This window comes from Oncorhynchus keta, chromosome 6 (assembly GCF_023373465.1).
Source record: "Oncorhynchus keta strain PuntledgeMale-10-30-2019 chromosome 6, Oket_V2, whole genome shotgun sequence".
NCBI classification, from domain to species: Eukaryota; Metazoa; Chordata; class Actinopteri; order Salmoniformes; family Salmonidae; genus Oncorhynchus; species Oncorhynchus keta.
Window position 1 is genome coordinate 10,776,611 of NC_068426.1, and position 144,179 is coordinate 10,920,789.

The 144,179-nt window shown below is 42.7% G+C and overlaps 1 protein-coding gene and 2 long non-coding RNA genes across 49 annotated transcripts; 1 reads left to right on the forward strand and 2 right to left on the reverse strand.

The window, feature by feature from the left end:
* Nucleotides 1-7,026: 7,026 nt before the first annotated feature.
* LOC118384930 (A disintegrin and metalloproteinase with thrombospondin motifs 2) lies at nucleotides 7,027-111,898 on the reverse strand. 47 transcript variants are annotated; one of them, XM_052520659.1, is made up of 22 exons: nucleotides 111,735-111,898; nucleotides 110,197-110,621; nucleotides 97,436-97,604; nucleotides 68,037-68,257; nucleotides 49,971-50,054; nucleotides 49,149-49,305; nucleotides 48,560-48,665; nucleotides 45,094-45,240; nucleotides 44,122-44,254; nucleotides 22,345-22,458; nucleotides 22,066-22,211; nucleotides 21,765-21,940; nucleotides 19,783-19,916; nucleotides 16,262-16,385; nucleotides 15,986-16,066; nucleotides 15,336-15,499; nucleotides 14,234-14,390; nucleotides 12,505-12,637; nucleotides 11,995-12,202; nucleotides 11,621-11,750; nucleotides 11,451-11,525; nucleotides 7,027-9,059 (listed from the first exon to the last, which is right to left on the reverse strand). In XM_052520659.1, the coding sequence occupies exons 1-22, from the start codon at nucleotides 111,817-111,819 to the stop codon at nucleotides 8,071-8,073; spliced, it is 4,158 nt and encodes a 1,385-aa protein (XP_052376619.1). In that variant the 5' UTR covers nucleotides 111,820-111,898; the 3' UTR covers nucleotides 7,027-8,070. The 47 variants fall into 47 exon arrangements, with proteins under 47 accessions (XP_052376619.1, XP_052376610.1, XP_052376595.1 ...); XM_052520650.1 differs by lacking the exons at nucleotides 7,027-9,059; nucleotides 11,451-11,525; nucleotides 11,621-11,750; nucleotides 11,995-12,202 and adding exons at nucleotides 13,289-13,639; nucleotides 13,721-13,801 and having other exon boundaries at nucleotides 12,599-12,992; nucleotides 13,991-14,390; XM_052520635.1 differs by lacking the exons at nucleotides 7,027-9,059; nucleotides 11,451-11,525; nucleotides 11,621-11,750; nucleotides 11,995-12,202 and adding exons at nucleotides 13,289-13,639; nucleotides 13,721-13,774 and having other exon boundaries at nucleotides 12,599-12,992; nucleotides 13,883-14,390.
* On the forward strand, nucleotides 12,999-14,315 carry LOC127930698 (uncharacterized). The gene is made up of 4 exons (XR_008138920.1): nucleotides 12,999-13,087; nucleotides 13,411-13,491; nucleotides 13,627-13,734; nucleotides 14,167-14,315. It is a non-coding gene; the product is annotated as an uncharacterized LOC127930698 (long non-coding RNA).
* LOC127930699 (uncharacterized) lies at nucleotides 17,430-18,357 on the reverse strand. The gene is made up of 3 exons (XR_008138921.1): nucleotides 18,290-18,357; nucleotides 17,882-18,049; nucleotides 17,430-17,457 (listed from the first exon to the last, which is right to left on the reverse strand). It is a non-coding gene; the product is annotated as an uncharacterized LOC127930699 (long non-coding RNA).
* Nucleotides 111,899-144,179: the final 32,281 nt, after the last annotated feature.

The following is a 144,179-nucleotide window of genomic DNA, read 5'->3' on the forward strand; positions in this document are numbered from 1 at the left end:
ACTTCTGGCCCTTCCTTGGACACTGTGCTATCTAACCTCCAAACGAGCGTCAATGCCATACAACACTCCTACCGTGGCCTCCAACTGCTCTTAAACGCGAGTAAAACCAAATGCATGCTTTTCAACCGTTCGCTGCCTGCACCCGCACGCCCGACGAGCATCACCACCCTGGATGGTTCCGACCTAGAATATGTGGACATCTATAAGTACCTAGGTGTCTGGCTAGACTGTAAACTCTCCTTCCAGACTCATATCAAACATTGTTGTCAGGTGATTATGGAGGCCAGGGCATCTGATGCATCACTTCATCACTAACCTTCTTGGTCACATAGCCCTTACAAAGCCTGGAGGTGAGTTGGGTCATTGTCCTGTTGAAAAACAAATGATAGTCCCAAGAAGCGAAAACCAGATGGGATGGCATATCACTGCAGAATGCTGTGGTAGCCATGCTGGTTAAGTGTGCCTTGGATTCTAAATACATCACAGACATTGTCACCAGCAAAGCACCCCACACCATCACACCTCCTCCTCCAAGCTTCATGGTGGGAATCACACATGCAGTGATAATCTGATCACCTACTCTGCATCTCACAAAGACGGGGCGGTTGCTCAAGGTACTAAATGATATCATAACCGCCATCGATAAAAGACAGTACTGTGCAGCCGTCTTCATTGACCTGGCTAAGGCTTTCGACTCTTGTCAATCACCATATTCTTATCGGCAGACTCAGTAGCCTCGGTTTTTCTAATGACTGCCTTGCCTGGTTCACCAACTACTTTGCAGAGTTCAGTGTGTCAAATCGGAGGGCATGTTGTCCGGTCCTCTGGCAGTCTCTATGGGGGTGCCACAGGGTTCAATTCTCGGGCCGACTCTTTTCTCTGTATTTATCAATGATGTTGTTCTTGCTGCGGGCGATTCCCTGATCCACCTCTACGCAGACGACACCATTCTGTATACTTCTGGCCCTTCCTTGGACACTGTGCTATCTAACCTCCAAACGAGCGTCAATGCCATACAACACTCCTTCCGTGGCCTCCAACTGCACTTAAACGCGAGTAAAACCAAATGCATGCTTTTCAAACGTTCGCTGCCTGCACCCGCACGCCCGACGAGCATCACCACCCTGGATGGTTCCGACCTAGAATATGTGGACATCTATAAGTACCTAGGTGTCTGGCTAGACTGTAAACTCTCCTTCCAGACTCATATCAAACATTGTTGTCAGGTGATTATGGAGGCCAGGGCATCTGATGCATCACTTCATCACTAACCTTCTTGGTCACATAGCCCTTACAAAGCCTGGAGGTGAGTTGGGCCATTGTCCTGTTGAAAAACAAATGATAGTCCCAAGAAGCGAAAACCAGATGGGATGGCATATCACTGCAGAATGCTGTGGTAGCCATGCTGGTTAAGTGTGCCTTGAATTCTAAATACATCACAGACAGTGTCACCAGCAAAGCACCCCACACCATCACACCTCCTCCTCCAAGCTTCATGGTGGGAATCACACATGCAGTGATAATCTGATCACCTACTCTGCATCTCACAAAGACAGGGCGGTTGGAAACAAAAATCTCAAATTTGGACTCAAAAGACCAAAGGATAGATTTCCACCGGTCTGAAGTCCATTGCATGTTTCTTGGCCCAAGCAAGTCTCTTCACCTTATTCACCGGTAGTGTAAGTATTCAGAACCTTTGCTATGAGACTCAATGTTAATAAACAAACGCCAATGTTAATAAACAATATACATTTTAACGAACACTGTAGAGCCTCAAAACACTGTTAAAACTATAACGTTGATATCATGGATGGTCAGTCCTTGCATACATAGCTCGGCCTAAGAATTTTAGAGTGGTTACATTTCTCCAAGGCAAACCCTGAGCTTTTTACCAAAACAGAGGCGGGGTGTACACTTTGTTATTGTTGAAATGAAGGATTCTAGCTTTAACACCTTGTAACGGTTTACTTGCGGTGAAGGAGAGGCGGACCAAAACGCAGCGTGGTTTCTATTCATGGTTCTTTAATCAAGACTCTACACATGAACAGACTAACAAAAACAAGAAACGTGAAAACACAAAACAGCCCTATCTGGTGCAAACACAGAGACAGGAACAATCACCCACAAACACACAGTGAAACCCAGGCTACCTAAGTATGATTCTCAATCAGAGACAACTAATGACACCTGCCTCTGATTGAGAACCATACTAGGCCGAAACATAGAAATACCCAAATCATAGAAAAACAAATATAGACTGCCCACCCCAACTCACGCCCTGACCATACTAAAATAAATACAAAACAAAGGAAATAAAGGTCAGAACGTGACAAACCTGAACATTATTCACTTGCGAAAGTCTCCTTGCTTTAGTGTACATATTCAAAAGCATTTACCATCAATTTCCGTGTTAAATTATTAACGGGTTCGTACTAAAAGCATGTCAAAACAGTCAGTCTGAGGAGAGGAAGCAAAGTCACGGAAATCATTAAAGTTGCAGTACTGCTTCCTATCCAAACTGGGAACACATACTGAATTATTCAAGTTATGATTCTACAGATAAATCATACTTGATTTATATTCCATAATGTTTTGTGGATACATATTGGGACACACCATAAACATTTTCCTTATTCATCAAGAACAATGAAGAATTTTCCACAGAAAAAAGGGAAGCCATTATTGACAATGAAATGAATGTGAGGATGGAACAAAATAGAATTCTAGGCCTGGCCAATGTGATCCTTCAGTCTCTATTTCACAGACAGTCTGGTAGATGAATACCCCGGCCTGCACAGCATTTTGTAGAAGAAGGATGAAAACGTCAACCAGTTGTAACACTTAGTTAATTGGACATCAGCTCACAAACAGCAACGCAAACAACAACACAACAACACAAACAACAACACAACAACACAAACAACAACACAACAACACAAACAACAACACAACAACAACACAACAACACAAACAACAACACAAATCAAATTAAATCAAATTTGTTTATAAAGCCCTTCTTACATCAGCTGATATCTCAAAGTGCTGTACAGAAAGCCAGCCTAAAACCCCAAACAGCAAGCAACGCAGGTGTAGAAGCACGTTGGCTAGGAAAAACTCCCTAGAAAGGCCAGAACCTAGGAAGGAACCTAGAGAGGAACAAGGCTATGAGGGGTGGCCAGTCCTCTTCTGGCTGTGCCGGGTGGAGATTATAACAGAACATGGCCAAGATGTTCAAATGTTCATAGATGACCAGCAGGGTCAAACAATAATAATCACAGTGGATGTCGAGGGTGCAACAGGTCAGCACCTCAGGAGTAAATGTCAGTTGGCTTTCATAGCTGATCATTCAGAGTATCTCTACCACTCCTGCTGTCTCTAGAGAGTTGAAAACAGCAGGTCTGGGACAGGTAGCACATCCGGTGAACAGGTCAGGGTTCCATAGCCGCAGGCAGAACAGTTGAAACTGGAGCAGCAGCACGGCCAGGTGGACTAGGGACAGCAAGGAGTCATCAGGCCAGGGAGTCCTGAGGCATGATCCTAGGGCTCAGGTGCCCCGAGAGAGTGAAAGAAAGAAAGAAAGAAAGAAAGAAAGAAAGAAAGAAAGAGAGAAAGAAAGAACGAGAGAATTAGAGAGAGCATACTGAAGCCCCCCGACACATAAACTACTGCAGCATAAATACTGGAGGCTGAGACAGGAGGGGTCGGGAGACACTGTGGCTCCATCCGATGATACCCCCTGACAGGGCCAAACAGGCAGGATATAACCCCACCCACTTTGCCAAAGCACAGCCCCCACACCACTAGAAGGATATCTTCAACCACCAACTTACTAAGACAAGGCCGATATAGCCCACAAATATCTCCGCCACGGCACAGCCCAAGGGGGTGCGCCAACCCAGACAGGAAGACGGCATGAAAGAGCACCAGTAAGCCAGTGACTCAACCCCTGTAATAGGGTTAGAGGCAGAGAATCCCAGTAGAGAGAGGGGAACTGGCCAGGCAGAGACAGCAAGGGAGGTTCGTTGCCTTTCCGTTCACCTCCACACTCCTGGGCCAGACTACACTCAATCATAGGACCTACTGAAGAGATGAGTCTTCAATAAAGACTTAAAGGTTGAGACAGAGTCTGCATCTCTCACATGGGTAGGCAGACCATTCCATAAAAATTGAGTTACGCATAATAGCCCATATAAAATATTTTAAACAAATTCTTCACATTCTCTTCAGAAATGGAAAAGTGAATGCAAAGTTCAAAATAAAATAATTATAAGGCTATAATAAAGAACTTACACTTTCCATGTGTAGCCTATATTATTATATGTACTACTTGTCACAAATATTACCGAAGGTGACTCCCCTTCTTGTTCGGGTGGCGCTCGGCGGTCGTCGTCGCCGGTCTACTAGCGATCACCGATCCGTTGTTCTGTGTTCCTTTGGTTTTGTCTGATTGGTATCACCTGTTTCTTGTTTGGTTGTTAGGGTAGGATTATATATAGTTTGTTCAGCCCGCTTCTGTTTCGTGCGGGCTTGTTCGTCTGTTCTTTGTTTGAGTGTATTTTGTTTGTATTTTGGGTTTCACGCTGTCCGTTTATATTTCTGATCATTTGTTTTCCTACTTTTGTTCATGTTATTTTTCCGGGACATTAAAGTGTGTTTTTTCCCACATCTTTTGCTCTCTGCGCCTGACTCCACACCTCCTCACTCATTTGTCGTAACACTACTATTATTATTATTAGATGTATTATTATTATATTCATTATTATTATTATATGTATTATTATATTCATTATTATTATTATATGTATTATTATATTTATTATTATTATTATATGTATTATTATATTCATTATTATTATTATTATATTTATTACTATTATTATTATTATATTTATTACTATTATTATTATTTATGTATTATTTATTACTATTATTATTATTATATGTATTATTATTATTATTATAATATTTATTACTATTAGTATTATTATATTTATTACTATTATTATTATTATATGTATTACTATTATTATTATTAAATGTATTATTATTATTATATTTATTACTATTATTATTATTAGATGTATTACTATTATTATATTTATTATTAGTAGTATTATATGTATTACTATTATTAGTATTATTATTATATGTATTACTATTATTATTATTAAATGTATTATTATTATTATATTTATTATATTATTATTATTTTATTATTATTATTATTATTATATTTATTATTATTATTATTATTATAATATTTATTAATATTATTTATTATTAAATGTATTATTATTATTATTATTATATTATTATATTATTATTATTATATTTATTACTATTATTATTATTAGATGTATTACTATTATTATATTACTATTATTTATTATTATATTCATTATTATTATTATTATTATTATTATTATTATTATTATATTATTACTATTATTATTATTAAATGTATTATTATTATTATATTTATTACTATTACATTCATTATTATTAGTAGTATTATATGTATTACTATTATTATAATAATATTTATTACTATTATTATTATTAGATGTATTACTATTATTATTATAATATTCATTATTATTATTATATTTATTACTATTATTATTATATGTATTACTACTATTATTATTTATAAAATTATATTTATTATTATTATTATTATATTTAGTATTACTATTCTCTAAATGATTATATTTATTATTTTCTCCCCAATTGGTAGTTACAGTCTTGTCCCATCGCAGCAACTCCTATACGGACTCAGGAGAGGCGAAGATTGAGAGCCATGTGACCTCCGAAACAAGACCCTGCCAAGCCGCACTGCTTCCTGACACACTGCTCGCTTAACCCGTAAGCCAGCCGCACCAATGTGTCGGAGGAAACGCCATACAACTGGCGACCACAGGCACCCGACCCGCCACAAGGAGTCGCTAGAGAGCGACGGGACAAGGACATCACAGCCAGCCAAACCCTCCCTAACCCGGGCGATGCTGGGCCAATTGTGTGCCGCCTTATGGGTCTCCTGGTCAAGGCCGGCTGTGACACAGCCTGGGATCGAACCCAAGTCTGTAGTGGCGCCTCAAGCACTGTGAAACAGTACCTTAGTCCGCTGCGCAACTTGAGAATTCCCTATTATTATATTTATAATTATTATATTTATAATTATTATATTTATATTTTTTTTATTTATCATTATTATATTAATAATGATGATATTTATAATTATTATATATGTATTATTATAAATTATTATATTTATAATTAATACTATTATTGTGTAACGTCGTTCTTCGTTTGTCGAAAGAAAGTCGGACCGAAATGCAGCGTGGTGGTTACTCATGTCTTTAATGAAGGAAGAGCGATACATGAAATAATTATACAAATGCAAAACAACAAAACGGAACGTGAAAACCTAATTACAGCCTATCTGGTGAAACTACACAGAGACAGGAACAATCACCCACGAAATACACAGTGAAACCCCGGCTACCTAAATACGGTTCCCAATCAAAGACAACGAGAATCACCTGACTCTGATTGAGAACCGCCTCAGGCAGCCAAGCCTATACAACACCCTTACTCAGCCGCAATCCCAAATACTACAAACCCCAATACGAAAATACAATATATAAACCCATGTCACATCCTGGCCTGACCAAATATATAACGAAAACACAAAATACAATGACCAAGGCGTGACCTATTGTTATTATTATCCTATACCATATATTACCTACATCATGAAATATCTACTACTAGATGAACATCAGTCATTTAGTGCCACCCTGTGGACACCATGTTGTTCATCATCATAGACAGTCTAGTTCTCGACTGCACATCATTACCACTGAGGAAGCGAGAGATGGTTTGCTGTTGCAGGCCTACCCTACATTACTGAAAATAGTTTTAATTTATTTAATTAATTTATTCATATTGTAATCATCATTATGTATATATAACTTTTCTTTAACATTCTCAACACAGTTCAAAAGTCAAAGGAGGACAACAGTATTATTTTTCAATTGCAGTTTTATTAAATGATCAGATTACCAGGTATGAAAACGTACAGCTTATGTTGTTTCCATTGACCAATGTGTTAGAATACTTCATAGTGATTGTATGGCTGCTGGTCCTATGAGCACATGCCTCATGCACCTGCGTGTGAAAAGCATAAATCATTTATTTAACAGACAGTTCAATAAATATTACAAATAAAATTTGAGTCATATTTACATTTTGCCTTGGACATCATGTGCTGTGTGTTGGTATTGAAAGGGTGGAATGTACAGATAGTGTAAGCTAGCCTTATACAGTTTGGATATGATTATGGTTTCAATAGGGTGTATACCATTACTATAATAATATTAAAAGTACTACTACCATAAACTATTAAAAACAAATATACAAAAATGTATTCACAAACCATTTTTGAACCTGCTACTGACAACAACGACTTCCTTTCTTATCAAGTGCTGTTAAATAAGTCATGTATTAATTGTTTACAATCTAAACAAATAAACAATATGTATTGACATCAAAGCATAAAAAACTATTCAATTTATCTTTATTACCAAGCAGCGATTACAAATGTGCAATTAACGCTCAAGAGAGTGGATTTACAGAAAACTAGTTAGTATTCATTTCTCAATTGTGTCAGTTTTGTACATTTTCTTTCATTTCTATCCCCTTTCCTCATTGGATAAAAAAGCAAAGCAGGCCCAATTCCCATCTTTAAGATAACCAATACATTTTTACATGACCGATAGGCTCTGAACTGGAATGAGTGGTTTCATTATAGCAGGATTATGTCACACATTGGTTGCAGGTAGTCTAGCGGTTAAGAGCATTGTGCCAGTAACCAAAAGGTTGCTGGTTTGAATCCCCGGGCCGACTAGGTGAAAAATCTGTTGATGTGTCCTTGAGCAAGGCACTTAACCCTAATTGCTCTGGATAAGAGTGTCTGTAAAATGTCTAATGCAACATTCAACAGGAAAATCTCCGTAGCATAGCTTTGGGATGTGCTAAAGACTAAGGGAATCAAAGGTCGCCTGACTATCAAGGTCCCGGTTCTCTTTTTGCTCGTTTGAGGAGTAAGTCTTGCCTCCTTTTCTCAGCTAGGAGCTCTTGTATTCTTTTGTTCCGTGTCATTTCTCGGAATGGAGGCCGTCTTCTAGGAACAAAGTGGTTTTGAGAGACATCATTGTCTACACCAACGATCCTGTACGGCACCTCCAGCCAGTCGTTCTCTCTCTTGTCCTCTGTCCTGTGGGGGGGTATGGTGGAGAGCATGCTTATCACACTGACCCTACGCTGCGTTGGAATGGTTTTCCATCTCTTGTCTACTTTAGGTCTGGAAGTGGATGGAGCTAGGGTTGTCCAGGACTTCCTCTCAATAACATCAACCCAAGCTGTGGTGGACGTGATGGATTTGGGAACATTTGTAGTTCTGAGAGTCGATGAGCCCTGACTGGTGGGGACTGTGGTGGGTTCTGTGGTGGGTTGAATGGTGGTGCTGGGATCTGTGGTCTCCTCAGTGGTGGTGGGGAGAGATGTAGGACTCCTGGAGGTAACCAAAGGGGTGGTTGTTCTTCTGGGGCGTCTGGTGGTTAATACAGGGATGGTGGTAGGGCTATATTTTTTCGCTGTGTTGTGCTCGTTGGTTTTGGTTGTATACTCCTCATAATCGTCATAGTCGACATAAGCAAAGTCAGTGGTATAAAGCTCGGTGGAGGGTTTGGGTGTGAGGGTTGTTGTGGGGGTTGTTGAGAAGGAGCGATTGGTGGGGGTGGGAGCAGGTAGTGTGGTGTACCTCCAGGGCCCAGTGGTGAAGGTCTGGCTCGTACTGGTGAAGGTCTGGCCCGTACTGGTGAAGGTCTGGCTCGTACTGGTGAAGGTCTGGCCCGTACTGGTGAAGGTCTGGCCCGTACTGGTGAAGTTTCCCTCGCTGCAGGACTTGCAGCACATCTGTCTGTACCCACGGTTGGAGCAGTACCTGTTCAGCACCTCCATACGACAGAACGCTGACCTATCCCCCTTACACTGCCCTGAAACACAAAGCAACACACATCTCAGAAACAAAACCCAACCTCTTATGATGAACAAATCAACCATAAATCTATCCCAAAGACAGGGACAGCGAGAAAGTCACAGCTAAGTCTACTGTGACTGAGAGAAAGCAGAAAGGGCCAAGATGCTTTGTTTATCATGCTGAATCAGATGCAAAGATATGAACGGTAAGATAGAGTCGCTCAACATCGTACTATTCATCACTCGACATTGTAACAATGTGAGCTGAGAGTCGGGAAGCAAGATCAGTGAGTGAGTGTATTAATAAATAAACGCAACATAAAACAAAACAAGAAACACGAACAACACACAGACTTAACACTGGAACAGAAACAATAACGCCTGGGGAAGGAACCAAAGGGAGTGACAGGTATAGGGAAGGTAATCAGGGAGGGGATGGAGTCCAGGTGAGTCTGATGACGGGCAGGTGCGCGTAACGATGGTGACAGGTGTGCGCCATAACGAGCAGCCTGGTGACCTAGAGGCCGGAGAGGGAGCACATGTGACAAACATCATACTATTCATCACTCAACATCAGACTATTCATCACTCTAGGTGTATAATCTGTCAGACATAAAGTTGAATAATCATATATTGACAGTTTTATTTGTTGGGTTTGGACTGTACTGCTGAAATGAATGAGAAACCAAAGTCATACGATACACTCTCCCTGTCATATACGTGAACACTGTCTATTCAGCAGAGACAGTTAACAGTTTGGTTAATTAACTACATAACATCAGTGCGCCAAAACAGATTAACAATAACTGATATACACAATGGTGATCAAGTGAAACAATAAAGATGTCCTATTTGTGTAAAAGGAACAGCACATTTAGTGTCTCTTGATACACTTAAAAATACTTCATCCAGTACCTCTGATAAAAATAATTTTGGCCCAATATATAGTAAGGAACACATCTGTTCAGGCCGTAGCTATAAGTTGGCTGGTAAAAGCATACAATTCATTGTTGTCACCAAGTTGGGAAACTAAAAGTCATAAATGCTACTGAATATAGGCAAAAATAATTGTATATATTGTAGATACTCCCAAGTCGCAGTTTAAATCTGGTTGACACATTGTTTTCCCCACAGCTGCCAGAATTGAGCTACATTGATACAATCATGATACAATTCCAATCAATGACCATCACTGTTTTGTACATGAAGGTGCTGAGAATCCATTTTGTGGTTAAACACCAAGTTATCTTTTCTTCTTCAGGAAGCTTCTCCTTTTATCACTCTGATAAACAAGAAAAAAGCCATTATGTCTTCATTTCTCCCAAAAGCCTAATATAAGGCAAAGCTATTTCCCAGATGTTTATGACAAAATGACTGCGTGAGGTATCAGAACATCTTTTTCACTAACTAATGCCTTACAATGCTACACAAACACACAAGCATATTTAGATAAATAAGGACACATTTTAGTGTCCACTGTCTACTGCACAAAATGCATTGAGAGTAAAATTCACATTCCTTTGTGAAAGTGAGAATAAACCATACTCACCTTGGCATAAACATTCTGCTCTGGTTACTTATATTAATGTCCATATTTTTTTTAATTTTTTGCTCATTAGATGTTTCACTTAAATATGTAGGTAGAATGGATACAAAAACACACATACGCTAACCGTCAGTAATAGAGAGGCATATAGGAACTCACACCTTATTTCTGTGGAACTATTTACAGTGATAATTGTGTATGCGTACTGTATGACAATACAACTTTATTGTCCATTTTACAGCGAACAATGGACATGTGTCTTCTGCTCCGTTCTCAATGCCCCTCAGACACCAGTTACTGAGTCAGCTTCACCTTTGTGTTAACAGCCACAGAATAAAGGTTTCTCCCAAAACAAATCCCCTGCGTCTTGTTATCAAATCCACTGCGTATCTCCATATTCACTTCCCTTGAGTGTCCCAGGTTCAAACCCAATAACACGCAGTCAGTGAGCAACTCCGTATACAGAGGCCATGACTATAGTCTCAGAGGCTCACAGCCAGGACTTAATAAAGCCTTATCAGGGATAGAACTTCCCTTTCTCTCTTCAGTGAGGATTTCAAGGCCAGCTCTACAGCCTACAGTACAGTCAAACCCCTGAAGGAGAGAGTGTGCGCTGTGCGTGTGAGAGAAAGAGCCAGAGAGACAGAGACCACAGCACAGGAAGTCTCCCGTTCTCAGCCAGGCAGAGAGGCCACAGACAGGCAGGCATCCTCCAGTGTAGAGGAGTAGAGCAGAAGAGGAGGAGAGAGACACTATCAGGGCATTCTTCCCTGCAGAGAGAGGCAGAGAGAGAAGGGTAGAGCCCAGGTGAGCAGAGGCATGCAGCGGACTCCTCGCTCCGAGCTATAGAGGGGATGTTTACTTGAGGAGATCTTGGGAGCAGGGAGTTCTGGGTTGGCCCGCGACAGCCACTGGATCAAAGTGTTTCTTCCGTCCCCTGAGAACAAAACAAACAAGGGGATGATGTGAAAATCCATTTATATTGTTATGTACTTGACTTCAATAAGTTAGGCTTTCTGATTGGACAGTTACCTGTGCAGGGGACTAGCTGGCAGGTTTTGAGTGTGATGGGTTTGGTCTCCACGCAGAGTCCCACTGAGTTATCAGAACTGTTGCACAGAACCTGCCGCTCCTGGGTCCCGTTGCCACACGTCACCGAACACTAAATAAAACACACACACACACACACACACACACACACACACACACACACACACACACACACACACACACACACACACACACACACACACACACACACACACACACACACACACACACACACACACACACACACACACACACACCTCTGAGTTGTTCAAGATTTCATGGAAACAGGTGTTTGCATGGAATGCTGTCAGTAATGGTGGAGAAATATTCACATTTGGCTTTCAACGTCGACCTACCTGGGACCAGGGTCCTACTTCCCACTTGGCAAAGCAGAGCTGGCGATTGCAGGGTCGCCGTCCCTCTGGCCTGTCATCATTACAGTACTTGCTGTGGATGGTACGTTGGTCACCGCCGGCGATGGGCTGCAGACAGAGGACAGAGCGGGTCTGGTAGCCAGTCTTCCCACAGGGTGAACTACACTCCTGCCAGTCCCCAGTGATCCAACTGGAGATTAGAGAAGACAGATACATCACCATACAGGAGGAGTGGGAATAGAATGACTTACTGAGAAACAACAGGAATATTAACAGTTTATATACAGAATTAGTAATACAATAGTTACATAGAATATTCACACACACACACGACACGCACGCACGCACGCACGCACGCACGCACGCACGCACACACACACACACACACACACACACACACACACACACACACACACACACACACACACACACACACACACACACACACACACACACACAGACACAGACAGACACACTGATGCATTTACATACACTGGCTGGGAGCACTCTTTCTGGCTGCAGTTCCTGCTGATAGCTCTGGGCTTGTCGATGTTCACACAGAGGGTGCGGTGGACCATCTTCCCATCTGACTTTCTCCTGCAGCCAAACCTTGTGTACTGCTTACCTAAAGAGGGAACAGAGTGTATACCACTCACATTAACAAATCAATCAATCAAATGTATTTTATAAAGCTCTTTTCTACATCGGCAGTTTAAAAAAAATGCTTTACATAAACCCAGCCTGAAACCTCTATAAGCAAGAAATGCTTTACATAAACCCCGCCTGAAACCTCTATAAGCAAGAAATGCTTTACATAAACCCAGCCTGAAACCTCTATAAGCAAGAAATGCAGAGGCAGAAGCACCAACACTGTTGGTCAACAATGTTATTTGACAGTTGAATACAGGAGGACGTTATATTGTTACCTCCACAGGAGGACGTTATATTGTTACCTCCACAGGAGGACGTTATATTGTTACCTGTACAGGAGGACGTTATATTGTTACCTCTACAGGAGGACGTTATATTGTTACCTCTACAGGAGGACGTTATATTGTTACCTCCACAGGAGGACGTTATATTGTTACCTCCACAGGAGGCGTTATATTGTTACCTCCACAGGAGGACGTTATATTGTTACCTCCACAGGAGGACGTTATATTGTTACCTCCACAGGAGGACGTTATATTGTTACCTCCACAGGAGGACGTTATATTGTTACCTCTACAGGAGGACGTTATATTGTTACCTCTACAGGAGGACATTATATTGTTACCTCTACAGGAGGACGTTATATTGTTACCTCTACAGGAGGACTTTATATTGTTACCTCTACAGGAGGACGTTATATTGTTACCTCCACAGGAGGACGTTATATTGTTACCTCTACAGGAGGAGGTTATATTGTTACCTCTACAGGAGGACGTTATATTGTTACCTCTACAGGAGGACGTTATATTGTTACCTCTACAGGAGGACGTTATATTGTTACCTCTACAGGAGGACGTTATATTGTTACCTCTACAGGAGGACTTTATATTGTTACCTCTACAGGAGGACGTTATATTGTTACCTCCACAGGAGGACGTTATATTGTTACCTCTACAGGAGGAGGTTATATTGTTACCTCTACAGGAGGAGGTTATATTGTTACCTCTACAGGAGGACGTTATATTGTTACCTCTACAGGAGGACGTTATATTGTTACCTCTACAGGAGGACGTTATATTGTTACCTCTACAGGAGGACGTTATATTGTTACCTCTACAGGAGGACGTTATATTGTTACCTCCACAGGAGGACGTTATATTGTTACCTCCACAGGAGGACGTTATATTGTTACCTCCACAGGAGGACGTTATATTGTTACCTCTACAGGAGGACGTTATATTGTTACCTCTACAGGAGGACGTTATATTGTTACCTCTACAGGAGGACGTTATATTGTTACCTCCACAGGAGGACGTTATATTGTTACCTCTACAGGAGGACGTTATATTGTTACCTCTACAGGAGGACGTTATATTGTTACCTCTACAGGAGGACGTTATATTGTTACCTCTACAGGAGGACTTTATATTGTTACCTCTACAGGAGGACGTTATATTGTTACCTCCACAGGAGGACGTTATATTGTTACCTCTACAGGAGGAGGTTATATTGTTACCTCTACAGGAGGAGGTTATATTGTTACCTCTACAGGAGGACGTTATATTGTTACCTCCACAGGGCCTAGAGCAGTGAGACCACTTCTTTAGAGCCCACTCAAAGTAGGCTGTGTCCTCCTGCACCAGGTTATTTTCTATGGACGACTGCAGCTCTTCGTGGAGAAAGTACTTGTAGGAGAGAGTAACTTTTGAGTCACCGTGGGAACGCATCTGTGGGATAGAAAGGATACTGTCAATTCCAAAACACTTGTTCACAGCTGAACTCTGATACAAAGGAAAAAGAAGAACTATAACACCTCGTGATTTCTGACAACAACATGCAAACAAAAGAGACAAATCATGGATGCTACAATAACCAGTCAGTCAGTGCTGAACAACACAACAGACATTAATGACTAATAGTAAGTTATAGAGCAACTTGAGACGTGGCTAACATGACAGAAACAATGATATGGTACCTTTCTGTAACTACTGTGGATGTTCTGTAAGTAACTTCACGCGATGTAAACTGAAGCTCTAAGGTTTTAGACCAACAATATGGCTGGATAGTGGATACTCGTTACACAGAGAACATTTCAGGTTGAATTATTTCCTGAAGCTACCGCTATATTTCCATTGGTGAGGTGGTTTTAACTTAAAGTGGATAAAGACTAAACCATGATACCAAAAACATTACTGTGGCATATGTAACGGGCAGGCTCTAAACCTCCGCACGCGCGCGCACACACACCCACACACACACACACACACCCACCCACCCACCCACCCACCCACCCACACACACACACACACACACACACACACACACACACACACACACACACACACACACACACACACACACACACACACACACACACACACACACACACACACACACACACACACACACACACACACACACACACACACAAACACACACACACCACACACACACACACACACACACACACACACACACACACACACACACCGTTAGACCAAGAGGAAATTCCCTCTTGGGTTGATGGCGACAATTATTTTGAAGTCGCAGGAATGGCTACCTCATCCCGAGACCATGAGCCTGACTCATGTCCGCTACACATGTGCACATCAATTCAGGTAATGTCAATCATTTGTACTGGCCAGGGACCTGAGTGTATACAAATGACTCACCATGACCAGAACAGTGTATCTGAGAGGTCCTGTGGTCTGGATGGTCTCCATGTCATCATTGTTGTGGTACTCCCACTCCACCCCCTTCTCTATCACTGTACGGGACTCTGGAAACTCGTTCTCATCGTTCAGGAACAGATGACCTGTGGCCTGGTTCTTTACAGCTGACAACAAGGAGAACAGGATGTACTGATGTTTGGCTGAGCTCTGCTTTTCTCAACTTGGTCATCATGGCAGGGATAAGCCAGAGATATTTGTCAGGATTATGATAATGAGCATTAGGGCCTGGATTTACTAAACCTAATCAAGAAGAAAGTTATAGTTGGTATTCCTCAAAAAGGTTTTGGGAAATGTTCTTATGTTATTTCTTAATTTTCTCCTAAAGAAAAAAATTGTGAAGAAATTAGATTCTTGAGCCAGTATAAATGAGCATCCAAGCTGGATCTCTTCCCAGCAGTCCAGATGCACTATGGGTAGTCGACTAAAGTATTCTGTACTCTCAAACCCAACACAGCCAAAACTTGACTGAAGCAGCAATTAATAACAAACTTCCTTAACCAAAAGCCAAAGACTACTGATTTATAGAGGCCAACATCCTGGATATTAGCGAGCCACTCTGATATTCACAGAAGCAACATAAATAAACCTACCAAGAATGTGAGGGGTTGCCTTGAACTCCTGAATCAACAGATGTCTGGCCCCTTGAGGGATTTCAAGGATCTTGAGGAAACCTGAAACAAACCACAAACAAAATACAATAGATGAACAACAGTCTGGTCTAGGTATAAAAACAGCTTCAGATACTGAGAAAAGCATCCCTGTGGATGTTGACACAATGTTTCCTATCTGAGATTGTACATGTGTGTGTTGGCGGTGGGGGTCATGTTACTGGACCTGAGGGTAGAAGAAGTTCAGGAGGGGCTCACCTTCTTTTTTAGCGCTCCTAGTGAAGTTCCCCTTGATGATCTTACAGCTGGAGTTGTCTCCACCACAGATACCACACTTGTCCTCCTGCATGTCTGAGGCTATCTGGTTGTCACAGCCCACGTGCTGTTGAGAGATACGAGTCAGTGTATGGGAGTATGGGATCAGGGAGAGGAGTGAACCTGGATGGGTCAGTGTATGGGATCAGGGAGAGGAGTGAACCTGGATGGGTCAGTGTATGGGAGTAGAGGACCAGGGAGAGGAGTGAACCTGGATGGATCAGTGTATGGGATCAGGGAGAGGAGTGAACCTGGATGGATCAGTGTATGGGAGTATGGGATCAGGGAGAGGAGTGAACCTGGATGGGTCAGTGTATGGGAGTATGGGATCAGGGAGAGGAGTGGACCTGGATGGATCAGTGTATGGGAGTATGGGATCAGGGAGAGGAGTGGACCTGGATGGATCAGTGTATGGGAGTATGGGATCAGGGAGAGGAGTGGACCTGGATGGATCAGTGTATGGGAGTATGGGATCAGGGAGAGGAGTGGACCTGGATGGATCAGTGTATGGGAGTATGGGATCAGGGAGAGGAGTGAACCTGGATGGGTCAGTGTATGGGATCAGGGAGAGGAGTGGACCTGGATGGATCAGTGTATGGGAGTAGAGGATCAGGGAGAGGAGTGGACCTGGATGGATCAGTGTATGGGAGTATGGGATCAGGGAGAGGAGTGAACCTGGATGGATCAGTGTATGGGAGTATGGGATCAGGGAGAGGAGTGAACCTGGATGGATCAGTGTATGGGAGTAGAGGATCAGGGAGAGGAGTGGACCTGGATGGGTCAGTGTATGGGAGTATGGGATCAGGGAGAGGAGTGAACCTGGATGGATCAGTGTATGGGATCAGGGAGAGGAGTGAACCTGGATGGGTCAGTGTATGGGAGTATGGGATCAGGGAGAGGAGTGAACCTGGATGGATCAGTGTATGGGAGTATGGGATCAGGGAGAGGAGTGGACCTGGATGGATCAGTGTATGGGAGTAGAGGATCAGGGAGAGGAGTGAACCTGGATGGGTCAGTGTATGGGAGTAGGGGATCAGGGAGAGGAGTGAACCTGGATGGGTCAGTGTATGGGAGTATGGGATCAGGGAGAGGAGTGAACCTGGATGGGTCAGTGTATGGGATCAGGGAGAGGAGTGGACCTGGATGGATCAGTGTATGGGATCAGGGAGAGGAGTGGACCTGGATGGATCAGTGTATGGGATCAGGGAGAGGAGTGGACCTGGATGGATCAGTGTATGGGAGTATGGGATCAGGGAGAGGAGTGGACCTGGATGGGTCAGTGTATGGGATCAGGGAGAGGAGTGGACCTGGATGGATCAGTGTATGGGAGTAGAGGATCAGGGAGAGGAGTGGACCTGGATGGGTCAGTGTATGGGATCAGGGAGAGGAGTGAACCTGGATGGGTCAGTGTATGGGATCAGGGAGAGGAGTGGACCTGGATGGATCAGTGTATGGGAGTAGAGGATCAGGGAGAGGAGTGGACCTGGATGGATCAGTGTATGGGATCAGGGAGAGGAGTGGACCTGGATGGATCAGTGTATGGGATCAGGGAGAGGAGTGGACCTGGATGGATCAGTGTATGGGATCAGGGAGAGGAGTGAACCTGGATGGATCAGTGTATGGGATCAGGGAGAGGAGTGAACCTGGATGGGTCAGTGTATGGGAGTATGGGATCAGGGAGAGGAGTGGACCTGGATGGATCAGTGTATGGGATCAGGGAGAGGAGTGAACCTGGATGGGTCAGTGTATGGGATCAGGGAGAGGAGTGAACCTGGATGGGTCAGTGTATGGGATCAGGGAGAGGAGTGGACCTGGATGGATCAGTGTATGGGATCAGGGAGAGGAGTGGACCTGGATGGATCAGTGTATGGGATCAGGGAGAGGAGTGGACCTGGATGGATCAGTGTATGGGATCAGGGAGAGGAGTGGACCTGGATGGATCAGTGTATGGGATCAGGGAGAGGAGTGGACCTGGATGGATCAGTGTATGGGATCAGGGAGAGGAGTGAACCTGGATGGGTCAGTGTATGGGAGTATGGGATCAGGGAGAGGAGTGGACCTGGATGGATCAGTGTATGGGATCAGGGAGAGGAGTGAACCTGGATGGGTCAGTGTATGGGATCAGGGAGAGGAGTGAACCTGGATGGGTCAGTGTATGGGAGTATGGGATCAGGGAGAGGAGTGGACCTGGATGGATCAGTGTATGGGAGTAGAGGATCAGGGAGAGGAGTGGACCTGGATGGATCAGTGTATGGGAGTAGAGGATCAGGGAGAGGAGTGAACCTGGATGGATCAGTGTATGGGATCAGGGAGAGGAGTGAACCTGGATGGATCAGTGTATGGGATCAGGGAGAGGAGTGAACCTGGATGGATCAGTGTATGGGATCAGGGAGAGGAGTGAACCTGGATGGATCAGTGTATGGGATCAGGGAGAGGAGTGAACCTGGATGGGTCAGTGTATGGGAGTAGAGGATCAGGGAGAGGAGTGGACCTGGATGGATCAGTGTATGGGATCAGGGAGAGGAGTGGACCTGGATGGATCAGTGTATGGGAGTAGAGGATCAGGGAGAGGAGTGGACCTGGATGGGTCAGTGTATGGGAGTAGAGGATCAGGGAGAGGAGTGGACCTGGATGGGTCAGTGTATGGGATCAGGGAGAGGAGTGGACCTGGATGGATCAGTGTATGGGAGTAGAGGATCAGGGAGAGGAGTGGACCTGGATGGATCAGTGTATGGGATCAGGGAGAGGAGTGGACCTGGATGGGTCAGTGTATGGGAGTATGGGATCAGGGAGAGGAGTGGACCTGGATGGATCAGTGTATGGGATCAGGGAGAGGAGTGGACCTGGATGGGTCAGTGTATGGGAGTAGAGGATCAGGGAGAGGAGTGGACCTGGATGGATCAGTGTATGGGAGTAGAGGATCAGGGAGAGGAGTGGACCTGGATGGATCAGTGTATGGGAGTAGAGGATCAGGGAGAGGAGTGGACCTGGATGGATCAGTGTATGGGAGTAGAGGATCAGGGAGAGGAGTGGACCTGGATGGATCAGTGTATGGGATCAGGGAGAGGAGTGGACCTGGATGGATCAGTGTATGGGATCAGGGAGAGGAGTGGACCTGGATGGATCATTCAGGACAAAGAGAGTGTGTGCGTGACTGAATATGCATGTGGATGCAGTGGTTTTCATCAGTATGGATAACAGTTTATCAAACCTATATGAAAAACAGTCCTAACTTCATATGATCCCTACCAGAGGAACTAGCCAGTAGCAGCAGATTGTATAAGACAACTTAATATTTACGGTAATATTTAATGAGGAGGATAATGTTCCTTTATGCACCCTACCAGAGGAACTAGCCAGTAGCAGCAGATTGTATAATGTTTACGGTAATATTTAATGAGGAGGATAATGTTCCTTCATGCATGACTTGTGGAAAAAGGCCACAAGACCGGGGTGATGCCTACCTCACAGTCTCCCCGCACACAGATACTGTAGGAGTCTTTGTAGGAGCAGCGTGTGCCATCGTGCACCATCCTGTTCATGGCCACCACATCTCCTGTCTCCTTAGACTGGCAGTAGAGCTCGCATCTCTCATCAACTACAGTACAGAGAGCAGAAGAGAGGGGGACAGGATACAGGGGTTAATGAAGGAATTATCGTCATACAGAAAGAAGTCTTCAGCTTTCTTTGACTACTGTGTTAACCTTTTGAACAGGCTTTCATTAAGGTAGTAACAATATGTGTTTTCCTAGAGACATGCATGACTTCTGAGTCACTGGCATGGTAAACTGTGGAAATCTGAACAAACAGTATTTAGAATTCTAAATTATAAACTGGGTGGTTCGAACCCTGAATGCTGATTGACTGACAGCTGTGGTATATCAGACCGTATACCACGGGTATGACAAAACATTGGTAACCAATTTATAATAGCATTAAGGCACCTCAGAGGTTTGTGGTATATGGCCAATATACCACAGCTAAGGGCTGTATGCCGGCACTCTAGTCATGATGATACACATGTAAGACTATAACAACACAAGCATGGAAGAGGCAGTTTCAGGGAGTAAAGAGACCCTTCATTTATAAAGCTAATCAAAAAAAGCACTAACAATCTTCCACCGTGGAGGAAAGCAGGAGATTTCTCAGTAATGACCTTTCCATGTGTCCTTATTCAAACACTGGCCTGACCAATGTTCCCTCGACATGTGGAGTAGCGTGGCCTGCTTATGTGTGTGTGTGCGTGTGCGTGTGTGTGTGTGTGTGTGTCTGTGTGTGTGTGTGTGTGTACCAGCAGTGCTGTCTGTGTATTTGTTTGAGCCGGGGCCTCTCAGATTCCTCACTAAACCAATCAGTCCTCAAAACCCAGGTTTACTCTTCTGATCCCACTCAATCATTATGATTGTCCAGAGACTTGAGCTACTGGGTAATACACTGTGAATCCCTGTGAAGTAATGTGTATGTCAGTGCAGCCAGATGCCTATCCTCCTCCTCCTCTTCCTCCTCCTCTTCCTCCTCTTCCCCCTCCTCCTCTTCCCCCTCCTCCTCCTCCTCCTCCTCCTTCTCCCCCCTTCTCTCCACCTAAAGCTAAGCTGTCTGTTTTGCTATGGGCCACGTTATGTAACTTCAGAGTTTTATAATGGTTTGGAAGTCCTGGCCTCACAATGGGAAAATGAGAGCAGTGGTGTACACTTTTTCCTCTCTCTGCCTCAACAGAACCTCCAAGCCAACTTCTGAGTAAAAAACACATCTGGCCTGAGTGGTAACAGCTGCTGTGAGGGCATAATAAACCTCCTATGCTTACTGGTCCAATCTCTGGACAGTACAGAGGGAAAGGCATGCACAGAAAGTACTAATCAAAAAGGAGAGGTGATAGGATGGACAATTCTTATATTCAGCTTCTATTCTAAGTGTAAAAATATGGCAAATAGTTGGGTCTTGTTTTCTGCATGTCAAACCTATTGTGTGCATTTATGTGAGTGTACTTGCTTCAATGTATTTATGTGAGTGTACTTGCATCAATGTATTTATGTGAGTGTACTTGCTTCAATGTATTTATGTGAGTGTACTTGCTTCAATGTATTTATGTGAGTGTACTTGCTTCAATGTATTTATGTGAGTGTACTTGCTTCAATGTATTTATGTGAGTGTACTTGCTTCAATGTATTTATGTGAGTGTACTTGCGTCAATGTATTTATGTGAGTGTACTTGCTTCAATGTATTTATGTGAGTGTACTTGCTTCAATGTATTTATGTGAGTGTACTTGCTTCAATGTATTTAACGTATGGGTAAATAACTAATTGTCAAGACAGTGGTCGTTATGCTGTGACACAGTCCCCATTTTTAAGAATAGGGCTAACGTCAGTCTGAATGAATGCTTCACTGGTCCCTCTGTCTTTTTCAAAGCCTTTTAGACTCCCAGCCAGGCAGCACTGTGGACTTACTGTCAGGATGCTCATAGGGCAGCCAGTGGTGCTTGGTGTTGTCATACTCAAAGTAGGGCTCCCACATCTTGCACTGCTCCTCCCTGAAGTCAACTAAGGGCTTGGAGCACTCCTCTAGGTTACACAGCTGGAACTCATAGCTGTTGCCATAGCAGGTGCGTCCTCCATTGGCAGGGCTGAGTTAGGGCAAAGGAGAGAGACAGCGGGAGTTCCTTTACATTTGAGACATTATAGACACTTTCCTATCGTTAACAGAGACTTAAAGCACACCTATCAGCTTGTCGTCTTGTGCTGTACTCACATTGGGTTGTCACACTGACGGGTCCGGAAGCGCACACCACCCCCACAGGTACGGGAGCAGGAGCCAAAGTTACTCCACTGGCCCCAGGCACCATCCTGTCTCAGAATGTCTGGGGTCAACTTCATGCAGTAACCCTTGAAGCAGTGCTGAAAGAGAGGGAAAGAGAGGAAGAGAGAGAGAGAGAGAGAGAGAGCGAGAGAGACGAAGAGAGTTGTCACTGCATATGTTGACAGAAACATTGAAGCAACGCACGAGCATGTAAAGAGGAACCTTTCGTACCTTCCCTGCTGCACACGTAGTGCCGTCGATGGGCGGACCCTTCTTGGTTTTGCAGAAGAATGGGTTGTCTGGGTGACTGCACCAGAGCTGCGTGCAGGGGTCGTAGGTGCTGTACTAAAAGAAACAGATTCATGCTCTCTCTCAGATGCTGATCAAGAAAGCTTCCCTCAGCCTTAACATGTCAACCAAGAAAACATAAACTGTACTGTATGTACACAACCGTCCAAAATTGGCGCTGGTGGCATTCACTGAATACTATATCTGCCCAATGCAGCTCTAATATTGTGAATAGTTAGGGTCTAGTCAGAACAACAATTAATACTGTCATTAAGGATGTCTATGTTAATATTTACATGTTGTGAAGCACAAACATTACCATGGTCATTCAACAAGACATTGAACATGTCAAATCTGATGCAACAAGACATTGAACATGTCAAATCTGATGCAACAAGACATTGAACATGTCAAATCTGATGCAACAAGACATTGAACATGTCAAATCTGATGCAACAAGACATTGAACATGTCAAATCTGATGCAACAAGACATTGAACATGTCAAATCTGATGCAACAAGACATTGAACATGTCAAATCTGATGCAACAAGACATTGAACATGTCAAATCTGATGCAACAAGACATTGAACATGTCAAATGAACTGATCTGGTGCAACAAGACATTGAACATGTCAAATCTGATGCAACAAGACATTGAACATGTCAAATCTGATGCAACAAAAGCAACAAGACATTGAACATGTCAAATCTGGTGCAACAAGACATTGAACATGTCAAATCTGATGCAACAAGACATTGAACATGTCAAATCTGATGTAACAAGACATTGAACATGTCAAATCTGGTGCAACAAGACATTGAACATGTCAAATCTGATGCAACAAGACATTGAACATGTCAAATCTGATGCAACAAGACATTGAACATGTCAAATCTGATGCAACAAGACATTGAACATGTCAAATCTGGTGCAACAAGACATTGAACATGTCAAATCTGGTGCAACAAGACATTGAACATGTCAAATCTGGTGCAACAAGACATTGAACATGTCAAATCTGTGCAACAAATCTGATGCAACAAGACGTTGAACATGTCAAAATGCAACAAGACATTGAACATGTCAAATCTGATGCAACAAGACATTGAACATGTCAAAACAAGACATTGAACATGTCAAATCTGATGCAACAAGACATTGAACATGTCAAATCTGATGCAACAAGACATTGAACATGTCAAATGAACTGATGCAACAAGACATTGAACATGTCAAATCTGGTGCAACAAGACATTGAACATGTCAAATCTGTGCAACAAGACATTGAACATGTCAAATCTGTGCAACAAGACATTGAACATGTCAAATCTGATGCAACAAGACATTGAACATGTCAAATCTGATGCAACAAGACATTGAACATGTCAAATCTGATGCAACAAGACATTGAACATGTCAAATCTGAACATGTGCAACAAGACATTGAACATGTCAAATCTGCAACAAGTGAACATGCAACAAGACATTGAACATGTCAAATCTGGTGCAACAAGACATTGAACATGTCAAATCTGATGCAACAAGACATTGAACATGTCAAATCTGATGCAACAAGACATTGAACATGTCAAATCTGATGCAACAAGACATTGAACATGTCAAATCTGGTGCAACAAGACATTGAACATGTCAAATCTGATGCAACAAGACATTGAACATGTCAAATGAACTGATGCAACAAGACATTGAACATGTCAAATCTGACATTGAACATGTCAACAAGACATTGAACATGTCAAATGATGCAACAAGACATTGAACATGTCAAATCTGCAACAAGACATTGAACATGTCAAATCTGATGCAACAAGACATTGAACATGTCAAATCTGATGCAACAAGACATTGAACATGTCAAATCTGGTGCAACAAGACATTGAACATGTCAAATGCAACAAGACATTGAACATGTCAAATCTGATGCAACAAGACATTGAACATGTCAAATCTGGTGCAACAAGAAGACATGTCAAATCTGCAACAAGACATGTCAAATCTGATGCAACAAGACATTGAACATGTCAAATCTGCAACAAGACATTGAACATGTCAAATCTGATGCAACAAGACATTGAACATGTCAAATCTGATGCAACAAGACATTGAACATGTCAAATCTGATGCAACAAGACATTGAACATGTCAAATCTGATGCAACAAGACATTGAACATGTCAAATCTGTGCAACAAGACATTGAACATGGTGCAACAAGACATTGAACATGTCAAATCTGATGCAACAAGACATTGAATGCAACAAGACATTGAACATGTCAAATCTGCAACAAGACATTGAACATGTCAAATCTGATGCAACAAGACATTGAACATGTCAAATCTGTGCAACAAGACATTGAACATGTCAAATCTGATGCAACAAGACATTGAACATGTCAAATCTGATGCAACAAGACATTGAACATGTCAAATCTGATGCAACAAGACATTGAACATGTCAAATCTGCAACAAGACATTGAACATGTCAAATCTGATGCAACAAGACATTGAACATGTCAAATCTGAACATGTCAAATCTGCAACAAGACATTGAACATGTCAAATCTGAACATGTCAAATCTGCAACAAGACATTGAACATGTCAAATCTGATGCAACAAGACATTGAACAAATGTCAAATTGAACATGTCAAATGCAACAAGACATTGAACATGTCAAATCTGATGCAACAAGACATTGAACATGTCAAATCTGATGCAACAAGACATTGAACATGTCAAATCTGATGCAACAAGACATTGAACATGTCAAATCTGATGCAACAAGACATTGAACATGTCAAATGCAACAAGACATTGAACATGTCAAATCTGATGCAACAAGACATTGAACATGTCAAATCTGATGCAACAAGACATTGAACATGTCAAATCTGAACATGCAACAAGACATTGAACATGTCAAATCTGATGCAACAAGACATTGAACATGTCAAATCTGATGCAACAAGAATTGAACATGAACATGCAAATCAAGACATTGAACATGTCAAATCTGATGCAACAAGACATTGAACATGTCAAATCTGATGCAACAAGACATTGAACATGTCAAATCTGATGCAACAAGACATTGAACATGTCAAATCTGATGCAACAAGACATTGAACATGTCAAATCTGATGCAACAAGACATTGAATGTCAAATGTCAAATCTGGTGCAACAAGACATTGAACATGTCAAATCTGTGCAACAAGACATTGAACATGTCAAATCTGGTGCAACAAGACATTGAACATGTCAAATCTGATGCAACAAGACATTGAACATGTCAAATCTGATGCAACAAGACATTGAACATGTCATGTGCAACAAGACATTGAACATGTCAAATCTGATGCAACAAGACATTGAACATGTCAAATCTGATGCAACAAGACATTGAACATGTCAAATCTGATGCAACAAGACATTGAACATGTCAAATCTGATGCAACAAGACATTGAACATGTCAAATCTGTGCAACAAGACATTGAACATGTCAAATCTGTGCAACAAGACATTGAACATGTCAAATCTGATGCAACAAGACATTGAACATGTCAAATCTGATGCAACAAGACATTGAACATGTCAAATCTGATGCATGTCAAATCTGGTGCAACAAGACATTGAACATGTCAAATCTGATGCAACAAGACATTGAACATGTCAAATCTGATGCAACAAGACATTGAACATGTCAAATCTGATGCAACAAGACATTGAACATGTCAAAGACATTGAACTGACATTGAACATGCAAACAAGACATTGAACATGTCAAATCTGATGCAACAAGACATTGAACATGTCAAATCTGATGCAACAAGACATTGAACATGTCAAATCTGGTGCAACAAGACATTGAACATGTCAAATCTGATGCAACAAGACATTGAACATGTCAAATCTGATGCAACAAGATTGAACATGTCAAATCTTGAACATGTCAAATCTGATGCAACAAGACATTGAACATGTCAAATCTGATGCAACAAGACATTGAACATGTCAAATCTGATGCAACAAGACATTGAACATGTCAAATCTGATGCAACAAGACATTGAACATGTCAAATCTGGTGCAACAAGACATTGAACATGTCACATCTGTGCAACAAGACATTGAACATGTCAAATCTGATGCAACAAGACATTGAACATGTCAAATCTGATGCAACAAGACATTGAACATGTCAAATCTGATGCAACAAGACATTGAACATGTCAAATGCAACAAGACATTGAACATGAACATGTCAAATCTGATGCAACAAGACATTGAACATGTCAAATCTGGCATTGAACATGCAACAAGACATTGAACATGTCAAATCTGATGCAACAAGACATTGAACATGTCAAATCTGATGCAACAAGACATTGAACATGTCAAATCTGATGCAACAAGACATTGAACATGTCAAATCTGATGCAACAAGACATTGAACATGTCAAATCTGATGCAACAAGCAACAAGACATTGAACATGTCAAATCTGATGCAACAAGACATTGAACATGTCAAATCTGATGCAACAAGACATTGAACATGTCAAATCTGATGCAACAAGACATTGAACATGTCATGTGCAACAAGACATTGAACATGTCAAATCTGATGCAACAAGACATTGAACATGTCAAATCTGATGCAACAAGACATTGAACATGTCAAATCTGATGCAACAAGACATTGAACATGTCAAATCTGGTGCAACAAGACATTGAACATGTCAAATCTGATGCAACAAGACATTGAACATGTCAAATCTGCAACAAGACATTGAACATGTCAAATCAACAAGACATTGAACATGTCAAATCTGTGCAACAAGACATTGAACATGTCAAATCTGATGCAACAAGACATTGAACATGTCAAATCTGATGCAACAAGACATTGAACATGTCAAATCTGATGCAACAAGACAATTGAACATGTCAAATCTGATGCAACAAGACATTGAACATGTCAAATCTGATGCAACAAGACATTGAACATGTCAAATCTGATGCAACAAGACATTGAACATGTCAAATCTTGCAACAAGACATTGAACATGTCAAATCTGATGCAACAAGACATTGAACATGTCAAATCTGATGCAACAAGACATTGAACATGTCAAATCTGATGCAACAAGACATTGAACATGTCAAATCTGATGCAACAAGACATTGAACATGTCAAATCTGATGCAACAAGACATTGAACATGTCAAATCTGATGCAACAAGACATTGAACATGTCAAATCTGATGCAACAAGAACATGAAATCTGTGCAACAAGACATTGAACATGTCAAATCTGTGCAACAAGACATTGAACATGTCAAATCTGATGCAACAAGACATTGAACATGTCAAATCTGATGCAACAAGACATTGAACATGTCAAATCTGATGCAACAAGACATTGAACATGTCAAATCTGATGCAACAAGACATTGAACATGTCAAATCTGATGCAACAAGACATTGAACATGTCAAATCTGATGCAACAAGACATTGAACATGTCAAATGTGCAACAAATTGAACATGTCAAATGCAACAAGACATTGAACATGTCAAATCTGATGCAACAAGACATTGAACATGTCAAATCTGATGCAACATGTCAAATCTGATGCAACAAGACATTGAACATGTCAAATCTGGTGCAACAAGACATTGAACATGTCAAATCTGATGCAACAAGACATTGAACATGTCAAATCTGTGCAACAAGACATTGAACATGTCAAATGCAACAAGACATTGAACATGTCAAATCTGATGCAACAAGACATTGAACATGTCAAATCTGATGCAACAAGACATTGAACATGTCAAATCTGATGCAACAAGACATTGAACATGTCAAATCTGATGCAACAAGACATTGAACATGTCAAATCTGATGCAACAAACATTGAACATGTCAAATGCAACAAGACATTGAACATGTCAAATCTGATGCAACAAGACATTGAACATGTCAAATCTGATGCAACAAGACATTGAACATGTCAAATCTGATGCAACAAGACATTGAACATGTCAAATCTGATGCAACAAGACATTGAAATGTCAAATGTGCAACAAGACTGAACATGTGCAACAAGACATTGAACATGTCAAATCTGATGCAACAAGACATTGAACATGTCAAATCTGATGCAACAAGACATTGAACATGTCAAATCTGATGCAACAAGACATTGAACATGTCAAATCTGATGCAACAAGACATTGAACATGTCAAATCTGATGCAACAAGACATTGAACATGTCAAATCTGATGCAACAAGACATTGAACATGTCAAATCTGATGCAACAAGACATTGAACATGTCAAATCTGATGCAACAAGACATTGAACATGTCAAATCTGTGCAACAAGACATTGAACATGTCAAATCTGATGCAACAAGACATTGAACATGTCAAATGTGCAACAAGACATTGAAAATCTGATGCAACAAGACATTGAACATGTCAAATCTGATGCAACAAGACATTGAACATGTCAAATCTGATGCAACAAGACATTGAACATGTCAAATCTGATGCAACAAGACATTGAACATGTCAAATGCAACAAGACATTGAACATGTCAAATCTGATGCAACAAGACATTGAACATGTCAAATCTGATGCAACAAGACATTGAACATGTCAAATCTCAAACATTGAACATGATGCAACAAGACATTGCATGTCAAATCTGATGCAAGACATTGAACATGTCAAATCTGATGCAACAAGACATTGAACATGTCAAATCTGATGCAACAAGACATTGAACATGTCAAATCTGTGCAACAAGACATTGAACATGTCAAATCTGTGCAACAAGACATTGAACATGTCAAATCTGATGCAACAAGACATTGAACATGTCAAATCTGATGCAACAAGACATTGAACATGTCAAATCTGATGCAACAAGACATTGAACATGTCAAATCTGTGCAACAAGACATTGAACATGTCAAATCTGATGCAACAAGACATTGAACATGTCAAATCTGATGCAACAAGACATTGAACATGTCAAATCTGGTGCAACAAGACATTGAACATGTCAAATGTGCAACAAACATGTCAAATCTGATGCAACAAGACATTGAACATGTCAAATCTGATGCAACAAGACATTGAACATGTCAAATCTGATGCAACAAGACATTGAACATGTCAAATCTGATGCAACAAGACATTGAACATGTCAAATCTGATGCAACAAGACATTGAACATGTCAAATCTGGTGCAACAAGACATTGAACATGTCAAATCTGATGCAACAAGACATTGAACATGTCAAATCTGATGCAACAAGACATTGAACATGTCAAATCTGATGCAACAAGACATTGAACATGTCAAATCTGATGCAACAAGACATTGAACATGTCAAATCTGATGCAACAAGACATTGAACAAGACATTGAACATGTCAAATCTGCAACAAGACATTGAACATGTCAAATCTGGTGCAACAAGACATTGAACATGTCAAATCTGATGCAACAAGACATTGAACATGTCAAATGCAACAAGACATTGAACATGTCAAATCTGTGCAACAAGACATTGAACATCTGATGCAACAAGACATTGAACATGTCAAATCTGATGCAACAAGACATTGAACATGTCAAATCTGTGCAACAAGACATTGAACATGCAACAAGACATTGAACATGTCAAATCTGTGCAACAAGACATTGAACATGTCAAATCTGATGCAACAAGACATTGAACATGTCAAATCTGGTGCAACAAGACATTGAACATGTCAAATCTGATGCAACAAGACATTGAACATGTCAAATCTGGTGCAACAAGACATTGAACATGTCAAATCTGATGCAACAAGACATTGAACATGTCAAATCTGATGCAACAAGACATTGAACATGTCAAGACATTGAACTGATGCAACAAGACATTGAACATGTCAACATTGAACTGCAACAAGACATTGAACATGTCAAATCTGATGCAACAAGACATTGAACATGTCAAATCTGGTGCAACAAGACATTGAACATGTCAAATCTGGTGCAACAAGACATTGAACATGTCAAATCTGATGCAACAAGACATTGAACATGTCAAATCTGATGCAACAAGACATTGAACATGTCAAATCTGATGCAACAAGACATTGAACATGTCAAATCTGATGCAACAAGACATTGAAACATGTCAAGATGAACTGATGCAACAAGACATTGAACATGTCAAATCTGATGCAACAAGACATTGAACATGTCAAATCTGATGCAACAAGACATTGAACATGTCAAATCTGATGCAACAAGACATTGAACATGTCAAAATGAACATGATGCAACAAGACATTGAACATGTCAAATCTGATGCAACAAGACATTGAACATGTCAAATCTGGTGCAACAAGACATTGAACATGTCAAATCATGCAACAAGACATTGAACATGTCAAATCTGATGCAACAAGACATTGAACATGTCAAATCTGATGCAACAAGACATTGAACATGTCAAATCTGATGCAACAAGACATTGAACATGTCAAATCTGATGCAACAAGACATTGAACATGTCAAATCTGATGCAACAAGACATTGAACATGTCAAATCTGATGCAACAAGACATTGAACATGTCAAATCTGATGCAACAAGACATTGAACATGTCAAATCTGATGCAACAAGACATTGAACATGTCAAATCTGATGCAACAAGACATTGAACATGTCAAATCTGGTGCAACAAGATGTCAAATCTGATGCAACAAGACATTGAACTGTCAAATCTGTGCAACAAGACATTGAACATGTCAAATCTGATGCAACAAGACATTGAACATGTCAAATCTGGTGCAACAAGACATTGAACATGTCAAATCTGGTGCAACAAGACATTGAACATGTCAAAATGCAACAAGACATTGATGCAACAAGACATTGAACATGTCAAATCTGATGCAACAAGACATTGAACATGTCAAATCTGATGCAACAAGACATTGAACATGTCAAATCTGATGCAACAAGACATTGAACATGTCAAATCGATGCAACAAGACATGAACATGTCAAATCTGGTGCAACAAGACATTGAACATGTCAAATCTGGTGCAACAAGACATTGAACATGTCAAATCTGATGCAACAAGACATTGAACATGTCAAATCTGATGCAACAAGACATTGAACATGTCAAATCTGCAACAAGACATTGAACATGTCAAATCTGACAAGACATTGAACATGTCAAATGCAACAAGACATTGAACATGTCAAATCTGGTGCAACAAGACATTGAACATGTCAAATCTGATGCAACAAGACATTGAACATGTCAAATCTGATGCAACAAGACATTGAACATGTCAAATCTGATGCAACAAGACATTGAACATGTCAAATCTGATGCAACAAGACATTGAACATGTCAAATCTGATGCAACAAGACATTGAACATGTCAAATCTGATGCAACAAGACATTGAACATGTCAAATCTGATGCAACAAGACATTGAACATGTCAAATCTCAAATGAACATGTCAAATCTGCAACAAGACATTGAACATGTCAAATCTGATGCAACAAATTGAACATGTCAAATCTGATGCAATTGATGCAACAAGACATTGAACATGTCAAATCTGATGCAACAAGACATTGAACATGTCAAATCTGATGCAACAAGACATTGAACATGTCAAATCTGATGCAACAAGACATTGAACATGTCAAATCTGATGATGCAACAAGACATTGAACATGTCAAATCTGATGCAACAAGACATTGAACATGTCAAATCTGGTGCAACAAGACATTGAACATGTCAAATCTGATGCAACAAGACATTGAACATGTCAAATCTGATGCAACAAGACATTGAACATGTCAAATCTGATGCAACAAGACATTGAACATGTCAAATCTGATGCAACAAGACATTGAACATGTCAAATCTGATGCAACAAGACATTGAACATGTCAAATCTGATGCAACAAGACATTGAACATGTCAAATCTGATGCAACAAGACATTGAACATGTCAAATCTGATGCAACAAGACATTGAACATGTCAAATCTGTGCAACAAGACATTGAACATGTCAAATCTGATGCAACAAGACATTGAACATGTCAAATCTGATGCAACAAGACATTGAACATGTCAAATCTGATGCAAACAAGACATTGAACATGTCAAATCTGATGCAACAAGACATTGAACATGTCAAATCTGATGCAACAAGACATTGAACATGTCAAATCTGATGCAACAAGACATTGAACATGTCAAATCTGGTGCAACAAGACATTGAACATGTCAAATCTGATGCAACAAGACATTGAACATGTCAAATCTGATGCAACAAGACATTGAACATGTCAAATCTGATGCAACAAGACATTGAACATGTCAAATCTGTGCAACAAGACATTGAACATGTCAAATCTGATGCAACAAGACAAGACATTGAACATGTCAAATCTGATGCAACAAGAAGACATGTGATGCAACAAGACATTGAACATGTCAAATCTGATGCAACAAGACATTGAACATGTCAAATCTGATGCAACAAGACATTGAACATGTCAAATCTGATGCAACAAGAATTGAACATGTCAAATCTGATGCAACAAGACATTGAACATGTCAAATCTGATGCAACAAGACATTGAACATGTCAAATCTGATGCAACAAGACATTGAACATGTCAAATCTGTGCAACAAGACATTGAACATGTCAAATCTGCAACAAGAACATGTCAAATCTGATGCAACAAGACATTGAACATGTCAAATCTGATGCAACAAGACATTGAACATGTCAAATCTGATGCAACAAGACATTGAACATGTCAAATCTGTGCAACAAGACATTGAACATGTCAAATCTGATGCAACAAGACATTGAACATGTCAAATCTGATGCAACAAGACATTGAACATGTCAAATCTGATGCAACAAGACATTGAACATGTCAAATCTGATGCAACAAGACATTGAACATGTCAAATCTGATGCAACAAGACATTGAACATGTCAAATCTGATGCAACAAGACATTGAACATGTCAAATCTGCAACAAGACATTGAACATGTCAAATCTGATGCAACAAGACATTGAACATGTCAAATCTGATGCAACAAGACATTGAACATGTCAAATCTGATGCAACAAGAAGTCAAACATTGAACATGTCAAATCTGATGCAGAACATGTCAAATTGAACATGTCAAATCTGATGCAACAAGACATTGAACATGTCAAATCTGATGCAACAAGACATTGAACATGTCAAATCTGTGCAACAAATTGAACATGTCAAATCTGATGCAACAAGACATTGAACATGTCAAGATCTGTCAAATCTGCAACAAGACATTGAACATGTCAAATCTGATGCAACAAGACATTGAACATGTCAAATCTGTCAAATCTGATGCAACAAGACATTGAACATGTCAAATCTGATGCAACAAGACATTGAACATGTCAAATCTGATGCAACAAAATGAACATGTCAAATCTGCAACAAGACATTGAACATGTCAAATCTCAAATGAACATGTCAAATCTGCAACAAGACATTGAACATGTCAAATCTGATGCAACAAGACATTGAACATGTCAAATCTGATGCAACAAGACATTGAACATGTCAAATCTGATGCAACAAGACATTGAACATGTCAAATCTGATGCAACAAGACATTGAACATGTCAAATCTGATGCAGACAAGACATTGAACATGTCAAATCTGATGCAACAAGACATTGAACATGTCAAATCTGGTCAAATCTGCAACAAGACATTGAACATGTCAAATCTGATGCAACAAGACATTGAACATGTCAAATCTGATGCAACAAGACATTGAACATGTCAAATCTGAACATGCAACAAGACATTGAACATGTCAAATCTGATGCAACAAGACATTGAACATGTCAAATCTGATGCAACAAGACATTGAACATGTCAAATCTGCAACAAGACATTGAACATGTCAAATCTGATGCAACAAGACATTGAACATGTCAAATCTGGTGCAACAAGACATTGAACATGTCAAATCTGATGCAACAAGACATTGAACAGTCAAATCTGATGCAACAAGACATTGAACATGTCAAATCTGATGCAACAAGACATTGAACATGTCAAATCTGTGCAACAAGACATTGAACATGTCAAATCTGATGCAACAAGACATTGAACATGTCAAATCTGATGCAACAAGACATTGAACATGTCAAATCTGATGCAACAAGACATTGAACATGTCAAATCTGGTGCAACAAGACATTGAACATGTCAAATCTGATGCAACAAGACATTGAACATGTCAAATCTGATGCAACAAGACATTGAACATGTCAAATCTGATGCAACAAGACAGAACACATCTGGTGAACATGTCAAATCTGATGCAACAAGACATTGAACATGTGCAACAAGACATTGAACATGTCAAATCTGATGCAACAAGACATTGAACATGTCAAATCTGATGCAACAAGACATTGAACATGTCAAATCTGATGCAACAAGACATTGAACATGTCAAATCTGATGCAACAAGACATTGAACATGGCAAATCTGATGCAACAAGACATTGAACATGTCAAATCTGGTTTCAACAAGACATTGAACATGTCAAATCTGATGCAACAAGACATTGAACATGTCAAATCTGATGCAACAAGACATTGAACATGTCAAATCTGGTGCAACAAGACATTGAACATGTCAAATCTGATGCAACAATGTGAACATGTCAAATCTGATGCAACAAGACATTGAACATGTCAAATCTGATGCAACAAGACATTGAACATGTCAAATCTGATGCAACAAGACATTGAACATGTCAAATCTGATGCAACAAGACATTGAACATGTCAAATCTGATGCAACAAGACATTGAACATGTCAAATCTGATGCAACAAGACATTGAACATGTCAAATCTGGTGCAACAAGACATTGAACATGTCAAATCTGATGCAACAAGACATTGAACATGTCAAATCTGATGCAACATTGAACATGTCAAATCTGATGCAACAAGACATTGAACATGTCAAATCTGATGCAACAAGACATTGAACATGTCAAATCTGATGCAACAAGACATTGAACATGTCAAATCTGAACATGCAACAAGACATTGAACATGTCAAATCTGATGCAAGACATTGAACATGTCAAACAACAAGACATTGAACATGTCAAATCTGATGCAACAAGACAAGAACATGTCAAATCTGATGCAACAAGACATTGAACATGTCAAATCTGAACATGTCAAATCTGATGCAACAAGACATTGAACATGTCAAATCTGATGCAACAAGACATTGAACATGTCAAATCTGATGCAACAAGACATTGAACATGTCAAATCTGATGCAACAAGACATTGAACATGTCAAATCTGTGCAACAAGACATTGAACATGTCAAATCTGATGCAACAAGACATTGAACATGTCAAATCTGATGCAACAAGACATTGAACATGTCAAATCTGATGCAACAAGACATTGAACATGTCAAATCTGATGCAACAAGACATTGAACATGTCAAATCTGATGCAACAAGACATTGAACATGTCAAATCTGATGCAACAAGACATTGAACATGTCAAATCTGATGCAACAAGACATTGAACATGTCAAACATGCAACAAGACATTGAACATGTCAAATCTGATGCAACAAGACATTGAACATGTCAAATCTGATGCAACAAGACATTGAACAAGTCAAATTGCAACAAGACATGTCAAATCTGATGCAACAAGACATTGAACATGTCAAATCTGATGCAACAAGACATTGAACATGTCAAATCTGATGCAACAAGACATTGAACATGTCAAATCTGATGCAACAAGACATTGAACATGTCAAATCTGATGCAACAAGACATTGAACATGTCAAATCTGATGCAACAAGACATTGAACATGTCAAATCTGTGCAACAAGACATTGAACATGTCAAATCTGATGCAACAAGACATTGAACATGTCAAATCTGGTGCAACAAGACATTGAACATGTCAAATCTGATGCAACAAGACATTGAACATGTCAAATCTGGTGCAACAAGACATTGAACATGTCAAATCTGATGCAACAAGACATTGAACATGTCAAATCTGATGCAACAACATTGAACATGTCAAATCTTGCAACAAGACATTGAACATGTCAAATCTGATGCAACAAGATGCAACAACAAGACATTGAACATGCAAAACAAGACATTGAACATCTTGCAACAAGACATGAACATGTCAAATCTGATGCAACAAGACATTGAACATGTCAAATCTGGTGCAACAAGACATTGAACATGTCAAATCTGATGCAACAAGACATTGAACATGTCAAATCAACAAGACTGATGTCAACAAGACATTGAACATGTCAAATCAAATCTGATGCAACAAGACATTGAACATGTCAAATCTGTGCAACAAGACATTGAACATGTCAAATGCAACAAGACATTGAACATGTCAAATCTGATGCAACAAGACATTGAACATGTCAAATCTGATGCAACAAGACATTGAACATGTCAAATGCAACAAGACTGAACATGTGCTGGTGCAACAAGACATTGAACATGTCAAATCTGATGCAACAAGACATTGAACATGTCAAATCTGATGCAACAAGACATTGAACATGTCAAATCTGATGCAACAAGACATTGAACATGTCAAATCTGATGCAACAAGACATTGAACATGTCAAATCTGGTGCAACAAGACATTGAACATGTCAAATCTGATGCAACAAGACATTGAACATGTCAAATCTGATGCAACAAGACATTGAACATGTCAAATCTGATGCAACAAGACATTGAACATGTCAAATCTGATGCAACAAGACATTGAACATGTCAAATCTGATGCAACAAGACATTGAACATGTCAAATCTGATGCAACAAGACATTGAACATGTCAAATCTGATGCAACAAGACATTGAACATGTCAAATCTGGTGCAACAAGACATTGAACATGTCAAATCTGATGCAACAAGACATTGAACATGTCAAATCTGATGCAACAAGACATTGAACATGTCAAATCTGCAACAAGACATTGAACATGATGCAACAAGACATTGAACATGTCAAATCTGATGCAACAAGACATTGAACATGTCAAATCTGATGCAACAAGACATTGAACACATGTCATTGAACATGTCAAATCTGATGCAACAAGACATTGAACATGTCAAATGCAACAAGACTGAACATGTCAAATCTGTGCAACAAGACATTGAACATGTCAAATGCAACAAGACATTGAACATGTCAAATCTGATGCAACAAGACATTGAACATGTCAAATCTGATGCAACAAGACATTGAACATGTCAAATCTGGTGCAACAAGACATTGAACATGTCAAATCTGATGCAACAAGACATTGAACATGTCAAATCTGGTGCAACAAGACATTGAACATGTCAAATCTGATGCAACAAGACATTGAACATGTCAAATCTGATGCAACAAGACATTGAACATGTCAAATCTGATGCAACAAGACATTGAACATGTCAAATCTGATGCAACAAGACATTGAACATGTCAAATCTGATGCAACAAGACATTGAACATGTCAAATCTGATGCAACAAGACATTGAACATGTCAAATCTGATGCAACAAGACATTGAACATGTCAAATCTGATGCAACAAGACATTGAACATGTCAAATCTGATGCAACAAGACATTGAACATGTCAAATCTGATGCAACAAGACATTGAACATGTCAAATCTGATGCAACAAGACATTGAACATGTCAAATCTGATGCAACAAGACATTGAACATGTCAAAATCATGTCAAATCTGATGCAACAAGACATTGAACATGTCAAATCTGATGCAACAAGCATTGAACATGTCATCTGATGCAACAAGACATTGAACATGTCAAATCTGGTGCAACAAGACATTGAACAAGTTGAACATGTCAAATCTGATGCAACAAGACATTGAACATGTCAAATCTGATGCAACAAGACATTGAACATGTCAAATCTGATGCAAGACATTGAACATGTCAAATCTGATGCAACAAGACATTGAACATGTCAAATGAACATGTCAAATGCAACAAGACATTGAACATGTCAAATCTGTCAAGACATTGAACTGTCAAATCTGATGCAACAAGACATTGAACATGTCAAATCTGATGCAACAAGACATTGAACATGTCAAATCTGATGCAACAAGACATTGAACATGTCAAATCTGATGCAACAAGACATTGAACATGTCAAATCTGGTGCAACAAGACATTGAACATGTCAAATCTGATGCAACAAGACATTGAACATGTCAAATCTGATGCAACAAGACATTGAGTCAAATCTGATGCAACAAGACATTGAACATGTCAAATCTGATGCAACAAGACATTGAACATGTCAAATCTGCAACAAGACATTGAACATGTCAAATCTGGTGCAACAAGACATTGAACATGTCAAATCTGATGCAACAAGACATTGAACATGTCAAATCTGATGCAACAAGACATTGAACATGTCAAATCTGTGCAACAAGACATTGAACATGTCAAATCTGATGCAACAAGACATTGAACATGTCAAATCTGATGCAACAAGACATTGAACATGTCAAATCTGATGCAACAAGACATTGAACAAATCTGTGCAACAAGACATTGAACATGTCAAATCTGATGCAACAAGACATTGAACATGTCAAATCTGATGCAACAAGACATTGAACATGTCAAATCTGATGCAACAAGACATTGAACATGTCAAATCTGATGCAACAAGACATTGAACATGTCAAATCTGATGCAACAAGAAGACATTGCAACAAGACATTGAACATGTCAAATCTGATGCAACAAGACATTGAACATGTCAAATCTGATGCAACAAGACATTGAACATGTCAAATCTGATGCAACAAGACATTGAACATGTCAAATCTGATGCAACAAGACATTGAACATGTCAAATCTGATGCAACAAACATGTCAAATCTGATGCAACAAGAATTGAACATGTCAAATCTGATGCAACAAGACATTGAACATGTCAAATCTGGTGCAACAAGACATTGAACATGTCAAATCTGATGCAACAAGACATTGAACATGTCAAATCTGATGCAACAAGACATTGAACATGTCAAATCTGATGCAACAAGACATTGAACATGTCAAATCTGATGCAACAAGACATTGAACATGTCAAATCTGATGTGAACATGTCAAATCTGATGCAACAAGACATTGAACATGTCAAATCTGTCAAATTCATGTCAAATGCAACAAGACATTGAACATGTCAAATCTGATGCAACAAGACATTGAACATGTCAAATCTGATGCAACAAGACATTGAACATGTCAAATCTGATGCAACAAGACATTGAACATGTCAAATCTGTGCAACAAGACATTGAACATGTCAAATCTGATGCAACAAGACATTGAACATGTCAAATCTGCAACAAGACATGAACATGTCAAATCTGATGCAACAAGACATTGAACATGTCAAATCTGATGCAACAAGACATTGAACATGTCAAATCTGATGCAACAAGACATTGAACATGTCAAATCTGATGCAACAAGACAGAACATGTCAATCTGATTGAACATGTCAAATCTGATGCAACAAGACATTGAACATGTCAAATCTGATGCAACAAGACATTGAACATGTCAAAATCTGATGCAATCTGATGCAACAAGACATTGAACATGTCAAATCTGTGCAACAAGACATTGAACATGTCAAATCTGATGCAACAAGACATTGAACATGTCAAATCTGTGCAACAAGACATTGAACATGTCAAATCTGATGCAACAAGACATTGAACATGTCAAATCTGATGCAACAAGACATTGAACATGTCAAATCTGATGCAACAAGACATTGAACATGTCAAATCTGATGCAACAAGACATTGAACATGTCAAATCTTGCAACAAGACATTGAACATGTCAAATCTGCAACAAGGTGAACATGTCAAATCTGATGCAACAAGACATTGAACATGTCAAATCTGATGCAACATTGAACATGTCAAATCTGATGCAACAAGACATTGAACATGTCAAATCTGATGCAACAAGACAGAACATGTCAAATCTGATGCAACAAGAACATGTCAAATCTGATGCAACAAGACATTGAACATGTCAAATCTGGTGCAACAAGACATTGAACATGTCAAATCTGATGCAACAAGACATTGAACATGTCAAATCTGATGCAACAAGAAGACATTGCAACAAGACATTGAACATGTCAAATCTGATGCAACAAGACATTGAACATGTCAAATCTGATGCAACAAGACATTGAACATGTCAAATCTGATGCAACAAGACATTGAACATGTCAAATCTGATGCAACAAGACATTGAACATGTCAAATCTGATGCAACAAGACATTGAACATGTCAAATCTGATGCAACAAGACATTGAACATGTCAAATCTGATGCAACAAGACATTGAACATGTCAAATCTGATGCAACAAGACATTGATGCAAATCTGGTGCAACAAGACATTGAACATGTCAAATCTGATGCAACAAGACATTGAACATGTCAAATCTGATGCAACAAGACATTGAACATGTCAAATCTGGTGCAACAAGACATTGAACATGTCAAATCTGATGCAACAAGACATTGAACATGTCAAATCTGATGCAACAAGACATTGAACATGTCAAATCTGATGCAACAAGACATTGAACATGTCAAATCTGATGCAACAAGACATTGAACATGTCAAATCTGATGCAACAAGACATTGAACATGTCAAATCTGATGCAACAAGACATTGAACATGTCAAATCTGATGCAACAAGACATTGAACATGTCAAATCTGATGCAACAAGACATTGAACATGTCAAATCTGATGCAACAAGAATTGAACATGTCAAATCTGTGCAACAAGACATTGAACATGTCAAATCTGATGCAACAAGACATTGAACATGTCAAATCTGATGCAACAAGACATTGAACATGTCAAATCTGATGCAACAAGACAGACATCTGATGCAACAAGACATTGAATGTCAAATCTGATGCAACAAGACATTGAACACAAATCTGATGCAACAAGACATTGAACATGTCAAATCTGATGCAACAAGACATTGAACATGTCAAATCTGATGCAACAAGACATTGAACATGTCAAATCTGTGCAACAAGACATTGAACATGTCAAATCTGATGCAACAAGACATTGAACATGTCAAATCTGATGCAACAAGACATTGAACATGTCAAATCTGATGCAACAAGACATTGAACATGTCAAACTGATGCAACAAGACATTGAACATGTCAAATCTGATGCAACAAGACATTGAACATGTCAAATCTGATGCAACAAGACATGAACATGAACATGTCAAATGCAACAAGACATTGAACATGTCAAACTGATGCAACAAGACATTGAACATGTCAAATCTGCAACAAGACACAGCATAGAAACAAGACTTGAACAAGACCATGTCATAATCTGATGCAACAAGAATTGAACATGTCAAATCTGCAACAAGACGTGATTTGATGTCAGATGCATAGTTATGTTGAAATCAAATCTGTCTTACTCCCAGCACAGACAGTGACACATCTTTGAACTTGTCAAATCTGATGCAACAAGTGTGTTTCAAATCTGATGTCAACAAGACTTGAACATGTCAAACATGCAACAAGACATTGATTTAGACTACATTGAAATCACCCCATCTTTGCTTATTCCATCACCATCAATCAAAATAACAAACTGTGTGAGAACATACATGTAACCTGAACCTAAAGACATGGAAAACATCATGGAGACATGTTTACGTGTGGGTGTGTGTACACACGAAGACAGGTCAGTAACATACATGTAACCTGAACCTAAAGACATGGAAAACATCATGGAGACATGTTTACGTGTGGGTGTGTGTACACACGAAGACAGGTCAGTAACATACATGTAACCTGAACCATGGAAAAAAGAGACATGGAAAACATCATGTAACCTGAACCTAAAGACATGAAAACATCATGGAGACATGTTTACGTGTGGGTGTGTGTACACACGAAGACAGGTCAGTAACATACATGTAACCTGAACCTAAAGACATGGAAAACATCATGGAGACATGTTTACGTGTGGGTGTAACCTGTGTACACACGTGTGGGTGTGTGAAGACAGGTCAGTAACATACATGTAACCTGAACCTAAAGACATGGAAAACATCATGGAGACATGTTTACGTGTGGGTGTGTGTACACACGAAGACAGGTCAGTAACATACATGTAACCTGAACCTAAAGACATGGAAAACATCATGGAGACATGTTTACGTGTGGGTGTGTGTACACACGAAGACAGGTCAGTAACATACATGTAACCTGAACCTAAAGACATGGAAAACATCATGGAGACATGTTTACGTGTGGGTGTGTGTACACACGAAGACAGGTCAGTAACATACATGTAACCTGAACCTAAAGACATGGAAAACATCATGGAGACATGTTTACGTGTGGGTGTGTGTACACACGAAGACAGGTCAGTAACATACATGTAACCTGAACCTAAAGACATGGAAAACATCATGGAGACATGTTTACGTGTGGGTGTGTGTACACACGAAGACAGGTCAGTAACATACATGTAACCTGAACCTAAAGACATGGAAAACATCATGGAGACATGTTTACGTGTGGGTGTGTGTACACACGAAGACAGGTCAGTAACATACGTCACCTTACAATGCACCAGATTCATAATATACGAGCTCTGAACGACACAAACGTTCATCAATGTCACAAAGAATAGACAGTGACATAGTTAAACACCCTGGCAGACACCTGGTTTGTGGACAACATTAGACAAAGAAGCTATGGACACACTTCTCTGACCTAGGCTGATGCCTTACCTGCTTTGCTGAACGGGCCACCCTTTGCAGCTAAGGAAATAGTTTGACAAGAAATTGAAGCAAAGCATCCAAAAGACACTCCCTCCAATTTACTCCAGAATGTGATCCAGAAACCCGCTGTTACAGCTGTTTTCATTTTCTTCTTTCCACATCAAACAAAAACCATCTCGCACAAATAGGTTCAGCCTTTTTGAAACAAAACAATGAAACACATTTAAATATAACTGACATGCAGCTTTCCTCTTTAAAGAGGGACAATTAAACTTGTTCGGCATTGTTCTGTGTTTTTTCATCTAAAGAGGTCATACTGCACCAACAGATGAAGTCAGCCTGCTTTTAACTCATGAGTTCATAAAAAAAAATCATATTTGCTTCCCTAGATGCCTTAAAAGCTAAGATGGTATACAGCTTTATGGTCACGCCCTGACCTTGACCTAGTTAAAGGGGTCAAGGAGGAAGTCAAGGAATGAAGTCAAGGACAATGGTCATAAGAGAGATGCTGGTGTGAAGCTCAGACTCCGTCAGATTTGAGCATCATTGGGGCCCAGATGGTGACCTTTCTAAGAGATGGCTATTCAATTAAATTGGTAGCAGCGCTAGACACTGCTGGTGTGGCGACAGCTTGTTTGGGCATACGGGTACATATGGCTGTGAGGTTGATGAAGGACTCACCGCCGTGCACATGGTGTAGCCGGCGCCAAAGTCAAAGCGACACTGCTCGTCCATAGAGTAGTGGATCCCTGGTAACTGTGGCAACGCCGGCCAGTCATGGTCGAAGGGGTCGTCACGGAGACAGTCATACGAGCTGTTGGAGGAAAACATATTCATTGGAGTTGAAGGGTTTGGTTAAGATCTATCAGTTTAATTAATTATCTCAAAATTGAATATTCATTGTGTTTTACACTGTAATCTCATAAGGCAAGGGCGTCAAAAATGTTTACATTTGCAAAGTTCTCTATCAATCGTTTTTTGGAATTTTCGATGCTCCTTGACTGTCTAGTGGTGTGCTGGTCAGTCAAGAAACTGTATGAATGTAAGGGAATGGGAAAGGGGATTCCTAGTCAGTTGTACAACTGAATGCCATCAACTGAAATGTGTCTTCCGCATTTAACCCAACCCCTCTGAATCAGAGAGGTGCCAAGGTCAATTGATGGTGCACATAGATTATTAGTGAGATGAACAGTCAAGAAACTGTATGAATGTAGGTCCATTATCATTTCTACACAGTTTCCATTTGATGCAATAAAATGCAAATGAATTACTTAAAAATCATACAATGTGATTTTCTGGGTTTTTGTTTTAGATTCCGTCTCTCACAGTTGAAGTGTACCTATGATAAAAATTACAGACCTCTACATGTTTTGTAAGTTGGAAAACCTGCAAAATCGGCAGTATATCAAATACTTGTTCTCCCCACTGTATATTTTCCTCAAACCACCAAGCCATTTGTTTGGAACCCTGCCATAAGGGATGAGCCACATGGCTGCAATACACACACAGAGATCTCCCTCCCTCCATAATTAATAACCTAATCTGTACAAGACCATAAGACAACATAAAGCCATGTTATCCTGGGGTAGAGATGTGTATGTCCTGACTGTGGCACCAGAGAGAGGTCAGAGGTCATGGTTGACCTGGACTCACTTCAGATACTTGTTGAGCTCCTCCTGGCTGCATCGGGACCAGTGGAATCGATGGAAGGCAGCCTGCACCAGAGGGGCCATGATGCTTCCCATGGGCACCTCATCACCACATTCATTACCAGGGGGACCATCGTGCTCCATACCCAGCCTGTCAGGGGGGCGTCACATAAACAGCAGGCACTAATTACACGTCTGGGAGTATGCATGCAGGTGTACCGTGTGCTAACGGTACAGTTAACCTACAAAATGTAAATGCCTCTAACTGTAGTAATACATGTGTTTGTGTATACTGTGTGTTGAACAGTGTGTGTGTATACTGTGTTGAATGGTGTGTGTGTATACTGTGTGTTGAACAGTGTGTGTGTATACTGTGTTGAACGGTGTGTGTATACTGTGTTGAATGGTGTTTGTGTATACTGTGTGTTGAATGGTGTGTGTATACTGTGTTGAATGGTGTTTGTGTATACTGTGTGTTGAATGGTGTGTGTATACTGTGTGTTGAATGGTGTGTGTGTATATTGTGTGTTGAATGGTGTTTGTGTACTGTGTGTTGAATGGTGTGTGTGTATACTGTGTGTTGAACGGTGTTTGTGTACTGTGTGTTGAATGGTGTGTGTGTATACTGTGTGTTGAATGGTGTGTGTCTACTGTGTGTTGAATGGTGTGTGTATACTGTGTGTTGAATGGTGTGTGTGTATACTGTGTGTTGAATGGTGTGTGTGTATACTGTGTTGAATGGTGTGTGTATACTGTGTGTTGAATGGTGTGTGTGTATACTGTGTTGAATGGTGTTTGTGTATACTGTGTGTTGAATGTTGTTTGTGTACTGTGTGTTGAATGGTGTGTGTGTACTGTGTGTTGAATGGTGTGTGTATACTGTGTGTTGAATGGTGTGTGTGTATACTGTGTGTTGAATGGTGTGTGTATACTGTGTTGAATGGTGTTTGTGTATACTGTGTGTTGAATGGTGTGTGTGTATACTGTGTTGAATGGTGTGTGTATACTGTGTGTTGAATGGTGTGTGTATACTGTGCGTTGAATGGTGTGTGTGTATACTGTGTTGAATGGTGTGTGTATACTGTGTTGAATGGTGTTTGTGTATACTGTATGTTGAATGGTGTGTGTATACTGTGTGTTGAATGTGTGTGTATACTGTGTTGAATGTGTGTGTGTATACTGTATGTTGAATGGTGTTTGTGTATACTGTGTGTTGAATGGTGTGTGTGTATACTGTGTGTTGAATGGTGTGTGTCTACTGTGTGTTGAATGGTGTGTGTATACTGTGTGTTGAATGGTGTGTGTGTATACTGTGTTGAATGGTGTTTGTGTATACTGTGTGTTGAATGGTGTGTGTATACTGTGTTGAATGGTGTTTGTGTATACTGTGTGTTGAATGGTGTGTGTATACTGTGTGTTGAATGGTGTGTGTGTATATTGTGTGTTGAATGGTGTGTGTGTATACTGTGTGTTGAATGGTGTGTGTGTATACTGTGTTGAATGGTGTGTGTATACTGTGTGTTGAATGGTGTGTGTGTATACTGTGTTGAATGGTGTTTGTGTATACTGTGTGTTGAATGTTGTTTGTGTACTGTGTGTTGAATGGTGTGTGTGTACTGTGTGTTGAATGGTGTGTGTATACTGTGTGTTGAATGGTGTGTGTGTATACTGTGTGTTGAATGGTGTGTGTATACTGTGTTGAATGGTGTTTGTGTATACTGTGTGTTGAATGGTGTGTGTGTATACTGTGTTGAATGGTGTGTGTGTATACTGTGTGTTGAATGGTGTGTGTATACTGTGCGTTGAATGGTGTGTGTGTATACTGTGTTGAATGGTGTGTGTATACTGTGTTGAATGGTTTTTGTGTATACTGTGTTGAATGGTGTGTGTGTATACTGTGTGTTGAATGGTGTGTGTATACTGTGTGTTGAATGGTGTGTGTGTATACTGTGTTGAATGGTGTGTGAATGGTGTGTATACTGTGTGTTGAATGGTGTGTGTATACTGTGTGTTGAATGGTGTGTGTGTGTATACTGTGTTGAATGGTGTGTGTATACTGTGTTGAATGGTGTTTGTGTATACTGTGTGTTGAATGGTGTGTGTATACTGTGTGTTGAATGGTGTGTGTATACTGTGTGTTGAACGGTGTGTGTGTACTGTGTGTTGAATGGTGTTTGTGTACTGTGTGTTGAATGGTGTTTGTGTATATTGTGTGTTGAATGGTGTGTGTATATTGTGTGTTGAATGGTGTGTGTATACTGTGTGTTGAACGGTGTTTGTGTACTGTGTGTTGAACGGTGTGTGTCTACTGTGTGTTGAATGGTGTGTGTGTATACTGTGTGTTGAATGGTGTTTGTGTATATTGTGTGTTGAATGGTGTTTGTGTATACTGTGTGTTGAATGGTGTGTGTGTATACTGTGTGTTGAATGGTGTGTGTATACTGTGTGTTGAATGGTGTGTGTGTATACTGTGTTGAATGGTGTGTGTGTATACTGTGTGTTGAATGGTGTGTGTGTATACTGTGTGTTGAATGGTGTTTGTGTATACTGTGTGTTGAATGGTGTTTGTGTATGCTGTGTGTTGAATGGTGTGTGTGTATACTGTGTTGAATGGTGTGTGTGTATACTGTGTGTTGAATGGTGTTTGTGTATACTGTGTGTTGAACGGTGTGTGTCTACTGTGTGTTGAATGGTGTGTGTGTATACTGTGTGTTGAATGGTGTGTGTGTATACTGTGTTGAATGGTGTGTGTGTATACTGTGTTGAATGGTGTGTGTGTATACTGTGTGTTGAATGGTGTTTGTGTATGCTGTGTGTTGAATGGTGTGTGTGTATACTGTGTTGAATGGTGTGTGTGTATAGTGTGTGTTGAATGGTGTGTGTGTATACTGTGTTGAATGGTGTGTGTGTATACTGTGTGTTGAATGGTGTTTGTGTATGCTGTGTGTTGAATGGTGTGTGTGTATACTGTGTTGAATGGTGTGTGTGTATACTGTGTGTTATTATTATATTATTGAATGGTGTGTGTATACTGTGTGTTGAATGGTGTGTGTATACTGTGTGTTGAATGGTGTTTGTGTATACTGTGTTGAATGGTGTGTGTATACTGTGTGTTGAATGGTGTTTGTGTATACTGTGTGTTGAATGGTGTGTGTATACTGTGTGTTGAATGGTGTGTGTATACTGTGTGTTGAATGGTGTGTGTATACTGTGTGTTGAATGGTGTGTGTATACTGTGTGTTGAATGGTGTGTGTATACTGTGTGTTGAATGGTGTGTGTATACTGTGTGTTGAATGGTGTGTGTACTGTGTGTTGAATGGTGTGTGTATACTGTGTGTTGAATGGTGTGTGTATACTGTGTGTTGAATGGTGTGTGTATACTGTGTGTTGAATGGTGTGTGTATACTGTGTGTTGAATGGTGTGTGTATACTGTGTGTTGAATGGTGTGTGTGTATAAGTGTGTCTCACACGTGTCCAGTCTCGTGTGCCACAACGAAGGCAGAGGAGAAGCCATCCTCGTGGTTGAGAGTGCAGCTCCGCACTGGGTGGCACATACCCGTCACAGGAGCGTAACCTAAGCAACGAGAGAAGAGAGGTAAAGAGAGAGAGAGAGAGAGAGGAGAGGAGAGGAGAGGAGAGGAGAGGAGAGGAGAGGAGAGGAGAGGAGAGGAGAGGAGAGAAAAAGTGTGTGAAAGAGAGAGACAGCCTGTCCTCTATGCTTATTGTAATTGTTATTGTTCAATGTGTTGGTTATTTTGACCTTTGATTATTGTTGTTACTGTTGTCCCTTTGACCATATTGATTATTATTATTTTAATGATGTTAATATTGTAAATCTCCAAAGTAAGCTTGGCAATATGTACATTGTTACGTCATGCAAATAAAGCTAATTTAATTGAATTGAAAGCGAGAGAGAGAGAGAAAGGGAGAGAAAGAGAGAGAGAGAGAGAGAGAGAAAGGAGTGTGTATACTGTATGCACACAACTGATGTGTATATTGTACGAGAGCACCTGATGTGTACATTGTATGAGAGCACATTAATAAGTATGTCCAGTACCTTGCATGCCGGAGGGGCCAAACTCCTGTCTGGTGAGGAAGATGGCATGGTCATGGTACTCTGCATCACCCCTGTCTTCCTTCTGCTGCAGGAAGGCCCAGCGACATACATTCTCCAGACTCTGAGACGGGTTCCCCAGCTCTATCAGACTCAAAGACTGGAGCCGATACAGGAAAGGACTGTCACCACATGTACTCAGTCCCTTCTTTACAAACTCTGTAAGAGGATGTTGTATATTTCCCAGAATGTCTGCAGTGCATTGAAATGACTTTTTTTCTCCAAAGTATTCGTGGCATATCCTGCTAGCCAGTAGGTGGTACTCTTGAAGTTCCAAATGCCTTAGAGGTGACACACCGATGCCATGACAGCAAATTAGGAATTCTCTCATATAAACTGGCAATCACAGGCAATCCATAATACAATTCATGTAACACCTAACACACCAAATGAGAAAAAGCCTTATTCTGTAGCTATGGTAATGGGGTTTTACTATTAAATACACTGTTTCCAAAAGTAGATACAGTACAGGTGGATTATTTTCTTTAAATCTTGAAAAAAATAATTTGGGGGGCATTTTAAACATTATACAGACAGACAGGGAGAGGGCAAAACACAAACTGATCTCCTACCGCATCAACCCCCCACCAACCCCACACCAACCCCCCATCAACCCCACACCAACCCCCACCAAACCCCAAGCTCCAACAGAGCTCCACCCTAATACCAGAGTACAGAAGTATTTCAACATGGGGATCGGTCTACCTCCTACAGGTTACATCCGCTGACCGTGTTAGTGAATGACTGAGACCTACTGTGTCTTACCTTTGCAGGACACAACATGATGATTCGGACCAGAACCACGTTGATGTGGGCACCCAGGGTACCATCCTGGTAAATCTCATTCACCTGCAGAGACAGACAAACCAGACATGGGCATGTTGCCTGACAATACAGCACATTATCTTATACCACAGCATTGTTGAATACTAGTTTTTGATTGGCTAGAAATGCATTCTAGAGTGGGCATTAATACCAGATATTTGGAATGCATATCACCTTAACAGCACCTGGTTAACAGCACCTGGTTTATCTCCAGCTGACATTGATATGTTGGAATTTGATCAATGCATCATTCGTTTGCACCTCTTCCCTAGAAATGCACCTCTTTCTAGAAATGCACCTCTTCCCCAGTAATGCACCTCTTTCTAGAAATGCACCTCTTCCCCAGAAATGCACCTCTTTCTAGAAATGCACCTCTTCCCCAGAAATGCTCTTCCTGTAATGTGATATAAATGTGTCTCTCTCTCTGAGAGGAGGTCCTATTCAAAAAGTCTCCACACATACAATTACCGTATAAAACATTATGAACACTAATATTGAGATGCACCTAGCGCTGTGGCGTTATTTTATAGTATGAAGAATACAATTGAACAAAAGATTTGAGGGAGTGCGCAGATGAGGCTATTCTGTGTTGAGCGGTTAACAAAGAAACAGGTACTCCTATATGCTTCATTTACAGTTAATAATGTAACTTTAGTTGTTCTACAAATGTTGGGCTATATGTTTACATTTGTATACATTGTAAGGCTTCATGATGTGACTCCAATGATGATTTGAAAAAAGTTGCTTGAAAAGCCATGAGCTCTGTGCAGGATGTACACACTTCATCAGTCTCTCATTCACAATTTGACAAGCACTTGATAATGCCTCAAATTTAAAGGCGGCATGCCCTTTGTGTAGCCGTAATGCACCCTAAACAAATCCATGCCTTTTACGTCCAGTGGCCATTGCGCCCTTGGCAAAACTAGTTTCTTGTTCACACCAGATTTTAATTTCTTATTAATTTAAGCAAATTGCATGTGCTTTGGCATGTGTGTAAAAGAGGAAGTACAATTGTCTACAATTTGCACAATAACTACATGCACATGGCTAATTAAAACTGATCACAACTTCTAAACATTCTTTCATCATGTGAGCCATCACATGCAAAATTATCCATTCAATTAACTACATCTGCCAGACATACAGTACATGTATATTCCATAAATATCTATGACATGGAATGTTTGTGATGTCTTCTAAATTGGCTAATTACCTGCCAGGTGACATAGTAATGAAATAGGAATCACAATCTTACCAATCAACCAATCAAGTTTGAAAGCATATATAATGGAGCTTGCCCACAGCACAATCCCTACCATTTATGAACATGGAGGAACATCACAACCCTGAACAGCAGCTACATGCTGGTGGAGGAGAAATAAGAAGATGTGTCAGAATGCGTGGTGGTGGTGTTAGGGGAAGACATAATAGAGGAAGAGGTGGAAGGCAAAGAATAAGAGTCCCTGGTGAAATCAGAGCCACAATTGTGGACTATGTCATAAACCATGGTCTTCCAATGGAAGAGGCTGGTCGGAGAGTACAGCCTAATGTCAACAGGTCCACAGTGTCATAAACCATGGTCTTCCAATGGAAGAGGCTGGTCGGAGAGTACAGCCTAATGTCAACAGGTCCACAGTGTCATAAACCATGGTCTGACAATGGAAGAGGCTGGTCGGAGAGTACAGCCTAATGTAAACAGGTCCACAGTGTCATAAACCATGGTCTGACAATGGAAGAGGCTGGTCGGAGAGTACAGCCTAATGTAAACAGGTCCACAGTGTCATAAACCATGGTCTTCCAATGGAAGAGGCTGGTCGGAGAGTACAGCCTAATGTAAACAGGTCCACAGTGTCATAAACCACGGTCTTACAATGGAAGAGGCTGGTCGGAGAGTACAGCCTAATGTAAACAGGTCCACAGTGTCATAAACCACGGTCTTACAATGGAAGAGGCTGGTCGGAGAGTACAGCCTAATGTAAACAGGTCCACAGTGTCATAAACCATGGTCTTCCAATGGAAGAGGCTGGTCGGAGAGTACAGCCTAATGTAAACAGGTCCACAGTGTTATAAACCATGGTCTTCCAATGGAAGAGGCTGGTCGGAGAGTACAGCCTAATGTAAACAGGTCCACAGTGTCATAAACCATGGTCTTCCAATGGAAGAGGCTGGTCGGAGAGTACAGCCTAATGTAAACAGGTCCACAGTGTCATAAACCATGGTCTGACAATGGAAGAGGCTGGTCGGAGAGTACAGCCTAATGTAAACAGGTCCACAGTGTCATAAACCATGGTCTTCCAATGGAAGAGGCTGGTCGGAGAGTACAGCCTAATGTAAACAGGTCCACAGTGTCATAAACCATGGTCTTCCAATGGAAGAGGCTGGTCGGAGAGTACAGCCTAATGTAAACAGGTCCACAGTGTCATAAACCACGGTCTTACAATGGAAGAGGCTGGTCGGAGAGTACAGCCTAATGTAAACAGGTCCACAGTGTCATAAACCACGGTCTTACAATGGAAGAGGCTGGTCGGAGAGTACAGCCTAATGTAAACAGGTCCACAGTGTCATAAACCATGGTCTTCCAATGGAAGAGGCTGGTCGGAGAGTACAGCCTAATGTAAACAGGTCCACAGTGTTATAAACCATGGTCTTCCAATGGAAGAGGCTGGTCGGAGAGTACAGCCTAATGTAAACAGGTCCACAGTGTCATAAACCATGGTCTTCCAATGGAAGAGGCTGGTCGGAGAGTACAGCCTAATGTAAACAGGTCCACAGTGTCATAAACCATGGTCTTCCAATGGAAGAGGCTGGTCGGAGAGTACAGCCTAATGTAAACAGGTCCACAGTGTCATAAACCATGGTCTTACAATGGAAGAGGCTGGTCGGAGAGTACAGCCTAATGTAAACAGGTCCACAGTGTCATAAACCATGGTCTTCCTATGGAAGAGGCTGGTCGGAGAGTACAGCCTAATGTAAACAGGTCCACAGTGTTATAAACCATGGTCTTCCTATGGAAGAGGCTGGTCGGAGAGTACAGCCTAATGTAAACAGGTCCACAGTGTCATCAATTGTGCAAACATACCGTAGGGAAAACAGGTAAATATGTACCGTTCTTTACTTTGGTTACAGCATTTCACTCAGAACAACACAGCAACTATTGAAAAGGTAAATGCAAGTGAAAACCACCATGTTCCGTAAGATATGTATGAGGAATATACAGTAATACAGTAGTATAGTAGTACAGTAGTACAGTAATACAGTAGAACAGCACAATTTGAATACAATATACTATCTGTAACATGATCTATTTGTGAATTCTACATGTCATATATAGGACTGCACAACGACCTCTACATGTCATATATAGGACTGCACAACGACCTCTACATGTCATATAAAGGACTGCACAACGACCTCTACATGTCATATATAGGACTGCACAACGACCTCTACATGTCATATATAGGACTGCACAACGACCTCTACATGTCATATATAGGACTGCACAACGACCTCTACATGTCATATATAGGACTGCACAACGACCTCTGCATGTCATATATAGGACTGCACAACGACCTCTACATGTCATATATAGGACTGCACAACGACCTCTACATGTCATATAAAGGACTGCACAACGACCTCTACATGTCATATATAGGACTGCACAACGACCTCTACATGTCATATATAGGACTGCACAACGACCTCTACATGTCATATATAGGACTGCACAACGACCTCTACATGTCATATATAGGACTGCACAACGAACTCTACATGACTGTGCTGCTGCTCCAGTTTCAACTGTTCTGCCTTATTATTATACGACCATGCATCTTGGCCATGTTCTGTTATAATCTCTACCCGGCACAGCCAGAAGAGGACTGGCCACCCCACATAGCCTGGTTCCTCTCTAGGTTTCTTCCTAGGTTTTGGCCTTTCTAGGGACTTTTTCCGTGCTTCTACACCTGCATTGCTTGCTGTTTGGGGTTTTAGGCTGGGTTTCTGTACAGCACTTTGAGATATCAGCTGATGTACGAAGGGCTATATAAATACATTTGATTTGAGCTGTGGAGCTGTGGTACCAGTATGTTCAGGTAGGAGCTGTGGTACCAGTATGTTCAGGTAGGAGCTGTGGTACCAGTATGTCCTGGTAGGAGCTGTAGTACCAGTATGTTCAGGTAGGAGCTGTGGTACCAGTATGTCCAGGTAGGAGCTGTGGTACCAGGATGTCCAGGTAGGAGCTGTGGTACCAGTATGTTCAGGTAGGAGCTGTGGTACCAGTATGTTCAGGTAGGAGCTGTGGTACCAGTATGTCCTGGTAGGAGCTGTAGTACCAGTATGTTCAGGTAGGAGCTGTGGTACCAGTATGTTCAGGTAGGAGCTGTGGTACCAGTATGTTTAGGTAGGAGCTGTGGTACCAGTATGTTCAGGTAGGAGCTGTGGTACCAGTATGTTCAGGTAGGAGCTGTGGTACCAGTATGTCCTGGTAGGAGCTGTAGTACCAGTATGTTCAGGTAGGAGCTGTGGTACCAGGATGTTCAGGTTGGAGCTGCGGTACCAGTATCTCCAGGTAAACCATTGGTGTGCACATGGTATATTGTACAGGGAGTTCTACTGTACTTCACTGATGCCTGTATAGACTTCTTGAATTTGTAGATAGCCATAAGAACAGAAAACATTTCAACTTTACTAAATTGTCTGATTCTAGAATAGGCTACGTAAAACTAACATTACATTTAGTTTCTGTGTTACTATATACAGTGCCTTGCGAAAGTATTCGGCCCCCTTGAATTTTGCGACCTTTTGCCACATTTCAGGCTTCAAACATAAAGATATAAAACTGTATTTTTTTGTGAAGAATCAACAACAAGTGGGACACAATCATGAAGTGGAACAACATTTATTGGATATTTCCAACTTTTTTAACAAATCAAAAACTGAAAAATTGGGCGTGCAAAATTATTCAGCCCCTTTACTTTCAGTGCAGCAAACTCTCTCCAGAAGTTCAGTGAGGATCTCTGAATGATCCAATGTTGACCTAAATGACTAATGATGATAAATACAATCCACCTGTGTGTAATCAAGTCTCCGTATAAATGCACCTGCACTGTGATAGTCTCAGAGGTCCGTTAAAAGCGCAGAGAGCATCATGAAGAACAAGGAAGACACCAGGCAGGTCCGAGATACTGTTGTGAAGAAGTTTAAAGCCGGATTTGGATACAAAAACATTTCCCAAGCTTTAAACATCCCAAGGAGCACTGTGCAAGCGATAATATTGAAATGGAAGGAGTATCAGACCACTGCAAATCTACCAAGACTTGGCCGTCCCTCTAAACTTTCAGCTCATACAAGGAGAAGACTGATCAGAGATGCAGCCAAGAGGCCCATGATCACTCTGGATGAACTGCAGAGATCTACAGCTGAGGTGGGAGACTCTGTCCATAGGACAACAATCAGTCGTATATTGCACAAATCTGGCCTTTATGGAAGAGTGGCAAGAAAGCCATTTCTTAAAGATATCCATAAAAAGTGTTGTTTAAAGTTTGCCACAAGCCACCTGGGAGACACACCGAACATGTGGAAGAAGGTGCTCTGGTCAGATGAAACCAAAATTGAACTTTTTGGCAACAATGCAAAACGTTATGTTTGGCGTAAAAGCAACACAGCTCATCACCCTGAACACACCATCCCCACTGTCAAACATGGTGGTGGCAGCATCATGGTTTGGGCCTGCTTTTCTTCAGCAGGGACAGGGAAGATGGTTAAAATTGATGGGAAGATGGATGGAGCCAAATACAGGACCATTCTGGAAGAAAACCTGATGGAGTCTGCAAAAGACCTGAGACTGGGACGGAGATTTATCTTCCAACAAGACAATGATCCAAAACATAAAGCAAAATCTACAATGGAATGGTTCAAAAATAAACATATCCAGGTGTTAGAATGGCCAAGTCAAAGTCCAGACCTGAATCCAATCGAGAATCTGTGGAAAGACCTGAAAACTGCTGTTCACAAATGCTCTCCATCCAACCTCACTGAGCTCGAGCTGCAAGGAGGAATGGGAAAACATTTCAGTCTCTCGATGTGCAAAACTGATAGAGACATACCCCAAGCGACTTACAGCTGTAATCGCAGCAAAAGGTGGCGCTACAAAGTATTAACTTAAGGGGGCTGAATAATTTTGCACGCCCAATTTTTCAGTTTTTGATTTGTTCAAAAAGTTGGAAATATCCAATAAATGTCGTTCCACTTCATGATTGTGTCCCACTTGTTGTTGATTCTTCACAAAAAAATACAGTTTTATATCTTTATGTTTGAAGCCTGAAATGTGGCAAAAGGTCGCAAAGTTCAAGGGGGCCGAATACTTTCACAAGGCACTGTAGAGAACAGGGGAGCTGGAAGGACATGAAATGACCCACATTCTTGTTTTTGTGGACGAGGCTGGGTTCAATCAAATAATACAATGTGTGCTGCCATTTCTGAGAATGGTGTGAGCACACATGTTCCACACATTGGGCCCTATAACATCCAACTTTTCCTGGCCTTCCGTAATACTTTACAGAGACCTAATATCAGAACACCAAAGAGGTTAAGTTAGACCAGATTTGACAAATTAAGTAATTGTATGGGATAATGTCAGCTTCCACCGAACCAACATTGTAAGGAATGGTTTGCTGCACGTGAACAATGGCGTTCCTTCCACCATACTCCCCATTCCTGAATCTGATAGAATAGTTTTTTTAAAGCATAGAGGTGGAAAGTATATGACTATCGAGCACAAGATCAGATGTCTCTGTTAGATGCCATGAATGCTGCTTGTGGGGACATCACAGGCGATCATTGCAGGGGATGGTTACAGGGGATCATCACAGGCGATCATTGCAGGGGATGGTTGCAGGGGATCATCACAGGCGATCATTGCAGGGGATGGTTGCAGGGGATCATCACAGGCGATCATTGCAGGGGATCGTTACAGGGGATCATCACAGGCGATCATTGCAGGGGATGGTTGCAGGGGATGGTTGCAGGGGATCATCACAGGTGATCATTGCAGGGGATGGTTGCAGGGGATCATCACAGGCGATCATTGCAGGGGATGGTTGCAGGGGATCATCACAGGCGATCATTGCAGGGGATGGTTACAGGGGATCATCACAGGCGATCATTGCAGGGGATGGTTGCAGGGGATGGTTGCAGGGGATCATCACAGGCGATCATTGCAGGGGATGGTTGCAGGGGATGGTTGCAGGGGATCATCACAGGTGATCATTGCAGGGGATGGTTGCAGGGGATCATCACAGGTGATCATTGCAGGGGATCATCACAGGCGATCATTGCAGGGGATGGTTACAGGGGATGGTTGCAGGGGATCATCACAGGTGATCATTGCAGGGGATCATCACAGCCGATCATTGCAGGGGATGGTTGCAGGGGATCATCACAGGTGATCATTGCAGGGGATCATCACAGGCGATCATTGCAGGGGATGGTTACAGGGGATGGTTGCAGGGGATCATCACAGGCGATCAATGCAGGGGATGGTTACAGGGGATGGTTGCGCCACACAAGAGTTTTCCTTTCGGTGGATCGCAAGGGAAAATATCAGATGCAATATTGACGAAAAGCAGATCAACAAGAGCGACAGGATGTCCACCAAGAAGATGGGGACTTGTAGTGTTACGTACTGTGAGGAGGCACAATGTATTGTTTTTACAGAACTACCACAGGTTTTTTCATTGTTGCAGTTTTTCATTTCTTTGCATGGATGTAATTTTCTGGCAAATGTTCTGTTCACTATATATGACTTTATATGTAAAAATGGACATGAAAATGTGAATTTTCTGTTTACATGTAACACATTGCTAGAAAAATAAATGCTGTACACATACAAATGTGCATCGGTATCTAAAAAGCTCAGTGTGATATCGTTCAGCTAGACAAAGCCTTCTGGTATAGTACAGTGAGCAGTCAGTGTCAAAGAAAAGTAGAACAAAACTGAAATTTGTATAACAAACATTTCCAGCGTTGACTGGTGAAAAAACATGGAAACATCTTGACCAGCACGGCTCACACGATCACAAAAAAAACATGGAAACATCTTGACCAGCACGGCTCACACGATCACAAAAAAAACATGGAAACATCTTGACCAGCACGGCTCACACGATCACAAAAAAAACATGGAAACATCTTGACCAGCACGGCTCACACGATCACAAAAAAAACATGGAAACATCTTGACCAGCACGGCTCACACGATCACAAAAAAAACATGGAAACATCTTGACCAGCACGGCTCACACGATAACAAAAAAAACATGGAAACATCTTGACCAGCACGGCTCACACGATCACAAAAAAAACATGGAAACATCTTGACCAGCACGGCTCACACGATCACAAAAAAAACATGGAAACATCTTGACCAGCACGGCTCACACGATCACAAAAAAAACATGGAAACATCTTGACCAGCACGGCTCACACGATCACAAAAAAAACAGCCTTCACTAAACCCCTAAAATAAAGAAACGTAATTGAACTTTAAACCCCAAATCTATTTTGCATGAGGAAACAACCTGTCATTCATCACAAACTTTGTTAATATCTGTGTTTTCCCTCTTCACAATGCAGACAGACTGCATTTAATCAGTGGACACCACTCGTTTTTATCACAACACACCTGTCATTCTTTACTAAAGTAGAGGTTTATTATTATTGCTAAAAGGTACTGCATAGGTGTAAACATTACTTTTTTTTAGCAAGAGGAGCGCTTGTATAACTTAAGAAAGTAGTAGAAATGTGCAGAAAGTAGTTTTGAATGCATTTTATTGAAGGGGAAACAGTCTTGAACTTTTTTGGCAACATAATGATATATTCTTATTTATTGTACAATGAGGAATTCAACTACAAAATACTGGTCTTCTCCCCCTTTTTTAACCATTGCCCGACCCACAAGGTGTGTAAACAACAACAATAAATAAGAATAAAATAAGATAATAGATAACAAAACAAAAACGTGATGAACATAAATCAATCAACTCTAATTAGCACATATAGGACAGTATGCAAGTGTGTGCATGAACTTTGCAGATGTATTTATCACATGGGGGCCCATGGGGGTGGGCAGAATTAGAATCTCCTCCTCTTTCCTGCCCCAGCTGCAGCCTCAGGTGGATCAGGACAAGATTCAGCCCCCTGAACAGCTTTCACAAGTGCTGCAGAGGCTGCTGTGCGGGAGAGCTGCTGTGTGGGGCTACAAGTGCCTTTCCCAGCTGCCCCGGGAACACACTCCTCTTGTTCCGCTTATCAGGCATCCTGATAGGGTTGATCTTGTTCCATATCACAAAGGCATTGCACGAGGACACATCAAGGATGTTATGAAAAATGACCAGGGGCCAGCGGGCAGTCATCCTCCTGCAGCTGTAAATTCCAATCACCTTGTCCAGGTTGTCCACACCTCCTTTGTTGCAGTTGTAGTCCAGGATGATTGCTGATCTCAGCCATTTTGTGCAGTGCTCAGGAGGACCACATACTTGTTGCGAGGAGTGCAGGGGAGCTCAGGCTTCTTCTTTCTAACTGTGCCAACCATGATGATCTTCCTCTTGAGGAGCTGCTGGCTAAGTTCAACCAGTAGCACACATAATCTCAATTTCTCATTGTGTGTGTGTCTGTGGTTTACGCGGTGTGTAAATTATTTTATAACTGCCGGGTCAAAGATGACCCTAAGACAGTCTTTGTACCCTGGTGGTGTACAGCTTTCATGGAAAAATTAACAAAGGCGATGTTTCACTTTTTCTACTGTTGGGGTCACTCTACGAAAAGTCATCAAATTTCAAGTTGAAAAAATATAATTTAGGGGTTTTTGTCTGCTGTTGAACATCGTGGCGGGTCATTTTTTATCCTTAAGACAACACAAGGGTTAAGACTGTTCCAATTTTTGGGGGGAGAAGCGATTGAGAAAATGTAATTACAACCACACAATGTGGCCGATTCGACAGATCCGAACGTTTAGCTTAAAATGTTGATAAACTATTAGGCTATTTCTTCACATTATAAGCTCAGCAATGCGCACACGGAAGGCTATAAGCGCAAAAAACATAACCAAAAGTGACCGCAAATGCAATTATGCATGTAATGCTTTTATTATAAAGGTGCATTTTTATGGTGAAAATTATTGTCACGCCCTGACCTGAGATATCTCTGTTTTTGTTTATATTTTGGTTAGGCCAGGGTGTGACTAGGGTGAGTACGTTATTTTTTGTATGTCTAGAGTTTTATAGGTGATTTGTATGTTTATGGTGGCCTGATATGGTTGTCTCTGATTGGGGATCATATTTAGGTAGCCATTTCCCTTTGGTGTTTGTGAGATCTTGTTCTATGTTTAGTTGACTGTCTGCACTATCCATATAGCTTCATGGTTCATTTTGTTATTTTGTTAGTTTGTTCAGTGTTCATTCGTTAAATAAATAAGAATGTACGCATACCATGCTGCACCTTGGTCTCCTTCGTACGACGAGCGTGACAATTATCTTCCCCAAACTTGAAACTCACGCACTGCTAAAATATTCCAGTTAGGCTCCACACCCCTTGTAAAGCAGATTAATGTGCTTCATTTTAAGAAGTTATTTGGCCACTTCAGTTGTGATCCAAGCCTTATGACAACATATAGGCCTATGGGCTAGGCTACATGAGATGTGCGACTACGATTTGAAAAAGTCGCAAAAAAAAGGTATTTCTTATGTTGTGCGTCATTCACAAGTGATCATTTAGAATTTACAAGGTATAGGATAATATTGTCACCCATCAGGCTATTATTGATTTAATATTGTCTTTATATATATATATTAAATAATATATGTGTGACATTATTTTGATTTATAATGGACCATTATCATGCACCTGTCTTGAAGCAGGGGTAGTGGGAAAAAATGCATGTCAAAATACATGTCATCACATTTATGTAATCTATCTATAGCCAGGTCGGCTATACTCCTGTTGTAAAGACAATACATGTGATTAATAGATCTAGCCTATAGAAAGCTGATGGGATCCTCTTCTTTTTAGTAGAGGCCATCACTCGGTTTTCTCCCGTAATTACATAGCCTATAGAAATTTTGAGCAATATGAGCTTATGGGCTTTCATGAAGTGTTTTATTAGATTTTCGATTACATTTGCTTTGATGTCAGAGTGATTAGAGGGACAATATAGTGCTAAGTACCAGGCAGTTAGCAAGTTTGGTAGGCTACTAATGACCATCAGCAGTATCAGAGCTTGGAGAAGCCTAATTACCGTGACTAAACGGTCACGTGAAATTTGATTGCCGTCATGACTCGTGACCGTCAGTGTGGCGGTAATACGGTCAGCACAACAGCCCTAATTGCACCCCCCTTTCCCCCTCAGAACAGCCTCATATCATCAGGAATGGACTCTACAAGGTGTCGAAAGCTTTCCACATGGATGCTGGCCCACAGTTGTGTGTGAGAGAGAGAGAGAGAGAGAGAGAGAGAGAGAGAGAGAGAGAGAGAGAGAGAGAGAGAGAGAGAGAGAGAGAGAGAGAGAGAGAGAGAGAGAGAGAGAGAGAGAGAGAGAGAGAGAGAGAGAGAGAGAGAGAGAGAGAGAGAGAGAGAGAGAAGAGAGAGAGAGAGAGAGAGAGAGAGAGAGAGAGAGAGAGAGAGAGAGAGAGAGAGAGAGAGAGAGAGAGAGAGAGAGAGAGAGAGAGAGAGAGAGAGAAAGAGAAAGCATAAGAGAGATCGGGTGAGAGAGGGAGGGAGGAGAGGAAAAATAGGATAATGCAAAAACCAACTCTGATGGAAAATCTTTAGCTGTGTTACTATCTATTACACATATTAGCCATCTTATCATTTTACAATAGGCCATTACAGGGTTTCTTGACAAAGACTAAAATGACAATATTATAGAACTTACGTTGGAGTTCAGATACCTGATTCCTTTATGTATTATGCAATTGAATGCAGTTGAAATGGCACCAATACACAATACTCCAAAGCGAGTCTATCAGATCCGTTAAGGACCAGTCACCAGTCAGGTGAACACTGCCTGTCTCCCTCATGCTCTCTAGCTCTCTCTCCTCTTCTTCTACATAAGAGTTGCTAAGCAACCTTCAGAAGATGTCCTTGGTCGAAACCCCCTGGGATCCTGGGGCTTGGGCAACTCACTCCTGATGGGCGGGGCCAGCTGCACCTGAGCCCTGAGCTTGTCTGTCTGTCTGTCTGTCTGTCTGTCTGTCTGTCTGTCTGTCTGTCTGTCTGTCTGTCTGTCTGTCTGTCTGTCTGTCTGTCTGTCTGTCTGACTGTCTGACTGTCTGACTGTCTGAATGCCTGCAAATCAAACTTAATTTATAAAGCAAATTCCCTCACATAGGATGCATTTCCCAACAAATCAAATAATATAAGTTAAGAAAGATAAAAATATATTTTATTTCTCTAAAATGAGACAAATAAAATATTCAAACAATAATAAAATAACAATGGACATGAGAGACTAATGCATTAAAATAAATACGGTAAATAGAGAGACTAATGCATTAAAATAAATACGGTAAATAGAGAGAGACTAATGCATTAAAATAAATACGGTAAATAGAGAGAGACTAATGCATTAAAATAAATACGGTAAATAGAGAGAGACTAATGCATTAAAATAAATACGGTAAGTAGAATGGGATAAAATAAATCAAATAGATAGTATGACTAAGAGCACCTTACGTAAAAGCATGGTAAAGTAAAGACTCTACTTTAATCCTACTTTGGTGACTGAGAAAGTATTTTTTAAACGTCTCGCTTTGTGCTGGATGTGTCAATGTGTAGTTAATACATGCATATACTATGAGTAGGATTACTGTCTTACCTCAACTAACAAAGAAATCTCTAGTTTGAGAGAGATGTTTTTTTTGAAGCTATGCCGTGTCATTTTCCCTACATTTTCCCCCCTTGTGGGCCAGCCCCCTAGTCAATGAGCTTCAGACCCTAGCATTTGAGTGACAGCTAGCAAGCGGCCAGGCCCAATGTCTCAGTGGACACAGCAGAGAGAGAGAGAGAGAGAGAGAGAGAGAGAGAGAGAGAGAGAGAGAGAGAGAGAGGACAAGGACGTGGTGCACATATCTGTACATATGTGACGTAGTAAGCATTTTTCGGGGACGACTTTTGGCTCCTGAGTGCTACTTTCAGAACTACTAGCTAAAACGTATACAAAAGTACTTAAAATCTCAACAGTTTCTGAGGCCCTAAGATCTTCTGACAGGCTGTTCCAAAGGCCAGGACCATAGTGACTGAAAGCAAACTCACCAAAGGTTTTGGTTCTGCCGGGCAGTAAAAGACCAGCGCCCTGAGGGCCCAGGGGGTATTATCGGTTCAAGGCCATTTAATGCCTTGGGCCACAGTGTCTCCTGATCTTCCCTCCTGTCTCAGCCTCCAGTATTTATGCTGCAGTAGTTTATGTGTCGGGGGGCTAGGGTCAGTCTGTTATATCTGGAGTATTTCTCCTGTCTTATCCAGTGTCCTGTGTGAATTTAAGTATGCTCTCTAATTCTCTCTCTCTTTTTCTCTATTTCTCTCTGTCTCTCTTTTTTCCTCTCTTTCGGAGGACCTGAGCCCTAGGACCATGCCTCAGGACTACCTGCCCTGATGACTCCTTGCTGTCCCCAGTCCACCTGGCCGTGCTGCTGCTCCAGTTTCAACTATTCTGCCTGCGGCTATGGAACCCTGACCTGTTTTTCCGGATGTGCTACCTGTCCCAGACCTGCTGTTTTCAACTCTCTAGAGACAGCAGGAGCGGTAGAGATACTCTGAATGATCGGCTATGAAAAGCCAACTGACATTTACTCCTGAGGTGCTGACCTGTTTCACCCTCGACAACCACTATGATTATTATTAATTGACCATGCGGGTCATTTATGAACATTTGAACATCTTGGCCATGTTCTGTTATAATCTCCACCCGGCACAGCCAGAAGAGGATTGGCCACCCCTCATAGCCTGGTTCCTCTCTAGGTTTCTTCCTAGGTTCTGGCCTTTCTAGGAAGTTTTTCCTAGCCACCGCGCTTCTACACCTGCATTGCTTGCTGTTTGGGGTTTAAGGCTGGGTTTCTATACAGCACTTTGTGACATCAGCTGATGTAAGAAGGGCTTTATAAATGCATTTGTTTTAATGCTTTAAAAAAAAAATTAAAGCAATTTTACAACTATAGAAACTAACAGGCAACCAATGCAGGGACTTTAAAATGGGTAGAATGGGTGCTCTCCTCTGGTCTTAGCTAGCACAGCATTCAGAATTTATTGAAGTCGGCTAATTCTTTAAGTAACACTTCTATGAAGAACATGTATATAATGCTTTATAACACCCTTTATAATGATCTATAACACTGACTATAAGGCATCCACAATAACTCTGTCTGTATGTCTTGTAATATTTCTGTTGACCTGAGTGGGGGCCACTGAATGGCCACCCTGTCAGGCAGAGCAACACAATTTCTGGGTGCACCGGTTTAAGTGAGAATTGATTTAGTTGGATTCAACCTATTCCTCTGCTTCAGTGGATCATATTACAGCTAAATGACTCCTCTCAATGAGGAATAACAAAACTGTCCTACAGTGTGTTTCTGGGTCGTGCAATTGATCTTGTTTTTCCATCAAATATTTCACCGCTGATATTTCTAGAAGCTGTCACGAAGCTTTCCAATTCATGCAGAGTGAATAGTACTCTACTGAATCAAGTGAAACAGTAAAGGCCTGCTGTTACAGATACAGCTGTGAAGCCGTTTCCTGCCTTGGCTGAATCAAATAATCATATGATCAGTATTTACAAGACACCCATCGCACCCATCTCTCCATGCTCACACAAACTCTTTAGCCCTCTCTCTTATACGAATCTCCAGTCCCCCGTTTCATTCCTGCCCTCCTCTCTCTATATCTCTTCCTGGATCTGCCCCCTGCCTGTGTCCCCTACCCCATCCCAAACCTTGTGTTGATAACCTCATTTGCACTGGCCCTTGTCCTGACCCACCAGAGGACACGGGCTGGATTCTGTTAGCTCGTATTTACTAACTAGGTAGCTGGCTGATTCTGTTAGCTCGTATTCACTAACTAGGTAGCTGGCTGATTCTGTTAGCTCGTATTCACTAATTACGTGCTGGCTGATTCTGTTAGCTCATATTAACTAATTACGTGCTGGCTGATTCTGTTAGCTCATATTCACTAATTACGTGCTGGCTGATTCTGTTAGCTCGTATTCACTAATTACGTGCTGGCTGATTCTGTTAGCTCGTATTCACTAATTACGTGCTGGCTGATTCTGTTAGCTCATATTCACTAATTACGTGCTGGCTGATTCTGTTAGCTCGTATTCACTAATTACGTGCTGGCTGATTCTGTTAGCTCGTATTCACTAATTACGTGCTGGCTGATTCTGTTAGCTCGTATTCACTGGCCAGGTAACTGGCTGATTCTGTTAGCCAGGTAACTGGCTGATTCTGTTAGCTTGTATTCACTGGCCAGGTAGCTGGCTGATTCTGTTAGCGTGTATTCACTGGCCAGGTAACTGGCTGATAGAAGCCAGAGAGGCCAGACTTCCAGAAAATCATTATAATCAAATGAATAATGCTACAAGGTCTCACACAGAATCCACTGAACATTCATCTGAGGAGAAATGGGTGGTGGAACAGACAAATATTGAAAAGGAAAAAACGAACGAAACAGATTGAAACGTGAAAGGGAAGCACATAACACAGGTTAGAGAATGATTTTGTGGTAGAAAGGTGGAAATGGCTGAATGTGTGAACAGGGTGAAGTGTAGTGTTGTGTAGTGTTATGGATTGTGGTTTAGTGTTATGGAGTGTAGTGTTATGTATGGTAGTTTAGTGTTATTAATATAGTAAATTGTTATGTAGTGTAATATAGTGTCATGGAGTGTAGTGGTATGTAGTGTAGTGTAGTATAGTGGTATGTAGTGTAGTTTAGTGTTATGTAGTGTAGTGGAGTTAGTGGTATGTAGTGTAGCATTATGTAGTCTAGTGTAGTGTAGTATAGTGGTATGTAGTGTAGTTTAGTGTTATGTAGTGTAGTGGAGTTAGTGGTATGTAGTGTAGCATTATGTAGTCTAGTGTAGTGTAGTATAGTGGTATGTAGTGTAGTTTAGTGTTATGTAGTGTAGTGGAGTTAGTGGTATGTAGTGTAGCATTATGTAGTCTAGTGTAGTATAGTATAGTGGTATGCAGTGTAGTGTTGCGTAGTGCAGTGTAGTGTAGTATAGTGCTATATAGTGTAGTGTAGTGTTTATGTAGTGTAGTGTCGTGTTGTGTAGTGTTATGTAGTGTTGTGTTATGTAGTGTAGTTTAGTGGTATGGAGTGTAGTGTTATGGAGTGCAGTTTAGTGTTACTTAGTGTAGTGGCTTGTAGTATTATGTAGTGTACTATAGTCTAGTATAATGTAGTGTTGTGTAGTGTAGCGTTATAAAGCATAGAGTAGTATAGTGTTATGTAGTACAGTGTAGTGTAATGTAGTGTAGCGTAGTGTTATATAGTATAGTGTAGTGTTATATAGTATATTGTTATGTAGTTTAGTGTAGTGTTTTGTAGTGTAATTTAGTATCATGTTGTGTAGTGTTATGTAGTGTAGTTTAGTGTTATGTAGTGTAGTTTAGTGTTGTGTTGTGTAGTTTAGTGTTATGGAGTGTAGTGTCATGCTATGTATTGTAGTGTAGTGTAGTGTTATGTAGTGTAGTGTAGTGTTATGTAGTGTAGTATTATGTTATGTAGTGTAGTATAGTATAGGTTAGGTGTAGTATAGGTTTGTGTAGTGTACTGTTATGTAGTGTAGTTTTATGTAGTGTAGTTTTATGTAGTTTAGTGTTATGTAGTGTAGTTTTATATAGTGTAGTTTTATGTAGTGTAGTGTTATGTAGTGTATTGTTATGTAGTGTAGTTTTATGTAGTGTAGTTTTATGTAGTTTAGTGTTATGTAGTGTAGTTTTATGTAGTGTAGTGTTATGTAGTGTAGTTTTATGTAGTTTAGTGTTATGTAGTGTAGTTTTATGTAGTGTAGTTTTATGTAGTGTAGTTTTATGTAGTTTAGTGTTATGTAGTGTAGTTGTATGTAGTGTAGTGTTATGTAGTGTAGTTTTATGTAGTTTAGTGTTATGTAGTGTAGTTTTATGTAGTTTAGTGTTATGTAGTGTAGTTTTATGTAGTGTAGTTTTATGTAGTGTAGTGTTATGTAGTGTAGTTTTATGTAGTTTAGTGTTATGTAGTGTAGTTTTATGTAGTGTAGTTTTATGTAGTGTAGTTTTATGTAGTGTAGTTTTATGTAGTGTAGTTTTATGTAGTGTAGTTTTATGTAGTGTAGTTTTATGTAGTTTAGTGTTATGTAGTAGTGTAGTTTTATGTAGTGTAGTTTATGTAGTGTTTTATGTAGTGTAGTTTTATGTAGTTTAGTGTTATGTAGTGTAGTTTTATGTAGTGTAGTGTTATGTAGTGTAGTTTTATGTAGTTTAGTGTTATGTAGTGTAGTTTTATGTAGTTTAGTGTTATGTAGTGTAGTTTTATGTAGTGTAGTTTTATGTAGTGTAGTGTTATGTAGTGTAGTTTTATGTAGTTTAGTGTTATGTAGTGTAGTTTTATGTAGTGTAGTTTTATGTAGTGTAGTTTTATGTAGTTTAGTGTTATGTAGTGTAGTTTTATGTAGTGTAGTTTTATGTAGTGTAGTTTTATGTAGTGTAGTTTTATGTAGTTTAGTGTTATGTAGTGTAGTTTTATGTAGTGTAGTGTTATGTAGTGTAGTTTTATGTAGTTTAGTGTTATGTAGTGTAGTTTTATGTAGTTTAGTGTTATGTAGTGTAGTTTTATGTAGTGTAGTTTTATGTAGTGTAGTGTTATGTAGTGTAGTTTTATGTAGTTTAGTGTTATGTAGTGTAGTTTTATGTAGTGTAGTTTTATGTAGTGTAGTGTTATGTAGTGTATTGTTATGTAGTATATGTTACTTACGATGTTCATGAGGGTGAGCAGGTACTTCTGGATGTTCTCTCTGCCATGGAAGTGGACCACGGAGTAGTCCACCCCCAGTAGAACCTCCATGTTGAACAGCTCAGGTTCCTCGTGGGCCTGGCGTCGGGCCCGGGCCCTCCTGGTCTGGTTCAGTTTGTGATGCTGCTGCTGCACTCCTCTGGACAGTGCCTGCAGGTCCATCAGACCACCCAGAACTGACCCTGAACAACATAACATACAGACAGATATATGGGGAAGAAGGCCTTAGAGACGATTCACGGTATCTAATGGCACTGTACCAGACTTTAATTTAAACTGGATGATATTAGCCAATATTATTTTTTTTTAAACAAAGTACTGACTCAAATAGGATTATTTTCCAAAAATGGTTTGGTGCTGTATCCTTGTAAGTAATCCAGCGTGTGAATGGTATAAACTCACTTTAGATTTGTATGTATAATTTGGAGTGCTAATTTGATATATTAGTCAATAGCCATTCTGGGAACATACAGACAAATGAATGTGTCTAATTCACGGTGCATAACCTTTTCTATGCTGTTTGGAAGTCTTGTGGTAAAACAGGTTGATCTGACAGCTTGTTAAAAGGTAGAATCCTCCCAACAGTTTTTTTACACACACACACACACACACACACACACACACACACACACACACACACACACACACACACACACACACACACACACACACACACACACACACACACACACACACACACACACACACACACACACACACACTTCTACACCGTGCTTCTACACCTCAATTGCTTGCTGTTTGGGGTTTTAGGCTGGGTTTCTGTACAGCACTTTGAGATATCAGCTGATGTACGAAGGGCTATATAAATACATTTGATTTGATTCACACATCCTGTCAGAGTACATTATTCCAACGCTGGCTCACGTTTGTTGTATGAGTGCGACCAAGGCGCAGCGTGAGTAGAGTTCCACACATTTTTAATAAACTGAAAACTCTCCAAAACAATAAAGCACAAACGAACCGTGAAGCTATACAAAATATTGCTGACAGGCAACTAAACATAGTCAGGATCCCACAAACACAAAAGAGAAATGGCTACCTAAATATGATCCCCAATCAGAGACAACGATAAACAGCTGTTTCTGATTGGGAACCATATCAGGCCAACATAGACATACAAAAACCCTAGATGACCCACCCTAGACACTATCACGCCCCAACCAACACAAAGAAAAACAGCTTACTGTGGTCAGGGCGTGACAAACGCTGTATGAACCTTGGCTGAGCATAGCTTTTCTCCCCAGCCGGGTTTGAAAGAGACAGATTAGTTAAAGGCCCAATGCAGCAGTTTTTATCACAATACCAAATAATTTCTGGGTAACAATTACGTACCTTACTAGCTAGGTTTACATCCAATTGGCGACAGATTTCCATGCAAATATTAAAAAATATGCATAAAGAAAATGTTTGTTTCCAGTAAACTGGCTTGTTGGGATAAAAATCAGTGCATGATGACCTAGTGAACATTTTCATGTACCAATTAAAAATCAAAGGTTCAATGTGTTTCCATCGCATTTTCAACTCTACCGAAAACTGTTGTGTTAAAAAGCAAACGTGCCTACTCTGGTCCGGGCACTTGCGTTCTAGCCAACAGTTTGCAGATACAGTGCAGGTAGGTTGTGCTACATGATGAGATTTGTATGGATAAGTCCAGCATTGATCATCATGTCACAAGAATAAGACCCTCGATATTAATTGGAAAGGCACATCAAGCTCATCACCGTGCACTTTCACCACTCTTGTGAAGTTCATCATAACTTATTTTAATTGTAGCCTAATATATTGCATGGTTTTCATTGCATGGAAATTGTATGGTGTCTTAGTGGGAGGACCACACACCATATCATCACGTGACTCCATATTTAAAGTCGTTTCTTGCATAATTAAAGCTGCCATATGTAACTTTTTGGGTAACCGGACCAAAATCACATAGAAATGTGAGTTATAGATCTGTCACTGAAAGCAAGTCTAAAAAGCGGTAGATATGTTCTATGTCCATTATTTCTATGCTTCCTGTTCTTAAGTTTAGCTTTTGCGTCTTTTACTTTTGGTTGTGTACACAAGCTTCAAACACTATATTTTTGGATATGGAAAATATATTTTAAAGTGGTTTAGATGGTACAATGATTCTCTACACACGATACTTGCTTGTTTTGTTATACTGAACTATTAGAATTTTTGCAACCAGGAAATAGTGGAGCGATTCCTGCATATTGCAGCTTTAATTTTACCGATACAAAAAGATCCCATCAGGTCGAATGAACAAATGATCTGTAAGCATTTATAAACTTCCTGTTTCCATCATAGCTGTTGTGATATTCTTTTATACGGTTTGACTTTACTCGCATAAAAAAATAGCTTCTTAGCAATTTCTCAAGCAAGAATTTTGCAAGGACTGTATGGGAGTGGTCTGAGTGGAAAACTGGCAGAGATGTCACCAGGCAAGCCAAAACTTCATCCTACCAAAACAGGCTGAAATTTCAGGCATTTTTTTTTTCTTACACTAAATGGGCATTATCATAATTTTCACAATTTTACAGTACTATTCCAACCTCATAGCGTGTAAATATAAATATAACAACACAAGAAAATGTATTTTTTGGAGGACTGCACTGGGCCTTTAAGACAATAGCAAAATCTTGGGTTTGCTCCTAAGAATACACATTCCTTCATTGGTGAAGTGAAAATCATTCTGACATCCTCCCCTGCACATCTGTCTGTAACACAGTTCTCTTTGCCTCGGATGAATTCACACTCAGGTATGTAAACCAAGGAGCCATGCCACTCAACCTCTCTCTACACATGCAATATCTCAATGTCTCAACGAGGGTGGGAGGATATGGGTAGAGAAACACACAGAGACTGAGAGACAGATTGATAGAGACGGCCCAACAACACAGTTCAGCCACAACTATTGGCATCCTTGATTGTGAACCAGACCAACAACAACACATTAATAATATTATGCAAACTCTTACTGTAGAGATTATTTGTAGCTGTGATAAATGACCTAAACTGCATAATGGGAATACTATGCCATACTTAGCATAAGGATCAAGCAGGGCATCTTTATAGTATGATTATTATCTTCACAGTGGAGTACACAAATATTGACACCCTTGATAAAGATTAGCAATAATGACTGTATAAAATCAATACATCAATTATTGAGGTATATTGTGTGCTCAAAAAAATTGGGACATTTTATACTAATACAATTATTGTAATAATAATACAATTGCTCAGAGAAAGTGATTTTGTTTAACAAGTAATACTTTTTTAATCAAAAAGGAAGGGGTCAAAGTGTCACGCCCTGACCTGAGATATCTCTGTTTTCTTTATATTTTGGTTAGGTCAGGGTGTGACTAGGGTGGATACACTAGTTTTTATATTGTCTAGGGATTTGTATTGTCTAGGGATTTTGTAGGTCTGGGTATTTGTATGTTTATGGTGGCCTGATATTGTTCCCAATCAGAGGCAGCTGTTTATCGTTGTCTCTGACTGGGGATCATATTTGGGTAGACATTTCCCTTTGGTGTTTGTGGGTTCTTGTCTATGTGTAGTTGCCTGTCAGCACTCATTTGCATAGCTTCACGTGTCGTTTTGTTATTTTGGTTAGTTTGTTCAGTGTTCATTCTTATAATAATAAAGAATGTACGCATGCCACGCTGCGCCTTGGTCCGATTCATACGACGAATGTAACAGAAGAACCCACCACAAAAGGACCAAGCAGCGTGTTCAGGAGGAGCAGACATCATGGACATGGGACGAGATTTTGGACGTAAAGGATGTGGGAGGAAATATTGGCAGGAAAGGATCGCCTGCCATGGAAGCAGGGGGAGATAGCGCAGGAGGAACGGTGACAATACGAGGGGACACAGTTAGCACGGAAGCACAAGAGGCAGCCCCAAGAATGTTTTTTTGGGGGGGCACATGAGATTGGCTGAGTCAGGATTGGAGACCTGAGCCAACTCCTAGTGCTTACCGTGGGGAGCGTGTGACTGGTCAGACACAGTGTTATGCAGTGATGCGCTCCAGTTCGCATTCATAGCCCGGTGTGCTCTATTCCAGCTCCTCGCATTTGCCGGGTTAGAATGGGCATCCAGCCAGGACGGATGGTGCCGGCTCAGCGCTCCTGGTCTCCAGTACACCCCCTTGGACCAGGATATCCTGCGCCGGCTCTGCGTACTGTGTCTCCGGTGCGTCTGCACAGCCCAGTGCGTCCTGTGCTAGCGCCCCGCACTTGTCGGGCTCAAGTGAGCATCCAGCCAGGACGCATTGTGCCAGCTCTATGCTCCAGATCTCCAGTGCGCCTCCATAGTCCAGTACGTCCTGTGCCTGCTTCCCGCACTCGCCCTGAGGTGCGTGTCACCAGCCCGGTACCACCAGTGCCGGCACCACACACCAGACCTCCAGTGCGCCCCCACAGTCCAGTACGTCCTGTGCCTCCTCCCCGCACTTGCCCTGAGGTGCGTTTCTTCAGCCCGGTGCCACCTTTACCGGTCCCACGCACCAGGCCTCCAGTGCGCCTCCAGAGTCCAGTAAGTCCTATGCCTCCTCCCCGCACTCGCCCTGAGATGCGTGTCTTCAGCCCGGTGCCACCTGTACCGGTCCCACGCACCAGGCCTCCAGTGCGCCTCCAGAGTCCAGTACATCCTGTGCCCTCTCCCCGCACTCACCCTGAGATGCGTGTCTTCAGCCCGGTACCACCAGTGCCTGCACCACGCATCAGGTATCCATTGCGCCTCCACAGTCCAGAGGTTCCGGCGACAGTTCCCAGTCCAGAGCTTCCAGCGACAGTTCCCAGTCCAGAGCTTCCGGCAACGTTTCACGGTCCAGAACCTCCAACGACTGGCCACAATCCGGAACCTCCAACGACGGGCCATAGTCCGGAACCTCCAATGGCAGGCCACAGTCCGGAGCCTCCAGCGACGATCACCAGTCCGGAGCCTCCAGCGACGATCCCCAGTCCGGAGCCTCCAGCAACGATCCCCAGTCCGGAGCCTCCAGCGACGATCCCCAGTCCGGAGCCTCCAGCAACGATCCCCAGTCCGGAGCCTCCAGCGACGATCACCAGTCCGGAGACTCCAATGAATTCATCAAACTTATGACTCTACAAACTTGTTACTTCAGATGCATTTGCGGTTCGTTTTGGATCTGTTTCAGATTATATTGTGCCCAATAGAAATGAATGGTAAATCATGTATTTAGTCATTTTGGAGTCACTTTTATTATAAATAAGAATATAATATGTTTCTAAACACTTCTACATTAATGTGGATGCTACCATGATTACAGATAATCGTGAATAAGTGAGAAAGTTACATAGGATCAAAGATCATACCCCCAGATATGCTAACCTCTCACCATTACCAATAACAGGGGAGGTTAGCATGTCTTGGGGGTATGATTTTGATATTTTATTCATTAGAATCTTTAGAGGTGTTAACCCTTTAGAGAAAAAAAAATGATTACTTGTTAAACAAAGTCTCTTTCTCTGAGCAATTGTATTAGTATAAAATAATATAATGTCCTTTTTTTTACACAATATAGCTCAGTATTTGAATTATTTATTTTATACAGTCATTATTGCTAATCTTTTATCAAGAGTGTCAACAATTTTGGACCCCAATGTACATTGCTAAGTCCAAAATGGGCTATACTGTATCGCAGAAAGGTGGAAAACTTCATGCCATCCTGTACTGCAACTGCCAAGCTTTAAAAAAGCTTTTAAAAAGTTATCCTTTTTAGATAAAACTATACTAAATATATCCATGTCACCAAATAATTGAATAAAACACACTGTTTTGCAATTAATGTCTACAGTAGCCTCAGCAGCACTCTGTAGCGTAGCACCATAGTGTAGCCGGAGGACAGCTAGCTTCTGTCCTCCTCTAGGTACATTGACATCAATAAGGAGAAGCAAGAGATAGAAAGAGAGACAGAGAGAAAGGGAAAGAGTAAAGATATTTGGTTGTACTTCTTTTTACTTTCACTTTCAGTTAGCTAGTGAATGCAGCTACTAGCCTACTCAAACACTTGGCTCAAACAGAGAGGGTTGCTATGTTACCTAGCTGGCTATGGCTATCCAACACTGGAACTCTTTCAAGTCAAGATAAGGTTTTGATTTGATAAATGTATTGCCACGGGGGCCCACCGGTATAACTGCTAATCTGATTTCTGACTACACTGTACTGCATGACAGTAGCGATTTAACTAACACGTTAGTTCTAGTAGCTATGTTGGCTATGACATGATAACAATGGTAGGCTGTGTGTAGAGCGGTTAGCGCTCATGTTATGAAGGTTTAGCTAGGAAAGTTTTTTTTCGCCTGGTCACATACAGCTGATATGTTGTGCACTGAAGTCCATAAGCGAAGGAAAAATGTGAGAGGATTAGAACACACATTTACAGTGCGATCGGGAAAGTATTCAGATCCCTTGACTTTTTCCAAATGTTGCTTGATGACAGCATTATTCTAAAATGGATTACATTGTTCCCTCATCAATCTACACACAATACCCCATCATGACAAATCAAAAATGTTTTTTTTTTAATAATTAGCACATTTACATAAGGATTCAGACCCTTTACTCAGTACTTTCTTGAAGCACCTTTCACTGAGATTACAGCTTTGAGTCTTCGTGGGTATGACGCTACAAACCTGGCACACCTGTATTTTGGGAGTTTCTCTCATTATTCTCTGCAGATCCTCTCAAGCTCTGTCAGGTTGGATAGGGAGCGTTGCTGCACAGCTATTTTCAGGTCTCTCCAGAGATGTTTGATCGTGTTGAAGTCTGGGCTCTGGCTGGGCCACTCAAGGACATTCAGAGACATGTTCCAAAGCCAGTCCTGCGTTGTCTTGGCTGTGTGCTTAGGGTCGTTGTCCTGTTGAAAGGTGAACCTTCACCCCAGTCTGAGGTCCTGAGCGCTCTGGAGCAGGTTTTCATCAAAGATCTCTCTGTACTTTGCTCCATTAATCTTTGCCTCGATCCTGACTAGTCTCCCAGTCCCTTCCGCGGGAATAACATCCCCACAGCATGATGCTGCCACCACCATGCTTCACCGTAGGGATGGTGATAGGTTTCCTCCAGATGTGACGCTTGGCATTCAAGCTAAAGAGTTTAATCTTGGTTTTATCAGACCAGAGAATGTTGTTTCTCATGGTCTTAAGAGTCTTTTAGCAAACACCAAGCGGGCAGTCATGTGCCTTTTACTGAGGAGTGGCTTCCGTCTGGCCACTCTACCATAAATGCCTGATTGGTGGAGTGCTGCAGAGATGGTTGTCCTTCTGGAAGGTACTCCCATCTCCCCACAGGAAGTCTAGAGCTCTGTCAGAGTGACCATCGGGTTCTTGGTCACCTTACCATGGCCCTTGCTCAGTTTGGCCAGGGTGGTTAGCACTAGGAAGAGTCTTGGTGGTTCCAAACTTCTTCCATTTAAGAATGATGGAGGCCACTATGTTCAATGCTGCAGAAATGTTTTGGTACCTTTCCCCAGATATGTGCCTCGACACAATCCGGTCTCTGAGCTGTACGGACAATTCCTTCAAGCTCACGGCTTGGTTTTTGCTCTGATATGCACTGTCAACTGTGGGACCTTATAGAGACAGGCGTGTGCCTTCCCAAATCATGTCCAATCAATTGAATTTACCACAGGTGGATTCCAATCAAATTGTAGAAACATCTCAAGGACAATCAATGGAAAGCAACCTCATAATGTGTACAGGGAAAATTTGAGTATCATGTAGTAGCCTAAACCTATCGAGGTTACATTGAGCTTGGGGAATGGAATATGAATGGCAGTCATCCGATATGCTGTTATAAGACCACACTCATTTAAAAAAGTTATCCTCCCTCATCTTAGATTTCACCAATCGCCACTTTTGCCAATATAATTTCAATGACACAAAAAACATTAACGGTATATATCCACCACATTTAAATATAGCTTGGATGATGACAGGGGAGCTCCTGCCTTTTCTATCAGGACAAAGTCAAGCCTATTGGCCCAGTAGTGATAAAGCAATAGGGTTCACATAAGGCCAGTCATAATTTTGAGAAAAACCTCCTCAACATACATCAATTAGTTCATTAAGTCTCTGTCCTTGCACAATAAACAATCTCCTCAGGTTCATTAAAGGAGCATATTTATGGCTGATTCACAGACAGACAGAGTGGTTCGACTAGAGGACAGAGTGCTTGGACAGCCTTGCTGCTGCCTGGCCACTGCACAGGAACTCATATACTGCAGGCATTAAATCTCATTATTAAATGGGAGATTGGTTATATTAGCATATTACTGTAAAAAATGTTTTTTTTTTATATATCTCTGGCAAAACATATGTAGAGAATCTAGATGTATGAAAGATGAAAGATAATATCATGGAAGGGTGAAGACAAAGGTCATAAATTACACGATAAAAATATTTTCATAGTTCTCTTTAAAACTGGAATCGTTAGCGGTGAAACTGCCACATCCATTTGGGATATTACACCAACAAAGAAGTTACTGTAAAATACAAACACGGCAACAAGACCAAAACAATAACAGAGGTGCTGGGGCGGACGGTGATGCAGTTTCCCCTAATGTGGATTCCATCTTTAAAAGTACATTATTACTCCTCAATATATCCAGGCTGTATCACATCTGGCCGTGACTGGGAGTCCCATAGGGCGGCGCCCAATTGGCTCAGCGTTGTCCGGGTTTGGCCGGGATAGGCCGTCATCATTCTTAACTGACATGCCTAGTTAAATAAAGGTTAAATAAAAAATGTAAAAATAAATCTTGAAGCATTGTCTTTGTATGTACTTCTGTCCTGCTATTAAACATTGATATGAGGTAACAATGGCGCCGGAGAAAAAGGCTGACGTTTTACGTGTCCCCAACTGATTGTGTTTTTTTGTTTGTTTATTTGCGTTGTTTGTAACTTATTTTTTACTTATGTTGTACATAATGTTGCCGCTACCGTCTCTTATGACCGAAAATTATTTTCCGATTACAATTGCGTTTACTCACCACGGACTGACAGAATCCTTTTTTTCCTTTTAAGAGACTGAGGAGCCGGACGCAAATGATATACTGCTATCTCGGGAACAGGCCCAGATCCCCGTGCGTGAAGAGAAGGCGGAGAAAAAGGGTCCAAAGAGCGGGCTGCCTTCTGAGAATTCGTAGGCGATCGAATAAACCCCCATCTCCTTCCAATCTGCTAGCAAACGTGCAATCTTTTGAGAATAAAATCTATGATCTACGTAAGATTAAACTAACAACAGGACATTAAAAACTGTAATATCTTATGCTTCACAGAGTCGTGGCTGAACGACGACACTCAACATACAGCTGGCTGGTTATACGATGTACCGGCAGGATAGAAGAGTGGCGTCTGGTAAGACAAGGGGCGGTGGACTATGTATTTTTGTAAATAACAGCTGTTGCACAATATCTAAGGAAGTCTCGAACTATTGCTTGCCTGAGGTAGAGTATCTCATGATAAGCTGAAGACCACACTATCTACCTAGAGAGTTTTCATCTGTATTTTTCATAGCTGTTTACATACCACAGACTGAGGCTGGCACTAAGACAGCATTGAATGAGCTGTATTCCGCCATAAGCAAACAAGAAAACGCTCACCCAGAGGTGGCGCTCCTAGTAGCTGAGGACTTTAATGAATGTAAACTTAAATCCGTTTACCACATTTCTATCTCGATGTTAAATGTGCAACCAGAGGGGGAAAAACACAAAGCTCTCCCCAAATCTGACCATAATTTTATCCTCCTGATTCCTGCTTACAAGAAAAAATTAAAGCAGGAAGCACCAGCGACTAGGTCAATAAAAAAGTGGGTAGATGAAGCAGATGCTAAGCTACAGGACTGTTTTGTTAGCACAGACTGGAATATGTTCTGGGATTCCTCCGATGGTATTGAGGAGTACACCACATCAGTCATTGGCTTTATCAATAAGTGCATCGATGACGTCGTCCCCACAGTGACCGTACGTACATACCCCAACCAGAAGCCATGGATTACAGGCAACATCCGCACTGAGCTAAAGGCTAGAGCTGCCGCTTTCAAGGAGCGGCACTCTAACCCTGGCGCTTATAAGAAATACCGTTATGCCCTCCAACGAACCATCAAACAGGCAAAGCATCAATACAGGACTAAGATTGAATTGTACTACACCGGCTCTGACGCTCGTCGGATGTGGCAGGGCTTCCAACCATTACAGAATACAAAGGGAAGCACAGCTGAGAGCTGCCCTGTGACACGAGCCTACCAGACGAGCTAAACTACTTCTACGCTCGCTTCGAGGCAAATAACACTGAAACATGCATGAGAGCACCAGTTGTTCTGGAAGACTGTGTGATCACGCTCTCCTCAGCCGATGTGAGTAAGACCTTTAAACAGGTCAACATTCAAACATTCACAAGGCCGCAGGGCCAGACGGATTACCAGGACATTTACTGTGAGCATGGGCTGACCAATTTGCAAGTGTCTTCACTGACATTTTCAACCTCTCCCTGTCCGAGTCTGTAATATCAACATGTTTCAAGCAGACCACCATAGTGCCTGTGCCCAAGAACACTAAGGTAACCTGCCTAAACTACTACCGACCCGTAGCACTCACGTCTGTAGCCATGAAGTGCTTCAAACGGCTGGTCATGGCTCACATCAATATCATTATCCCATAAACCCTAGAGCCACTCCAATTTGCATACCGCCCCAAAAGATCCACAGATGATGCAATTTCTATTGCACTCCACACTTTCTTTTCCCACCTGGACAAAGGGAACACCTATGTGAGAATGCTATTCATTAACTACAGCTCAGGGTTCAACACCATCGTGCCATCAAAGCCATTCAATAAGCTAAGGACCCTGGGACTAAACACCTCCCTCTGCAACTGGTCCTGGACTTCCTGACAGGCCACCCCCAGGTGGTAAGGGTAGTTAACAACACATCCGACATGCTGACCCTCAACACAGGGGCCCCTCAGGGGTGCGTGCTCAGTCCCCTCCTGTACTCCCTGTTCACTCATGACTGCACGGCCAGGCACGACTCCAACACCATCATTCATTTTACCGATGACACAACAGTGGTATGCATGATCACTAGCATCAACGAGACAGCCTATAGGGAGGAGGTCAGAGACCTGGCTGTGTGGTGCCAGCACAACAACCTCTCCCTCAACGTGATCAAGACGAAAGGAGATGATTGTGGACTACAGGAAAAAGAGGACCGTGCATGTCCCCATTCTCATCGACGGGGCAACAGTGGAGCAGGTTGAGAGCTTCAAGTTCCTTGGTATGTGTTCCTTGGTGTGCCTCTGGCACCGTGCCCTAAAAATTGCTAAAAGACTCCACCCATCCTAGTCATAGACGGTTCATTCTGCTACCATACGGCAAGCGGTACCAGAGCACCAAGTCTAGGTCTAAGAGGCTTCTTAACAGCTTCTACCCCCAAGCCATAAGACTCCTGGACATCTAATCAAATGGCTACCCAGACTATTTGCATTGCCCGCCCTCTTTTACACCGCTGCTACTCTCTGTTGTTATCATCTTTGCATATTACCGCACTAACCCATTGACTAGCACATCAACTAGCACATTGACTCCATACCGGTACCCCCCTGTATATAGACTTGCTATTGTTACTACTCTTTAATTACTTGTTACTTTTATTTCTTATTCTTATCCGTATTTTTTTTAAACCTCATTGTTGGTTAGGGGCTTGTAAGTAAGCATTTCACTGTAAGGTCTACAGCTGTTGTTTTCGACACATACGACTAATAAAATCTGATTTGATTTTTTTATTTGATGAATTCTGTCTTCGTGGACTCCTGGTTCAGGTCAATTCTGGGATCTTGATTGAAGCTTTGGAATAGATGGATCGGACCTGGCAACCCAAGCAGTCAATAAGAATAGATAGATCAGACCTGGCAACCCAAGCAGTCCATTAGAATAGACAGATCAGACCTGGCAACACAAGCAGCCAGGGAAGTAGAGAGGGGATAGGGGACAAAACACCCATTGCTCAGGTTACCTTCAGCTCACACCAGGGCCAGTCTTTATTTCACCCATCAAAGCCACAACTCAGCACATTCCAACACAGGCACCCTGAGCCAAAGTGGATGCTGCTCACCCATTATAGTATCACAAAGTCAACTGACACGGAATTTAAAAACAACAAAGTCATCATATTTCAAGGGTAAAGCCTTCGAAGAACAACAGTGTACTCTGCCGTGGACTATAAATAGAGTGATAGAGAGGAGGGTTGGTCACGTGTGCCGGGATTCTATACCGATGATGCGGCGGACATCGACTCCTCATTAGTGTTGATAGATACTGTGTGTCATTGCTGATGGTGTTAATACTGGGCTTCCCAGTAGCAGTCCTCAAGATCCCCTCATATTATACACAGAGGAGAAGTGTTAGTTGAAAAAAAGATGGTGAAATGATCGCACTTTGTAATGATAAAAATGGTTTAAGAGAAAGCATTGAACCACAGGTGTTTTTTTTATTAGCGTGTCTTGGCTACTTCAAGAGTTTCTACTTCATGTATAAATAGCATGGTGCCTGGTGCAGTCCTAATGCTGTTAGCTGTAACCCCCGGTGGGACTGTGGAGGTTGCACCCTTGTGGCAGGTACTTCGCCAACGGGGGCCTCCGGGAAAGTTTCAGTGACAATGCAAAAGCTAAACCATAGCAGAGAAACCACTCTCATGAGATTGGCTGGATCAGATGCTTTCAGTCTAAATGTCAACAAAAAGCACTCGGCTCCAAGACTCGAAGGCGGATGCGTGTACCAGTGGGATGCATGGGGAGTGAGTAGCTCCTATAGCTGCGGGAAGTAGTTTGGGGGTGGGTGTGCTGCGATTTTTGACTGGGGAGGGGGGTCAGGGGTTGCAGAATAAATAAAATTGCTTGCGCTGAAGACGTCTGAATCAGTCTGCTAATACAGAACTAGTAAAGGCCCAGTGCACAACTTTTGTGAGATTTATTATTAAAACTAAATGTATTTGAGTGTTTACCAGCATTTGTAACTTGAGTCTGATAATTATCTGTACAAAACTGTTCATCTGATTATACTTGTGGACTATAAAAATACTTGATATACGGTACGTTGATATACGTTTTCTAGTTTCTTGAAATACAACTTATTTCTATGTGAAAATTAAAATGGTCTATTCATTCCTTTTCCATTTTAGTAGACTCTTATCCAAAGCAACTTACAGTAGTGATGCATACAATTACATACTGGTCATCTGTGGGAATCAAAAATCACAACCCTGGCATTACAAACGCCATGCTCTATCAACTGAGCCACATGATCACATCACATCGTCACAAACCACTTGATGTCTCAATGTACTCAATTACTGTAGTGTGCATAGTTTCTTCTTCATGCTGAAGGAAGTCTACAGCTACAAACCTAGATGACCAGCCTATGTACAATACACTAATGTACATTTACATTAAGTAGTTTGTAAGGATGGTAAATTAATACTGCATAAAAAGTGGTTGTTTTACATGTTATTTAATGTGGATGTTTTGTGTCTTTGCCCATAACTTTGCATCTTTTGATCTAAAAGTTTGAGAACAGGGTTTTGATCTAAAAGTTTGAGGACAGGGTTTTGATCTAAAAGTTTGAGGACAGGGTTTTGATCTAAAAGTTTGAGGACACGGTTTTGATCTAAAAGTTTGAGGACAGGGTTTTGATCTAAAAGTTTGAGGACAGGGTTTTGATCTAAAAGTTTGAGGACAGGGTTTTGATCTAAAAGTTTGAGGACAGGGTTTTGATCTAAAAGTTTGAGGACAGGGTTTTGATCTAAAGGTTTGAGGACAGGGTTTTGATCTAAAAGTTTGAGGACAGGGTTTTGATCTAAAAGTTTGAGGACAGGGTTTTGATCTAAAAGTTTGAGAACAGGGTTTTGATCTAAAAGTTTGAGGACAGGGTTTTGATCTAAAAGTTTGAGGACAGGGTTTTGATCTAAAAGTTTGAGAACAGGGTTTTGATCTAAAAGTTTGAGGACAGGGTTTTGATCTAAAAGTTTGAGGACAGGGTTTTGATCTAAAAGTTTGAGGACAGGGTTTTGATTTAAAAGTTTGAGGACAGGGTTTTGATCTAAAAGTTTGAGGACAGGGGTTTGATTTAAAAGTTTGAGGACAGGGTTTTGATCTACAAGTTTGAGGACAGGGTTTTGATCTAAAAGTTTGAGGACAGGGTTTTGATCTAAAAGTTTGAGGACAGGGTTTTGATCTAAAAGTTTGAGGACAGGGTTTTGATCTAAAAGTTTGAGGACAGGGTTTTGATTTAAAAGTTTGAGGACAGGGTTTTGATCTACAAGTTTGAGGACAGGGTTTTGATCTAAAAGTTTGAGGACAGGGTTTTGATCTAAAAGTTTGAGGACAGGGTTTTGATCTAAAAGATTGAGGACAGGGTTTTGATCTAAAAGTTTGAGGACAGGGTTTTGATCTAAAAGTTTGAGGACAGGATTTTGATCTAAAAGTTTGAGGACAGGGTTTTGATCTAAAAGTTTGAGGACAGGGTTTTGATCTAAAAGTTTGAGGACAGGGTTTTGATCTAAAAGTTTGAGGACAGGGTTTTGATCTAAAATTTTGAGGACAGGGTTTTGATCTAAAAGTTTGAGGACAGGGTTTTGATCTAAAAGTTTGAAGACAGGGTTTTGATCTAAAAATTTGAGGACAGGGTTTTGATCTTTCTGGATTCCATTAGAATGACTATTCGCAGAGAAAGGGACATGGCAACAAGTCTTTCAATTCCAGTTTATGAATCCTGCAAGATTATCACGTCTGCTCCCGCTCTTCCCTCCCCCTGGCGCTTGAGGGCGCCAGATTACCCTGCATCATGCACTCCGGCCCCAGCCGGATCGTCAGGCTCCCATGCCTAAACCGTCTCGCCAGGCTCTCACGCTCCTGACGGTTCCCCGGGCCTTCACGCCCCATCCGGCTTGCCCATGTCTCGACCGGTTCGCCCAGGTGGGACGCTGGGTGGCATCCCAAGAGGGAGGGGTACTGTCACGTCTGCTCCCGCTCTTCCCTCCACCTGGCGCTTGAGGACGCCAGATTACCCTGCATCATGCACTTCTGCCATCCATCACCCACACCTGCCTTCTCTCGTCACTCGCATCAGCGTTATTGGACTCACCTGGACTCACTTATCTCCTGTTCATTTCCTCCCCTATATTTGTCAGTTCCCCAGCTCTGTTCCCGCTGCTGCATTGATTGTTTTTTGGGGGTTATCGTTAAGGGCTATCCAGGAAAACATAGCTAAAATGCTGTCAATGCACACCAAAACAAACAAACTTCTACAATCTGTTTTTATAAATGTAGATTGGCTCGAAAATAATGTACAGGCTACCGTGTCAGACACGCACAAATAAGGCGTGCACATGAACAAACAAGATAACACAATTAGCTTTTTGGAAACGAAGTTGCAGCCAACGCTCTAAGCACTAGATTATCTGCCACCCCACGAAACAACATGAGAAAACCTAATGAGACAAAACAACATGAGAAAACCTAATGAGACGAAACATGAAGAAACCCCAATGAGATGAAATAACATGAGAATATTGACGAGGAAAAGGGAGACCTTTCCAGCTACGTGATCAAACTGATATCATTCTATAGCTGGAGGACTCCTGATATCTCCAGGAGTGATATGTATCTGTTGTTCAGTACTGTCTTGTCGATAGCTAGGCCCATTTACTTTAAGTCCTGCCTGTCTTCCCAGTAGCCTACTCTGTGTGTGAACAGCTGACTGCTATTAACTTACAGAAATGAGTTGACACATCAACCAGGGGCAGGGCAATTTGTGACTTGTTTCAGTAATAAGTGGCTGTATTGAAGGGGGAGTGGCTTCACCTCTCATAGACAATCATACATTAGTGTTTGTACTTCAGGCTACCCTGGTTTCTCAGCGGGAGCTGTAAGAGCTGGTCATGTCAGTGGCAGTCTCGTCTGCAAAACTAAGACCGTCGCCGAAACAAAGACAGTTCTGTGAAGTTATTGGAGGAAGGAAAGACAGGAAGGCTCCTCACCCCTCTCTCACTTGAGTATCTTACCTAGTTATTCAGACAATAAAAGGTTTGCTCCTTTTTAGCTTGGGAAACTACAGTGCCTTGCGAAAGTATTCGGCCCCTTGAACTTTGCGACCTTTTGCCACATTTCAGGCTTCAAACATAAAGATATAAAACTGTATTTTTTTTGTGAAGAATCAACAACAAGTGGGACACAATCATGAAGTGGAACGACATTTATTGGATATTTCAAACTTTTTTAACAAATCAAAAACTGAAAAATTGGGCGTGCCAAATTATTCATACAGTAATGCATATATTATTCATTCATATTATTTATACAGACGCTCCCCACTCCTTGGCTGCAACCCTTCTAGTTTAGTGGACCCTGCACGCACAACCCATGTGGAATTACTGGTCTCTGGCAGCATTTGATCTGCGGTCAAGAACGTTGAGTTCATCTCAGCCTATACTGCCTTTCAGTCCCTTGACTTTTTTGGCCCTGACAGAGACATGGATCACCCCAGGGAACACTGCTACTCCATCTGCTCTCTCTTCATCTGACTACATTTTGTCTCACAGTCCAAGAGCATCTGACCATCTCGGAGCTGGCACAGGTCTACTCATTTCTCCGAAGTGGAGATTTTCTCTTTTCTCCCTCTCTCACCTGTCCATCTCCTCATTTGAATTCTATGCTGTCACTGTCACGTGTCTACTCAAGCTCTTCGTACTTGGCGAGTTCAACCTCCCGACGTCTGCCTTCGACTCATTTCTTTCCAACTCTCTCTTTCCTCTCCTTGCCTCTTTTGGCCTTACCGTTTTCTAATCCCCTCCAACTCACATGGCAGGCAATACGCTTGACCTCATCTTTACTAGAGGCTGTTTGCCCACTAATCTCAATGCAAAACCCCCTCCAGGTCTCTGATCACTTCTTTCGTTCAATTTCTGTCCCCCTTTTCTACAACCCTAACCACTTAGCCCCTACCCAGATGGTCATGCGCCACCGTAATCTTTGCTCTCTCTCTCCCACTACTATTTCCTCTTCTATCCTATCATCTTTCCCTTCTGCTAAATCATTTTCCCTCCTGTCTCCTGATTCTGCCTCTTTGACCCTCCCCTCATTGCTTTCCTCATCTTATGACTTGCACTGTCCCCTTTCTTCCCAGCTGGTTCCCTCAACCTCCTGCTCCGTGGCTGTGACTGCGAGCTTACAGAAATGGGCTGCGGGCAGCCGAACGAAAATGGAAGAAAACTAAACTTCTGGAGGACCTATCATCCTTTCACACCCTCCTCTCTACCTTCTATTCCTCTGTATCCACTGCTAAAGCCCCTTTCTATCACTCAAGCGTCTGACTCTAAACCTAGGAAACTCTTTTCCACCTTCTCCTTTCCCTCCTTAATCCTCCACCTCCTACCCCTCACTCCCTCTCTGTGGACAACTTTGTCAACCACTTTAAAAATAAGTTGACAACATCCACTACTCATTCACTCAGCCAATTGAGTCCACTGGTCTCACTCACACAGAACTAACCTACACCTTGATATCTTTCTCACCTCTCTCTCGCCAGATTAAATCCTGTGACTAGCGCGGTCTGGCCGCTCGACAACCTACCCGCTCAACCCCATCTGCTCCTCCCTTCTTAAAACCATCTCTGGAGAACTTCTACCATTCCTCACTTCCCTCATCAACTCATACTAGCTGCGTCCCCTCTGACTTCAAAATGGCCCGAGTCGCTCCCCTCCTCAAGAAACCAATACTCGACTCATCTGATGTCAAAAACTATAGACCTGTGGGCCTCCCAAGTATCGCAGCGGTCTAAGGCACTGCATCACTACAGACTCAGATCTGATCCTGGGCTGTGTGGCAGCCAGCTGCGACCTGGAGATCCATGAGGCGCCGCACAATTGGGCCAACGTCGACCAGGTTAGGGGAGGGTTTTGCCGGCCGGGATCTCCTTATCCCATCGTGCTCTAGCTTCTCCTGTGGAGGGCCGGAAAGATGCATTTATTTCCTAAACAATTGAGCGTGCTGTCCCTGATCAACTCTTTAGTTATCTATCACAGAACAATCTTCTTGACCCTAACCAGTCAGGCTTCAGGACGGGTCACTCAACAGAGACTGCTCTTCTCTGTGTCACGGAGGCTCTCCGCACTGCCGAAGCTGACTGTCTCTCCTCTGTTCTCATCCTCCTAGATCTATCCACTGCCTTCGACCCATCAGATCCTCCTCACCACCCTCTCAGGGCTGGGCATCTCTGGCTCTGCACACTCTTGGATTGAATCCTACCAGGCAGGCAGCTCCTACCAGGTGACATCAAGAGGATCTGTGTCTGCACCATGTACTCTCACTACTGGTGTCCCCCAGGGCTCGGTTCTAGGCCCTCTCCTCTTCTCTCTATACACCAAGTCACCCAGCTCCGTCATATTCTCACACGGTCTCTACTATCCTTGCTATCAACTACTACCCCCCCCCCCCTACTGATACCCAGGTGGCAAAACGCATCTCTGCATGCCTGGCAGATATCCCAGCTTGGATGTCGGATCACCATCTCAAGCTCAACCTTGACTAGACAGAGCTGCTCTTTCTCCAGGGGAAGGCCTCCCCTCCATTACAGTTGACAACTCCACAGTGTCGCCCTGCGAGAGTGCAAAGAACCTTGGCGTGACCCTGGTCAACACCAAATCAAAGCAGTAACTTGCTCCTGCAGGTTCATACTCTTCAACATACATAGAGTAAGACCCTACCTCAAACAAGAAGCAGCGCAGGTCCTGTCATCTCCTGTCTGGACTACTTAACTTGCTGTTGGCTGGGCTCCCTGCTTGTGCTATCAACCCCCTGCAACTTATCCAGAAAACTGCAGCCCACCTGGTTTTCAACCTTTAAAAGTTCTCTCATGTCACCCTGCTCCTCTGCACACTCCACTGGCTTCCAGTTGAAGCTCGCATCCACTACAAGACCATGGTGCTTATCTATGGAGCAGCAAGAGGAACTGCCCCTCCCTACCTTTAGGCTATGCTCAAACCCTACACCCCAACCCGAGCACTCCATTCTGTCACCTCTGGTCTCTTGACCCTCCCACTCCTATGGGAGGGCAGCTCCCGCTCAGCCCAGTCCAAGCTGGACATCTAAAACACTACCTCTTCAAACAGTATTTTAAATAATACCCCTCCTAATCCCCTCCCACCCCCCAAAATGTTTTATAATAATAATCCTGAACCAGCACTTGCACTTGACCCCCCTCCCCCGTCTAGCTCTGACTCTGCTGATAGCTACTTTGAGGAAAATGTACTTACTAAGCCTGTGATACGTGGTTATCCCATCTAGCTATCTTAAGATGAATGCACTAACTGTAAGTCGCTTTGGATAAGATAAGTCACTCTGCTAAATGACTAAAAGGTTAAATGTAGGAATTTGATGTGGATATATGACCAGAAGATCTGGAATGATGCCATCGGTGTGAAAGAATGCTAAAGACTCTATCAGATCAAAATACATGGGGGAAAGGAGAACAAAATGGACGGCCGGTCCATTCGATTCAAGGAATAAATTCCGATCAGACAGTCACTGGAGGAAAAGGGGATCAAATCTCAGCTCCGCTTCCAGGCAGTACTGTGGGTATGGAGGGGAACGCAAAGGATGGAATTTACAAGCGCCTATGAAGCCCTAATCAAGCTACAAGAAACCTTCCCAGTTGAAGGAGGAGAGCCCCCTGCCCTGAGAAGAGGACAAAGCAGGAAAAAACTATGAGCGCAGTAGGTTACATACAGTGATGCGTAAGACATTGTAAGTTGAGACAACTGTTCTATGGATGTGTGTGTGTGTGTGTGTGTGTATCAAATGACTGCCTCGCCTGGTTCACCAACTACTTCTCAGATAGAGTTCAGTGTGTCAAATCGGAGGGCCAGTTGTCCGGACCTCTGGCAGTCTCTATGGGGGTACCACAGGGTTCAATTCTCGGGCCGACCCTTTTCTCTGTATATATCAATGATGTTGCTCTTGCTGCGGGTGATTCTTTGATCCACCTCTACGCAGAGGACACCATTCTGATTACATCTGGCCCTTCTTTGGACACTGTGTTAACCTGTTGAGTGTATGAACCCAAATGAAACTGGCTATTTCTCAGGCCCAGAATCTAGAATATGCATATAATTGTCAGATTAGGATAGAAAACACTCTAAAGTTTCCAAAACTGTCAAAATATTGTCTGTGAGTATAACATAACTGATTTTGCTGGCGAAAACCTGAGGAAAATTCAACAAGGAAGTGCCTAAGAGAAACAAAACTCCCTTTTCCATTGCATGCCTTCCCTCCATTTAAAGGGATATCAACCAGATTCATTTCCCTATGGCTTCCACATGGTGTGAACAGTCTTTAGACATAGTTTCAGGCTTTTACTCTGAAAATTTAGCGAGAACGATCACATCGCGTCAGTGCATAGCTGGGTCCCAGCAGACTTTTTCATGCGCAACTGCTTGGAGCAGACATTTTCTCTCTCTCTCCTATTGAAAAAGCTACGGTCTGGTTGAAATATTATCGATTATTTATTGTAAAAACAACCTGAGGATTGATTATAAAAAATGTTTGACATGTTTCTACGAACTTTACGGATACTATTTGTAATTTTCGTCTGCCCGTCATGACCTGCACGAGCCTGTGGATTTCTGAACAAAACGCGCCAACCAAATGGAGGTTTTTGGATATAAAAATAATCTTTATCGAACAAAAGGAACATTTATTGTGTAACTGGGAGTCTCGTGAGTGCAAACATCAGAAGATCATCAAAGGTAAGCGATTCATTTTATTGCTTTTCTGACTTTCGTGACCAATCTACTTTGCTGCTAGCTGTTTGTAATGTTTTGTCTGCTGAGAGAGATGTCCTAACATAAACGCTTGGATAGCTTTTGCTGTAAAGCTTTTTTGAAATCTGACACGCCAGGTGGATTTACAACAAGCTACGCTGTGTTTTGTTATATTGCACTTGTGATTTCATGAAAATTAAATATTTTTTGTAAATAAATTTGAATTTGGCGCTCTGCAATTCAGCGGATGTTGACGAAAATGATCCCGCTAACGGGATTGGTGCGCCAAGAAGTTACTCAATTTTAGAATGAGGCTGTAACATAACAAAATGTGGAAATTGTTGTTTGAAGGAGACCAAGGCACAGTGTAATTTGTGGTCATCATATTTATTTAAATGAGAACCAGCAACAAAATAACAAAGTGAAACCAAAATGAACGTACCGTTCCGTAGGCTACAAGAGCTGTACAAAAATCCCACAACATAAGTGGGAAAAAGGCTACCTAAGTATGAAGAACGATAGACAGCCATTGAAGAGGTGTGGGACCACATTCTACAGACTACAATCAACAGCCTGATCAACTCTATCCGAAGGAGATGTGTCACGCTGCATGAGGCAAATTATGGTCGCACCACATACTGACTGGTTTTCTGATCTACGCCCCTACCTTTTTTTTAAGGTATCTTTGACCAACAGATGCATAAAAAATCCATATATTAGCTTTTATATTTTTGTCCAGGGTATATAAATAAATAAACAAAGGAAATGTGTTATGGTATGCAGTACACAAACCCCAACCACTAAACAAGATGTAGTCAGAACATCTAAGACAGCACAGGACTTTGTACAGAGGGAAGCAGGGACACCTGTCAAAAAAAAAGAATCACCATCCAACAGCCATTAGTCAAAGGACAAACGGAGTGTTGTTATTTCAGGGAATGACTTTCAAGGAAAAACATGTGTGGTGGTGAAACAGACACACACACACACACACACACACACACACACACACACACACACACACACACACACACACACACACACACACACACACACACACACACACACACACACACACACACACACACACACACACACACACACAGAGACACGCACACAGAGACAAGCACACACACACACAGACACACACACAGACACACACACAGACACACACACACACACACACACACACACACACACACACACACACACACACACACACACACACACACACACACACACACACACACACACACACACACACACACACACACAGACAAACACACACACACACAGACTCTTAGTTAAACTTAAGTAGAAATCATGCAAGATTCGTTCCATGTCAAATCAAATCTAATTTCATTTGTCACAAGTGTTGAATACAACGGGTGTAGACCTTACCATGAAATGTGGACTTACAAGCCAACAATGCAGTTCAAGAAATAGAGTTAAGAAAATACTTACTAAATAAGCTAAACAATTTTTTTTTTAAGTAACACAAGAAAATTACATAACAATAACGAGGCTATATACAGGGGGAACCGGTACAGAGTCAATGTGCGGGGGGTAAAGGTTAGTCGAGATCATTTGTACATGTAGGTAGGGTTAAAGTGACTATGCATAGATTATAAACAACAAGTAGCAGCAGTGTAAAAACAAAGGAGGTCAATGTAAATAGTCCAGGTGGCCATTTGATTAATTGTATAGCTTTGGGGTAGAAGCTGTTTTGGTAGGAGCCTTTTGGACCTAGACTTGGTGCTCCGGTACCGCTTGCCGTGCAGTAGCAGAGAGAACAGTCTATGACTAGGATGGCTGGAGTCTTTGACAATTTTTAGGGCCTTCCTCTGACACCACCTGCTATAGAGGTCATGGATTGCAGGAAGCTTGGACCCAGTGATGTATTGGGCCCTACGCACTACCCTCTGTAGTGCCATACGGTCGGATGCCGAGCGGTTGCCATACCAAGCGGGGATGCAACCAGTCAGGATGCTCTTGATGGTGCAGCTGTGGAATTTTTTGAGATTCTGGAGACCCGCTCCACTTCAGCCCCGTCGATGTTAATGGGGGTGTGTCCGGCCCTCATTTTCCTGTAGTCCACGATCATCTCCTTTGTCTTGCTCACATTGAGGGAGAGGTTGTTGTCATGGCACCACAAAGCCAGGTCTCTGACCTCCTCTCTATAGGCTGTCTCATCATTGTCGTGATCAGGCCAACCACTGTTGTGTCATCAGCAAACTTAATGATGGTGTTGGAGTCGTGCCTGGCCATGCAGTCATGAGTGAACAGGAAGTACAGGAAAGGACTAAGTATGTACACCTGAGTGGCCCTGGTGTTGAGGATCAGTGTGGCAGATGTGTTGTTGCCTACCCTTATCACCAGGAAGTCCAGGATCCAGTTGCAGAGGGAGGTGTTTAGTCCAAGGGTCCTTAGCTTAGTGATGAGCTTTCGGGACACTATGGTGTTGAACGCTGAGCTGTAGTCAATGAACAGCATTCTCCCATAGGTGTTCCTTTTGTACAGGTGGAAAAGGGCACAGTGTGGAGTGTGATTGAGATTGAGTCATCTGTCGCTCTAGTGGGGCGGTTGGAGTGGGTCTAGGGTTTCCAGGATGATGGTGTTCATGTGATCCATGTCCAGTCTTTCAAAGCACTTCATGGCTAACGACGTGAGTGTTATGGGGTGGTAGTCATTTAGGCAGGTTACCTTCATGTTCTTGGGCACAGGGACTTGAGTGGTCTCCTTGGAATATGTTGGTTTTACAGTCTCAGACGGGGAGCATTTTCTTCTTTGCTTATGGCCGTAAACAGCTCGTTGAGTGCATTAGTGACAGCATCGGTCTTAGTGCCAGCATCGGTCTTAGTGCCAGCATCGGTCTTAGTGCCAGCATCGGTTTGTGGTGGTAAATAGACGACTACGAATAACATAGATGAGAACTCTCTTGGTAGATAGTGTGGTCTACAACTTATCATGAGGTACTCTACCTTAGGCGAGCAATACCTCAAGACTTATTTAATATTAGACATCGCAAACCAGCTGTTATTGACAGACGTAGCTGCTCTGTCCTGCTGATGCACAGAAAACCCATTCGGGCCTGGTCTCATTAAATAAAAAATGTTGGTTCAGTTCTAGGTTCAGTTCTAGTAATTGCTGTTCTGATGTCCAGAAGCTATTTTCAGTAATAAGAGACGGTAGCAGCAACTTTATGTACAAAATAAGTTACAAACAATGTGAAAAAACTAACAAAATAGCACAGTTGGTTAGTAGCAAGTAAAACGGCAGCCATCCCCTCCGGCACCATTGTTATTTCTGCAAGCCATTACAAATTGTTTCTGAAGTTAAGAGGTAAGATTGGCATTAATGAAACATTATCTTGTTGAAATTAAATTTGATCTCAGAAAAATGTATCTAATTGATTGTTCCTCTGGGAGTCGAGGCAGCAGGCAGGGCGTTCTGGCATCACCCCAGGTGAGTAGGCACCATTCTCATCCAGAGCCCTCTGTTGCACATATGTTTGTCTCTGTCACTTTTCCTAAATTTTCACCGCCTTCCCAGCATAAGGTGCTATTAGATTCAGGCGCGGCCTGAATTCTCCTGCGTATTCCGTGGTGCTGGGCCTACCCTGGTTAGCTTGTCATAACCCCACTGTTTATTGGCCAGCGAGGGCTCTCATGGGGTGGTTGCGAGAGTGGTCAGGTAGGTGTTTAGGGGTTTCCGTTGTCCAGACCAGACCAGGACCAGAATATGCTGATTTGGCTCTCGCTTTCAGTAAAAAGAAGGCAAATCAATTACCACCCCATCGACGGGAGGATTGTGCGATAAATCTCCTGGTAGACACTGCACTTCCCAGGAGTCACGTGTATCCCCTGTCGCAAGTGGAGATGGTGGCTATGGAGACATATATCTCCAAATCCGTGCGTCAGGGGTACATTCGGCCCTCCATTTCACCCGTCTCCTCAAGTTTCTTTTTTGTGAAGAAGGATGGAGGTTTGCGCCCGTGCATTGATTATAGAGGTCTCAATAAAATCACAGTGAGGTACAGTTACCCGCTACCTCTTATCGCTATGGCGATTGAGTCAATGCACGGGGCGCGCTTCTTCACTAAACTGGATCTCATGAGTGCGTACAACCTGGTGTGTATACGGAAGGGAGACGAGTGGAAGACGGCATTAGGAAACATCAGGGCATTATGAGTACCTCGTCATGCCGTATGGGTTGATGAATGCTCCATCAGTCTTCCAATCTTTTGTAGACGAGATTTTCAAGGGCAGACCTGCACGGGCAGGGTGTAGCGGTGTATATTGATGACATTCTGATATACTCCGCTACACGCGCCGAGAATTGTGTCCCTGGTGCGCAAAGTGCTTGGTCGCCTGTTGGAGTATGACCTGTACGTCAAGGCTGAGAAATGCTTGTTTTTCCAACAGTCCGTCTCCTTCCTAGGGCATCGGATTTCCACGTCAGGAGTGGAGATGGAGAGTGACTGCATTGCAGCCGTGTGTAATTGGCCGACTCCCACCACGGTAAAGGAGGTGCAGCGATTCTTAGGGTTTGCCAACTACTACCGGAGGTTTATCCGGGGTTTTGTTCAGGTTGCTGCTTCCTATATTTGCTTTTGCAACAGCTAATGGGGATCCTAATAAAATACCAAAATACACCCTATGCAAATCCCAACCAGAGTACAGTATCAGTTCTCTATGTTTGACAAGTAGTATAAAGCTGTGGCTTGGAGTATTGCTTTACCATACTATGTAATATATTCCCTGTGAATGTGTTGATCATTTTCCCACCCATTCAGAGAAATGTGTAAATGAAATCACTTGCATTATTTACCATTTAGTAGTGTGAAAGTACCAGGTTTGACCACTAGATGCCGCTGTTCCTGCTATACCACCACACTCTTCTATTCATTTTGCTGGTCCTTTGTGTTTATTAAATAGATCACAACATAGATCACCCTGTTAATTAAATCCTTTTTTAGTTAGTTAGTTAAATCCATGATTAGTTAGTTAAATCCATGTTTAGTTAGTTTAATCCATATTTAGTTATTTAGTTAAACCCTTGTATAGTTAGTTATATCCTTGTTTAGTTAGTTAAATACATGTTTAATTAGTTAAATCCTTGTTAAGTTAGTTAGTTAAATCCATGTTTAGTTAGTCAAATCCATGTTTAGTTAGTTAGTCAAATCCATGTTTAGTTAGTTAGTTAAATCTTTGTTTATTTAGTTAAATCCTTGTTGAGTTGGTTAAATCCTTGTTTAGTTAGTCAAATCCTTGTTTAGTTAGTTAAATCCTTGTTTAGTTAGTCAAATCCTTGTTTAGTTAGTTAAATCCTTGTTTAGTTAGTTAAATCCTTGTTTAGTTAGTTAAATCCTTGTTTAGTTAGTCAAATCCTTGTTTAGTTAGTTAAATCCTTGTTTAGTTAGTCAAATCCTTGTTTAGTTAGTCAAATCCTTGTTTAGTTAGTTAAATCCTTGTTTAGTTAGTTAAATCCTTGTTTAGTTAGTTAAATCCTTGTTTAGTTAGTTAAATCCTTGTTTAGTTAGTCAAATCCTTGTTTAGTTAGTTAAATCCTTGTTTAGTTAGTCAAATCCTTGTTTAGTTAGTCAAATCCTTGTTTAGTTAGTTAAATCCTTGTTTAGTTAGTTAAATCTTTGTTTATTTAGTTAAATCCTTGTTGAGTTGGTTAAATCCTTGTTTAGTTAGTCAAATCCTTGTTTAGTTAGTTAAATCCTTGTTTAGTGTAACGTCGTTCTTCGTTTGTCAAAAGAGAGTCGGACCGAAATGCAGCGTGGTGGTTACTCATGTCTTTAATGAAGAAAAACAAAAGCGATACATGAAACAACAAAACGGAACGTGAAACCTAAATACAGCCTATCTGGTGAACACTACACTGAGACAGGAACAATCACCCACGAAATACACAGTGAAACCCCGGCTACCTAAATACGGTTCCCAATCAGAGACAACGAGAATCACCTGACTCTGATTGAGAACCGCCTCAGGCAGCCAAGCCTATACAACACCCCTACTCAGCCGCGATCCCAAATACTACAAACCCCAATACGAAAATACAATAACCCCATGTCACACCCTGGCCTGAACAAATTATTAAAGAAAACACAAAATACTAAGACCAAGGCGTGACATTTAGTTAGTTAAATCCATGTTTAGTTAGTCAAATCCATGTTTAGTTAGTTCGTTAAATCTTTGTTTATTTAGTTAAATCCTTGTTTAGTTAATTAAATCCTTGTTTAGTTAGTTAAATCCTTGTTTAGTTAGTTAAATCCTTGTTTAGTTAATTAAATCCTTGTTTAGTTAGTTAAATCCTTGTTTAATTAGTAAAATCCTTGTTTAGTTAGTCAAATCCATGTTTAGTTAGTTAAATCCATGTTTAGTTAGTCAAATCCATGTTTAGTTAGTCAAATCCATGTTTAGTTAGTTAGTCAAATCCTTGTTTAGTTAGTTAGTCAAATCCTTGTTTAGTTAGTTAAATCTTTGTTTATTTAGTTAAATCCTTGTTTAGTTAGTTAAATCCTTGTTTAGTTAGTTAGTCAAATCCTTGTTTAGTTAGTTAAATCCATGTTTAGTTAGTCAAATCCTTGTTTAATTAGTAAAATCCATGTTTAGTTAGTTAAATCCATGTTTAGTTAGTCAAATCCTTGTTTAGTTAGTTAAATCCTTGTTTAGTTAGTTAGTCAAATCCTTGTTTAGTTAGTTAAATCCATGTTTAGTTAGTCAAATCCTTGTTTAATTAGTAAAATCCATGTTTAGTTAGTTAAATCCATGTTTAGTTAGTTAAATCCATGTTTAGTTAGTCAAATCCATGTTTAGTTAGTTAGTCAAATCCTTGTTTAGTTAGTTAGTCAAATCCTTGTTTAATTAGTAAAATCCATGTTTAGTTAGTTAAATCCATGTTTAGTTAGTTAAATCCATGTTTAGTTAGTCAAATCCATGTTTAGTTAGTTAGTCAAATCCTTGTTTAGTTAGTTAGTCAAATCCTTGTTTAGTTAGTTAAATCCTTGTGCATGATGTGAAAGGGAAGGCATTCCACAAAGAGGCATCAAATCTAATAGTGAACATACTTGGACAATGGGTCCTCAAGATAGTTATGTTGCATAATGTAACACTTAAAATAAAATGTGTCTTTCCTTTTAAATATATTAAAAACAATGGTCATGTTGTTTACTCAATGTCCCTTCGTTCTCTTTACAAGGTCCATCCAGATTCTGCTCTGATTAGCGATGCTCTCCTCCAGTGGAGGAGTGAAGTTTACTGTAGGCTAATATCCCATCAGCACTCAGCCCTGCCACGTAGGAGTTGGCTGGCTGCTGCTCGTCTTGGCTGCGAACGACGCACCTCTGATGGATTTGTGCGACTACATCTGAGCCTCCGATCCAATCCGCACAGCTGATGCCAAAGTCCATCGTGCGGGTGTTTCTCCTGACTCCAGTTTCCCCATTAGAAGTTCATACAATTATGTGTGTGTGTTTTCGTGTTCTTTAAGTATATATACATTGTGTGAGAGCATGTGTGCATTTGTCTTATGAGAATTTGTGTATAACAATCCAACTTGGCAGAATGCCCGGAATACATATGTATTTTGTATATTCTTTCAGAGTAAACTAGAACTACTCAGAAAAAACCTACACATCTGAAGTGACTGAGAAGCAAGTCTCCCAATATCCTCGGGCTGAGCTCTGCGGTTGGAACTGAAGTGACATGTGAATCCCTTTTATGACTTTATCATGTCTTTATCCACCCACTCAGATTACTGTATCTTCTGCTCGGTCAGTGGAGTTTTGGTGAACTCTGACCACCCCTGATGAGGGAATGTGTCAAATGGGAGTCGGGGGGTAAATAGTTTGATGATTAGACTATGAACTAGAGAGAAACGAACATTGCACCATAGTGTACTTTCCCACCAGTGAGAATCCTTTATTATAAGTCCAATGACTGCATACTGTAGATATCCATTTGAGAAAGAAAAAGTTGAACATTTGGTTAATTCGAGTTTAGCAGCCTTTGCTTTGTACTACAGGGGTGTCAAACTATCCTCCAGTCTGATTTGCACTGTAGAGACATGCCAGAGAGTGTATTTACGAGCGTATCACATGTCATGACAGGTTATGTATAGAATGAACTAAAGATTACATTATAGAATCAGGCAATACTTAAAATCAGAAAAAAAACTTATGTTAAATTAGATGCTTTCTCTGGATAGCTTTAATTTTGTTCACCAGGCTAGACAAGGAGAACTAGAAGGGCTTGGAGAGGGATACGTTTGTTTTCTCTCTGTACAATAAAGCAGAGTTCACTGCCAGTTCAACAGATATTTCAACAGGGCCACAAATGGAATGTCTAGAAGAAACCCACATAAGGCTTAGCAGCATTCCGCACTCTAAAGTTACAGATGATGACGACCTATGAAGGAATGTCATCATGTCTCCTGACAGTCAGAAAAGGCATGCAGGTTCTGTAGAGGTGTAACTGAAGTTCCTTTTACCTTGGGGGTAAGAGTCCGCTGTTTGATTGACATGGGGTCTCTTAATGGCAGAGGAGCGATAAACGATGTGATGTCGTCCATCTCCTCCTTCCTCCTCCCCCGCCCCACCCCCTCGGTGCTCCAGGGGTTCGATGAAGAACTCCTCCCGCCCCATGCGGATCATTCCTGCCTGAGAAAGATGAGACTTTAAATAACACTTTGAGAATAACTTCATTGAGAAGGGAAATGCATAACAATCAATATATCCACCACTTTAAAGCTCGGCCCGAAAAGAGGACGACATTGACAAAAATACAAATGACATGAGACTGCAAAGAGACATGAGTTGATCAATATGGGGCCAATTTATATCAACCCTCTGATCAACTATTTAGATCAGCCAAAACAGAGGTACTATTACTTCCATTCCAGACAGACAACATGTGGCGTGACAGCCCAAACCAGGTGGTCCCCTATCCTGTGTCTGTCGTGGAAAATGGGAAACGGGGAAGAGGAGGGATGTGAATGTAAACTTTAAAACACACTGTGACTGAAACAGACACGCCTGTTCAGGGTCAGCTCAATACTGCTTCTCTCTCTGACCCCGACCACAGAGCTAGAGAGGGGCTGCTGAGACTGCCATTTATCACGGCCTCCTGAGAAATATTACACAAGGAGCTGTGACATCCTCCCGAGGTTTAATTACCAAGGAAAGATCTGGACTCTGCATAAATCGACACCATCAGATGCACCTCGGTTAGCCAGCTCTCTGAGCCACTGTGAAGTCAAACTTTTAACCTACCTTACCACACAGCATGGCTAAGTACACATCTTCCACTCAGAAAATCAGTTGCTCAGTCACCTCATCTCAGGAACTCTAACAGCTTATTAAAGTCATGCTCGGGAAAAAAGGAAAGATTCTACTCTGGGCTGCAGGAATGAAGCACATACCTCAGTCTTGAAAGCAAGAATTTCCATTCTCCCTTTACTGCAGCAACTTTGAAAAACAAATAAACTAAGTCAAGTCATTTTATATTAAACAATGGTGCAAGACTGGGTTTTTTGCATACAAATTTTTTCCATTTGGCTTCACTGTGATAGACATCCAAACCCGTAATCTGAAATAAAACTCTGTTTTCAACAACAAATAACTTTCCCAGATGTCAAATCCTCTCTTGCCAATTGAAAATCGTAAACTAACATTTGAGGGATCAACTTCACTTAACAATCACAAATAAATGACTAGCTCTCGCTACCAGCTTTACTGTCAGAAAAAGTCAGTGACCACACAGTTGGATCAGTGGTCCACTAATCAGGTATTATACCCACACCACTCTGTAGAACTTTAGTTGTAAAACGGCAAAGAAATTGTAAACGTTGACAGGAGAATTGAAGGAACAGTTTGCATAAACCATGCTGAATTGCAGAATCTTTTTGAGGATGTGATCCAGCTCCACTGTAACAATGAGACTTTTCCATAAGCCTGAGAGGCTCCAGTGCCTGCCTGGACTGCCAAGAGTGAAATAGGAGAGCAGAGCCTGAGAGAGAGGGCCTGAGCAGCTCCATCCCGGTTTCCAGCTCAGAGTCAGGCCTGCCTGAGGCGGAGGGAGGGTTCAGATGGAGAGAGCAGCGCTGTGCTGCCTTTGGATCTGGCCAAGACGTTCAGCCTGCTGCCTCGTTAAGAGACTGGTCACCCGGGAGACCTGCTGTTCATACACTAACTTTTCAGTGTATGTGTGTGTGGCGTATGTGTGCGAGGGGGCAGGAAAATACATTAATCCAGAGGTAGTTGTCTGTAGGGAGGAGGAGGAGCACAAAGCCTGCATGACATATTTGCCTTGGTACTGTCTGTCTGTCTGCCTGCCTGCCTGCCTGCCTGCCTGCCTGCCTGCCTGCCTGTCTGCCTGTCTGCCTGTCTGTCTGTCTGTCTGTCTGTCTGTCTGTCTGTCTGTCTGTCTGTCTGTCTGTACAGGGGTGGAATCACGTGAGCACTACCTTAGCTCTCACAATGGACAGCTCTGTGTGAAATGACAGATAACGTATGCTGCAGCTAAGTACACCTCTTTGAGGTAATGACAGCTTTGAAAGGGCTGACAATAGTAATATTTTCAAGTTGATATGAATGAAAGAGCCATTGTAAAACCTAACCCTGGGTAACTAAAAGTTATAATAAACTCTCAATTTTCACTACTGGATTTATATTTCAGTGGAAGGGCCATGGAAAAGAGAAAATACAGTGTTTAAACTGGAAATAAAACGGATAAGTTGTTTCCTAATGACAGCGTCTTCACAATCTATGTGTTAGAAAGGAAAGTTTAAGAAGACTATATTGGGCCATATCCATAAAACTTGATTAAGAGACATATTTACATATTTCCAAAAGCCTGACCTTATGTTCCTGGGCAATATTTTCCATTGTAAAAAGTCAGTGTTAGTTTCTCATTGAACAGGTCATTGGTTTACATGACCCTCACTCACACTGCCCCAAAGAAGGGATTTCTAAACTTCCTCAAGCTTCCTCTCAACCTTTAATTAAATCAGCTCTCCACTCATGATACTATGTTAATTGTCAGCCTTTTCAACATAATCTAACACATTATCAATCGATTACATTCAATCAAATCTGAGATGAGATGTTTTGTTGAACTTTGGAAGTGAATTGTGCCAGTTGTTATTGTGGCAAGTGAAATAGACACTCAGATTGTGCCACCAAATCTCTGGGATTCAAGGATTAATGAGTCCTGGAGCAAACTTGATGTTGATCCTGAGTTGGATACAGTATAAAGTCCTGAATTAACATAAACAAGTCAAAATCGTCAGTTTCAAATAAATAAAATATCATCAACCATGTTCATTTTCAAGCCTGGCAAGAATCAAAGGTGCTATGATGTACAGGCCAAAGCTACTTTTGATTTGAGTTGGATTGTTGATGTTCATTCCAGTTATCTCCTTCATTTCTCTGTTAACCACTGGCAACAGGAATGTAGGACATCAGAGAGAGTAGAAACTGAAACCCCTTCTGGGCTGCCTCCCATCACTGTTCATTACAAGCTGTCATTCAAACTCACAGCAGCAGAACTCCTCTAACAGGTGTCAGGAATCAACACAACCACATCAATATTAATATCAACACACGAAGATAAACGCCCAATAAAACAATAACTATATAAAATGAAATGTGCTCTAGTCTGGTCTAACGCACACAATCTGTCTCTCTCTAACACAAACTCTCACACACACACACACACACACACACACACACACACACACACACACACACACACACACACACACACACACACACACACGCACACGCACACGCACACACACACACACGTTAAAATGGTCAGGTCAGATCTCACATGTCTTGACTGCCTTATGAATTCTCTTGGTTAACATCCACGGCACACTGCTGTTTTCATTTTGGAGAATGCAACTCCTGCAGGGATTGGACGAGCCAGGTGGCTGACATCACATCTCCTACTGTAACTACAGACAGGTCCAGACGGGAACCATCACGACCAATTCTCCTACTGTAACTACAGACGGGTCCAGACGGGAACCATCACGACCAATTCTCCTACTGTAACTACAGACGGGTCCAGACGGGAACCATCACGACCAATTCTCCTACTGTAACTACAGACAGGTCCAGACGGGAACCATCACGACCAATTCTCCTACTGTAACTACAGACGGGTCCAGACGGGAACCATCACGACCAATTCTCCTACTGTAACTACAGACAGGTCCAGACGGGAACCATCACGACCAATTCTCCTACTGTAACTACAGACGGGTCCAGACGGGAACCATCACGACCAATTCTCCTACTGTAACTACAGACGGGTCCAGACGGGAACCATCACGACCAATTCTCCTACTGTAACTACAGACAGGTCCAGACGGGAACCATCACGACCAATTCTCCTACTGTAACTACAGACGGGTCCAGACGGGAACCATCACGACCAATTCTCCTACTGTAACTACAGACAGGTCCAGACGGGAACCATCACGACCAATTCTCCTACTGTAACTACAGACGGGTCCAGACGGGAAATTCTCCTACTGTAACTACAGACAGGTCCAGACGGGACCAATTCTCCTACTGTAACTACAGACGGGTCCAGACGGGAACCATCACGAATTCTCCTACTGTAACTACAGACGGGTCCAGACGGGAACCATCACGACCAATTCTCCTACTGTAACTACAGACGGGTCCAGACGGGAACCATCACGACCAATTCTCCTACTGTAACTACAGACGGGTCCAGACGGGAACCATCACGACCAATTCTCCTACTGTAACTACAGACGGGTCCAGACGGGAACCATCACGACCAATTCTCCTACTGTAACTACAGACGGGTCCAGACGGGAACCATCACGACCAATTCTCCTACTGTAACTACAGACGGGTCCAGACGGGAACCATCACGACCAATTCTCCTACTGTAACTACAGACGGGTCCAGACGGGAACCATCACGACCAATTCTCCTACTGTAACTACAGACGGGTCCAGACGGAAACCATCGAGACCAATTCTCCTACTGTAACTACAGACGGGTCCAGACGGAAACCATCGAGACCAATTCTCCTACTGTAACTACAGACGGGTCCAGACGGGAACCATCACGACCAATTCTCCTACTGTAACTACAGACGGGTCCAGACGGGAACCATCACGACCAATTCTCCTACTGTAACTACAGACAGGTCCAGACGGAAACCATCACGACCAATTCTCCTACTGTAACTACAGACGGGTCCAGACGGGAACCATCACGACCAATTCTCCTACTGTAACTACAGACGGGTCCAGACGGAAACCATCACGACCAATTCTCCTACTGTAACTACAGACGGGTCCAGACGGAAACCATCACGACCAATTCTCCTACTGTAACTACAGACGGGTCCAGACGGGAACCATCACGACCAATTCTCCTACTGTAACTACAGACGGGTCCAGACGGAAACCATCACGACCAATTCTCCTACTGTAACTACAGACGGGTCCAGACGGGAACCATCACAACCAATTCTCCTACTGTAACTACAGACGGGTCCAGACGGAAACCATCACGACCAATTCTCCTACTGTAACTACAGACGGGTCCAGACGGAAACCATCACGACCAATTCTCCTACTGTAACTACAGACGGGTCCAGACGGAAACCATCGAGACCAAATCTCCTCCTCTTCATTCCCACTCATCACTTTCACATTGCATTTTGGATAGAGTCACAAACAACCCTTTGTCCATGTGCGCTCTGAGACTCTTTTCCTTTGAAACGTCTTTCTATACGGGTCACACTCCTCCTACACACCATGAAATACATCACCAACTTTAAATGCTATGGTGTCAGTCATGGAATTCTTCCAAACAAATTCTTCCAGACTGAGTCTCGTGGCACCGAAAGAAAGCTGACACAGTACCAAACAAAAAACACACATTACAAGATATTTATTGGCTTCCATGTTTGTGATGAGTGTTCTCTAAGGAGGTCAGCTGTATTCAGGTGTATAGATACCTGTTCTCTACCGCAACCGCAGAGGCCTTGTGTCTTCCAGGTCAAAGATGCTCTTTTCACTCCAGCTGGGCCTGTTCTCTCAACTATAAATCCTGACAAGCATGTCAATATGTCCCTTTGAAAGAGTAATGTAACACGCAGCCTACTAGACAAGGCCTACAGCCAGGTGGACTGGGCCTATAGCCTGCTGGACTGGGCCTACAGCCTGCTGGACTGGGCCTACAGCCTGCTGGACTGGGCCTACAGCCTGCTGGTCTGGGCCTACAGCCTGCTAGACAGGGTCTATAGCCTGCTGGACTGGGTCTATAGCCTGCTGGACTGGGTCTATAGCCTGCTGGACTGGGTCTATAGCCTGCTGGACTAGGCCTACAGCCTGCTGGATTGGGTCTATAGCCTGCTGAACTGGGCCTACAGACAGATGGATTGGGCCTACAGCCAGATGGACTGGGTCTACAGCCAGATGGACTGGGCCTACAGCCTGCTGGATGTACTGGGCCTACAGCCTGCTGGACTGGGTCTACAGCCTGCTGGTCTGGGCCTACAGCCAGATGGACTGGGTCTACAGCCTGCTAGACTGGGTCTACAGCCTGCTGGACTGGGTCTACAGCCTGCTGGACTGGGTCTACAGCCTGCTGGACTGGGCCTACAGTCTGCTGGACTGGGTCTACAGCCTGCTGGACTGGGCCTACAGCCTGGACTGGGTCTACAGCCTGCTGGACTGGGTCTACAGCCTGCTGGACTGGGCCTACAGCCTGCTGGACTGGGTCTACAGCCTGCTGGACTGGGTCTACAGCCTGCTGGACTGGGCCTACAGCCTGCTGGACTGGGTCTACAGCCTGCTGGACTGGGTCTACAGCCTGCTGGACTGGGTCTACAGCCTGCTGGACTGGGCCTACAGCCTGCTGGACTGGGTCTACAGCCTGCTGGACTGGGCCTACAGCCTGCTGGACTGGGTCTATAGCCTGCTGGACTGGGTCTACAGCCTGCTGGACTGGGCCTACAGCCTGCTGGACTGGGTCTATAGCCTGCTGGACTGGGTCTATAGCCTGCTGGACTAGGCCTACAGCCTGCTGGATTGGGTCTATAGCCTGCTGGACTGGGCCTACAGACAGATGGACTGGGCCTACAGCCAGATGGACTGGGTCTACAGCCAGATGGACTGGGCCTACAGCCTGCTGGATGTACTGGGCCTACAGCCTGCTGGACTGGGTCTACAGCCTGCTGGTCTGGGCCTACAGCCAGATGGACTGGGTCTACAGCCTGCTGGACTGGGTCTACAGCCTGCTGGACTGGGTCTACAGCCTGCTGGACTGGGCCTACAGCCTGCTGGACTGGGTCTACAGCCTGCTGGACTGGGCCTACAGCCTGCTGGACTGGGTCTACAGCCAGATAGACTGGGTCTATAGCCTGCTGGACTGGGTCTATAGCCTGCTGGACTGGGTCTACAGCCTGCTGGACTGGGTCTACAGCCTGCTGGACTGGGCCTACAGCCTGCTGGACTGGGTCTACAGCCTGCTGAACTGGGTCTACAGCCTGATGGACTGGGTCTATAGCCTGCTGGACTGGGTCTATAGCCTGCTGGACTGGGTCTATAGCCTGCTGGACTGGGTCTACAGCCAGATGGACTGTGTCTACAGCCTGCTGGACTGGGTCTATAACCTGCTGGACAGGGTCTACAGCCTGCTAGACTGGGCCTACAGCCTGCTGGACTGGGTCTACAGCCTGCTGGACTGGGCCTACAGCCAGATGGACTGGGCCTACAGCCTGCTGGATGTGCTGGGCCTACAGCCTGCTGGACTGGGTCTACAGCCTGCTGGACTGGGTCTACAGCCAGATGGACTGGGTCTACAGCCTGCTGGACTGGGTCTACAGCCTGCTGGACTGGGTCTATAACCTGCTGGACAGGGTCTACAGCCTGCTGGACTGGGCCTACAGCCTGCTGGACTGGGTCTACAGCCTGCTGGACTGGGCCTACAGCCAGATGGATGAGCAATGGAGAGAGGGAAGAAAATAACACCAGAAGAATGCTATCTTGTATCCTACAATTAGGACTGAGTTTTCCATCCACACTCAAACAGAAATGAATCTAAACTCCTGGTGAGAGGAAAGAAAGTGTGCCAGTGTAGTCACAGTGGGCTCCCCACTCTGTCCTTCCAATAGAATAATCAAAGGCCACAGCTACTCCATAGAGAGCCAGGGGATTCTGGAATGGCCCTACCCGAAAAGTGTTCCTCTTTCACCCCTCTCCATGGCCCGCTCAACACCACAAAGAGAGTGACTCCTATTGGCCCAAACCAGGGAGAGGTGCGACAGATGGCTGAAACAGTTAGCCCTGGTCCAATTTGGTGCATTTGGCTCAACATTGATTTGAGAAGGCTCGGAGGTTGTGTAAGTACGGACACAGCTCCAAACACCCCAGCCACATCCGTGCCAGAGGAGCAACATGAACAAAATTCATACAACTTGATTATAGCACAAAGTTAACCCAACTAAATAAGTGACATCTACCGCTTATGTTGAGAAAAGACCCCTGGGACGACAGAAACTTGAGAAAGGTTGTATCTTTATCACTAGGTTAAACACAGCTGACATAGGCTGCTATGTCGTGCAAAGGCCGGAGGATTTCCAACCAACACAGAAACCATCACAACGCAAAATTGCTTCATTTCCTGAACTTTTGGGAAGCGTGTGGTCTGTATGGGATTATGGTGTCTTTGGTGGCTTGATTGAAAGTTGGATAAGACTACCAGCTGTTCTTACTGTTTGTAGTACAGAAGGCTTTCTTAAACTATGGATCTGTACCCAAAGTGGGTCCTGGGCATGCGAGAGGTGGGTTGTGAGTTATGACAATACACCTATAATCACACACTATTTATTCTTCATTTGTGTCATTGGAGGACGATTTGGGTCATGGTGGAACGGTCAATTTCTCATTCGGGTCTCGAGCTGTATACGTTTAAGAACCCTTGTAGTAAAAGATTGACTGCTCTGATATTATAACACAGAGAAAGTGATATGTAAGTTATATTTAATTATAATTCAGCAACGCAATGCATCTCTGGAACAAGGTCAAATGGGACAGATCACACAGAGAAGGGATGAGAGAAAAAATAGATAGATATCACACACACACACACACAGAGACTTTAAACTGACAGGCTGACCCCTCAGGACAAATTGCATAAGAGGATGGTTTCCATGACAACTGTCTGTAGCATAGGCCACAGCAGTTTTGCTCAGGCCACCCAATCTAATTTAGCCTGGGTACCAGTCTCTTTAGCTAATCCACTCCATGTCATGTGCCAAGGGGACTGGTCTTTCTGCCATCTTCAAATATTAACGTTCTATCATTTATGAGCTCGAGGAAAACAGAGGATTTGATCATGATTCGATCACCCTCACAGCTATCTTCCAATCACAACAAAAAATGTATGCACATTTTGGAACTCTTATCTTTTTTTCTTCACAGAACACGTTGGTATTCGGTTGCTAGGCAACAGTTTTTTGTTTGTTCAGATGCTCACATCTAAATTCTCAAACTAAATACATACAGCAATTTCAACCACAAAATGTCTACGTTTTGATTTTAAGCATCAAAATACAACTTACTTTGTTATAAATTCTAATTTCGAAGCTCCACATAATGTCATGGAAAATAATCATGTTTTTTTCCAACAACCAATGAGCAACTCCGCTGTAAATTCAGCACATATTGAACATTGACATTCCCGAAAGACCAGTATTTTTTGGCAATGACAAGGAGTGGCGAGTGTAATGTTAGCTAAAGAGACTGGTACTCACACTAAATCTAACCTAAGAGGCCATACCAACACATCACTTTTTTTCTGAGAATCATTTGGTGGATGTCACTTCCTCCTACAGATAGTGTGGCAATGGCAACAGCTTGTGCCTCTGCTTGTAGGGCATTCCTTACTCACTTGTCTCTTAGCAGGGGTCCAGGACCAGCATCATGCCCCTGCCCTTCTCAGTGCAGCAGCCTACTCTGGACCCGTATTCATAAAGAATCTTGGAGTATGCGTACTGATCTTGGATCAGTTTGATATTTTAGATCATAATGAATACACGGAGGGACCTGATCTTAGATCAGCACTCTTTCCTTCTCTGAGACACTTTATGTACACAAGCTCCACTTTGCTGCTGGTCTGCTGCAGTCTGCTAATGGTGGTACTCATGCCTGGCCTGCAGTACCAATGACCTGTGGCCGACAAGCAATGACCGGCATACTGAATACTGCCACACTGCCTAGTGGAGGCCAATCAGCAATGACCTGCATACTGAATACTGCCACACTGCCTGGTGGAGGCCAATCAGCAATGATCTGCATACTGAATACTGCCACATTGCCTAGTGGAGGCCAATCAGCAATGACCTGCATACTGAATACTGCAATCCTGCCTGGTGGAGGCCAATCAGCAATGACCTGCATACTGAATACTGCAATCCTGCCTGGTGGAGGCCAATCAGCAATGACCTGCATACTGACTACTGCCACACTGCCTGGTGGAGGCCAATCAGCAATGACCTGCATACTGAATACTGCCACACTGCCTGGGGGAGGACAATCAGCAATGACCTGCATACTGAATACTGCAATCCTGCCTGGTGGAGGCCAATCAGCAATGACCTGCATACTGAATACTGCCACACTGCCTGGGGGAGGCCAATCAGCAATGACCTGCATACTGAATACTGCCACCCTGCCTGGTGGAGGCCAACCAGCAATGACCTGCATACTGAATACTGCCACCCTGCCTGGTGGAGGCCAATCAGCAATGACCTGCATACTGAATACTGCCACACTGCCTGGTGGAGGCCAATCAGCAATGACCTGCATACTGAATACTGCCACACTGCCTGGTGGAGGCCAATCAGCAATGACCTGCATACTGAATACTGCCACCCTGCCTGGTGGAGGCCAATCAGCAATGACCTGCATACTGAATACTGCCACACTGCCTGGTGGAGGCCAATCAGCAATGACCTGCATACTGAATACTGCCACCCTGCCTGGTGGAGGCCAACCAGCAATGACCTGCATACTGAATACTGCCACCCTGCCTGGTGGAGGCCAATCAGCAATGACCTGCATACTGAATACTGCCACCCTGCCTGGTGGAGGCCCCAATGACCTGGTGGAGGCCAACCAGCAATGACCTGCATACTGAATACTGCCACCCTGCCTGGTGGAGGCCAATCAGCAATGACCTGCATACTGAATACTGCCACCCTGCCTGGTGGAGGCCAATCAGCAATGACCTGCATACTGAATACTGCCACCCTGCCTGGTGGAGGCCAATCAGCAATGATCTGCATACTGAATACTGCCACCCTGCCTGGTGGAGGCCAATCAGCAATGACCTGCATACTGAATACTGCCACCCTGCCTGGTGGAGGCCAATCAGCAATGATCTGCATACTGAATACTGCCACCCTGCCTGGTGGAGGCCAATCAGCAATGACCTGCATACTGAATACTGCCACCCTGCCTGGTGGAGGCCAACCAGCAATGCCAAGCAGGGAGAAGTTTGTTTCATTATGAGAGTACAGCTTTCGTTTTGTTTACAATCCTATATTTTGATGCAGACCTTATGAAAAACATCTGCCTACATGGAAAATATCCTCAGTCCTTCTGTGCAGTGATACACAACCACAACAATCTACCAGGGCAGTGGTTCCACTTTTCAATCTCTCCTGCCTCTTGGATGACCTCAGTCTAACCGTCTGCATTACTATGGCATTTCCCCCTCTGTCGATCAACTGAAGCTAGTAATTGAAGTCACTCATGGACAGACACTCGCCAATGAGACTGTCCGTGTTTGAAGACCAGTCTTTCCCTTGATGGTTGTTTTCTGACACTGCAATCTGGACCTGTTTATTGGACAGTTCTGATCCTAGCACTGCTGAGTGATTAGTCCAGGGGACATGGGGAAACAACATGGTGTAAATAGAGAAAATCACAGTGGTGTCTTTTTTTAACAAATTGTTTATCGCTAATTCTAAACGCAGACTTGTCTGAAACCTACCTTGAGAGAGTATTAGTGTGTGTGTCTCTAAGGAGTATATTTAATTAAACAGAGGGGATTTCGGCTAAACTATTTCATGTGATCATTAATACGGAGACGTGGTTTATTTCCTGCAGGGTGGGAGGGAGAGGGGATGAAGCAGCTGTTTGAGATATGAAGTGTTAGCCTCCAGGCACTAAAACCTCCCCTGGGCCTCCCACCTCCAACAGCACAGAGACCTGCATACTGAATACTGCCACACTGCCTAGTGGAGGCCAATCAGCAATGACCTGCATACTGAATACTGCCACCCTGCCTGGTGGAGGCCAATAAGCAATGACCTGCATACTGAATACTGCCACACTGCCTGGGGGAGGCCAATCAGCAATGACCTGCATACTGAATACTGCCACCCTGCCTGGTGGAGGCCAACCAGCAATGACCTGCATACTGAATACTGCCACCCTGCCTGGTGGAGGCCAATCAGCAATGACCTGCATACTGAATACTGCCACCCAGCAATGATCTGCATACTGAATACTGCCACACTGCCTGGGGGAGGCCAATCAGCAATGACCTGCATACTGAATACTGCCACCCTGCCTGGTGGAGGCCAACCAGCAATGATCTGCATACTGAATACTGCCACCCTGCCTGGTGGAGGCCAATCAGCAATGACCTGCATACTGAATACTGCCACCCTGCCTGGTGGAGGCCAACCAGCAATGATCTGCATACTGAATACTGCCACCCTGCCTGGTGGAGGCCAATCAGCAATGACCTGCATACTGAATACTGCCACCCTGCCTGGTGGAGGCCAATCAGCAATGACCTGCATACTGAATACTGCCACCCTGCCTGGTGGAGGCCAACCTGCAATGCCAAGCAGGGAGAAGTTTGTTTCATTATGAGAGTACAGCTTTCGTTTTGTTTACAATCCTATATTTTGATGCAGACCTTATGAAAAACATCTGCCTACATGGAAAATATCCTCAGTCCTTCTGTGCAGTGATACACAACCACAACAATCTACCAGGGCAGTGGTTCCACTTTTCAATCTCTCCTGCCTCTTGGATGACCTCAGTCTAACCGTCTGCATTACTATGGCATTTCCCCCTCTGTCGATCAACTGAAGCTACCTAATACGTTCTACAGGCGTACTAGCAGGTTAATAACTATACATGAGGGATACATTTCTCAACAATGCAGCACTTACCAGGCCATCACAGTTGCTGAGAGCGACGGATGTGTCCCTGACGTTGGTGACCTCTCCTACATAAAAGCAGTCGCTCTCCAGTAGAGGCTCGTAGCGGGTCTGGTTGCCCTCCTCATGCCACTCCACTTTAGCTCCGGGGGCCACCAGCCTGGAGTTGAGGTGCAGGTGCAGGTGAAGCTCCCGGCCAAACACAGTGACGTTGTAGAAGAGTGTCTCCCTGTGCCTGGCGGTGCCATCTCCTTCCTCCAGGTCTCCATGGTTGCGGTCTGAGGTGGCTGCAGCCTCCCTCCTCCAGCGTCTGTAGACCTGCTGGTGCTGGCTGTCCAGCTGAGGTGCGGAGACAGCACCTGAGAGGAAGCGGCCTTCTGCGTCAGTGTTCACAGGCCTCACCACCCCATATTCCCTCAGGACATGCTGCAGAGACTCTGTGTGCAAAGGGAGAGACAGTCACACACTGATCAATACACACACAATCATGCATAGGAGCTCAGATGCACATAGTCACACAAGCACGCACACACACACACTCAAGCAGGTACAGCTTTGGTATCTAAATAGCATGGGTAAATAAATAAATATGCTGGGTCTCACTTGATAAACATGACATCATGCAATGTGAATCTGTGAATAATATAGATCAGACATTTTACAGCCACAACTGACTTTGGTATATTCCCTACCATATCAAATAAACCACAGGCAACACGAAACCTGGACGATAGGCCTATCAAACAGCGTTTTAAACTTCGGTGTGCCAATTGCCAAAGTGTTCACGCCCGATCCCCGCGCGCCGCAGATGAGCATGCGTTTTACACCGTAGGTAGGCAGGCAGACTATCATTCTTTAGGAATTTCAAATAATTCTATGTTTACAACAAGACTACACACGACTGTATCCATCACTTTTGTTCACTTCTGTTTAGATTGGAAGCAGTGACCCACCCAGTAGGTGACGCAGGGAAGCACGCGTCAAGACAGTATGATGCTCAAAGCTGTCAATTTGAAATAATCGAGATCGTATTTAAATTAATTAAATTGAAGTGTCAAGTTTAATTTAATTCCAACCATTTATTTTACAAGTCACAATGTAAATTATTATTTGGAGAGGTCGTTGTTGTTGTTAGGCAAACTAATAGCCTAACTGCTGTAAAAACTTCAACTATAAATTAGCAAATTCACGACATATCAATAGTGCATGATGAATCTGCTATTAGAATGTTCTTTACATGCTGAATTTGAGCGCACGTAAACTGTGTTTGGATGCAAAATAAATGTGGAAAAAGTTGGTGTCATGCAAAAGAAAGGGAAACCTTACTGAGACACTGCATTGTTTATAAACAAACTACAGAGCCCAACTCCAGGATATTTATGTTTCTGTCAAATATTATTGAACATTTCTGGGCTACGAAATAACCTCTGTGAAATTGACGTGCATCAAGAGTCGAATCGTGATCAGAACATATTCTCAACCGTGGTGCCTAGGTTAAGCTTTACACAACTGTATTAAACGTAGCCTATAATATCACAAATCCCACATACCTATGCTATTGGATATATAAAGTCCATTCGCGTGAATTAGTTGCAGAAAAATGATAAATAATGCAAATCCAGTCGTCACATCCATTGCAGGTCCGAAGAAAAAGACCGCACAGGATAGAGGCGGACTTTGAGATTCTAGATAAACGATCTACCAGCCCCTAACCCTCCCGAACAGATCTTAAAGCGCTCTCTCTCTCTCTCTCTCTCTCTCTCTCTCTCGATCTTTGATAGTGTTCACAGTGACAGCTGAAAAACATCCACTCTCTCAATTGCTATTAAATGTCACATTCTCACTTACAGGGAACATTGATAACGATATAGCTCAAATATTTGCCCACTTTAAATCGATTACAAACTTTACAAATGGGCATAAGACATATCGGTGTGGCAACCAGCACTTCCCATCACCCAATGACATTTCCATGGTCTGTGGAGCATAACCTAATAATAATAATACTGCTACTAATACTACTACTGCTACTACTATTACTACTACTACTGCTGCTACTATTACTACTACTGCTACTATCACTACTACAGATATTACTACTACTCCTACTACTACGGTTACTACTGCTACTACTACTATTGCAGCTACTACTATGACTACTGCTACTACTACTATTACTACTTATACCACTGCTACAACTGCTACTACTACTAATACTGCTACTACTGCATCTACTACTAATCATAATAATACTACTGCTACTGCTTCTGCTACTATTATTACTACAGCTACTACTACTTCTACTAGCACTGTTACTGTTACTACCACTACTACTATAACTACTACGACTACTACTAGTACTACTACTACTGCAGCTACTACGATTACTACTACTACTGTTAGTACTGATACTACTGCTACTATTACTACTACTGCTATTACTACTATTACTTATATTACTACTACTGCTACTACTGCTACTACTGCTTCTACTACAGCTACTGCTACTACTGCTGCTACTAGTACTACAAGTAGTAGTACTGTTACTGCTACTACAAGTAGTACTGTTACTGCTACAACTACTACTACTTATAATACTACTACAGCTAATGGTACGGCTACTACTGCTAGTACTACTACTGCTTCTACAATTTTGTTTATTTTATTTAACCTTTATTTAATTAGACAAGTCAGTTAAGAACTTATTCTTATTTACAATGACGGCCTTCCGCCGACCAAGCCTTAACCTGGACGGCGCTGCACCCTATGGAACTCCCAATCACGGCCGGTTGTGATACAGCCCAGAATCGAACCAGGTTCTGTAGTGACGCCTCTAGCACTGAGATGCAGTTCCTTAGACAGCAGCACCACTCGGGAGCCCAAGTGATATGATTAACACTACTGATACTACCACTACTATTACTTTCACTGCTGTTACCACTACTACTACTATTACTACTACTGCTACTACTACTACTACTACTGCTACTACTACTACTACTACTACTACTACTACTACTACTACTACTGCTACTACTACTACTGCTACTACTACTACTACTGCTACTTCTACTGCTACTACTACTAATACTACTGCTACTACTACTACTACCACCAATACTGCTACTACTACTATACTACTACTACTGCTATTACCACTACTAATACTATTACTATTACTGCTACTACTATTACTACTGCTACTACTGCTACTACTACTACTGCTGCTAATACTACTACTACCACCACCAATACTGCTACTACTACTACTATACTACTACTACTGCTATTACTACTACTAATACTATTACTACTACTGCTACTACTACCGCTATTACTACTACTACTACTATTGCTTCTTCTACTACTACTACTGCTATTACTACTACTGCTACTTCTACTGCCACTACTACTACTAATACTATTACTATTACTGCTACTACTATTACTACTGCTACTACTGCTACTACTACTACTGCTGCTAATACTACTACTACCACCACCAATACTGCTACTACTACTACTATACTACTACTACTGCTATTACTACTACTAATACTATTACTACTACTGCTACTTCTACTGCCACTACTACTACTAATAATAATAATAATAATGCAATTTAGACAGATACTTTTATCCAATGTGACTTACATTGCATGCATGCCTACATTAAGTACGGATGTTCAGGGGGAAATGCAACCAACTATCATGGCGTTGCAAGCGCCTTGCTCTACCATCAGAGCTACAGACTAGAGGACCACTTCCACTGCTATAGCTACTACTGCTACATCTACTACTACTACTACTGCTGTTACTGCTACTACTACTACTGCTACTACTACTACTGCTGCTACTACTACTACTACTACTGCTGCTACTACTGCTGCTACTGCTACTACTGCTACTACTAATAATACTGCTACTACATTCACTACTGCTACTACTAGTACTACTTCTACTGTTACTACTACTATTAATAATAATAATATTGCTACTTCTGCTGCTACTACTACTACTGCTATTGCTACTACTTCTACTACTACTACTACTGCTACTACTACTACTTCCACTGCTATTGCTACTACTACTAATAATAATAATAATGCAATTTAGACAGATACTTTTATCCAATGTGACTTACATTGCATGCATGCCTACATTACTACGGATGTTCAGGGGGAAACAACCAACTATCATTGATACCATCAGAGCTACAGACTAGAGGACCACTTCCACTGCTATAGCTACTACTGCTACATCTACTACTATTACTACTACTACTGCTACTGCTACTACTACTACTACTGCTATTGCTACTACTACTACTACTACTGCTACTACTGCTGCTACTACTACTACTGCTACTTGCTACATTCTACTTACTACTACTACTTAATAATAATAATATTGCTATTACTACTACTGCTATTGCTACTACTTCTACTACTACTACTACTGCTACTACTACTACTGCTATTGCTACTACTTCTACTACTGCTACTACTACTACTGCTATTGATACTACTTCTACTACTGCTATTGCTACTACTACTGCTATTGCTACTTCTACTACTGCTACTACTACTACTGCTATTGATACTACTTCTACTACTGCTATTGCTACTACTACTGCTATTGCTACTTCTACTACTACTGCTATTGCTACTTCTACTACTGCTACTACTACTACTGCTATTGCTACTTCTACTACTGCTACTACTTCTACTACTAGTATTGCTGCTACTACTACTACTACTACTAATAATAATAATAATAATAATAATAATAATAATAATAAATGCATTTTAGATAGACACTTTCATCCAATGTGACCTACAGTCCTGCATGCTTACATTTTAGGGGGAAATGGAATTCACTATCCTGGCGTTACAAGCTTCATGCTCTACCAACTGAGCTACAGACTAGAGGACTGCTTAGCAGTGTCCCTAGGGAGGTCACTATTCTAGAGGAGTGACATGGGCTCAGGAGGCTGGCCCTAGACTGGGGGGCTGGCCCTAGACTGGGGGCTCCAAGCCCATGGATCAGGGGAGGCTGCCCTAAACTGCGGGGCTCCAAGCCCATGTAGACTGGGGGCTCCAAGCCCATGTAGCAGGGAGGAGGCTGGCCCTAGACTGGGGGGCTCCAAGCCCATGTAGCAGGGAGGCTGCTGGCCCTAGACTGGGGGGCTCCAAGCCCATGGAGCAGGGAGATGGCTGGTTCTAGAATGAACCACATAGATATCCAGAATCATCCAACTCCATTATGCCAGCTGTCCCCCTCCTCACATGCTCCATCTACACAGCCAAGGGGGGCTATGTCTTCCACTCCATCATCTGACACTTACCCCTGAGACCAACTCAGGCTGTCTGCAAGTTGTATTACTTGTGATTTGGCCACCAAAGCCCTTAACTCTCCTGGCCACTGATGGATTGTTTGGGATAGAATCATAAATTATTCAATTACCCAGGTGGTTTTCCACACTTACATCAGTGATGTTCAGATGAACTGTCTTCCTACAGCCCACATTGCAGCCACTGGGGATAACACTGTTCACCCATGGCACCTTAGGGAAACACTGCAAACCACACCTAGAAAAAAATGAAAATGCAACAATTTTAAATATTTTACTGAGTTACAGTTAATATAGGGAAATCAGTCAATTGAAATAAATTAATTGGGCCCTAATTTATGGATTTCACATGACTGGGAATACATTTTTGCATGGATTAGAAAACTGTTGTGAACACAATTTTCCTCATGCAGTGCGACACATCTCCTTCATATAGATTTGATCAGGCTGTTCAATGGCTGTGCGAAGTTTCTGGATATTGGTGTGAACTGGAACATGTTGTCGTACGTGTCGATCCAGAGCATCCCAAACATGCTCAATGGATGACATGTCTGGTGAGTATGCAGACAATGAAAGAACTGGGATATTTACAACTTCCAGGAATTGTGTATAGATCCTTGCGACATCGGGCCATGCATTATCATGCTGAAACATTAGGTGATGGCGACGGATGAATGGGCCTCAGGATATCATCACGGTATCTCTGTGTATGCAAAACGCAATTGGGTTTGTTATCCGGAGCTTGTGCCTGCCCATATCATAACCCCACCGCCACCATGGGGCACTAGGTTCACAACGTTGACATCAGCAAACCACTCGCCCACACAACGCCATTCACGCTGTCTGCCATCTTCCCGGTACAGTTGAATCCAGAAGGTGAGCATTTTGCCCACTGAAGTTGGTTACGATGCCAAAATGCAGCCAGGTCAAGACCCTAGTGAGGACAATAAGCACACAGATGAGCTTCCCTGAGACTGTTTATGACAGTTTATCCAGTAATTCTTTGGTTGTGCGAACGCACATTTTCATCAGCTGTCCGGGTGGCTGGCGATCCCGCAGGTGAAGAAACTGGATGTGGAGGTCCTGGGCTGGCGTGGTTACATGTCGTCTGCGGTTGTGAGACTTGTTGGACGTACTGCCAAATTCTCTAAAACAACGTTGGAGGCAGCTTTTGGTAGATAAATTAACATTACATTCTCTGGTAACAGCTCTAGTGGACATTCCTGCAGTCAGCATGCCAATTGCATGCTCCCTCAAAACTTGATACATCTGTGGCATTGTGTTGTGTGACAAAACTGCACAGTTTAGAGTGGCCTTTTACTGTCCCCAGCACAAGGTGCACCTGTGTTGTGATCATGCTGCTTAATCAGCTTCTTGATATGCCACACCTGTCAGGAGGATGGATTATCTTGGCAAAGGAGAAATGCTCACTAACAGGGATGTAAACAAATGTGTGCACAATATTTGAGAGAAATGCTTTTTTCGTGCATATGGAACATTTCTGGGATCTATTATTTCCGCTCATGAAACATGGGACTTATACTTTACATGTTGCGTTTTAATTTTTGTTCAGTAATATTTCAAGTTGAATTGAAAATAGCTTTCAATGGTTTAGAAAATGTAACGGAATTCCTCTTCTTCAGGTGAGGAGTAGCAAGGATCAGACCAATGTGCAGCGTGGTAAGTGTCCATAATGATATATTTAATAAATCAACAGAACACTGAACAAAATAACAAAAGTACAAACAACCGAAACAGTCCCATATGGTGAAAACACTAACACAGGATACAACCACCCACAAAACACAATAGAAAACAGGCTACCTAAATATGGCTCCCAATCAGAGACAACGACTGACACCTGCCTCTGATTGAGAACCATACTAGGCCAAACACATAGAAATATAACAACAGAACAAAACATAGAAAAACAACATAGAATGCCCACCCCAACTCACACCCTGACCAACTAAAATAAAGACATAAAAAAGGAACTAAGGTCAGAACGTGACAGAAAAATTATAGTGAATTACTTTTACGTTTGACTGAATTATGACAGTAACCAACATACAGTAGAACTGCTATTCCCACCCAAGCAGACAACACATCTCTTCTTATTACAGGTGTAGGATTTTAATTGGATCACCCTATTGCAGGAGAACTTCCCTGAAATGCAGGACATTTAAAATGTGTAGTGTATTTGAGGTTTAAAAAGGCTTCTGAAGTTTGTAATTTCCACAAAAAAATGTTAGGCGTGACTTTCCCCTCACCAAAAAAATGTATCAATGCCTACAAAAATGTCCATTAATTATACTTCACATAGTAACTCACATTTCCTGGTCCTGCAGGATTATTTTCAAATTAAGATCCTACATTTGTACATGTGAAGATTTGGCCACTGTAGCATTTAAAATATACTTTCCATGCCTTTACAATCTCTGTCATATTATGTGACAGTGCGGTATAAATTCACTGCTACTACGCACATGGCTCACATGGCAGGCTATATTCTGTTATCTTCCACCGCAGATAATTTTCGATGGGCCCCTGAAAGGGAATTCATTGAAACGTGCGGACACCAAGTTCATAGAATGATAAGATACATCCCTTCATGACCATTGGATTGTTAAAAATAAGAATTGAATTGTGAATTGTGTGTCAAATTCAGCAAAACTTTTACTCTCTGTTCTGAACGTACTAGGCGTCCAGTTCTGTTAGCCTTTAGCCGTACCCTTATCCTACTCCTCCTCTGTTCCTCCGGTGATGTAGAGGTTAATCCAGGCCCTGCAGTGTCTACCTCCACTCCCATCCCCCAGGCTCTCTCATTTGTTGACTTCTGCAACCGTAAAAGCCTTGGTTTCATGCATGTTAACATTATAAGCCTCCTCCCTAAGTTTGTTTTATTCACTGCCCTAGCACACTCCACCAATCCGGATGTCCTAGCCATGTCTGAATCCTGGCTTAGGAAGACCACCAAAAACCTTGACATTTCCATTCCTAACTATAACATTTTCCGACAAGATAGAACTGCCAAAGGGGGCGGTGTTGCAATTTACTGCAAAGATAACCTGCAGAGTTCTGTCTTACTATCCAGCTCTGTACCAAAACAATTCAAGCTTCTACTTCTAAAAATCCACCTCTCCAGAAACAAGTCTCTCACCGTTTGCTATAGACCACCCTCTGCTCCCAGCTGTGCCCTCGACACCATATGTGATTTGATTGCCCCCATCTATCTTCTGAGCTCGTGCTGCTAGGTGACCTAAACTGGGACATGCTTAACACCCCGACCATCCTACAATCTAAGCTTGATGCCCTCAATCTCACACAATTTATCAATGAACCTACCAGATACAACCCCAAATCCATAAACACGGGCACCCTCATAGATATCATCCTAACTAACTCACCCTCCAAATACACCACTGCTGTTTTCAACCAAGATCTCAGCGATCACTGCCTCATTGCCTGCATCTGTAATGGGTCTGCGAGCAAACGACCACCCCTCAATCACTGTCAAACGCTCCCTAAAACACTTCTGCGAGCAGGCCTTTCTCATCGACCTGGCCGGGGTATCCTGGAATCACATTGACCTCATCCCGACATTAGAGGATGCCTGGTTATTCTTTAAAAGTCCCTTCCTCACCATCTTAAATAGGCATGCCCCATTCAAAAAATGTAGAACCAGGAATAGATATAGCCATTGGTTCACTCTGAGCTGTCTGCCCTTGACCAGCACAAAAACATCCTGTGGTGTTCTGCATTAGCATCGAATAGCCCCCGTAATATGCAACTTTTCAGGGAAGTTAGGAACCAATATACACAGGCAGTTAGGAAAGCTAAGGCTAGCTTTTTTAAACAGAAATTTGCATCCTGCAGTACAAACAAAAAAGTTCTGGGACACTGTAAAGTCCATGGAGAATAAGAGCACCTCCTCCCAGCTACCCACTACTCTGAGGCTAGAAAACACTGTTACAACCAACAAATCCACTATAATTGAGAATTTCAATAAGCATTTCTCTACGGCTGGCCATGCTTCCCACCTGGCTACCCCTACCCCGGTCAACTACCCGGCACCCTCCACAGCAACCCGCCCAAGCCCCCACCATTTCTCCTTCACCCATATCTAGATAGCTGATGTTCTGAAAGAGCTGCAAAATCTGGACCCCTATAAATCAGCCGGGCTAGACAATCTGGACCATTTCTTTCTTTTTTGTTCCCTATTACTAGCCTGTTCAACCTCTCTTTCGTATCGCCTGAGATTCCCAAAAATTGGAATGCTGCCGCGGTCATCCCCCTCTTCAAAGGAGGAGACACTCTAGACCCAAACTGCTACAGACCTATATCTATCCTACCCTGCATCTCTAAGGTCTTCGAAAGCCAAGTTAACAAACAGATTACTGACCATTTTGAGTCACACCGTACCTTCTCCGCAATGCAATCTGGTTTCCGAGCTGGTCATGGGTGCCCCTCAGCCACGCTCAATGTCCTTAACGATATCACAACCGCCATCGATAAGAGACATTACTGTGCAGCTGTATTCATCGACCTGGCCAAGGCTTTCAACTCTGTCAATCACCACATTCTTATTAGCAGACTCAACAGCCTTGGTTTCTCAAATGATTGCCTCGCCTGGTTCACCAACTACTTCTCTGATAGAGCTCAGTGTGTCAAATCGGAGGGCATGTTGTCCGGACCTCTGGCAGTCTCTATGGGGGTGCCACAGTGTTCAATTCTCGGGCCGACTCTCTTCTCTGTATACATCAATGATGTCGCTCTTGCTGCTGGTGATTCTCTGATCCACTACGCAGACGACACCATTCTGTATACTTCTGGCCCTTCTTTGGACACTGTGTTAACTAACCTCCAGATGGGCTTCAATGCTTCCTTGGCATCCAACTGCTCTTAAACGCAAATAAAACTAAATGCATGCTATTCAACCAATCATTGCCCGCACCTGCCCGCCCATCCAGTATCACTACTCTGGACAGCTCTGACTTAGAATACATGGATAACTACAAATACCTAGGTGTCTGGCTCGACTGTAAACTCTCCTTCCAGAATCACATTAAGCATCTCCAATCCAAAATTTAAAAATCTGGAATCGGCTTCCTATTTCGCAACAAAGCTTCCTTCACTCATGCTGCCAAACATACCCTCGTAAAACTGACCATCCTACCGATCCTTGACTTTGGCGATGTCATCTATAAAATAGCCTCCAACACTCTACTCAGCAAACTGGATGTAGTCTATCACAGTGCCATCCGTTTTAACACCAAAGCCCCATACACTACTCACCACTGCGACCTATACGCTCTCTTTGTCTGGCCCTCGCTTCATACTCGTCGCCAAACTCACTGGCTACAGGTTATCTACAAGTGTCTGCTAGGTAAAGCCCCGCTCTATCTCAGCTCGCTGGTCACCATAGCAGCACCCACTCGTAACGCACGCTCCAGCAGGTATATCTCACTGGCCACCCCAAAGCCAATTCCTCCTTTGGTCACCTTTCCTTCCAGTTCTCTGCTGTCACTGACTGGAACGAACTGCAAAAATCACTGAAGCTGGAGATTCCCATCTCCCTCACTAGCTTTAAGAACCAGCTGTCAGAGCAGCTCACAGATCACTGCACCTGTTCATAGCCCATCTGTATACAGCCCATCTATCTACCTCATCCCCATACTGTATTTATTTATTTTGCTCCTTTTGCACCACAGTATCTCTACTTGCACATCCATCTTTTGCACATTTACCATTCCAGTGTTTAATTGCTATATTGTAATTACTTCACCACCATGGCCTATTTATTGCCTTAACTCCCTTATTTGACCTAATTTGCACTCACTGTATATAAACTTTGTTTTCTTTTTTTCTACTGTATTTTTGACAGTATGTTTTGTTCATTCCATGTGTAACTCTGTGTTGTTGTATGTGTCGGAACTGCTATGCTTTATCTTGGCCAGGTCGCAGTTGCAAATGAGAACTTGTTCTCAACTAGCTTACCTGGTGAAATAAAGGTGTTCTCAACTAGCCTACCTGGTTAAATAAAGGTGTTCTCAACTAGCCTACCTGGTTAAATAAAGGTGTTCTCAACTAGCCTACCTGGTTAAATAAAGGTGTTCTCAACTAGCCTACCTGGTTAAATAAAGGTGTTCTCAACTAGCCTACCTGGTTAAATAAAGGTGTTCTCAACTAGCCTACCTGGTTAAATAAAGGTGAAATAAAAAAATAAAACAACTGTTCTAAAGGAAGTGAACAAGATGGATTATGTGAACCCGAATTTGTCTGGGTGGCACAACTATATTAGCCTACTGAGCTAAAGCCTTGGCATTTGCTCAAGGAGTTAACCTAATTCTTCAGATCTCAGGCACGGGTTACTCATCACACAGTGTGGTTCATCAAACCACCTCATTACACAAGGACAAGCTACAACCAACAAGATGAGAACACCACGCCAAAGGCCTCCATAGGCAGGGTAGCAGGGTAGCCTAGTGGTTAGAGTGTTGGACTAGTAACCATAAAGGTTGCAAGTTCTAATCCCCAAGCTGACAAGGTACAAATCTGTCGTTCTGCCCCTGAACAGGCAGTTAACCCACTGTTCCTAGGCCATCATTGAAAATAAGAATTTGTTCTTAACTGACTTTCCTAGTTAAATAAAGGTAAAAAAAATATGCTGTGGATGACCTCATGTTCCTCATCCTGCCAAATGAGGGATTGTGTAATTATTAATATATGACACCGTGGCCAGTTGTCTGACTGCCTCTACAGTATGTTAGTTGAAAAGTGTGTTTGTAAAAGCAGATGGTCATGTATATTAATACTTGCTATAATACCGAACCCCAGAGGCATATTCCCATATGCAGGAATATTTTCCTTTAACCCCTGCCTCTGTAACTTGCTCACTCATCATTATTCGCAAATTAATTTAGGATTATGCATAATCATGGTAGCATCCACATTAAAGTAGAAGAGTTTCGAAACATTATATTCTTATTTACAATAAAAGTGACTCCAAAATGACAAAGTACGTTATTTACCATTAATTTCTACTGGGCACAAAATAACCTGAAAACACAACCAAAACAAACAACAAATGCATCCAACAAGTTTGTATAGTCAAGCTTGATGTAATCATTATGTGCTAGGAATATGTGACCAAATACTAATCTTTGGGGCTACTTTAATACACATACAGTGTAAGTGAATTTGTCTCAAAACTTTTGGTCCCTTAAAATGGGAGGACTATATACTATAGTGGACTATTTACAGAAAGTGCTGTAATTTCTAAACGATTCACCCGACATGGATGATTATACCCTCATATTAATGCTGACAGTCTGCACTTTAACCTCATCGTCATTGTATCATTTCAAATCCAAAGTGCTGGAGTACAGAGCCAAAACAACAAACATTTCACTGTCCTAATAATTACACTGGATGTTTCCTAGTATTGTCATGATCAGCCTAAGCTCTTCTCTACTTTAATACCAAACCTCACAAACCAATTGTTGCCCTTAGAATGGTTTGATTTCAAAAACAAAAAAACAGGAGCATTAATCCGTCTCTTTATTATAAAGTCAATATTCGGCCTTGATTGACCCCTGTGCACTTTACTTGATCCCAACTGGGGGATAGATGCCCAAGCTACAGTCCCATGGAGAGAGAGAGAGACCCTCTAGTGGGACTTATAACTGTTGTGTGCTCTTTATTAAGAAGGGCTGCAGTTGTATAACTGCTGGCCCACAACTGGAGCGCCGCCTAGTCTGAGTGTCCTGCCAGGCCGTGTGTTTCCCATTTACTCTCCTATTCCCTCCAATCGTCCCTTCTTCCATCCCTCTCTCCCTCGCTCCCTGCTCCCCCAGAAAAGCTCAGCACTAGCCTGGCACGAGCCCTGCACATCACATCCCTGCAGAGGCTGCGGCTGGTTCACATGCGTGGGTGGGCAGGCGGACTAACTGACAGACACATGCACTAGGATACACGTGCACTAACACTGGAGAGCACACGTCCACAGATACATGCATACGTATTTGTGCACTGTGCTTACTATAATCTTTATATGGGGTTATATTCTGTTAGAATAGCTACATCTAAAATGAGTCCAAATTTGAGATTTGTAGTTCCAACCGCCGTGCCTTTGTTAGACGCAGAGTAGGTGAACAAATCATCTGGTTTGGGATGAGTTGGACCGCAGAGGGAAGGAAAAGCAGCCAACAAGTGCTCAGTATATGTAGGAACTCCTTCAAGATGGTCGGAAAAGCATTCCAGGTGAAGCTGGTTGAGAGAATGCCAAGAGTGTGCAAAGCTGTCATCAAGGCAAAGGGTGGCTACTTTGAAGAATCTCAAATGTAAAATATATTTAGATTTGTTTAACACTTTTTTGGTTACTACATGATTCCATGTGTTATTTCAATACAGAGTCATGAATAACAAGGCACGAATAACAAGGCACGAATAACAAGGCACGAATAACAAGGCATGGTATGCTGACATAGAGAAAAGCTGTTCAAGTGAAGACGAACCACTGCAGGTCTGAGCAGTAAAGCATGGTACAAGCCGCGCTGCCATTACCGCATGCTAACACTTTGACAATGTGAACTATACCAGGTTCAGACACTACTTCTCTGTCAGCTCACTAAGCTGATTGGCTAACTCCCAGGAAGTGGTAGTCTGCTGCAATATGTGATTGGTTCTCACTGTAGGTCCAGAAGGCCCACAGGGCTTCCCTGGTGTCTGTTGTTAGTTAATTAGTCTTCACGCAGATGTAAAAGGCGGAAAACAACATAACAGAGCTATGCAGAGCATCCTCTCCCCCCTCTCCTCCTCTACTCTCCCCTCCCCTCCCCTCATCCTCCTCCCCCCTCGCCTCCTCTCCCCCTCCCCTCCTCTCATCCTCCTCCCCCTCCTCTCCTCCTCCTCTCCCCTCCCCCTCCTCCTCCTCTACCCTCTTAGAGTATGTGAAGATGTAATGAATTGAGAAAGAGAGATTGGTCCTGTGATAGTCTGAGAGCTAAGCAGAAACAGCATGTGATCCTTGCTGGCAAAGTGTGCCAAGCGTGCTGTCTCCAATTCCATGATCAAAGCAGTTGAAATGTTGTACAGGAATGAAGCGGAATGGAAAGGAAGGGAACGTTGCAATGAAGAGTATCACCAGGGTTTACCAGAACAGTTTGTTTTCACAGCTAGTTTTAACACCAGAGCAGCAGACCTGTAAGGCCCAATTGAAGAAATAAACTCTGAAAAATCCCTCAATAAATACAGAGCATTCAGAAAGTATTCACACCACTTGACCTATTCCACATTTTGTTCTGTGACAGCCTGAATTCAAAATGTATAAAAATGTCTCACCCATCGACACACAACACCCATAATGACAAAGTGAAAACATGTTTTTACAAATATTTGCAAATTTATTGAACATGAAATACAGAAATATCTCATTTACAAAAGTATTCACACCCCTGAGTCAATACATGTTAGAATCACCTTTGGCAGCGATTACAGCTGTGAGTCTTTCTGGGTAAGCCTCTAAGAGCTTTGCACACCTGGATTGTACATTATTTGCCAATTATTTTTTTCAAAATGTTTCAAGCTCTGTCAAATTGGTTATTGATCATTGCTAGACAATCTTTTTCAAGTCTTTCCATAGATTTTCTAGCAGATTTAAGTCAAAACTGTACCTCGGACACTCAGGAACATTGACTGTCTTCTTGGTAAGCAACTCCAGTGTATATTTGCCCTTGTGTTTTAGGTTATTGTCCTGCTGAAAGGTTAATTAATCCCCCACTGTCTGATGGAATGCAGACTGAACCCGGTTTTCCTCTAGCATTTTGCCTGTGCTTAGACCCATTTTTGTTGATTTTTCATGCTGAAAAACTCTCCAGTCCGTAACGATTACAAGCATACTCATAACATGTTGCAGCCACCACTATGCTTTAAAATATGTAGAGCGGTACTCAGTACTGTGTTGTATTGGATTTGCCCCAAACATAACACTTTGTATTCTGGTCAAAAGTTAATTGCTTTCCCACATTTTTTGCAGTATTACTTTAGTGCCTTGTTGCAGACAGGATGTACGTTTTGGAATATTTGTATTCTGTTCAGGCTTCCTTCTTTTCACTCTGTCATTTAGGTTAGTATTGTGGAGTAACTACAATGCTGTTGATTCATCCTCAGTTTTCTCTTATCACAGCCATTATACTCAGTAACTACTTTAAAGTAACCATTGGCATTATGGTGAAATCTATGAGCGGATTCCTTCCTCTCCGGAAACTGAGTTAGGAATTGACTGGGTGTATTGTAGTGACTGGGTGTATTGATACACCATCCATCTACCAATAGGTGCCTTTCTTTGCAAGGAAATTGGAAAACCTCCCTGGTCTTTGTGGTTGAATGTGTGTTTGACATTCACTGCTCGACTTAAAGATATTTATTTTATTTGGATTTATTTGACCTTTATTTAAGAACAAATTCTTGTTTTCAACGACGGCCTAGGAACAGTGGGTTAACTGCCTTGTTCAGGGGGCAGAACGACAGATTCTTTACAGATCTTGCAACCTTTCGGTTACTAGTGCAGCGCTCTAACCACTGGGCTACCTGTCGCCCCAGATAATTGTATTTGTGGGGTAGAGAGATGAAGTAGTCATTCAAAAGTCATGTGAACACTATTACTGCACACAGAGTGAGTTCTTGCAACTTATTATGTGACGTGTTAAGCACATTTAGGCAATAGGAAAAGGGTTGAATACGCATTGACATAAAACATTTCAGATTTTAATTTTAATTCAATTGTAAACATATCTAAAAACATCATTCCATTTTGACATTATGGGGTATTGCGTGTAGGCCAGTGACACAACAAATGTAATCCTTTTTAAAGTCAGGCTGTAATGCAACAAAATGTAAAACGTCGAGGGGTGTGAATACTTTCTGAAAGCATTGTAGATGAGTTCTTATCATTATACAATAACGATAAACACTCTGATCCAACATCCCCTCCCAACTTTAGTTCTGGCCACCGAAAGATCCACATAGACAAGACCTACCAATAATAACTAGAGATGATGTAGTTCATCATTATGCGTAAACAACACATAACAGCTTATCTAGACACAAACCACTTCCACTGGTAAATATCCATGTCCACTTTCTATGAAAACCCTTTCACCGAAATTGACGTCAATGCATGACTATAAGTGAAAATTTGAATTGACTAAAGTGGAAGTTGCTTCACTACAGCCTCTCTGTCACACTGCATACTCTCTACACTACAGCCTCTCTGTCACACTGCATACTCTCTACACTACAGCCTCTCTGTCACACTGTATACTCTCTACACTACAGCCTCTCTGTCACACTGTATACTCTCTACACTACAGCCTCTCTGTCACACTGTATACTCTCTACACTACAGCCTCTCTGTCACACTGTATACTCTCTACACTACAGCCTCTCTGTCACACTGCATACTCTCTACACTACAGCCTCTCTGTCACACTGCATACTCTCTACACTACAGCCTCTCTGTCACACTGCATACTCTCTACACTACAGCCTCTCTGTCACACTGCATACTCTCTACACTACAGCCTCTCTGTCACACTGTATACTCTCTACACTACAGCCTCTCTGTCACACTGCATACTCTCTACACTACAGCCTCTCTGTCACACTGCATACTCTCTACACTACAGCCTCTCTGTCACACTGCATACTCTCTACACTACAGCCTCTCTGTCACACTGCATACTCTCTACACTACAGCCTCTCTGTCACACTGCATACTCTCTGCACTACAGCCTCTCTGTCACACTGCATACTCTCTGCACTACAGCCTCTCTGTCACACTGCATACTCTCTACACTACAGCCTCTCTGTCACACTGCATACTCTCTACACTACAGCCTCTCTGTCACACTGTATACTCTCTACACTACAGCCTCTCTGTCACACTGCATACTCTCTACACGACAGCCTCTCTGTCACACTGTATACTCTCTACACTACAGCCTCTCTGTCACACTGTATACTCTCTACACTACAGCCTCTCTGTCACACTGTATACTCTCTACACTACAGCCTCTCTGTCACACTGCATACTCTCTACACTACAGCCTCTCTGTCACACTGCATACTCTCTACACCACAGCCTCTCTGTCACACTGTATACTCTCTACAGCCTCTCTGTCACACTGCATACTCTCTACACTACAGCCTCTCCGTCACACTGTATACTCTCTACAGCCTCTCTGTCACACTGTATACTCTCTACACTACAGCCTCTCTGTCACACTGCATACTCTCTACACTACAGCCTCTCTGTCACACTGCATACTCTCTACGCTACAGCCTCTCTGTCACACTGTATGCTCTCTACACTACAGCCTCTCTGTCACACTGCATACTCTCTACACTACAGCCTCTCTGTCACACTGTATACTCTCTACACTACAGCCTCTCTGTCACACTGCATACTCTCTACGCTACAGCCTCTCTGTCACACTGTATACTCTCTACACTACAGCCTCTCTGTCACACTGCATACTCTCTACACTACAGCCTCTCTGTCACACTGCCTACACTACAGCCTCTCTGTCACACTGCATACTCTCTACACTACAGCCTCTCTGTCACACTGCATACTCTCTACACTACAGCCTCTCTGTCACACTGCATACTCTCTACACTACAGCCTCTCTGTCACACTGCATACTCTCTACACTACAGCCTCTCTGTCACACTGCATACTCTCTACACTACAGCCTCTCTGTCACACTGCATACTCTCTACACTACAGCCTCTCTGTCACACTGCATACTCTCTACACTACAGCCTCTCTGTCACACTGCATACTCTCTACACTACAGCCTCTCTGTCACACTGTATACTCTCTACACTACAGCCTCTCTGTCACACTGCATACTCTCTACACTACAGCCTCTCTGTCACACTGCATACTCTCTACACTACAGCCTCTCTGTCACACTGCATACTCTCTACACTACAGCCTCTCTGTCACACTGCATACTCTCTACACTACAGCCTCTCTGTCACACTGCATACTCTCTGCACTACAGCCTCTCTGTCACACTGCATACTCTCTGCACTACAGCCTCTCTGTCACACTGCATACTCTCTACACTACAGCCTCTCTGTCACACTGCATACTCTCTACACTACAGCCTCTCTGTCACACTGTATACTCTCTACACTACAGCCTCTCTGTCACACTGCATACTCTCTACACGACAGCCTCTCTGTCACACTGTATACTCTCTACACTACAGCCTCTCTGTCACACTGTATACTCTCTACACTACAGCCTCTCTGTCACACTGTATACTCTCTACACTACAGCCTCTCTGTCACACTGCATACTCTCTACACTACAGCCTCTCTGTCACACTGCATACTCTCTACACCACAGCCTCTCTGTCACACTGTATACTCTCTACAGCCTCTCTGTCACACTGCATACTCTCTACACTACAGCCTCTCCGTCACACTGTATACTCTCTACAGCCTCTCTGTCACACTGTATACTCTCTACACTACAGCCTCTCTGTCACACTGCATACTCTCTACACTACAGCCTCTCTGTCACACTGCATACTCTCTACGCTACAGCCTCTCTGTCACACTGTATGCTCTCTACACTACAGCCTCTCTGTCACACTGCATACTCTCTACACTACAGCCTCTCTGTCACACTGTATACTCTCTACACTACAGCCTCTCTGTCACACTGCATACTCTCTACGCTACAGCCTCTCTGTCACACTGTATACTCTCTACACTACAGCCTCTCTGTCACACTGCATACTCTCTACACTACAGCCTCTCTGTCACACTGTATACTCTCTACACTACAGCCTCTCTGTCACACTGCATACTCTCTACACTACAGCCTCTCTGTCACACTGCATACTCTCTACACTACAGCCTCTCTGTCACACTGCATACTCTCTACACTACAGCCTCTCTGTCACACTGCATACTCTCTACACTACAGCCTCTCTGTCACACTGCATACTCTCTACACTACAGCCTCTCTGTCACACTGCATACTCTCTACACTACAGCCTCTCTGTCACACTGCATACTCTCTACACTACAGCCTCTCTGTCACACTGCATACTCTCTACACTACAGCCTCTCTGTCACACTGCATACTCTCTACACTACAGCCTCTCTGTCACACTGCATACTCTCTACACTACAGCTCTCTGTCACACTGCATACTCTCTACGCTACAGCCTCTCTGTCACACTGCATACTCTCTACACTACAGCCTCTCTGTCACACTGTATACTCTCTACACTACAGCCTCTCTGTCACACTGCATACTCTCTACACTACAGCCTCTCTGTCACACTGCATACTCTCTACACTACAGCCTCTCTGTCACACTGTATACTCTCTACACTACAGCCTCTCTGTCACACTGCATACTCTCTACACTACAGCCTCTCTGTCACACTGCATACTCTCTACACTACAGCCTCTCTGTCACACTGCATACTCTACACTACAGCCTCTCTGTCACACTGCATACTCTCTACACTACAGCCTCTCTGTCACACTGCATACTCTCTACACTACAGCCTCTCTGTCACACTGCATACTCTCTACACTACAGCCTCTCTGTCACACTGCATACTCTCTACACTACAGCCTCTCTGTCACACTGCATACTCTCTACACTACAGCCTCTCTGTCACACTGCATACTCTCTACACTACAGCCTCTCTGTCACACTGCATACTCTCTGCACTACAGCCTCTCTGTCACACTGCATACTCTCTGCACTACAGCCTCTCTGTCACACTGCATACTCTCTACACTACAGCCTCTCTGTCACACTGCATACTCTCTACACTACAGCCTCTCTGTCACACTGTATACTCTCTACACTACAGCCTCTCTGTCACACTGCATACTCTCTACACGACAGCCTCTCTGTCACACTGTATACTCTCTACACTACAGCCTCTCTGTCACACTGTATACTCTCTACACTACAGCCTCTCTGTCACACTGTATACTCTCTACACTACAGCCTCTCTGTCACACTGCATACTCTCTACACTACAGCCTCTCTGTCACACTGCATACTCTCTACACCACAGCCTCTCTGTCACACTGTATACTCTCTACAGCCTCTCTGTCACACTGCATACTCTCTACACTACAGCCTCTCCGTCACACTGTATACTCTCTACAGCCTCTCTGTCACACTGTATACTCTCTACACTACAGCCTCTCTGTCACACTGCATACTCTCTACACTACAGCCTCTCTGTCACACTGCATACTCTCACGCTACAGCCTCTCTGTCACACTGTATGCTCTCTACACTACAGCCTCTCTGTCACACTGCATACTCTCTACACTACAGCCTCTCTGTCACACTGTATACTCTCTACACTACAGCCTCTCTGTCACACTGCATACTCTCTACGCTACAGCCTCTCTGTCACACTGTATACTCTCTACACTACAGCCTCTCTGTCACACTGCATACTCTCTACACTACAGCCTCTCTGTCACACTGTATACTCTCTACACTACAGCCTCTCTGTCACACTGCATACTCTCTACACTACAGCCTCTCTGTCACACTGAATACTCTCTACACTACAGCCTCTCTGTCACACTGCATACTCTCTACACTACAGCCTCTCTGTCACACTGCATACTCTCTACACTACAGCCTCTCTGTCACACTGCATACTCTCTACACTACAGCCTCTCTGTCACACTGCATACTCTCTACACTACAGCCTCTCTGTCACACTGCATACTCTCTACACTACAGCCTCTCTGTCACACTGCATACTCTCTACACTACAGCCTCTCTGTCACACTGCATACTCTCTACACTACAGCCTCTCTGTCACACTGCATACTCTCTACACTACAGCCTCTCCGTCACACTGCATACTCTCTACGCTACAGCCTCTCTGTCACACTGCATACTCTCTACACTACAGCCTCTCTGTCACACTGTATACTCTCTACACTACAGCCTCTCTGTCACACTGCATACTCTCTACACTACAGCCTCTCTGTCACACTGCATACTCTCTACACTACAGCCTCTCTGTCACACTGTATACTCTCTACACTACAGCCTCTCTGTCACACTGCATACTCTCTACACTACAGCCTCTCTGTCACACTGCATACTCTCTACACTACAGCCTCTCTGTCACACTGCATACTCTCTACAGCCTCTGTCACACTGTATACTCTCTACACTACAGCCTCTCTGTCACACTGCATACTCTCTACACTACAGCCTCTCTGTCACACTGCATACTCTCTACACTACAGCCTCTCTGTCACACTGCATACTCTCTACAGCCTCTGTCACACTGTATACTCTCTACACTACAGCCTCTCTGTCACACTGCATACTCTCTACACTACAGCCTCTCTGTCACACTGCATACTCTCTACGCTACAGCCTCTCCGTCACACTGCATACTCTCTACACTACAGCCTCTCTGTCACACTGTATACTCTCTACACTACAGCCTCTCTGTCACACTGCATACTCTCTACACTACAGCCTCTCTGTCACACTGTATACTCTCTACAGCCTCTGTCACACTGTATACTCTCTACACTACAGCCTCTCTGTCACACTGCATACTCTCTACACTACAGCCTCTCTGTCACACTGCATACTCTCTACACCACAGCCTCTCTGTCACACTGCATACTCTCTACACTACAGCCTCTCTGTCACACTGTATACTCTCTACACTACAGCCTCTCTGTCACACTGTATACTCTCTACACTACAGCCTCTCTGTCACACTGCATACTCTCTACACCACAGCCTCTCTGTCACACTGTATACTCTCTACACTACAGCCTCTCTGTCACACTGCATACTCTCTACAGCCTCTGTCACACTGTATACTCTCTACACTACAGCCTCTCTGTCACACTGCATACTCTCTACACTACAGCCTCTCTGTCACACTGCATACTCTCTACACTACAGCCTCTCTGTCACACTGCATACTCTCTACAGCCTCTGTCACACTGTATACTCTCTACACTACAGCCTCTCTGTCACACTGCATACTCTCTACACTACAGCCTCTCTGTCACACTGCATACTCTCTACAGCCTCTGTCACACTGTATACTCTCTACACTACAGCCTCTCTGTCACACTGCATACTCTCTACACTACAGCCTCTCTGTCACACTGCATACTCTCTACACTACAGCCTCTCTGTCACACTGTATACTCTCTACACTACAGCCTCTCTGTCACACTGTATACTCTCTACACTACAGCCTCTCTGTCACACTGCATACTCTCTACACTACAGCCTCTCTGTCACACTGTATACTCTCTACAGCCCTCTGTCACACTGTATACTCTCTACACTACAGCCTCTCTGTCACACTGTATACTCTCTACACTACAGCCTCTCTGTCACACTGCATACTCTCTACACTACAGCCTCTCTGTCACACTGTATACTCTCTACACTACAGCCTCTGTCACACTGTATACTCTCTACACTACAGCCTCTCTGTCACACTGCATACTCTCTACACCACAGCCTCTCTGTCACACTGCATACTCTACACTACAGCCTCTCTGTCACACTGCATACTCTCTACACCACAGCCTCTCTGTCACACTGTATACTCTCTACACTACAGCCTCTCTGTCACACTGCATACTCTACACTACAGCCTCTCTGTCACACTGCATACTCTCTACACCACAGCCTCTCTGTCACACTGTATACTCTCTACACTACAGCCTCTCTGTCACACTGCATACTCTCTACACCACAGCCTCTCTGTCACACTGTATACTCTCTACACTACAGCCTCTCTGTCACACTGTATACTCTCTACACTACAGCCTCTCTGTCACACTGCATACTCTCTACACCACAGCCTCTCTGTCACACTGTATACTCTCTACACTACAGCCTCTCTGTCACACTGCATACTCTCTACACTACAGCCTCTCTGTCACACTGCATACTCTCTGCACTACAGCCTCTCTGTCACACTGTATACTCTCTACACCACAGCCTCTCTGTCACACTGCATACTCTCTACACTACAGCCTCTGTCACACTGTATACTCTCTACACCACAGCCTCTCCCTCCAGGTGTCCCTACCTGCCCTGCCCTGCCCTGCCCTGCCCTGCCCTGCCCTGCCCTGCCCTGCCCTAAGCCCACCACTTGCACAACACCAATGTTCTGGAGGGTCCTAGGCTATGATGAATGATAGCTTCTCTCTGGCTGTTTTGCGCGAATTCAACACAACTGAGACAAACTTCAGCAACAACTACAGCAGCTCTGCAGTGATAGAGATGAATATAAATGGGAATCGGTGGTGACAAAAACAGAAGCAATACAGAGGCGGGGAAAACCAAATCAATCTGCTACGTAAAAAGGGAGCTCTCTTTTTTAAAATGAATTTCTGGTGACATTGAGAGAGACTGATTATAGTATAGTGGATGCAAGGAGAAGCAGGCGGCGCTGTCCATGGCCGTTTACATCAAAACGTATCCCGACTGCGGCAACCCTCGCCAGGATCCATCTGTGACTCTGTGTGCGTGTTTGTTTGTGAGAGAGAGACTTAACTTGAAAACAATTATAAACTCCTCATTCTAACCTCCCAATGTAGGCTGTCCTGAGGACAACAGTCAAACATTCTCCAAGACCAGGGAAAACACATGCGCAGCTATAGACCTGTAATCAACACCGTCTTAATGTTTCTGCATCGTCAATCCGACATCTGAAGTGGCCATACAGCCATGTACTGCGATGCAGCCTCCGTTAGATGTCAGGGATTTTATACTTCTTGCGTTTAGAGTTATTGTGAAGGAAGTTGTCAAGGAAGTGAGTTTTTGTTTATACAGGATGTACTGCCTCCATCTACCGTCAACCAATCATGTCATTGCGGAGCTACGGAGTCCTCCACATTGTTACAACATTTGAGTGGTGCAGGGCGATGCAGTACGGAGCTGCATTTGGCCTCTGCATGCCTCCAGAGGCTGTGCAATTGTGTCCCACCCTCCATACGAAGCCTCTGACTACATTTTCTGATCAAGCATAAATTGGCTTTTAGCTCCTCCTCTGTTACCAGATGCAGAGGAGGCCAACCAATTGATCCATGCATCTGTATCATTTGTGATCTATAGACAATTTAACAATTTGTGATTGGTTTTATTGGAGCTTTTGAGTGGAGACTTGTTTCATCGCATGCTGCAGCTCCACATGCTTCCCATTAAGGTCAGCGGTCAGCTTGCATGGTGAGGAGCTTGCAGCTTTAGCTCAACAATGTTTGGTTCTTGAGCAGAAAAGACAGACCACATGATCCAATTTCCAGTCCAGTGGTTAGTTTCCTGCAAGCGCTCTCCTTGGCTCCTCCAGGGCAGGGCAAAGGAGACGAGGCTGTATGGATCACAGATGATATCCCATCAAAACACCTACAGGAAAACAATCTAGCATTCCCATATCTATTCCCAGGTTTTCCAGAAATCCCGTTTGGCAGATTCCCAGAATCGGGGAAATAAGCAGGAAATCCGGAATTATGGGAAAGTTACCAGAATTTTGCAACTCTTGTTGTAATGATGGTGGGTTCTTCTTGGCTCTTATTTTTAGCTGGAGGCAGGGTAGAGCGAGGATGGAGGCAGGATACAGGGAGGATGGAGAGATGGAGAGAGATGGGTTGAGGTTTTTCATCCAGTTCACTTATTTAAAACATATGCTACTGCTGGTGGGTTTGATTCATCAGGGGTTTACTTTTAATTAGTCACATGCCCCTATTTTTCCCACTTTTACAGACACCAATAGACAAGCACAAGGCATAAGTACTAGACAAAACATAAATTCAAACATGTCTTCAAAAATACAGCAACACGAAAGTAACCAAAGAAGTTAAACTAAGCTGCCCTTGTCTGGTATCTATGGTATCTTCCCAGGCAGAGGGAGAGTTACTGGGGTGAACAGAGCTACTGTATCAGGCCGAGACAAGCGAGGACACGTCTAATACTAATGGACTCCATGGAAAATAGGACAGATGATTTACTATCAGGGCAGCCCCATGGCAGCAGAAAGCCTTTACAGAGTGATTTACAGCCTGCGTTCTTTCGCTCAAACAAAAATCAACGCTCCCTATTCATCAGACTGACATGGCCTGTCCTTGGAGTTGATTTGAAACACCTCAATCCACCGCCCTTGCAGGGTGGATACAGGGGGAGGGGGATGGTGTGCCACATCCCCAAAGGGGTCTGTCTGTCAGTCTGGAATCGTGTTGTCCTCAGGTGCTAATAACGGCCTTGACCCTAACCATACCCTCTGAAGCTCTAATAACGGCCTTGGCCCTAACCTCTGAAGCTCTAATAACGGCCTTGGCCCTAACCTCTGATGCTCTAATAACGGCCTTGGCCCTAACCTCTGATGCTCTAATAACGGCCTTGGCCCTAACCTCTGAAGCTCTAATAACGGCCTTGGCCCTAACCTCTGATGCTCTAATAACGGCCTTGGCCCTAACCTCTGATGCTCTAATAACGGCCTTGGCCCTAACCTCTGATGCTCTAATAACGGCCTTGGCCCTAACCTCTGATGCTCTAATAACGGCCTTGGCCCTAACCTCTGATGCTCTAATAACGGCCTTGGCCCTAACCTCTGATGCTCTAATAACGGCCTTGGCCCTAACCTCTGATGCTCTAATAACGGCCTTGGCCCTAACCTCTGATGCTCTAATAACGGCCTTGGCCCTAACCTCTGATGCTCTAATAACGGCCTTGACCCTAACCTCTGATGCTCTAATAACGGCCTTGGCCCTAACCTCTGATGCTCTAATAACGGCCTTGGCCCTAACCTCTGATGCTCTAATAACGGCCTTGGCCCTAACCTCTGATGCTCTAATAACGGCCTTGGCCCTAACCTCTGATAACGGCCTTGGCCCTAACCTCTGATGCTCTAATAACGGCCTTGGCCCTAACCTCTGATGCTCTAATAACGGCCTTGGCCCTAACCTCTGATGCTCTAATAACGGCCTTGGCCCTAACCTCTGAAGCTCTAATAACGGCCTTGGCCCTAACCTCTGATGCTCTAATAACGGCCTTGGCCCTAACCTCTGATGCTCTAATAACGGCCTTGGCCCTAACCTCTGATGCTCTAATAACGGCCTTGGCCCTAACCTCTGATGCTCTAATAACAGCCTTGGCCCTAACCTCTGAAGCTCTAATAACGGCCTTGGCCCTAACCTCTGATGCTCTAATAACGGCCTTGGCCCTAACCTCTGAAGCTCTAATAACGGCCTTGACCCTAACCTCTGATGCTCTAATAACGGCCTTGGCCCTAACCTCTGATGCTCTAATAACGTCCTTGGCCCTAACCTCTGATGCTCTAATAACGGCCTTGGCCCTAACCTCTGATGCTCTAATAACGGCCTTGACCCTAACCTCTGATGCTCTAATAACGGCCTTGGCCCTAACCTCTGAAGCTCTAATAACGGCCTTGGCCCTAACCTCTGAAGCTCTAATAACGGCCTTGGCCCTAACCTCTGATGCTCTAATAACGGCCTTGGCCCTAACCATACCCTCTGAAGCTCTAATAACGGCCTTGGCCCTAACCTCTGAAGCTCTAATAACGGCCTTGGCCCTAACCTCTGATGCTCTAATAACGGCCTTGGCCCTAACCTCTGATGCTCTAATAACGGCCTTGGCCCTAACCTCTGAAGCTCTAATAACGGCCTTGGCCCTAACCTCTGATGCTCTAATAACGGCCTTGGCCCTAACCTCTGATGCTCTAATAACGGCCTTGGCCCTAACCTCTGATGCTCTAATAACGGCCTTGGCCCTAACCTCTGATGCTCTAATAACGGCCTTGGCCCTAACCTCTGAAGCTCTAATAACGGCCTTGGCCCTAACCTCTGAAGCTCTAATAACGGCCTTGGCCCTAACCTCTGAAGCTCTAATAACGGCCTTGACCCTAACCTCTGATGCTCTAATAACGTCCTTGGCCCTAACCTCTGATGCTCTAATAACGTCCTTGGCCCTAACCTCTGATGCTCTAATAACGTCCTTGGCCCTAACCTCTGATGCTCTAATAACGGCCTTGGCCCTAACCTCTGATGCTCTAATAACGGCCTTGGCCCTAACCTCTGATGCTCTAATAACGGCCTTGGCCCTAACCTCTGATGCTCTAATAACGGCCTTGGCCCTAACCTCTGATGCTCTAATAACGGCCTTGACCCTAACCTCTGATGCTCTAATAACGGCCTTGGCCCTAACCTCTGAAGCTCTAATAACGGCCTTGGCCCTAACCTCTGATGCTCTAATAACGGCCTTGGCCCTAACCTCTGAAGCTCTAATAACGGCCTTGGCCCTAACCTCTGAAGCTCTAATAACGGCCTTGGCCCTAACCTCTGAAGCTCTAATAACGGCCTTGGCCCTAACCTCTGAAGCTCTAATAACGGCCTTGGCCCTAACCTCTGAAGCTCTAATAACGGCCTTGGCCCTAACCTCTGATGCTCTAATAACGGCCTTGGCCCTAACCTCTGAAGCTCTAATAACGGCCTTGGCCCTAACCTCTGAAGCTCTAATAACGGCCTTGGCCCTAACCTCTGAAGCTCTAATAACGGCCTTGGCCCTAACCTCTGATGCTCTAATAACGGCCTTGGCCCTAACCATACCCTCTGATGCTCTAATAACGGCCTTGGCCCTAACCTCTGATGCTCTAATAACGGCCTTGGCCCTAACCTCTGATGCTCTAAAACGGCCTTGGCCCTAACCTCTGATGCTCTAATAACGGCCTTGGCCCTAACCTCTGATCTTCTAATAACGGCCTTGGCCCTAACCTCTGATGCTCTAATAACGGCCTTGGCCCTAACCTCTGATGCTCTAATAACGGCCTTGGCCCTAACCTCTGATGCTCTAATAACGGCCTTGGCCCTAACCTCTGATGCTCTAATAACGGCCTTGGCCCTAACCTCTGATGCTCTAATAACGGCCTTGGCCCTAACCTCTGATGCTCTAATAACGGCCTTGGCCCTAACCTCTGATGCTCTAATAAGGGCCTTGGCCCTAACCTCTGATGCTCTAATAACGGCCTTGGCCCTAACCTCTGATGCTCTAATAACGGCCTTGGCCCTAACCTCTGATGCTCTAATAACGGCCTTGGCCCTAACCTCTGATGCTCTAATAACGGCCTTGGCCCTAACCTCTGATGCTCTAATAACGGCCTTGGCCCTAACCTCTGAAGCTCTATTAACGGCCTTGGCCCTAACCTCTGAAGCTCTAATAACGGCCTTGGCCCTAACCTCTGATGCTCTAATAACGGCCTTGGCCCTAACCTCTGATGCTCTAATAACGGCCTTGGCCCTAACCTCTGATGCTCTAATAACGGCCTTGGCCCTAACCTCTGATGCTCTAATAACGGCCTTGGCCCTAACCTCTGATGCTCTAATAACGGCCTTGACCCTAACCTCTGATGCTCTAATAACGGCCTTGGCCCTAACCTCTGATGCTCTAATAACGGCCTTGGCCCTAACCTCTGATGCTCTAATAACGGCCTTGGCCAAAGGGGTCTAACCTCTGATGCTCTAATAACGGCCTTGGCCCTAACCTCTGATGCTCTAATAACGGCCTTGGCCCTAACCTCTGATGCTCTAATAACGGCCTTGGCCCTAACCTCTGATGCTCTAATAACGGCCTTGGCCCTAACCTCTGATGCTCTAATAACGGCCTTGGCCCTAACCTCTGATGCTCTAATAACGGCCTTGGCCCTAACCTCTGATGCTCTAATAACGGCCTTGGCCCTAACCTCTGATGCTCTAATAACGGCCTTGGCCCTAACCTCTGATGCTCTAATAACGGTCTTGGCCCTAACCTCTGATGCTCTAATAACGGCATTGGCCCTAACCTCTGATGCTCTAATAACGGCCTTGGCCCTAACCTCTGATGCTCTAATAACGGCCTTGGCCCTAACCTCTGAAGCTCTAATAACGGCCTTGGCCCTAACCTCTGATGCTCTAATAACGGCCTTGGCCCTAACCTCTGATGCTCTAATAACGGCCTTGGCCCTAACCTCTGAAGCTCTAATAACGGCCTTGGCCCTAACCTCTGATGCTCTAATAACGGCCTTGGCCCTAACCTCTGATGCTCTAATAACGGCCTTGGCCCTAACCTCTGAAGCTCTAATAACGGCCTTGGCCCTAACCTCTGAAGCTCTAATAACGGCCTTGGCCCTAACCTCTGATGCTCTAATAACGGCCTTGGCCCTAACCTCTGATGCTCTAATAACGGCCTTGGCCCTAATCTCTGAAGCTCTAATAACGGCCTTGACCCTAACCTCTGATGCTCTAATAACGGCCTTGGCCCTAACCTCTGATGCTCTAATAACGGCCTTGGCCCTAACCTCTGATGCTCTAATAAAGGCCTTGGCCCTAACCTCTGATGCTCTAATAACGGCCTTGGCCCTAACCTCTGATGCTCTAATAACGGCCTTGGCCCTAACCTCTGATGCTCAAATAACGGCCTTGGCCCTAACCTCTGATGCTCTAATAACGGCCTTGGCCCTAACCTCTGAAGCTCTAATAACGGCCTTGGCCCTAACCTCTGAAGCTCTAATAACGGCCTTTACCCTAACCTCTGATGCTCTAATAACGACCTTGACCCTAACCTCTGATGCTCTAATAACGGCCTTGGCCCTAACCTCTGATGCTCTAATAACGGCCTTGGCCCTAACCTCTGATGCTCTAATAACGGCCTTGGCCCTAACCTCTGATGCTCTAATAACGGCCTTGGCCCTAACCTCTGATGCTCTAATAACGGCCTTGGCCCTAACCTCTGATGCTCTAATAACGGCCTTGGCCCTAACCTCTGATGCTCTAATAACGGCCTTGGCCCTAACCTCTGATGCTCTAATAACGGCCTTGGCCCTAACCTCTGATGCTCTAATAACGGCCTTGGCCCTAACCTCTGAAGCTCTAATAACGGCCTTTACCCTAACCTCTGATGCTCTAATAACGACCTTGACCCTAACCTCTGATGCTCTAATAACGGCCTTGGCCCTAACCTCTGATGCTCTAATAACGGCCTTGGCCCTAACCTCTGATGCTCTAATAACGGCCTTGACCCTAACCTCTGATGCTCTAATAACGGCCTTGGCCCTAACCATACCCTCTGATGCTCTAATAACGGCCTTGGCCCTAACCTCTGAAGCTCTAATAACGGCCTTGGCCCTAACCTCTGATGCTCTAATAACGGCCTTGGCCCTAACCTCTGATGCTCTAATAAAGGCCTTGGCCCTAACCTCTGAAGCTCTAATAACGGCCTTGGCCCTAACCTCTGATGCTCTAATAACGGCCTTGGCCCTAACCTCTGAAGCTCTAATAACGGCCTTGGTTTCCTTACGCATGGGTGTCAAACGGTGTGAATACTTTCTGAAGGCACTGTATGTACTCATTCATCCCAAAACCAACTACTTTAATTATTTTTTCATTGGCAAGATTAGCAAACTTAGGCATGACATGCCAGTAACAAACGCTGACACTACAAATCCAAGTATATCTGACCAAATTATGAAAGACAAGCATAGTAGTTTTCAATTCGTAAAGTGAGTGTGGAAGAGGATTAAAATGTATTGTTGTCTGTCAACACTGGGGTCTGGCAACTTGGATGGAAAATTACTCAAGATAATAGCGGACGGTATTGTCACTCCTACTTGCCGCATCTTCAATTGAAGCCTACTAGAAAGTGTGTGCCCTCAGGCCTGGAGGGAAGCAAAAGTAATTCCGCTATCTAAGAAGAGTCCTTACTGGCACAAATATCCAACCTATCAGCTTGTTACCAACCATTAGTAATCTTCTGGAAAAAAATCTGTTTCACCTGATACAATACTATTTTACAGTAAACAAATTGACAACTGACTTTCAGCATGCTTATAGGGAAGGACATTCAACAAGCACTGCACTTACACAAATTATTGGTTGAGAAAAATGTACGATAAAAAGATTGTGGGGGCTGTTTGACAAAATCGATCATAGTCTGCTGCTGCAAAAAACGTATGTGTTATGGCTTTACACCCCCTGCTATATTGTGGATAAAGAGTTACCTGTCAAAAAGAACACAGAGGGTGTTATTTAATGGAATCCTCTGCAAGATAATCCAGGTAGAATCAGGAATTCCCTAGGGCAGCTCTCTAGGCCCCTTACTTTTTTCAATCTTTACTTTACTAATCTTTACTATGCCACTAGTTTTGAAAAAAGCTGAATGTTATTTTACTGTGTTTATTTATATATTTTTTTACTTGAGTTTATTTAATAAATATTTTAACTATTTTCTTAAAACATTATTGGTTAATAACCTCTTAAAGTTAGAGGGCACTATTTATATTTTTGGAAAAATAACATTCCCAAAGTAAACTGCCTATTTCTCAGGACCAGATGCTAGAATATGCATATAATTGACAGATTGGGATAGAAAACACTCGAAAGTTTCCAAAACTGTAAAAATATTGTCTGTGAGTATAACAGAACTGAGATTGCAGGCGAAATCCTGAGAAAAATCCAATCAGGAAGTGACTCTTATTTTGAAACCCCTGTTTTCTATGCATCCCTATTGCCCATTGAAAGGGATATCAACCAGATTCCTTTTTCTGTGGCTTCCCTAAGGTGTCTACAGCTTTTAGACATAGTTTCAGGCCTTTAATTTGAAGAATGAGCGTAAACGTCCACATTGCGTAAGTGGTCAGTTGTTGGCTCTCAGTGTGATTTTTGCGCCAAACAGAGAGGTAGCCATTTTTCCTCCCGGTCCTAGTGAAAAACCAATTGTCCCGGTTGATTTATTATCGAATAGATATTTGAAAAACACCTTGAGGATTGATTATAAAAAACGTTTGCCAATACGGAGGTATTTGGATATAAAAAATATCTTTATGGAACAAAAGGAACATTTTCTGTCTAACTGGGAGTCTCGTGAGTGAAAACATCCGAAGCGCAAACGATTAATTTGATTGCTTTTCTGATTTTCGTGACCAAGTTACCTGCCGCTCGGTGTACATAATGTTTAGTTAGTATATCGATAAACTTACACAAAGGCTTGTATTGTTTTCGCTGTAAAGCATAATTTCAAAATCTGAGACGACACGGTGATTAACAAAAGGCTAAGCTGTGTTTCGCTATATTTCACTTGTGATTTCATGAATATGAATATTTTCTAATAAGATTATTTGACCGTTGCGCTATGCTATTTAGCGTAGTTGATGACAATTATCCCGGATCCGAGAAGGGTGGTTCCAAAATGTTAAGGGCTTGTAAGTAGGCATTTCACGGTAAGGTTGGCCTGTTGTATTCAGCAAGTGACAAATTAAATTTGATTTGATTTGAGATAGTTTCAGAATGTGTGGAAAGGAATAAGTTAATCCTAAATATTTTTTTTTAAATAAAGCATTGTATTGGGACAAATCATTAGTTAAAAATGGTAATGAATAATGTGGAGATTAAGCAAGTTGAGGTGACTAAACTGCTTGGAGTAACCCTGTATTGTAAAATGTCATGGTCAAAACATGTTGATACAACAGAAGTCTGTCCATAAAAAAGTGATGTGCTGCCTTTTTAACAACACTATCAACAAGGCAGGACCTACAGGCCCTAGTTTAACAACACTATCAACAAGGCAGGACCTACAGGCCCTAGTTTAACAACACTATCAACAAGGCAGGTCCTACAGGTCCTAGTTTAACAACACTATCAACAAGGCAGGACCTACAGGCCCTAGTTTAACAACACTATCAACAAGGCAGGTCCTACAGGTCCTAGTTTAACAACACTATCAACAAGGCAGGACCTACAGGCCCTAGTTTAACAACACTATCAACAAGGCAGGTCCTACAGGCCCTAGTTTAACAACACTATCAACAAGGCAGGACCTACAGGCCCTAGTTTAACAACACTATCAACAAGGCAGGACCTACAGGCCCTAGTTTAACAACACTATCAACAAGGCAGGTCCTACAGGCCCTAGTTTAACAACACTATCAACAAGGCAGGACCTACAGGCCCTAGTTTAACAACACTATCAACAAGGCAGGTCCTACAGGCCCTAGTTTAACAACACTATCAACAAGGCAGGACCTACAGGCCCTAGTTTAACAACACTATCAACAAGGCAGGACCTACAGGGTTTAACAACACTATCAACAAGGCAGGTCCTACAGGCCCTAGTTTAACAACACTATCAACAAGGCAGGTGCTACAGGCCCTAGTTTAACAACACTATCAACAAGGCAGGACCTACAGGCCCTAGTTTAACAACACTATCAACAAGGCAGGTCCTACAGGTCCTAATTTTGTCACACCTGGACTACTGTTCAGTCATGTGGTCAGGTGCCACAAAGAGAAACTGAGAAAAATTACAATTGGCTCAGAATAGGGCAGAACGGCTGGCCCTTAAATGTACACGGGGAGCTAACATTAACGATATGTACAGTACCTAACATTAACGATATGTACAGTATCTAACATTAATGACATGCATGTCAATCTCTTATGGCTCAAATTGGAGGAGAGATTAACTTCATCACTACTTGTTTTTATAAGAAGTGTTGACAAGCTGAATGTACCGAGCTGTCTGTTTAAACTACTA

What these genes read in the sequence shown, in the direction of transcription:
- LOC118384930 (XM_052520659.1), bottom strand. Translation starts at nt 111,819, where the DNA reads ATGGATGTGACGACTGGATTTGCATTATTTATCATTTTTCTGCAACTA. An exon ending in GCACACGAGACTGGACACGT is followed by an intron (nt 45,241 to 48,559) that starts GTGAGACACACT and finishes CCCCCCTGACAG; the next exon opens with GCTGGGTATGGAGCACGATG. An exon ending in CGTCAGTGTGACAACCCAAT is followed by an intron (nt 21,941 to 22,065) that starts GTGAGTACAGCA and finishes GCCCTAACTCAG; the next exon opens with CCCTGCCAATGGAGGACGCA.